This window comes from Plecotus auritus (genome assembly GCF_963455305.1).
Source record: "Plecotus auritus genome assembly, chromosome: 8".
Lineage (NCBI taxonomy): Eukaryota > Metazoa > Chordata > Mammalia > Chiroptera > Vespertilionidae > Plecotus > Plecotus auritus.
This window is the reverse complement of record NC_137782.1, coordinates 58,548,836-58,664,788: the sequence shown is the minus strand read 5'-3', so window position 1 is coordinate 58,664,788 and position 115,953 is coordinate 58,548,836. Positions and strand designations below refer to the sequence as shown.

The window sequence follows — 115,953 nt, the reverse complement described above, 5'->3', positions numbered from 1 at the left end:
TTTGGTGGTTTGGAGTAAGCATCGTGTGTCTCCCAGATAATGACTGCCTTTGTGACCTTGGCCAAGCCATTGCTCCTTAGCGTTGAGGGAGACTAGAAACTAGATGATTTCTGGTTGGATGACTAGGATCGGTCAAACATTGTGCCAAGCACTGAGCCAGAACAAATCAGAGTCTCTGCCCTCACGTAATGTACAACCTAGTGGGGAAGATAGGCAAGAAACAGATAAACAGGAGAAAAAAACAACTGAAGGTGGTAACTGCTAAGGAAACAGACAAATGATAGCATTGGGAACGGTAAGGGGATCACATTAGAGCTGGTTGTCTCAGAAGGGACACAGAATCCTAGATCTGAAAGAAGGGAAGGAATTAGGTGAAGAGTGGAGGAAGGGGTGTGTGGGGAGAAACAGACTTCTAGGCAGAAGGAACAGCATGTGCAACAGCCCTGAGGGATTATTAAGCTTAAAGAAATGGGGAGAAAGCAAAGAACGGAAAATGGACGAGTGCAGTAGTAAGGCTTTAAATTCAAAACCCAAGCCTTATTCAAAGCTCATCTCTCACTCCGCAGAGGTTACTCAGTCTTTTAGCACAGAGAACCTGAGCTAGGAGCCAGCCCATGTGGCCGTGTAACTTTTAGCAAGTCCCTTCATATTCCTGGACCTCCATTTGCTGGCTGTTAATTTGGTACTAATAATTCCCAATAGTTCCACTATGCCAGGCAGCCCAGAAGATCCCTCAATAGCACTTACTAAGTAATCACATAAGCCCTCTCCAGCCTGCAGGAGCCAGTCTGGATGGTTTTGGTATCACTACTCCAGGCATGAGTTGGGAGGAAACAGATTTGCTGATTGATGGCAGGTGCAGAATTCCACTGAGAGTTGCGGGGGAGTAAGGGGGGTTGGAGGTTGGAGGTTCTAGAGTCCCAGCTTTGCAGCGACACAGAACTGACACAACAGCTAGTATTCTGGGTTTTCAGGAAACAGAGAGTAACTGAGATAGTTAGGTAGATCAACAATGGCTTAGCTGGGTCAGGTGCTCACAGCATCAGGGAGAAGGTGGGAGCTGTCCTCTGGAAAGCACAGGAGCAGGCAAGATGCTCCAGGGGTCTCACGGCAGAAATGAATGTTAAACCCTTGATGACTGATGGCATCACATCCAGACAGACACACACCCCAAAGTAGAGCTTCCTACGCTTCAAGTACTTCTCTAAATGTGTAACCGTCATGAGACAAATCCTACTATTGTCCTCATTTTAAAGATGAAGAAACGGAGGCACACAGATGTTATGCAGCTTGCCCCATATCAGATAGCTGGTAAACTGTGGAGTCTGGAACTGGACAAGGCCATCCATTTCCAGAAATGGTGTTATTAATTAACCTCCTTCCTGTACTACCTGAATGACTCTCAAGCCTTGCGTCACTCCTTGCTAGATTCAGAGACTTACAAGAAAGGTTCTAACCATGTGCCCAAGATCCCCTAACACTGAACATATCAGGACTAGTCAATCACCTAAAAGGAAATAGATTGCGTTAGAAGGGTGGGAACGGAGGGTCTGAAATGGCATATAAATATGTGTTCATTGCAGTCCACCCCTTGGGCCTCTCAACATGCTTTGCACCTTTATTCCCATGCCTGTTCTTCCAAAAATGCTCTCTACGGACACAATACAACTCCACATGCACCCCAAAACTTACACACACACATGCATACACCCTCATACTGTGTGTGACCTCAAGGAGGTTCATCTTTTGGAACCTCAGATTCATCCTTTGTAAGTCAGGGAGAATACTATTTACTTCCTCACAGGACTATGGTGGGGATTAAATAAGTTAATGAATATAAGACGCTTTGCACTGCATCTGGTACCCAGCAGAATTAATGCGACAACACATAAAACAGTGTTATGTTAGGGGCCAATGGTTGTGAAGTCAGCCTCCAAATACCCAGGCTTACATGTTGGATTGGACTGGATTCATCACGCAGGGACTTTCCAGAGGGTTTTCCAAGGATTGCTCAAGTACTGATTTCCTCTCTCTTTGGTAAATGAATAACTGAGCGTGCTCCAGTTGCTACACTGGATTTGGAGAAATAACAAAGCCCATCTCTGGTCTTACACATGGCGGAGTGGAGACACGGGGAAGCACTGTGGCGATGGGCTCTGCTACAGACGTGCTGTGAAGTTTTGCATAGATCCCTCCCCTTGTGGGGCCACAGTTTCCTCAGCATAAAATGGATATTATAATTCTCCCCTCGTGAGACTTGTGAAAATCCAATGAAATAATTCATTAAAAGGGCATATCATACATCCCTGGAAAATGGTTCTGATATTGATTCTGATGTTCTATTATTCTGATACTAGAGGCCCGGTGCACAAAATTCATGCATGGGTAGGGTCCCTAGGCCCAGCTGGCGATCAGGGCCAATCAGGTTCCCCGCCTCCCCACCTCCCTGCCTCCTCCTTCCCTCACTCCCTCAGTGCCTCACGGCCACCGCTGGTCACCTGCCATGTTCTGCGCCGCTCCCTGGTGGTCAGTGCATGTCATAGTGAGCGAGCGAACTCCCGTTCTCCCAGTCGAACTCCCGAGGGGACACTTTGCCTATTAGCCTTTTATATACATAGATTCCCAGGGCCAAGTGCCAGGACATCTTACCAGCAGACAGTCTTGCTTGGGGAAAGAGAGCTGCCTAATTGAAACAGAAGGTCATGGAATTCAGAATTCATTCATTCAGTGAATATTTATTTGTTTCTGCTATAAGGATAGCAAATATGTGGACACTCACTCCTCTCCTACTCATGGTAGACATCATTCATCAGTCATGGAATTTGTTGCTGAACCTAGTAGCAGCCTCAGAATCCTCCTCCACACAGAACCCAGGCAGCTCTGTCCGATTGGTCAGAATAGAGTCAATACCTACCCTGGACTGCATGGAGAGGAGAGAAGTTCTTCAAAGAAACCAGAAAGAGGAAGATGGAAACACAGGTTAAGTCAACACAAGCTTTTTTCATTGCCTACCTCATAAACCGTGGAAAGAAAAGACATGCTTCTCTCCCTTAACGGCCTTCTCTTCTTGCAGGGGAAAACTGAATGTTTAAATGAACTTGCTGATACAAGATCTGAGGATGGGAGTAGAGGAGACCTGCAGACACAGGTACCTCAGACACTGCCCCACTCTCTCCTAGGATGCCCAAAGTCTGGTGGCAGGGACACAGGTGGAGACAATCCATGAGAACAAAACCTCTCGGAGCCCCTGAAACTTAAAACTCGCCTTGTTCACCTGTCCTAAGTTACAGCAGGGAGAACCAGCCAGAGAGGAATGCCACGCAGTGCCACACTGCCCAGCCAGGACAACTTCCTGTCATACATGGTCTGCTCCTAAAACTGCTTCATGGCAAGCATGTCAAACTCGTGGCCGGTGTATGCGGCTGCCTTTGCTCAAGTCCCTGCTTGCCCACTAACTGCCTGGAGGGTCATGGAGGTTTGCCTGAATTCTCTGCCCTTCAGTCTTCTCAGCTGTACAGTGGAATCTCTGACCTCTGCTGCGTCTCCCTCCCCTGCTGGCTAGGAGGCAGTAGCCATGAGTATTTGTCATGTCCTGCAAGGGCAGGAGTCGTGTGATGCATTGATTGATCGCCCACTCTATGCCAAGGACAGTGTGCTGGGTGCTGCAGAACAGGACAGACCGTCCCTGCCCTCATGTAGCTCCCAGTGCAGTAGGGGATCAGATCCTTACAATGAATGCATCACACACACCGTGGTGAGGTGGTTAAAGGCGGGAAGCTTATATCAAAGGAACCCAGTAGATTCTAAGGGTCTAGGAAGGCTGCTCCAAAGGCTTACGCTTAGATCTGAAGAGAGGAAGAATTACCTAGTTAAAGAAGTCGGGGAAGAACATTACAGTCAGACGGAACAGACATGCAAAAGCTCTGCAGTAGGAGAGCAGGTTGGAGGCACAAAAGAGGCAGAGTGAGAGGGACAGGGACCTGAGGAGAGGTGGGAGAGGTGGGCAAGGCTCTGTAGATCACAGAAAGTTTGAATTTTCTCCTTAGAGCCAGGAAAAGCCATGGAGGGAATTAAGGAGGCAGTAATGTGATCACTAGAGGAATCAAAAGATTCCTCTAGCTGCTGGGCGGAGGAGAGAGGGAAGGGGGGCAGGAGCTGCAAGGAGGGAGCAAGGGAGCTGCCATGGAGGGCTGGAGAAGAGTCTAGCTCTAAGGCCGGTGGAAACGAAGGCCAAGGCCCCAGGGGAACTTGGGATGCTGAGAGCTGTCCTACTTCCCCCAGCCCATCCTTTAGCCCAGCCCCTCTGGGCCCTGCATCTCTAGGGTTTCTCTCACCCCATCCCCCAGTCCAGCCCTTTCTTGTTATTGTGGGACAGACTCCATCAATGACTCATCCAGGACTTGGGTTTCTTGTTCCAGCCGTCCTCCCCACAACCCCCTACTACCTTCTACTTGGAGCTCCTCAGGCCCGCAGTTCTCGCCCCTCACCATGTTGGGTGGCAGCCAAGAGCCCTGCCAGCTTGGGCGGCAGGTCTAAGAAGGAAGGAGCTGGCACTCTGCCAACCTCAGGCACCACCCACGTTTTTGTGCCGATGTGATTTTGCTCATCTTCCCCCTGCCAGGAGATCCCCTTTCTGCAAGTCCTGTTCATCCTCCGGGGACCACCTCCTCAGGGAAGCCGTGCCCAGGGCACCTGGTCTTTTCATTCATCCCTCGGGAGCTCACCTTTTGGTGAGGGAGACAGGGAAGTGCAGTGATGGAGCTGTGGGCACAAATATGGTTGGAACCTGAGGAGGAAGCCAGTAACAGAACCAGAGTTGGGGCAGAGGAGGTTTCCCAGAGGAAGGGACCTTTGCACCTGGGTTGTGAAGGAGGAATAAGCGTTCTCTGGGGGGAGAAAGGTGGGAAGGCGTTCCAGGCCAAGGAAACTGTGATTGCAAGTCATTTCTGTAATGTGTGAAGGCATTGTTGAATGAACAAATGAATGTTTGGGGAGAACATTGAGAAATTTGGTGTGACAAATCAGAGTTTGCCAACTGGTGTATGTATGGGCCACACCAGGCAAACAGAGGGTTTAAAAAAACACGTAAATTAGCTGTCAACCTCTAACAATAGAGAGAATTCACATAACTTCTGGAGCTGGGCAGCCTCTCCTGTCATCCAGGCCCATGGCATCCAGCTCAGCAGAGTCCACACCTGGTTCAGTTCTTGGGCCCTGTGGGCATCTGACATTTCACCCCCGGTCTAGATGATAGGTTCAAGGTTCTGAAACAGGGCGAGGCACTCAGTAAATGTTTGCTAACCAGGTGGATGAATGGTGTCGTGACACTAAAGCATGTCCACAAACTTCTTTTTTTTTTTTTTAAATATATTTTTATTGATTTTTTGCAGAGAGGAAGGGAGAGGGATAGAGAGTTAGAAACATCGATGAGAGAGAAACATCGATCAGCTGCCTCCTGCACGCCCCCTACTGGGGATGTGCCCGCAACCAAGGTACATGCCCTCAACTGGAATCGAACCTGGGACCCTTCAGTCCGCAGGCCGACGCTCTATCCACTGAGCCAAACCGGTTAGGGCGTCCACAAACTTCTTAATACGCCTCCCTTCCTGAGGTGGGGCCCCTTCAGTGTGGGCTGGCCTTAGAGACTCACCTTTAAAGAACCAAATGTGGAGGAATTGACAGTGTGTGACTTTTGAGAGTAGGTCATAAAACACATGTGGCTTCTGTCTTGCTGTCCCTTGGGTCCCTCTCTGTGGGGGAAGCCAGCCGCCATGTTGTAGGACACTCAAAGAGTTCTGTGAAAACACTCATGTGGCAGGGAACTGAGGCCTCCTGCCAAGAGCCAGCCCCAACTTGCAGCCATGAGAGCAGCGACCTTGGAAATGACCCCCCCGCCGCCCCGCCCAGTCAAGCCTTTGGATGGCTGCACCCCAACGGACAATGTGACTGCAAACTCATGAGAGACCCTGAACCAGAACCACCAGCTAAGCTGCTTCCAAAACCTGGTCCAGAGAAAGTGTGTGAAGCAATGTTTATGGTTGTTTCAGACATTGAGATGGAGGCAATTTGTTATATGTCAATAGGTAACTAATACGGATGGATGGATGGATGGACGGATGGATGAAGGGATGAATGGATGGACGGACAGACGGCTGAATGGATATAAGGTGTGATAGGGAGGAAGGGAGATTCCATTGTGGAAGCAAGTGGGGATTAGATCCCAACTGAGTTTGTCATTCTGACAAGCTGAAAGTTTGTAACCCGGGAGTGCCATGTTCATCTCTAAGTTTTAGGCAGGTCCTTCGTGCAGCAAGGTAGGGGAAATGGAGTTGATGAACCTTAAGGCTGAAAGGTAAGCAAGAGTCTGGATCAGTCATCCTGGGAGACAGGGTGCCCTGCACCTCCAAATCCAGCTTCCTCAAGCAGCAGTCCCACCCAGTCCTCTGCACCCCATAGCCCTGGCTCCGTCATTCCTCAGCCACAACTGGCCCTCGGAATTGTGGAGGTCAGGACTTCGGCATTTCTCAGAGGCCAAGTCATCCTCTTCTCTCAGAGTCTTCTTTGTGTAGAGGAAGCAGTTTCTCCCCAGCTGGTGAGGAGGCGGGGGGTGCTCAGAGTAGGGTCAGTAGCATTCAGAAACCTGGGGGTGGGGGCATGAGGAGCTGTGACTCCATGTGAAGACCCCATTTGCCCCTCGGCATGATGGGGAACACAAATACCAACCACCACTTGGATAGATCAACCCTGATCCAGTCTATCGGGGTTGTTGAAAATGACCCACCATGTGTTCTGGGGAAATATATGTGAGAAGTTGTAATTTAAATCAGACTGCACTGAAATGCCATTTCTCATCTCTCTAACTGGCAAAGGTTCAAAAGCTTGGTGACACATGGTGAGGCTTTGAGCAAACAGGGACCCTCCAACATCTTTAGTGAAATCTCAATTGGCAGCAAGCCTTATAGAAGGGAATTTGGTAATACCTACTAGAATGACATATGCTGTACCCTCTCCCCCAGGATTCTTACTTCTATGATTTAACCTAAAGATATAATTCCACAAATATGAAAAACATATGTGTAAAGTTATTCATGGAGGCATTGCTTGTAATAACAAAATGTTAGAGCGCCCAAATGACCATCCATAGGTAACTGGATGAATGAACTATGGTACCACACAAGGGAAAGTTATGAGCCATATAGGCAGGCAGGAAGATCTCCATGAACCTAGATGGAGTGATGTACAGCATATGTTGTTAAGCAAAAACACAAAACAGAAGCAAAGTGTAAAGCACTGTATATAGTATGCTACCTTTCATGTAAGAAAAACATTTTAAACATTTATTTATTTACATACATACTTATTTAATTGTGCAAAAGTATCCCAGGAAGTATAAATAGCAAACTTATTGGAAATAGTTACTCATATCTACAGCCATACCACCCTGAACACGCCCGATCTCATCTGATCTCGGCAGCTAAGCAGGGTTAGTACTTGGATGGGAAAATAGTTACTCATAAGGAGTTAGTGGGAATGCAATGGAGAAGAAAGAGATGGGAGTGAGGCTTTCCTGAATATATTTTTATACTCTTTAACAGTGTAAACATTTTACATTTTCAAAAATAAAACAATAAAAAGATGAAAATCAAAAACCTAAATTTGAAAACAAAGAGAAAAAATGAACTTAACTGTATGTCAAATTAATATATACTGGAGACAGCATGAACTCATGCTTCGCTTACAATAGATACAGATGTAGATAGAGAGGAAGATGGATAGATACATATGGAAATAGTTATAGATATGTGTGTAGACAGAAGCTAGTATATACACATACATTTCCTCGTTCCATCAGCTGAGAAGGCTCGGAGGCAGTGACACCCCAGTAACAACAAGCGCACCCAGCACCCAAGTCTTGGATTCTAATACCATTCTCCAGGGAAAGGAACCAGAGCTTTTCGGAGAAATGGCTGATTCTAGGGCTGGAGTAGGAAGCATCCAGGAGGAGCCTGGAGCGCCTCATAGTGCCAGAAAGTAAGGAAGTGCTCAAAACAAACAGCAAAGCCCACGATGATGGAAAGGGAACACAGGGACCAGCCCAGAGAGCTTCTAATAACCAAAAATGGAACCATGTGAGCGAGAAAATCGAGCATCGTGCTGATATAAATAAATAAGAGGGGGAGAAGAGACAAACCTCCCATGCAGAAGAATTCCAAATAATTTATGTGGGTGCTTCACCCTCAAGGAGAGGGAGCATAACTCCCCGTCAGAGTGTGGTCACACACAGTGACTTCTTCCCCAAGAGCCGTGCGGAAAGGGGGAAAGAGTAACCCGACGGTGGAGAAACCCGGCAAGCACCACGTCTGCCAGGTACCAGGGTCAACATCAACAGTGGTAGGTCCCGTTGATGGTACCTGCCCTGGGTACGCCGTGCGAGAATGGGGCAATGGAGGTACAGGCTGCCTTAGACACCTCCATTCTGCCCCCACCTGCCTTGCAGAGATGCCCAGAGAGGGCAACAGTCTTCTCCAAGTCTGTGCCTGGCAGAGTCAGGATGCAGACTCATTGTCCTGACCAGGAATCTGCCCCGAAGTCCCAGAGTGCTGGGAATGGCAGGCATCGAACAGGCCTCTCTGTGGCATCATCAGAGCCTCCCCAGTGGGGACACCCCCTCACAGAGACGGTAAGGGGCTCAGAGGGCTGGTGAAATCCCCCTCATTACCTTGCAGTGGCGGAGCTGCAAAAAATAGGAAGCTGGGCTCCCCAGGCCACACCCCCGCTCAAGGGTCACAGCTTAACCCCATTTACCCCCATTTGTGGATTCTCAGCACTGAAATGTCTCCTAACTCATGGGGCACCACCTTCCCCCCATGGACCCACGTTGAGGGCTCTGGGGCCACCCAAGAGCACTCGGGTCTCTTCTGCAGTGAAAAGGCCTGGGCAGTGTGAAAAGGTTGGGCAGATGGTGTTGTGGCGGCAGCAACAGGGTGGGGGCCAAGGTCACCCTGCGGCCTCTCCCGCCAGCTGCCCAGAACTTAGCTCCTGATGAAAGGGCTGAGTTGTCCTCAGCAGCTGTGCTTGCTTTTCTTCCCCTTTCAGTCTGCAGTCCTGATGGGGGAGGGGCCCTGGTCCTCTTGCCTGTGCCCTCAGCCCCACCAGGGAGTCCTCCAGGACTGTCCTCCAGGGACCAACTGCCACGTTTCCCTCCTGGTTTGTCAAAGCAGAACCTCAGGTCTGCAGAGTGAGAAGGGGCCTCAGAGGCCATGGTGTCCAGCGGTTGCCACATCAGCATGCCCTGGGGTGGGGGGGGGGTGGCCTGCAGACATGTCCCTCTTCTCCAGGATCAGAACCCCCAGGGCTAGGGGGTTAAAAAATACAGAAATTGTATTTTTAATAAACACAGCTGCTTGGTGAGATGCCTGGTTACACAGACTGAGAAAAACTGGGATCCAGAGAGGAGCATGGACTTGCTCAGGGTCAGAGAGCGAGCTTCATAGCTAGACCCAAGCCAACTCATTCATTCATTCATCCATTCATTCATTCATTCATTCATTCATCAAATCACTCATTCGGCACTGACTATACTAGGCTCTATGCTAAGGATGGACCACAGAGAGAGTTTGCACACAGGATGCTCACAATAAGCCAGCAAGAAGACAGCTGAGCAGGAAGGGAAGGGTGTCCCTTGAGTTTGGAAAGAAGTTCTTTCACTCCTTCTAACAACAAATATTTTTATGGAGTTCCTACTGTGCGCCAGGCATTGTTCTTGGCCCTGGAAACAGTGAGCTGAGCGAAGTTCCTGCTGTCATCAGCAGGATTAGTCTGCTAGCGCTGTCATAACAAAATACCACAGCCTGGGCGGCTTAAACAGCAGAAATTTATTTTCTCACAGTTCTGGAGGCTGCAAGCCTGAAGTCAGGGTGTCAGGCGGGCTGCTTCCTCCCGGGCTGTGAGGGGAGGGTCTCGTTCCAGGTGCCTCTGCCTGGCTTGTGAATGGCCATCATCATGGCCCCCTCCCTGTGCATGTGTGTGTGCAAATCTCCCTTTATAAGGACACCAGTGGTATTGGATCGGGCCCACCATCATGATCTCATTTTAACTTGATCACCTCTGTAAAGACCTTGTCTCCAAATAAGGTCACATTCTGAGGTGCTGAGGGCTAGGACTTCAGCATATGAGTTTGGGCGGAGCACAATTCAAATCCTAACGTCCACCTTACAGTCTGGTGAGGGCGACAGATGATAAGCAAATATGTATGTGATACCTCAGGAGGTGAGGGGTGTGATGGAGAGAGAAACAGTGGGACAAGGGGAACGAGTTGCTCTTATCTATGGGGTGGAAGGTTCCAGAGCTGAGTGGGGAGGGTGGCCTGAGGGCAGGAAGTGGAGTCTTGAGACCAGGGAGACAAAAGGGGCTTTTAGGAGGTTTGGCTGAGGGGAGGGGGAAGGTGTGTGCGTTGGGGGGTGGGGGGGTGGGGAATGGATCATAGCTGGAAGGAGGCCTGGGATCAAAGAGAAGTTTCATCTGATTTTATGATAGAGAATTCTGTGAGCTGAGACGACTCCAAAAGTTCAGAAAAGAGGAGGGACTGGACTGTTCCAGAAGCGGGGAGGAAGGGAGAAGGGAAGAGGCAGTTGTACATGCATGAGTGTCAGGGAAAAGTGGGAAGCAGGTGAGGAAGCGACCTGCTGGGAGTGGAGGTGCAGGGGGTGTAAGAGCATGAGGAGTGGGAAGGTTGAGGGCTGGGCTGAGAGACTCGGGAAGCTTGAGTGTGGGCCTCCCCAGACCTCTCAGTCCCAGACCTCCCTCCAGATCCCCCAGCAGCCCCTGCAACCTCTGTCCCTGCCATTTCCTCCCCCTCTCCCCCAGGACCCTCCTATGAGGTCCGTGGGACACTCCCTCCCATCTGCTGTCCACTTTGATCAATGGACGCTGTGTTCTCCCTTGCTCCCCCTCCACGTGCCCCCCCTATCCCAGGGACCACATGACCATGGCCACAGCAATCTCCATCTGGCCAAAAGGAAGTTCTGCTTCCACATATCTGCCAATATTTGAAAATTTTAAGAAGCTGTTTTGTCTTCACATCCATGGGACCCTGCCCCATCTTTTGAAAACCCGCCAGTGACTGACTCCCCATTGCTCAGTAAACAGAATCCAAACACTTCCGAGTGGCCTCCAGCACCCTGCACGGCTTGGCTTCTGCAGCGCTTAAAATGTCTTTCATTTTGAAAAGGTTTTAGGCTTGCATAAGGATTGCAAAGATGGTATGAAGATTTCCCCTCACCTAGGTTCCCCTAATGTTTACATCATATATAACCACTCGAGGCCCGGTGCACGAAATTCCTGCATGGTGGGAGGGGGGTGTCCCTCAGCCCAGCCTGCACCCTCTCCAATCTGGGACACCTTGAGGGATGTCCGACTGCCCGTTTAGGCTCGATCCTGGTAGGATCGGGCCTAAACGGGCAGTCGGACATCCCTCTCACAATCCAGGACTGCTGGCTCCCAAACGCTCGCCTGCCTCTGCCTGATTGCCCTAACTGCTTCTGCCTGCCAGCCTGATCACCCCCTAACCACTCCCCTGCCAGCCTGATCAACGCCTAAGTGCTCCCCTGCTGGCCCGATTGCCCCTAACTGCCCTCTCCTGCTGGCCTGGTCACCCCTAACTGCCCTCCCCTGCTGGCCCTGTCACCCCTAACTGCCCTCCCCTGTGGGCCTGGTCACCCCTAAATGCCCTCCCTTGCCAGCCTGGTGGCCCCTAACTGCCCTCCTCTGCTGGCCTGGTCCCCCCCAACTGCCCTCCCCTGTAGGCCTGCCCCCCCCAACTGCCCTCTCCTGCTGACCCAGTCTTCCCCAACTGCCCTCCTCTGCTGGCCCGGTCACCCCTAACTGCCCTCCCTGCTTGCCTGATTGCCCACAACTGCCCTCCCCTGCAGGCCTGGGTCCCCCCAACTGCCCTCCCCTGCAGGCCTGGTTCCCCCAACTGCCCTCCCCTGCAGGCCTGATCACCCCCAACTGCCCTCCCCTGCAGGCCTGGGTCCCCCCAACTGCCCTCCCCTGCAGGCCTGGTCCCCCCAACTGCCCTCCCCTGCAGGCCTAGTCTCCCTTAACTGCCTACAACTGCCCTCCCCTGCAGGCCATCTTGTGGCGGCCATCTTGCATCCACATGGGACAGCCATCTTTGACCACATGGGGGTGGCCATCTTGTGTCTTGGAGTGATGGTCAATCTGCATATTACTCTTTTATTAGATAGGATAGTACTTTTATCAAAACTAAGGAATTAACATTGGTCCAATGACGTGCTACTTTCATAGTAAACAAAAATGATTATGGATTTATTTCATTTTTATTGTGGCATAGTCTACAGATACAAGGTATGAATGCACAGTTTGAAGAATAATGATAAATGCCTGGCACCCACCAGTCTGTTTAAAAAATAGAACATGACCATTACCTTGGCACTATCTGTGTGCCCCTCCCTGATCAAATCCTCCATTTCAATGATTGTACCCACAGATTTTGTTGTTGTTGTTAATCCTCACCCAAGGACATTTTTTCCATTGATTTTTAGAGAGAGTGGAAGGGAGGGTGGGAGAGGGGGAGAGAGAGAGAAAGAAACATTGATGTGAGAGAGACACATTGATTGGTTGCCTCCCCCATACACCCCAACTGAGGCTGGGGATCGAACCTACAACCCAGGTATGTGCCCTTAACTGAGAATTAAACCCACGACCCTTTGGTGTGTGGGCCAATGCCCTAACCACTGAGCACCTGGCCAGGGCTGCACCCACAGATTTTTAAACTTATGGAGGTAACCGAGTGAAGACTAGGAGAGGCTAATGCCATTAAAAAAAGAATTTATGCCTGGCCAGTGTGGCTCAGTGGTTGAGGGTCAACCTATGAACCAGGAGGTCAAGGTTCAATTCCTGGTCAGAGCACATGCCTGGGCTGGACTCAATCCCCAGGAGGGAGCATGCAAGAAGCAGCCAATTGATGATTCTCTCTCATTGATGTTTCTATTTCTCTCTCCCTCTCCCTTCCTCTCTGAAATCAACTTTTAAAAAATTTATTACTTACATTTCCCAACAGAAGTGGGTGCACCACACCACTCAGGGCCACATGGGAAAGACATGAGGGTGATCAGGAGACCAGGGTAGAGGGAAGCACTTGGGCATGGCATTTATTGGGGTTTCCATGAAAAAGGCAAGGCCGGACAGGGCAAACAGCTTAGGATAGGCTGGTTTGAATAATTCCGGTGGGCTTTGGACTATAGGGGTGGTCTCCCATTGTCCAGTAGCTGGCCCTGAGTGGGAGAAATATTGGCTTGGCGTGTGAGTTAGATAAACTGGGTCCTAATGGTTTGCTTATAAAAGGCATGCTCTTGGCAGAGCCCTCTGCTATCTCTAAAAATTGGCTACCCCTAGGTGGGCCATCTTTCTTTGGCCAGCAAGAGTTTTAAGATGTTAAAACACTGTAGACACGGAAAATTCAAAAAATAAAACATGGTTAATACTCCTCTTCCTCCACATTCCTGCCCCCTGCCCGGGGTAACCCATCCCCTTGCTTTTCTGTATAGTTTTACCCCTTACATATAAATCCCTAAGAAATTTTTCTTTTGCTTCGTCTATTTTCGAACTTTGTATGAATAGAGTCAGACTGAATATATTCTTCTGTGACTTGGCTTTCTCCCTGGACAGGCTGCTTTGAGATTCATCCATGTGGACACAGAAGCAGCAGCAGCAGGAGCAGCTCATTTTCTGTCACTGCTATATAGCATTTCATTGTCTGCTTATTACAATGTATGTGGTACAACTGCAGATTGCAATGTAGCTATTTTCTTTTTGTTGTTGTTGTTAATCCTCACCTGAGGATATTTTTTCATTGATTTCAGAGAGAGTGGAAGGGAGGGAGGGAGAGAGAGAGACAGAGAGAGAGAAACATCAATGTGAGAGAGACACATCTATTGATTGCCTCCCACATGGTCCTGACCAGGGCCGAGCCGACACTCTAACCACTGGGCCATAGGAGCTAGGGCCAATGTATCTATTTTCTATTATTAATGGACTAAAGGCCCAGTGCACGAATTTGTGCATGGCTGAGGTCCCTCAGCCTGGCCAGTGATCGGGACTGATGGGGAGGGGGTCAGCTGGCTGGGGGGAGGGACCATGGGAGGTTGGCCAGAGAGGGGAAGGGACCACAAGAGGTTGGTCGGCCTGTCCCCCCCTCCCCCTCTCCCCCCCGCATCAGGGCCCTGGGAGGTTGGCTGTGGGAGTGCACCGAAAAACCAGGGGGCAGTTCCTGCATTGAGTGTCTGCCCCCTGGTGGTCAGTGCGCGTCATAGCAACTGGCCGACCGGTTGTTCATTAGACTTTTATATATATAGACTAGAGGCCCGGTGCACAAAATTCGTGCACGGGGGTGGCGGGGGGAGATCCTTCAGCCCAGCCTGCACTCTCTCCAATCTGGGACCCCTTGAGGGATGTCCAGCCACCCACTGGGATTAGGCCTAAACGGGTGGTTGGATGTCCCTCTCACAATACAGGACTTCTGGCTCCCAACTGCCCTCCACTGCTGGCCCGGTCCCCCCCAACTGCCCTCCCTGCAGGCCTGGTCCCCCCAACTGCCCTCTCCTGCAGGCCTGGTCTCCTCCAACTGCCCTCCCCTGCAGGCCTGGTCCCCCCAACTGCCCTCCTCTGCAGGCCATCTTGTGTCCACATGGGGGCAGCCATCTTTGACCACATGGGAGCGGCCATCTTGTGTCTTGGTGTGACAGTCAATTTGACTATTACTCTTTTATTAAATAGGATATCTGAGTTCTCTCCAGGTGTTTTGCTATTGCGAACAATGTTTCTATGAGTAGTCCTGCATATGTAGCTGGCATACAGATGTGCTTCTTTGGGGTAAGCCTAGGAGTGAAAGTGCATATGCATCTGTGTGTATGTCACAGCGCACAGCATCCTCGGCTTCACCGAAGGTAAAGGAAACCTGCTTTTGAAGTTCAGATGCTCACTAGCCCCCTCCAGGCCCTCATTATCCTTTGATGCTGTCCAGCTTTCAAATCGTTGCCAGTCCAGGGATTGTGTAATGCTATCCGATTGTGTCTCAATCTGTATTTCTTTGACTAATAATGAGATGGAATGTCTGTTCTCATGTTTATGAATCATTTCTGCTTCTTCTTTTATGAGGTTTCTGTTCATGCTTTTGCATATTTTCTATTGTGCTCTTTATTAGTCTCTTCTCATTGACTCAAAGGCAGTTTTATATGTTATGTACTCTGTGGTTCCATTTATATGACATTCTGAAAAAGGCAAGTTTATAAGAAAAGGAAACATCAGAGGCTGCCGGGGGCTGAGGGGTGGTGGTGGTTGACTACAAAGGGGTACAAGGGGACTTCATAGGGGTGAAGGATTGTTCTATATGTTGATTAAGGTGGTGATTACAAGACTATGGGTTTGTCAAGACTCAGACATAAACACTACTAGAAAGGGTGACTTTGTATGCAACTTACACTTCCATGAAAAATGCAAATAATGAAAGGTGCTATATATAATACCTTTGTAAATTAAAATAAACCAATGATGGGAAAGCTAACGAAAAATAGGTTGTAAGATCATTTAATGATCTGGAAAAACAACCACAATATTGTCAAATGAATGAATGTCTATACTATGCAGCTATAGGTTCCCACCTATCTGTGCATATACAAATGCACATGCTGCTAGAAAGACAACCTGCCGGATAAACAGCAGACGTGGTGTCCATGTGTCTCTCTGAGTGGAGGAGTTGCAGCTGATTTATTTTCTTTTGCTCCTGTGTTTTCTAATTTTCCCACACTTTGTCCTGGCTCCTTGGAACCGCTGGAGTCCAGGCCTGGCTCAGGGCGCTGGAAGGAGGCAGCCATACCACAGCTGGGAAAACAGCAGCCTGCAGATGAACCCTGAGTCTCGTCCTGTCCATGTTTGTTTTCCTCCCTGAGCAGACAAGGCAGGAGACTGGGAGAAGGGGCAGACATTCAGACTCAACCTCTCTGTGCTTCCGTGTCCTCCTCTGTGACATGGGGATAAAGACAACGCCTATCTCATCAGGATATTGTATGTGTATACATGCATGTGCCCATGTGCTAAGAGCTTAGAAAGAGGCCTGGCAAACACTGGAGTGCTCAGTAAATGTGTAGGACTGTTGTGAAAATCCAGCTGATAGATGTATGTGCACTGGTCCCATCTCAGGGCACATGGCAGTGACAGGGTCACAGTTCTGACATCCCACGTGGTTACTTTAGGTCTCTGGGTTTGTGTGGCCATCATGTAGGCCTCCCCAGAGCTTGTCAGGTTTAGTATGTGGCCCCTTTTTGGTCATAAATCAAGCTAAAGGATGCACGGATGCCCAACCTTTTGGCTGGATAATGATGTCTCATGGTACTAAGAAGGTTCATTTCTAGGAAGTCTCATATTCAGTGTTTGTCTTGCTGAACGATGAACCATTGGGGATGGGCCAAGACCATAACCTTAAATGAAAGTCAAGGCAGATTTTTTCTCAAAAGTGAAAGGCAGGTAAATGGGAGGCAGTCAGGTCCCATGGGCCTTTGTTAAGAAAATACTCTGGCCCTGGCCGGTGTGGCTCAGTTGGTTGGGCATTATCCCTTGCACCAGGTTACAGGCTTGATTCCCAGTGAGGGGCCTGTGGGAGGCAGCTAATTGATCAAAGTTGCACTCTCACATCGATGTTTCTCTCTCTCCCTCTCCCTTCCTCTCTCTCTAAAAATCAATAAACCATTCTTTAAAAAAGGAAGGAAGGAGGGAAGGAAGGAAGGAAGGAAGGAAGGAAGGAAGGAAGGAAGGAAGGAAGGAAGGAAGGAAGGAAGGAAAAGAAAAATACTCTGGATTATTTCTAACCTATGAGCTATTATGATACAAGTGTTGCTGTCTGTCTCACTTCTCTGTATTTTGCATCTAGTATAACACTTACTTATAGTTTGAGGGCACACCATACACAGTGTCAGTTTTCATAATCTGACCATGAGATGGGTTTCTATTCACTATGGCCCATCTACTTCCCATTGGAAGCACTCATGTGTTGTTATTAATCTGATTCCCAGTATTTGTGCAATTGGAAGCTGTAACCTTAAGGTTTAATAGGGGCCAAGACTGTAAGAACACAATGCTGTAAATTATAATTACTATCTAAAAATTCCAGAGGCCAGGAGAACAGTAAGAGTTTCATAAGTAAAATTCCTGTGCCTCAACAGTAGATATAGAAGGCCATGTTTTTATAGCCACTTTAGCTTCTATCTGAATTAATATAGTTAGTAGTCCTTACTGAGTTAGGAGGTAGGCGCATTCCCATAATTTGGTTTTAGCGTTTATAAATACAATTCCTTTTTCAATATTCCTCTTCCGCGAACTTTCTGCAACTTCCCTTGTTCTTAGTTTGTCTCTTTTTAGTCATTCAGAAATAAGCAACTTATTAGGACAAACTACTTCCTTTTAACTTTTCTTAAAAATATACGCATCCCTTTCCTTCCTTTTGCAACAGCATTTCTTCGACATTTCAAAAGAGAAACCATAAAAAGAGTGTTCTTGATAATATAAAAATTACCTTATATTCTTTGAGCAGTTATTAACAGTTGGGCTATATACACAAGGTTTGAAAAAAGTCTAAAGAACAAGTGTAACTATTATTAATATTTATAGACAGGTAAAGACTATCAAATTAATAAAGTTCAACATCAATTTGTAGGAAATCGGGCCTTGTCAATGTCTTAGGGAAGCTGTCTATTTCTGATGGTGGTGGTTTCTCATCTTGAGAAGTCTGTGATCTCCGCTCTAGGTGGAGTCAAGTGTCAGAAACAGGGGCAGATGTCCATTCGAGGTTAGGTACCTGAGAAGGTCCCTTCCAACAATGCAGGGGAGAGTCTTCAATGTATGTCTTTCCCAATGGCAGCCCCATGATGCCAAAAATGGTTTTAAAATAACCTCCATGAGAGGAACTGATTGAATGTTTGTTACAGGGTATTCCAATGCAATTTCAGGCCTTTTCAAGTCACCAATATCCTTTATGCACTAGCTGGAATTAAGCCCATTATACAATTATAACGGCTTGTAATTCCATGTACAAGCCCCTATAATTCTCCTACTCTTCCAGTAAAGAAACTCAATGGGAAAAGATAGAGATTTGTGCAGAATCTCATAGCTATAAATAAAATAGTCATTCCCAAACATCCTGTGGTTTCAAATGCACATAATGTATTACCTATTCCTGTGGACTGCCAATATTTTTCAGTGATAAATTTATGTAGTGCCTTTTCCAGCATTTCTGAACTACTACTACTACTACTAATAATAATCTATATATATAAAGAGCCAGGGTTTGTAATGTCCAAAATGATCTAAGGGATGGCCGAACACCAGGCTGCACATACAGCAGGCTCGGGTGGGCGGGGACTGGCAAGTGGGCTGAACTGCTGACCTCTCAGAGAGAGAGAGAGAGAGAGAGAGAGAGAGAGAGAGAGAGAGAGAAGCAGCAAGGCCCGGAGAGAGAAGCAGGGTCTGATCCACAGCTTCCATGGCAGCTGCTGATCAGCCCTTGCCTCTCTCTCTCTCTCCGGGCCTCGCCAACAGCCGCACCTCTCTCTCTCTGAGAGGTCAGCAGTTCAGCCTGCTTGCCAGCAGCCTGGGGTGGCTGCTGATCAGCCCTGCCTCTCTGATCAGACCCGGAGATAGGCCCGGAGACACTGACTGGCATAGAAACTGACCAATCAGAACCAAATCTGGGTGAACTGTGAGAAGCCAATGGCTGCCTAGGAGGCGAAGCTTTTAATGCTGACTGGCATAGAATCCAACCAATCAGAACCTAATCTGGGTGAACTGTGACGCAGAACCTAAGGCAGGGGCTGAGGAGGGGTTTTAAAGGCAACAGCTGTTTGGTGTAAGGTGTAAGAAAGCGGTTCAATTTTTTAATGACTGGTTTGGCAATATAGTGCATATGGCTGGCTATCAGTCCAGATATAGGGATTATGTATTTTTGTCTGCCAAGAGCATCTCCTCCTGCTGAAAAAGGTCCCCCCCCCATTTAAGTAATCCTATCCTATATAATCTATCTATACTAATAAAAGGGTAATATGCTAATTAGACCAGGTCGACTAGCCATCTTCCAGACATCTGACTTCCTTCCAGACAAAGCCATGGTGGTGGGGGCTGAGGCAGAGGCAATTAGGGGTGATCAGGCTGGCAGGGGAGGGCAGTTGGGGGCAAGATCAGGCCAGAGGGGAGGGCCATTGGGGGTGAGATCAGGCTGGCAGGCGAGGGCAGTTAGTGGCAATCAGGCAGGAAGAGACAATTAGGGGTGATCAGGCCAGCAGGGAAGAGCAGTTAGGGGTGATATCAGGCTGGCAGGGGAGGGCAGTTAGGGGCGATCAGGCAGGCAGGCATGTGAGTGGTTAGGAGCCAGCAGTCCCAGATTGTGAGAGGGATGTCCAACTGCCAGTTTAGGCCCGATCCCTCAAGGGGTTCCCGATTGGGCTGAGGGGACCCCCTCCCCGTGCATTAATTTTTTGCACTGGGCCACTAGTAATAATAATAAAAGACAGAAATACTTCTTTGCTTTTGTAACCAGAACCCAAGTTCAACTGCCTGGCACCACAAAAGCCAAACTCATGAGACAGAGGTTGGTGAAAAAGGGAAGAGGTTTATTCAAGTGCCAATCACATGAGAAATGAGGAACTCTTGTCATAAAGCCCACCTCTTCACCTCAGTGCATGCAGAGGTTTTTATGAGGAGGGAACGGGAAAGATGAAGAAAGAAATCAAGGGGAGGGATTTGAAAAGTTCTCTATGTGCAGGCCAGGCCAGCACAGTCCAAATAAGGATCTTGAAACTGGTCAAGTGATGGTTTGGTGTGTGTCATCCTGGTCTTCATCATTATGGGTCTATGTCATGCTGGTTCTATGGCAGCAAATCTCCCACAACTGGGACGACTGAAGGTCGGAATCTGCGTCTTCAGAAGTTAGTTCCTAAGATTCTCATATAAACATGCTGTTTATGTACAAGCTATATTAGTATATTAGTCAGTCAGCATTTATAGAAACAATGTCAAGAGAATGGTGGGGTGGGTTACAATGCTCCACAGTTACATTAAGAATAGATGAAGTAGCCCCAGTATCTACAAGGGCCAGAGTTCTTTCTGCTTTTTATGGTAATTTTAATTTCTCCTAAACTGTTAGTAAGGAGAGGGGAAATGCTCTCTTATAGTCCTCAGAGCAATCATATGCTTGTTTCTGTTTCTTTTCTCTTACTAAATCCCACTTCAGTTTCCTATAATCCTTCTAAAGATGACCTGGCTTTCTATAATAAAAAAAGGCACTCCTCTACAAGAGTTTCCAGTAAATACCCTAGTTAGTAATTCTGTTTCTTTTGCTCCCAGAAACCAGAGGTACATTAATTAGAATAGGCCAGAATAGCTAGAATCACATGTTCTAACAGTTAAATTACCTTTCTGAGCCCATCAGGGTCCTGGAGAAAACTGGGGAGATCTTTAGGCAGAGTCCTTAATTCTGTTCTAGTCCAAAGAATGCATCCAATTGCTGGTTCTCCTCTGCCTGAGACCAGCTTTTCTCCACAGGGAGCGTCTAGAATTCCTGGATTATCTTTGCCTGAATTCCTCTTCTCACTTTTCCTTAGGTCAGGAGGGAGTGGTAGTGGAAGAGATATAGAGGAGATAGAAGGAGAGAAGGAAGGGGGAGGGCAAGTCCAGATAAGGAAGTTCAGAGAGTAAGAAATATAGTAGAGGAGCTGTAGAAAGAGGAGGAATGGAGTGTTAGCATTTATTAGTTTCAGAAGTCTTCTTTAGTTCAGAGACAGTTGCTAAAATTTCTTACTAACTTTTTTAAAAAAGAATTTATTTGTGCTCCTCCTAGAAGCTTCTAATTTCCAATCAAGATGTTTCCTATTCATTCAAATTAATTTTAGAGTAGGCATTTTCTTTTTTTTTAATTAAAAAAAAATAGTGATTTGAAAGAGAGAGACAGAGAGACAAGGAGATAGAGATTTGTTGTTCCACTTATTTATGCATTCATTGGTGGCTTCTTGTATGTGTCCTGTCTGGGAATTGAACCTGCAACCTTGGTGTATTGGGATGACACTCTAACCAACTGAGCTACTGGGCCAGGGCTAACGCCAGCATTTTCTAATTTTGCATGCAAAAATTAATTTAGGTGCCCCCAATCCCTCCATTTTGATCATTTTAATTTGATATTATTTCTAGTTAAGTCTTCCCATTTCTGTAAGTACTTGCAAATAAAGGCTTCCTATTTATAGTGTATCCACAGGAGTATTAATGGGAGCTGGGCTGGGAGTTTTTGGCCTTGGAGGCACAATTTCCCATGGTAATTTTAGTTTTCTTTGGATACCTGTAGAGTCTAAACAAATTTCTAGGGATATTTTTTTAAAATATATTTTATTGATTTTTTACAGAGAAGAAGGGAGAGGGATAGAGAGTTAGAAACATCAATGAGAGAGAAACATCGATCAGCTGCCTCCTGCACACCCGCTACTAGGGATGTGCACGCAACCAAGGTACATGCCCTTGACTGGAATCGAACCTGGGACCCTTCAGTCTGCAGGCCGACACTCTATCCACTGAGCCAAACCAATCAGGGCTATTTCTAGGGATACTGTGTGGTGGGTTGAAGTGTGCTGCTTATGTGTTGAGCTCTGAGCTGCTGTTACCACCAGAGTCCTATTCAACCCTCTTACATGTCTCAGTTTCTCTCCCTGACTGTCTCACACAGCCCAGGACTCAGAGCATTAGGTAAACAACCTTTATGTGTGCATCCCTGGATGAGTCAATTAATTAATTACTGCTAGATCCTTCCTTCCCCCAACTGAAGGACAGAGTATGATGTAAACTGCACCTGCAGCCTGGACATTCCTGAGCACCTAACCAGGCACCTTATATGGACTGTACATTGAACCACCAATCAGCACCTGCCAAATACCTAAGCCCCCGATTCCTAAGTACCTAAGTGCCTAATCATGTGCCTTATATGAAACCACCAACCAGCATGTGCCGAGTACCCTAAGCCCCATCCCTTCCCATTCCTTCCCTCAAAAGGCGTGTTCACCTCTGCACATGTGCTCTCTTCCTTTGCAAGGCAGCCCGGCAGGGTCCTTCTCCTCTAATAAAGCCTGTAGTCCTGGTTTTTCGGCCCCTCTCTCTCTCATTCTTTCATTTGGTGCTGAAACCCGGGAGAGGTGCATGGGAGCGTGGACGATCCTCGAACCTAGCCCTGAGCTTCTGACTCCTGCTCTGGCTCTGCTCAGTGGCATGGTTCTGAATTGATTGGCCCGCTCCGGACACCTCTCGAACCCTGCCGTACCAGGACACGAGGGGATCTCGTCGCTTTCTCACCGGTAGGCTTCAGGGACTTTCCCGACCCCCCCCCCCCCATCGTTCCCTTGACCTGGAAGGGCCTCAGAGTTTTCCCATCTACTCGGCTACACGTTCTACGTTCTACGAAAGCCCAGGTGCCTGGCCGGGAAACTCTGCTCTACTCCATGGGGTGACGACCTTGGAACCTTCTCTCGTCTCTCTCTCTCTCTACAGGTTGGCTGAGGAAAAAGGAGGACGCTCCTTTTTTCCTCCCCAACTTCCTGGTGGCCCTTCCCTCCGGTCATAGGAACCTCTCAGTCCAAATCCCCTTGAAACACACCCTTAGGGTGTCTCCTCGCCAATCCCTTGACCCTTGGTCTTTCTGGCTACATCAAACCAAAGAAGCTCTACCTGGCCACAATATAAACTCGACAATGGCTCTCAGGGGCCCGAAAACGGCACTTTCGATACCAATATCCTCCAAGACCTAGATAATTTTTGCCACCGGACAGGGAGGCCTCAGAGATCCCTACGAACAGGCTTTTCCCCTCTTACTGCCCCCCCTCCACACCTCGTCCCTAGCTTTACTCCTCATGTTCCACCCATCAGATCCTCCTCGCGAAGTCCTCTTTGCCCTCTCAGATCGGTCCTCAGCCCCTTTCTCTGTCTTCTGACTCTTTTGACTCAGCGGATCATTCCTTTCCACCTCGCCCACTCCCACCGCCCCTTACAACCCTGCCGCAGAATCCACCCCACGCTCTACCTCTGAGAACTCTAACCGCCCGCCTTCCCCTGTGCACTCTCCACTGAATCTCCGGCCCCATGACCGCCAGCAACCTAATTCACAGGTGGCTGGCCATTCCCTTCTCACTTTCTGATCTTCCTGAGAGCCCAAATCCTGAGAACGTGAGCTCCAAAACAGCCTTTCCCATCTAACACTCATTCTCAGGCCACCCAAAGACAGCTTCTTCTATTCCCATGTCCATTCTACCCCTGAGGGAGGCAGCAGGAACTGAGGGCATTAGTCTGAGTCCACGTCCCATTCTCTATGTCCAGCCTCACAGATGAGAGGCATCTCAGGTTTCTTTTTCCACTGACCTGACCACCTTTACTCCTCGACATATGCCGCAAACTTCAAAAAAATAGATACAGGTCCACAAACCCCTCAAAAAGACCTTGTTAACCTGACTTTTAAGGTCTTTAATAATAGAGACAAGGAGACCCAAATCCAAAATCAAAGGCGAGATCAGGCCAAGGCTGAGGCCCAGTAGGAGGCCTTCCAGCTCCTAGCCACCGCTCTCATGAACCCCAAACGAAGTGCCGGTCCTTCAACTTCAGGTAAGCCAGGGGCTAAGCCTCCTCCGGGCCCATGCTTCAAATGCAGCAAGGAAGGACACTGGGCCAAGTCCTGCTCAAACCCGAGACCCCCACCTGGGCCCTGCCCAAGGTGCGGAAGGGAAGGCCACTGGAAATCAGACTGTAGTCTGGCCCCTCCGGTTCAGGCCTCAGCCAGTCCAGCATGGCCACCCTCTGGATCCGGTTTGGAGCTCCCAGACCTCCTGGGACTGGCCACCGAAGAAGCTGCCCAGGCCCTGATAGGGCCCCACAGACTTACATCACCAGGACAGAGCCTCGGGTAACGACTGTGGTGGCAGGTAAGCCGATTTCCTTTTAATCAACACCGGGGCCACTTATGCTGCCCTCTCCGAATTGGCTGGGACCCTTGTCCACTCCTCAGTCTCTATTATGGGGGTTGACGGATTAGTCTCACAGCCATTAGCCACCTCACATCTACATTGCATCTTACAAATTCCCCCATTCACTCTTTTCTCATTCCACCTCGGTGCCCGGCCAGGGCTACCATGCATCCCCTCATAAAACCCAGTTGTCCCAAACCAGTCACCTACCTCAGTTTCACTCTCTCGACCCACAAGGCCGAGCCATTCCTGGGACTATAAACACCTTATCTCCTTATCTCCTCTATGATCATTATCTCTAGGAAAAATGTGGCGGTTTAAAATTCAAGCGGCTAGAGGCCTGGAAACAGGCTTCGGGGCCTACTCCCTCCTCCCCCTGCCTTTTCTCCAGCCTCATCTTCCACTGCTCCTTTCCTTCCCTTTCTCTTTTCCCTTGGATAACAGCCCATTCTAATATTCCTTCCCACTTTCACTGCAACACAATCTCAACCACTCATCTGTCACCCCTTATTGGTAGCGCCATGGCGACTACCCTCTCAGCTTGGAGTACAGAACTGGGAAAAGGAATCTCATACCCTTTAGTCCACCTCTTCTCCTTTTACCTATCAGCTTGTCTCCGTGATCAGGGATTTTTCTTCCTCTGTGGGGAAAACACATACATCTGCCTCCCGACCAGCTAGACAGGAACCTGTACTCTCATCTATCTCACCCAATGTAGATGCAGCCCCAATAATCAGTCTTTACCTGTCCCCGTAAAGATCATATCTGACACAAAAGAGGAGTCCAGATAATCCCTCTCCTCATAACCCTCGGCATCACAGCAGGGGTTGGAACTGCCATAGGGGGCCTAGCCTCTGCTCTACCTATTTTGAAACCCTATCTCAGGACCTACAAGAAACATGTGGATGCCCAGCAAGGGGAAAAACTGGGAAAGCAAGAACCTCACCCCCAGGGTAACCTATTCTCCCCTTTCATATTACTAGTGAGGCAACTGAGACCCCTACTCTTTTCCCCCCTAAAAATAACATCTAGGTCTCAGTTGTATTTCAGCTCCAGAAAAGCAGCAAAACCAGACAAGTGATGCTGTGGCAGCCTCAGGACCAGCTTTTACCTCCCAAGTGACTCAACAGGATCGCTGCACCCCTCGTCCAGCACGTAAAACACTACCTGTTTTTCGCTCACTTACCCCATGGCTCCTCCCACTATTAAGCCCACTGGTATTTATTCTTTTAATTTTGCTCTTTGGCCCCTATCTCATTCACTGTTTCACTAGTTTTTTGCAGAACAGAATGCAGGCGTTCACCAACCAGAAGGTGGGAGAGATCTATCTGGCCTTGAATTCAGAACCTAGAGACACCTATGGCACCAGAATCCTTGAGACCCCAGGTAGACGCCCCTAACGATGCCCCCTCTCAGCAGGAAGTAGCTACGGAAGATGGACCTTCACCCCCTGACCTTGCCTGGACTCTCAATTTTAAAAAAAATAATATTACCAAAAGCCTGGAATGGTAGATCCTCCCTTCTCCCAACTGATGGATGGAGTATGATATAAACTGCACTTGTGGCCTGGACATTTCTGAGCACCTAACCAGGCACCTTATATGGACTGTACATTGAACCACAATCAGCACCTGCCAAATACCCTAAGCCCCCGATTCCTAAGTGCCTAATCATGTGCCTTATATGAAACCACCAACCAGCGTGTGCCGAGTACCCTAAGCCCCATCCCTTCCCATTCCTCTCCTCAAAAGGCGTGTTCACTCCTGCACGTGTGCTCTCTTCCTTTGCAAGGCAGCCCGGCAGGGTCCTTTTCCTCTAATAAAGCCTGTGGTCCTGGTTTTCGGCCCTCTGTCTCATCTTTCAGTTACAGTTGAGTTGGAATTCTCTATGGGCTCCTGCACATCATGGGGGATATCCCCTGACACCTCGACAAAGATACTTAGTCACCTAAGAATACCTCAGACCCGAGATGGAGGGAGGAAGTGCCCCTTATCTTTGCAGCTGAATGTGTTCAGGTTCTCATCAGTGCAGTAAAAGGTTTTTGTTCAGACGCTCAGAAAACAATTATAATTGAAAAACCAAACTTAATATCAGGCACCCATTTTTCCTCCTGTCTTGCCTTCGCTTAGGTTCTCTCAACCCTTACCCTTTAGCTCTACCTCAAGGATTTTAAAATTCGGCTCAAATAAAATCAAGGCCTCTTACCTTTAAACAGGGAGATCCAGAATTCCAAGGGAAACTCACCCAATGCAAAACAAGGAGCTGGTAGGGCAGGCGGGCTCTGCTGGTCCAGTTCCAGCTCTGCACGGTGGTCCTGGGTGGGCTTCTTTGGAGTCCTATTGCACTACGCCAAGTAAATGTCAAGTAAGAAATGTCCAAGCCTGTAAGAATTTTTTATGAATTTATTTGAGCCAAACTGACAATTGCTGGGAAGCAAAATCTCAACAGATTGAGGAAATGCTCCAGAAAATGGCAGATTTAACACTTACTATACGGCAGAATCAAAGAGGAAGATATGAAATCCACTGGTGATAGATTAGGGAAGTGGAAGAAAGCAAAGGAGGTGGCGGATAGGGGAAATGTCTAGGATTGGATAAAAAGTACAATGAATAAACATACTTTCACATATAGACTAGTTAACGGTTAACAATTAACATGATAATAATAATGGAGGGGATTTGTGGTATCTGCTCTGGTGTGGTGATTGTGTGGGGGGTAGAGGGTGGGGGGAGGGGTGGGGAAGGAAATTACTTTGACATTCCCAAGGTATGATATCAGATGTGTTACTGTAGATGCAAAAAAAGACAACAGATAGGCCCAGTTAAGGCAAAGATTGATCTTTGTTAGGGAAAAACACTGGCCTAAGGCATGACTACCCTCCACGAACTGCCTTTAGTTAGGAAGTTTTAATTTCAGGCCATCCCATGTGGTTACTGTAGGTCTCTGAGTTTGTAAGGCCAAGTAGGCCTCCCCTGAGTTGTCAGGTTTAGTATGTGGCCCTTTTTCATCCACACCCTCCACCAGCCAGTCATCCAGGGGTTGGCCTGCTCCAGGTTGGGAGGAGGAGTGGGCAGTGGGAAGAGGCCAGTCTCATGCCTTCTGTGCTCCTGCCCAGCCTCAACCGTTGGCCACTGGCCCAGCTGATCATGAATCAGTACTTTGTTTCTGAACATGATAATCTCTGGGTTCAGCTCCCCAGGTGTAGTGGGCACCAGGGGGCAGGGAACTGGCAGGGCAAGTTTTGGGGGCATTTAGAGGTCCCTTAGCCAAACACTATCAAATGTCATCTAACATGCCTCTGGCTCTCCACATTTCAAATGTCTGTAAAGCTGGAGCTAGAAAAATGAAAATGCATTTAAAAGAGTTGCTAAATTTGCAGTGGCTTTTTCTCAACCTGCTGGTTGCAAACTTAACTACTATCATGGGCGGACCTTCCTACTTGAAAAACTTGGGGGTCACTGGCCTCCAAGAACAAGTTCACGTTATGATCCCATGGCCCAGCTCCCACCACCTCCCCCAATTTGTAATCCCTCACTGCAGCCCCTAGGAATTCTAACCCACTGTGCCTTTGCTTAAGTTGCTTCCTCCACCTGGTCTGCCCTTCCCCCACCTTCAGCTCAGGGGAGCATTCCATAGTCACCTCTATCGCACAACCCAACAGGAAGTGCTCCCTTTCCTCATTTTGAAGCCTTCAACATCCCTTTGCCACTTCTCCATTGTGTTGCTTTAAACAAGCTACTTAACTTCTCTGAGCCTCAATTTTCTCATCTGTGAAATGGAGCCAATGAGACCAACTTTCAGAGATGGCTGTTTAAAAGGGAGTGTTAGCCAACGGGTTGACTTGGTTTCCTGAGTGGTTTAAGCCCTCCAGAGATGGGACAGCTCTTATGGATGAGGACCCTGGAGCTCAGAGAGGAGCAAAGACTCTTCCAAGTTCACAGAGCCATGTAGAGGCGAGCCAGGGCTCCAAGCCAGGCCATTCTTCACTGACCTCCTCTAGTTCTGGTCTGTCTGTGTCCCCAGACTGGGCAGGGCCAGGCAAGGGAGCAGTTTGCTCTTTACCAGCAACAGCTCCCTTTGGGACCAACCCTCGGCACCCTGGGGCTGGCTGAGCACACACACCTATTTCCCTAATGTGACCGAGGGAAATGGCCTGGGTGTTGGAGGCCCTTGGACATTTGGCAAGTGTTGCTTATACTTCCTGTGATCCTCCCTAGGGCTGGAGGAGGCCCAGCCTACTAGAGCCAAAGCTGTCACACGGCCAAGTTCTTCAATTTCCAGAGAGAAAGGACAAGTGAGCGTCCTCTCTCCCCTCTGCCACCCCTTCACCACGTCCCCAGCAACTTCTTTTCTGTTCTTTCCCTCAGCCTTCAGTTCTCCCCAGAAGCTGTGCTTCATGCAAAGTCAATGCCTGCAGTCTCAGCAGCAGCCCTTCTATCAGCCCTGAAGCACGAGGTGGGCTCCCAACACCCACCCACCCTCACCCCCAGGACCAAGGTCCATTCGTGCCTCCTGGAAGCCTGAGGGGATCGCCAGGTCAGGCTGAGCTTGCCCTTCTCAGGCTCCAAACATTTATTGTCTGGAATTTATGCTCTGGGTTCTGATCCTTCTTTCATTTATCCACTATTAAATATATCTTGTGATCTTCTCTGGGACTGCAATAATCCTATATAATGAAAGTGCAGTATGCTAAGTGTCCAACTGATCAATGGACCTTTTGGTCAACCGCTCGACCAGTCGCTATGACGCCCACTGACCACCAGGGGGTAGATGCTCCAACCAGTAGGTTAGCTTGCTGCTGGGGTCTGGCCGATCGGGACTGGGCCAGAGGGCTGGACATGCCCTGGAGCCCTCCCAAAGCCCCTCCCCTGCCTGCTGGCTCCCATTGGCCCCAATTGGGACTGGGCAAGATGGGCCCTGATTGTCCCCCATCTCTGGCCAGGCCGAGGGACCCCACCCGGGCAAAAAATCATGCACCAGGCTCTAATAATAATAATAATAATAATAATAATAATAATGATGCCATAAGAAAGATCTTCCAAGATCAGGGTACCCGAAGGGGTCCTTTTATGAGACTCAAGGTGTTGTAGTGTACCCCCATCTTACAAAGGATGCCTCAAGAAGTCGAATTATGGAGTCATTTATTAAAAGCCGGCGGCATACGAGGGAGCAATTCAGCACTCCAAATCTCGCAGCCCCGAACAGCTTGCCACATCTGGCTTATATTGGCAGAATATCACAAAGGTATTGATTACATCTTTGGGTCTGGAATGAGGAACCTGTTTCATGAAAAGCATTTACAGAAGTGAAATTGAGCAAGTTAGTTATCCAAAGTATCTACGAATCACTGAATCAACAGAAACACATTATCTGGGACCACCGGGGCAATTTAGAATACTTGTGCTGTCCCGATTCTGGGACCACTGAGTCAACCAGAATGCATTATCTGTAGCTACTGAGGCAATTTAGGGTCTGTTTTGATTCCCGGACCACTGAGTCAACCGAAACTCGTTATCTATAGCTGCTGAGACAATTTAGGATAATTGAGCTGTCCTGGTTCCCAGAAGAATGTGCTTCAATAACCAGTGAGATCACAATCAATGGGATATTCAAACCATCATCAATGGAGTATTGGGATAGCATACATAAGTTCAGAAAATCAAAATAACTTTCTATTGTTTTAGCAAACAAGTAAGTACAGAAGCCAAACAGCAGTTTCTACCTGAGTTGATTGTCAGGAGACAGACAATTTTAGCATAACCAGGTAGGAGAGATACCCCAATAAGAGGTTATCTCCATAGTGCAAAATGTCTGATTGCCCTTTAAGATACGAGGTTAGGTCTCTGGAGAACCCATTCCCTCCGCCCCTCCACCCCAGGACCCACCACGAGCCCCTCCTACTCTTGCATCCCTCATCTAGGATCAGAAAATGTCCAACAACATACACTGGAAGCCAGACACACAGAGGAGGCAGGACAGGGTGGGCGAAGGAGAGAAAGAGCAGGAGAATCAGGCCTAAGGGGGAAGGAGAGGCTTATGGGGCCTCCGTGGACCACAGGGATGGCCTCGTGGTCAAACCTGAGCATCTGGGCCTGAAGAAGGGCCCGGCCTGAGAATGGAGAGTTGGGACAAATGAGGAAACTGCGGTTCAGCAAGGTTAAGCTCAAACTCACACAGCAAGAAAGTGGCAAGCGGGGATCCACGCCCGCGTCTCTATGTCCCCAGCCCAGCTCTTGACTGCTGTGCGGTGCTGGGACCGGCCGAGTCCCACAGCCCAGCTGCCAGTGGCAGGCTCACAGAGGCCAGGTGAGCCTTGAACTCCTCTCTCTCTGCATGGATCCCACCCAAAGCCAAGACTGGAGCCCTGAGAGCTCAGCTTGTGGTGCCACTAGTGTGTTTTCCTGAAGGTGAATGATTGTGGACTGACACCTGCTCCATGCAGATTGCTTCCTACCTATTATCTCATTTAATCCTCAGAACGACCCCCGCGACAGGCACTGCTTCCCCAAGTTCCAGAAGCACTTGTCCAGAGGCACACACAGAGTAGGTAGCCTGGCTGGGACTATAAACGCAGGTCTGCAGGCTCCAAGCCCAGTGCACTTTCTTCTGGGAAAAGTCAACATTCTAAGGACACGATCACGCTGCGCCTCCATTCCCTCGTCTCCAAAAACGGAGCAAAATGACCCTCCCTCATGGGTGGTGTTAGGCTGGGAGGTAATAGATGTAAAGCGTCCGGAGCAAAGTCGATGCTGTGCATAGCCACTGTTTTCATTCTTAGGCAAGCCAGAAGGATTCTCCTTGTGGGTGGGAGAATGAAGGGAAGCCCTCTTAGAACCAGGCAAAGAGAAAGGAAAAAGAAAAGACACTCCGGAAGTCTCTTGTCTTCCTGGCTCAGAGGGCTTCATTAGACTCATAAAATCAAAGTCTGGGGAGATAGGGCTCCAGGGGGCTGATGGGGACCCAGCAGGAGAGAAGCTGGCCTCCCCTGAGGACTCACCCCCTTCTCTCATCACCATGGCGACAGAGCTGGCTGCCCTGCAGGATTCCTGCCCACCCAGGGCCTGAGGTTGCTGCAAAGGGAGGGGCAGGAGCTCAGTAGACAGAGACCAGTCTAGAAAGCTGGGGATTGGGGGGAGAGTGTCTACGTCCTCCACCATCCCCCTCCTCCCACCCACCCCCACCCCCGCCCCAATCCCCAAGGCACTGAAGGACTCAGGCTGGTGTGGGATGTGTCTGGCAGGTCTGAATCCCAGCTCTGCTAGCAGCTGGCTGCGTGACTGTGGGAAAAACACTTCCTTTCTCAAAGCCTCAGTTCCCACATCTGTCAAAAGAAGGGGTAAAAAGAATAAAATGAAAACTTGATGAAGAAAACTGTGGGATGAAGAAATGAAATATGATGCACGTAGAAGAATATTTAGTGCTCAGGGAGAACATTCACTACATACTGTTTATTGGGGAAAAAAAAAGAGAGAGAGAGAGAACTTTACAAAACTGACCAGTGTGATCCCATTTCTCTTTGTTAAGAAAGCACACACTCTATGTTTACCAAAAGAAGGAGCGGGGGAGGTGGAGAAATACTCTAAAATACACTTCTGCTGTTGTCTCTAGAATGGGGACTGCATGACATTTTTTATTGTTTCTCAAATTTGGGCCAATGAACATGGATTTCCTTTAAGGTCAGGATGACATGAATAGCTATCATCTGTGTGTTTATTACGTAGGGACGTTGGGGTGTACATGGTTTAAAGCCTCTTCTGCCTTCACAATCACCCAGGGAGGGAGAGTACCCTGATTATTCCCACTTCACAGAAGAGGAAATTGAGGTTCAGAGAGGTTAAGGGACTTGACCAAGGCCTAACCACCCGAGAGGCAGGGCTAAGATTTAAAATCACACTAAGATACTGGACTCCCAAATTCAAGCATTCAATTATTATCACTACTGCCTCTCAGGACAAGAAAACACTAAAGGTTCTATTTCCTTAAATGTTTTACTATGGATAATACCGAGGAAATCAAAAGTAGAAAGAAAAATGTATCTTTCTTTTGTAAAATGAGTGAGTCCTGGGGGTCTGATGTACAGCATGGTGGCGATAGTTAAGAATACTATGTTGCATACTTGGAATTGGCTAAGAAAGTCGATTTTAAGCGTTCTCACCACACGCAACAAAAGTATAACGATGTGAGATGCTGGCTGTGTTAGCTTGGTTGTGGCAATCGTTTCACAATGTACACATAAATCAAATCTTTATGCTAGCTTTGGACAGGGAGCTGTCCGTTGGTTAGAGAGTCGTCTGGATACGCCAAGGTCTTGCATTCAATTTCTGGTCAGGACAAATACAAGAATCAACCAATGAATGCATAGATAGGTGGAACAACAAACCAATGTTTCTTTCTCTCCCCCTTCCTCTCTCTCTCTCCCTTAAAAAAAATGAATAAAAAGAACTGAATCTCGAAAAGAAATCATTTTTATTGTATATACCCTTTTATTATATATGTCAGTTATATCTCAACAGGACAGGAAAAAAAGAAAACTATAATGAACTCTGTCTGATGTACCCACCACCCAGCTTCCAAGAAGTCCTTAAATGAAGGGCTGTGGGTGGGCTCAGAGAGGGGGATGGGAATGTTGTCAGAGACTTACACACACACACACACACACACACACACACACACACACACACTCCCCACACCACACACACCTCCCAGACTCCACTTCTGGCTGCCTCTGGGGCTATGGCCCCAACCTCGGTGGGGAACCGCAGGCAGCTGTCCTCCCCCTTCCGCCCCCACCCCAGTTCCTTCCTCCTTTCTAGCTTCTAGTATAACCTGCGTTTCCCCAGGCGGCCAGCGGCTCCTTTGTAGGTCCCTAGTTGCTTGCCAAGACCTTGAGGCTTTGCCAGCTCTGGAGGACGAAGACATGGCCAGGGGCCCTGACAACACACCGAGGTGGGCAGCCCTGATGGTGCTGGCTGCCCTGGGCACAGCTGTGACGGAGACCACCAACCCTGGCATCGTGGCCAGGATCACCCAGAAGGGCCTGGACTACGGTAGGCCTTCCTTCCCTCCTCTCCCACCCCGAGGAGCATTCACTGAGCACCTGCTGGGTGCAGCCCTTTAACTGCAGTGCACGGCATGCTCACAGCTCCTCAAAGTAGGCCCTTCACCCATCTAACATGAAGAAACGGAGGCAAGGAGAACTGCCCTAGATCGTAGGGTCGGGCAGTGGCAGAACTGGGACCGGAGTGCGGGGCCTGGAGGACTCCAAGTCCAGGGCCCGGGCCCCCAAGGGTTTCATCTTCATGGTACCCTCCTTCCCTCTACCCAAACCTCAACTCCGGCTTCTAGGCTCTTTACTTTCTTCCCAAGCTTGCTCTCAGCCCTGTCATTTGCCTCCAGATCACTGGCTCAGTTTTCAGCGTGGGCAGAGCTCAGGCAGCAAGGAGGCTAAGTGGGAGGGGGTAGGGGGAGGAGCAGAGGGAGCACAGGGAGAGCCCTTCTTAATGGTACCTCCAGGGCAGGGGCTTGGCGGCCATACTGTGCACAGTACCCATTTGGGTCCCCCAGGCCACTCATCCAGCCCCAGATAGAGGGGTGTGGGGCAGGAAGCAGCTTCTGCTGACTCGCTCACCTCTGAGCTAGGAGCTTTACACACATCATCTCGTTTCATCTTCATGTCCCCCTGGGTGGGATATACTGCTGCTAGCAACCTTTACGATGAGCAAACTGAAACTTGGAGAAGGCACTGACTGGGTAGGCCAGAGGGCCGCCTGGATTTGAGCTCTGGTCTTGTCTGATGTGCCCCGTCGGGCTGCTCGATGCTGCCTCCCAGTGGCAGAACGATGAACTGCAGAAGAGTGGAGAAACAGACCAAGAAGGCAGAACCTCAGGCCCTGGTTTCCACTGCTGCATCAGGTCACGACTCAGGGGGACCTGGTCTCTCATCCCTGAATTCCTACCCCAACACAGGCAGGATACCTCTGAATCCCAAGGGGAAAGGAGTACGGCCCTTCTCTGAACAGTGCTGGGGTGACGCTGAAGGCTTCCCGGGAGCAGAGGCTTGGGGTCAGCCTTTAAACCAGGAAGTCTCCAGATTCTGTCACAGCAGCCCTGGTTTCCCCTTCTGCTCACACCCCAGATGGAAACCACAGTGGGTTTTCTGAAATGCAGCAGACCTGCTTGTGTCCTTCTCCTCACTTACACTATTCAGTGGTGCCCTAGTGCCCTCATGTCCTGACCCCTGGGCAAGGCATTCGGGACCCTTCATGACCTGGCCCCTGCCGACCCACAGATCCTGGCCAGCCCACATCCTCCGCACCCCCCACCCCGTCCAGGCAGTGACAATGTGTGTGTTATTTACTTTTGACCCCTCCCCTCCAGAAGGCTCATCCTAGGGTACGGGTTCTGGGACCAGAAGGCCTGGATTCAAATCCTGCTTCATCACTTGTCAGCTGTGTGACCACCTTTCTGAATTTCAGTTTTCTCTTCTGAGAATTGGGGGTGACAACTGACCTACTTCCTAGGATTGTTCAGATTCAGTAGCTTAATACATGTCCAAGGCCCAGAACAGTGCCTGGCATAGAGTAAGAGCTTGATAAATGTTTATTTATTATTATTATTATTAGTAGTAGTAGTAGTAGTAGTACTTTCTAACTGGTTCTTGGAAAGCACAAAGCCTGGGATCCCTCATTGTACCAATTACTCCTTCTCAGGTATTGTTTGCCTTTTTATTGGTTTTTTAACCAGGCAACAGGATTGGCACAGGCAAAGGCCCTATAGAGACCTTGTCCAAAAGCCAGAGAGATGGAGTACCTGTGAGGGCACAGCACAGAGCTAGGCATAGAGTAGGTGTGCAATCAATACCCATTGGATGCATAGCTTGGTGTTTAGGGGTGATATTTTAGAACAGGAGTTGGCAAACCACAACCTGCAGGCTAAATCTGGGCCACTGCATTTTTGAAAAATATATTTTTATTGATTTCAGAGAGGAAGGAAGAGGGAGAGAGAGATAGAAACTTCAATGATGAGAGAGAATCATTGATTGGCTGCCTCCTGCATGTCCCACACTGGGGATGGAGCCCGCAACCCGGGCATGTGCCCTTGATTGGAATCGAACCCGGGACCCTTCAGTCCGCAGGCTGACACTCTATCCACTGAGCCAAACCAGTTAGGGCCCACCACATATTTTTATGTGGCCCAGGAACTAAAAATGACTTTTATATTTTTAAACATTGAAAAAAGCCAAAGGAAGAGTAATATCTTACAACATGTGAAAATTATGCAACATTGAAATTTCAACATCCATGAAGTTGCATTGGAACACAGCCACACCCACATTTACATATAGTCCATGGCTGCTTTGGGCCAATAAGAGCAGAGTTGAGTGGTTGTGACAGAGACAGTAATAGCCACAGAGCCAAAAATATCTACTATCTGGCCCTTTACAGAAAACTGTAGCTTTAGACCTTTTCAATCCCAACTGTCCTGCGATGGACAGGGACCCAGCCTCCCAGGCTGTGCCCCTGACAATTTCCCCTGCTCTCTCCCCGCAGCCCGCCAGCAGGGAGTGGCCACGCTGCAGAGGGAGCTGGAGAAGATCGAGATTCCCTCTTTCTCAGGAAGCTTTAAGATCAAGTACCTGGGGAAAGGGGAATATAACTTCTACAGGTGAGGCCTGTTGAGCTCAGTCGTCAGTATGCAGGACTTTGTAGTGTTCCGGGGCCACCAAAGCCTAGGATCACAGGCCACAAACTCCTAAATGCGGAGTGGAGTCCCCCAACCTTCCACCATAAAAACTGTCTTTCAGGCACTCGCCATGACTCCCTGGGGGACATGTCACGAACCCCAAAACTCTGTGGTAGGCCCATATATCAATTAGGATTTGGGGGGAGAGAGGGTTTAAGGACAGAGAACCTAATCCAAAAAGACCTAAGCAGAAATTACTGGCTCACATGGCTGAGAGGTCCCTGCAGTAGTCTAGCTTCAGGTCAGCTGGAGGCGGACACAAATGTCATTGCACCTGTTTCTCTCTGGCCACCTCTCGGAATCACCTCCTTGGGCAGGTCTAACTCTCAGGCAGGTGTCTTCTCCAAGAGGCAAGATGGCCACCAGCATTTCAGCACTGCCAGTCCTGTGGCAGGAGAGCCCCTTCTCCTGGCACCTCAAGCAAAACCCCGAGATTCACTCTGGTTTATCTCAGGTTACGTACAGACTCCTGAACCACGCATCGTGGTCTGAGGAATAGAATCTGCTAATTAGCTTATGCCCAAATCCTAAGGGTCACCCCCGCCTCCCGAAGATGAAGGCAAAGTCAGCTTTCTCTGGAGCAACACAGTAAGGTTAAATGACAGCTCTGTTAAATGATAACGCAATACGGCGTGTGGGTGCTGGGTGGAAGACCCACAATGTTCTGTAGAGAATTTTATACACCTATTCACTCAACAAATATTCTTGGGCATTTACTATGTGTCTGACACAGCAGGCTTTGCTACAACAGTGAAAAAAAGACAGACACATTTCATCCCTTTACAGAACTTGTCGTCAATTGGACAACATGTATCTTTATTGATCGTCACACACCATGCAAGATAGAATTTATTGTGCCCATTTTATAAATGAGGAAACTGAGGCTCAAGGATGCTTAAGTGACCTGCCCAGGGCTACACAATAGTACATGTAAGAGCAGGATTCAAACACAGATTTGTCTGACTTCAAAGCGTAGCCACCCTGCCCAATGCCCAGGGTTCTCAAGGTTGCTTTCATAGCTTCTGGGTTGTCCTGGAATGGATGGGCTGGAGGGCTTGGCTGGGAAGGATGGTTCTACATGAACCATTGGCTGAGTCCTTGTGTGGGCCCCCAGAAGGCTAACAAAACATTTCTTCTTCGCAGCCTAGTTATCCGTGAAGTTCAGCTGCCCAGTTCCCAGATAAGACTGTTGCCCAACGAGGGCCTGGCTCTCTCCGTGACAGATGCCAATGTCAAGATCAGTGGAAAATGGAAGGCACGCAAGAATTTCATGTGTGTTTCCAAGCCTCGGGTTGTTAAGTGGGTGGGTCAGCTCTTAGTGATACTTGGAAGGGGTGAGAACCAGGATCTCGGGAATGCCCAATTTTTGCCTTGCCCATCACCACTTGTTCCCCCGGGGTTCCTGGGGGAATTTTTCACAGAAGATTCTACATAACCCTTGTTTAGTAGCTGAACATTTGTCCTCATCTCAATGCAGGACACTGGCAAGGCTGAGTTAGTGCGTGTGGCTTAGGATGGAAGGTGAAGTGGGACCTTTAATTCACCCCTTTAACAGCTAGCTATTGCCGTGTAACAAACATTGCTAAGTCAGTGGCTTAAAACAAGTCATATATTATCACTTGCACATCTGTGTGTTGGCTGGGGTTCCCCTATCTAGGCTGGGCTTAGCTGAGGTGGGTCTTCTCCACCTGTATCTCTTCCTCCTCTCGGGATCAGTGGGCTACCCAGAGCATGTTCTTGGTGATGGCCGGGATGCAAAAAGACAACAGAAAACATGCACGTCCCCTTAAAGTCTAGACTCGGAACTGGCCACGGTCACTTCCACTCATGTGCTATTGGCCAAAGCAAGTCACACAGCTATACCCAAAGTCAAGTGCATGGATGCACATCCCTCCTCCCCCTTTCCTCCCCCATCCCCCAACACACACACCATAGGCAATGGTGAGGGTATAGATGCAGAAAGGGGTAAAAGATTCGGGCAAATCATCTAAACTATATCCTGAATCTAAATATTGGGCTCTCACCACAGTGACACTGCCCACTAATGATAGTGGCTCAAACTGACTATTCGCTTTAGCAACGTCTCTCCTTTGTGGGAATCCAGGGAGGACATGGAGGAGAAGGGTGTGACTCTGCCCTCCCTTACAAGGACACTGGGTCTGTCCGTTCCCTACAAGAGTGGCTGAGGTCTTCACGTGGGCTCTTTTGTATCTATTATTTCACTTACTGATCACACACACACACACACACACACACACACACACACTCACAGTAATACTGCATTACATTATTGACAACCTGCATTCAAGTCCACCATCTTATCCAAAACTCATCCCCGAGGGAGGAGTTATGAACCCCACGAAGAACAAGGACACTCATTCATTGAAGTCATTGACCCCAGACAACCAGCTTTTTAGTGGCACAGCTGGTGTCCCACTGCTGCTGCAGGCTCTGGATGAGGAACCTGGAGCTCAGAGAGGTGGAGGAATACTCCCCACGCTCCACAGCCTGGGCAGAGGCTGAGGCAGTGGGTGAGAGCAGGGTTCTGCCAGGCGGACACGGGTGGAAACTTCAGGGCGGACTCCAGGTTTCACTCAGCGGCTGTGTGGCCATGAGCACGCTGCTGCCCTCTCTGAACCTGGAGTGGGGACAATAGCAAACCCTACCTTCTGGCATTGGCGGGGAAGAAAGTGCTGCTCCAAGCCTTCTCTTTGTCTCCCTTCAGCAAAACCAGCGGCAACTTTGCCCTGAGTGTGCAAGGCATCTCCATTTCGGCTGGTCTGAAGCTGAGCTGCGACCCCGCCTCAGGCCACTCCACCGTCACCTGCTCCAGCTGCAGCAACCACATTGACAGCATCCGCGTGCACGTCTCAGGCGGCCACCTGGGGTATGGCCTCCTGGGGCTGTGGGTGGCAGGAGGGATGTCAAGGAGAACTGTCCTAATCATCCCTGTGTTGAGAAAACATGTCCCGAGTGTCGCATCCCTGCAGGCCTTGTTTAGAGGCCTCGGGTGTAGGGGAGGACAGGAGCCCTCAGATGGAGCAGACACCGTCCTTGCCTCCAGGGCGCCCTTGCTCACTCAGCATGCATCCAGCAGACTTACCGAGCTCATCTATTACCCCAGGCTCTGTGCTGAACACTGGATGTGCAGCTTGTTATACAATCCTCACCACAAAGCTGCAGGCATTTAGCCAGCCACTCAACACATATCTACTAAGAATCCTATGCACCAGGCTTATGCAACGTGCTCAAGAAACATCAGTGGCCAATACCAATGTAGCAATAGCCAGCTAGCTAACAGCGATTGGAAGCTCACAGTGTGGCCGGCACTGTTTTAGGCACGTGCATTCCCTCATTCAGTGCACACAATGACACTGAGGTTAATCCATTTTCAGGAGAGACAACCCAGGCTCAGAAAGGATAGGAAATAACCTGAGTTTTCATACCTAGTGATTATCGAGAAGGGATTCAGCCCAAGACTATCTGGCCCCAGATTCTTAGCCACACAGTCCCTGTTCTCTTGAAGCCTCCAGCCCCCTGGGGAAGACAAACATTAATCACATCATCACATTAATGAGTAGCTCATAAAGAATTGCAAACAGGAAGTAAGAATGAAGAAAAAGAGGTACAGAGTGGGCAAACACCTGGAACAGGAGGATCTGACCTAGTCTGGGGCTTGGCCAGTTCTTCCTTGATGAAATGACCTTTGAGTTGAGATGAAAAGAATAAGTAGGAGTTAATGAGGCCATTGTTGGGGACAGGGAGTGTGTTAGCAGAGGGAACAGCACGTGCAAAGGCCCTGGAGTGGGAGGAAGCACAGGACACAAGAGGATCTGGCAGAGCCGAGTGGCTGGAGTGCAGAGGGGAAGGGGAGTGGCCAGGAATGAGGCTGAGACGGGGCAGGGGCCCAGCCGTGCCCCTATTGAGGAAATAACCTTATCCACAGGTCCCTGCCCACAGGGGCAGAGGTGTGTGATGGGGTGCGTGCATCCTAGGGACCAGGGTGCCTATGCCTATTTGGAGGGGGGAGGAAGGCTTCCCAGATGAGGCAACCTTCCCAGCGCAGCCCAGGGACACCTGGGAAACCTTACGCATGTCCCACATGTCAATCTCCAGGTGGCTGATCCAACTCTTCCACAAAAAAATCGAGTCTTCGCTCCAAAAGGCCTTGAACAGCAAGGTAGGGGGGGCTCCGGTCAGAGCGGGAGGGGCCCTCCGTGTCCACACACTTCATGCATCACTGGACTCTTCTGCCCTCACTAGACCCCCTGCAGTCCTTCCAGCCCTTTGAAACCACAACTCCAGCTCTAAAAGCCAGGCGTGTCTATTTTTCTGAGGAGTCCAGTGAGAGGCTAAGAATGGGTCACCGCCCACACCCACAGCAAACCGTCACGTCGGTGTGGATTACCTCTGTTCCCCCCCAACATTAGTCCCTGCAAAGAAACTGCCATCCTCTCCCCACCAACCCTCTCTTCTCTTAGCCCTCTGGCCTCCTGCCCCATTCCCGGCCCACTCCGAACCTCCTTCCGGTGTTCCCCACTTGGAAAATGTGCCATTGCTGAGGCAGCCAAACTATTCTCTGAGGCTGGAACTGGTATGAACGGCAGGTACTGGCCAGTCCTCCAAACCTGCCTTCACCGCAATTCTCCTGGCCCCACACAACTTCTACAGCAGAGAAAAGGGGCCCTTCATTGGGCTGGTTTTCCATTAATAAACCATCAGCTTGCAGGACGCCCTTGAGCCTGTATCATAAGCCAAGTAAGCTGGGCGTCAGGGCACGGGAGAGCCAGGGAAGGTTCCAGGCCGGGGGGCCCCGGCCTGATCTGTGCCTTAGAACAATCTCTCTGACTGCGTGAGAACGGCGGGAGAGGCCAGAGGGGAGACTGAGGAGGCTGTGCAGTCTTCAGGTAGGAGACGTTGGTTTCCCAGTCAAAGGCACGACAATGAGATCATTTATCTGAAGGCATGGTCAAAAGTTGTGGTGGTGTTGTTTTTTGTTAAAATCAATGCATGGTTATCAAAATATGTAACCGTGGATTATACAATGGCTTTTAGAGTCAAAATTTCTGGGTTTTGATTCTGGCTCTAAGGCTGGACTAGGTGTATAAACTTGAGCAAAGTACTTGACCTTTCTGAGTCTCAGTTTCACCATCTGTAAAAACCATCGTCAGCAAGGATGCAAGGATTATGGAGATAATGCAGGCAGTGTGCTTCCCACCAGCCTTGCAGACCCATAGTTCAACTGTCTTTGTAATTAAGTGATAGCATGAGGGGAGTGTTGGCACATATTTAATATTTAGAACTATTAAAACAGATTATTTCTTGGTAATACCTTAAGAGTGGCCCCTTGATAGCAGCCAAGCTCAAAAGCAATAACACTGCTGCTGCTGGTGAAGATGATAGTGAAGATGATAGTGGGGAAGATGGTGATAGTAAAGATGGTGCTGAAGGTGGTGGTGGTGAAGGTGAAGGTGGTGGTGGTGAAGGTGAAGGTGATGAAGGTGGTTGTGGTGAAGGTGGTGGTGGTGAAGGTGATGAAGGTGGTGGTGGTGAAGGTGAAGGTGGTGGTGGTGAAGGTGAAGGTGATGAAGGTGGTGGTGGTGAAGGTGGTGGTGGTGAAGGTGAAGGTGATGAAGGTGGTGGTGGTGAAGGTGATGAAGGTGGTGGTGAAGGTGAAGGTGATGGTGGTGAAGGTGAAGGTGATGAAGGTGGTGGTGGTGAAGGTGAAGGTGATGAAGGTGGTGGTGAAGGTGGTGGTGGTGAAGGTGAAGGTGATGAAGGTGGTGGTGGTGAAGGTGGTGGTGGTGAAGGTGAAGGTGATGAAGGTGGTGGTGGTGAAGGTGAAGGTGATGAAGGTGAAGGTGGTGGTGGTGAAGGTGAAGATGTGGTGGTGAAGGTGAAGGTGATGGTGGTGAAGGTGACGAAGGTGGTTGTGGTGAAGGTGGTGGTGGTGAAGGTGATGAAGGTGGTGGTGGTGAAGGTGGTGGTGGTGAAGGTGGTGGTGGTGGTGATGGTGGTGAAGGTGGTGGTGGTGAAGGTGAAGGTGGTGGTGAAGGTGATGAAGGTGGTGGTGGTGAAGGTGAAGGTGGTGGTGATGGTGGTGAAGGTGGTGGTGGTGAAGGTGAAGGTGATGAAGGTGGTGGTGGTGAAGGTGATGAAGGTGGTGGTGGTGAAGGTGGTGGTGAAGGTGAAGGTGATGAAGGTGGTGGTGAAGGTGACGGTGGTGATGTGAGGAGAATGGCCTACATAGGCAGAGTGCTTTCAATGGGTTTGGAACTATGCAGAGAACTCTGTACAGGAATTAACATTTAATCCATACAAAATCCCTAGCTGGGGTGTATGTCATGATTATCCCATTTTAGAGATGAGTAAACTGAGACACACAGAGAAGAAGTGATAGTGCTGGAATGCAAGCCCAAGCCATCCCGCCTCAGAGGCAAAGTTCTTAATCATAACAAGAGATTGTTTAGAAGAGGGTACTGGCCTGAATGAATGAATGGACGGATGAATGAAAGAATAAATGAGGGGCCAGGGTGTCCATGATGCCAGGAAGGGCTAGAAATGGGGAAGAGTGAGCTGCGGAGTGGAATTTCAAGAAATCCAGAGTGAAGGGTGGTACGGAAGGGAAGAACAAGTCTATGTCAGGTGTGTGTGTGGGGGGAGGGGCCGGTAAGGGGGGGGATGGATGGAACCAGGGAAGAAGGGCAGCAGCAGGAAGCCAGGCTCAGGCTGTGGTGTGATTTGCTGTGCTTTGGAGCCATCTGGAGGCACATGGGCGAGCAGCACTGGAAACCAGTGGCCATGGGCAAGCAGCCCAGGTGTGCAGCTGGCCCCAGGTACCAGATGTGCTGTCCTTCCCACCCCTGAGCCACTTGGAGAAGAGGCACAGGTTCCTCAGAGAATGACTTTACAAGTCCTCTTGGGACATGCAGAGCCTTAGGCGATAGAAACACTTCAGGAAACCAAGTTTCCTCCCTCCCTTATCCCTTTCCTTTTCCCTCCCAGTTCCCTCCCACCTTCCCCCAGATAAAATAATTTGATTGACTAAGGGGAAGAAGGGAAGTGTGAATGCCCTCTGGGCGGATGGGGGTGGGGACAGCCCTGAGGAGGAGTAAGAATCTGAGGGGTTTGGCTGAGACAAGGTGGCCTTGGGGGCCTGTGGCCAGGAGGCAGCTGGGCCCTCAGACTGGCGCTCTGGAGAGAGGTGTGGGCGGCACACTCTGGACACTGGCCCCGTGTTTGGAGCTGGGAGGAGGAAACTTTGCTTGGGTGCCCTGCCCCAGGCAGGTGCTGAGACGGAGATTCGGGTGCAAGACATTTATTGGGAAGGGATCCCAGGCAGAACAGCGAGGGGGTAGAAGGGTCTGGGATATTCTGAGTGGGCTAGCGCTGGGGACACTGGGGCTCAGTCCTGTGGGCAATTCTCAGGAACAGGGTGGTGGTGGGGGGGGGGGGGGCGCACACACCTCAGAACCACCCCAAAGGGGTGAGGAAGCTGGGTATTTAGCCACCAACCCTCAGCTCTCTTTGATTAGGGCTGTTTCTGGCCGTGTAACTCCTTGGTGCTTGGGAGCAAGGCCGGGAGAGTTGTGGGGTGTGGAATTTCTTGAAATTCCACTCCCCAGCTCACTCTTCCCCATTTCTAGCCCTTCCTGGCATCATGGACACCCTGGCCCCTCATTTATTCTTTCATTTGTCCGTTCACACAGGTGCAGGGTGTGCCTGGCAGGGCTCCGGGGGAACCTGTGAGTGGAAGGCAGGGAGCCCAGGAGGAAGGAGCTCCGATATGCAAGAGGGAAGAGGAGCTCAGAGGGGTCTGGGGAAGAGCAAGTGAAGGGACAGGCGGAGAGCGGGGAGAATCCTGGGTCCTGGGACTCTACGAGGAGCATTTCTGGGGGACAGTGGGCCACCTGCCAGGGGCTGCCCAACAGTCAAGAAAGGCGAGGACCGGGAGACTCGGTTGGATTAATGAGACAAAAGTCACCAGACACTTGGGGGCAAGTCCCAATCATGAAGGTAGGGGCTTATCTGACCACCCCGCCCCCAGCCCCTATGCCTTCAGTTAGGGAAGCCTGCGACTTTTATCCTGTTTTCCAGCTATGTCTGGCTTGGAAATAAAGAGCCCCAAATATGGTGTCATAAAGCAACTGCCACTTTACAATCCTCACAGGTCAGGGAATCAACAGGGTGGCTTAGCTTGTCTCTCCTCCATGCTGACTGGGTCCCATCAGGGGAGACCCAAAGCTCAGGGCTTGGTGCCTGGGCTGGAGACACTTGAAGGCTCGGCTCGGCTGGGACTGCTGAGCCGAGCCACTACCCGTGGCCTCTGCATGCAGCTAAACAGCTTGTCCCTGGGTTCCCAGAGGAAGCGACCAGAGAGGCAGCATTTCAGGAGGCCAAAGTGGAAGCTGCACAGCCGTTTATGGCCTGGTTTCTGAAGTTACACAATGTCACTTCTGCTACCACGCACTCCCCACCCCGCCAGATTCCAGGGGGGAGTTCACAGACCCCACCTCCTGATGGGGGGTGGCAAGGCTACATTCCAGAAGAGCAGCAGAATGGAAAATAGAAGCTGTCACGCTCCATTTTACAGATGGGAAAATACAGGTCTAGAGAAATGAAGTGACTCCCTCAGTGGCAAAATCAGCATGTGACCCAGGACTTTTCAGACTTGTGGTTATTTCCTTGTGAGTCATGTGAGGGGCAGGGAGGTCAGGGAGTGTCCGTCTGGCCATACTCAGCAACGGTGAGTGTGCCCAGGCTTGAGCAGAGGTCTGTCCCCTGTTCCCAGAAGCACAGACCAGAGAAGGTTGACACCGACCACCTCCTGTTTTTCACTACCTCATTCCATAAAGGATCTGAGGCAGCAAAAACAAATGGATAAATACAAACAACAAAAAAGTCCCACGTTAAAATAGAGAAAACATAAATACCCAATAAGAAAGTTCCACACTTGAGTAGTCAATAAAATGCAGACATGAAGATCATTCAGTCATATACAGTTACTATTTCCAAGCTACATGGTGGACTCTGAGCTTCCTGGTGGCCAAAGAGAAAAAGGAAACTGGATTAGTTCCATGATTTTCAAGGAAACATTCCAGGAAAGCAAGACATGTCCAGATCATTATTCTCAAAGAACATTTTACACTATGGGAAGTCCTCCCTGATCACTTCTTTTGTTCTCGCCAGATCTGCCAGGTAGTGACCAAGTCTGTGTCCTCCAAGCTGGAACCTTATTTCCAGACAATGCCAGGTGAGTGCTAGCTGGGGTCGAGGAGACCGAGGTAGAAGGGGTTGAGGGGTAGGGAGATAGGAAGAATGTGATGGAGCCTGGGCCTGGGTGTGAAGATTATTTTCAAATGGCAATCGACATTGGATCCCTATTGGGCCAGGTCCTTGTGGCAAGTCCAGAAGGGAGGTGGAAAAACACCCACTCAGCCCTAACTGGTTTGGCTCAGTGGATAGAGCGTCAGCCTGCGGACTCAAGGGTCCCAGGTTCGATTCTGGTCAAGGGCATGTACCTTGGTTGTGGGCACACACCCAGTAGGGAGTGTGCAAGAGGCTGATCGATGTTCCTCTCTCATCGATGTTTCTAACTCTCTATCCCTCTCCTTTCCTCTCTGTAAAAAATCAATAAAATATATTTTTAAAAAAAGAAAAAAAAGAAAAAAAGAAAGAAAAACACCCCCTCATTCTCCTATCCCTGCAACCAAATGCCCTCAGCTCTCTGAGGCCAGATACACATACTGTCCTGAGATCTGAGACTGATCGTTTTGCCTCTGTGGGCCTTAGTTTCCGTATCTTTGAAACAGAGACAACTCCCTCTATCCCCAAGTGCTTGGCAAACTGTGAAGAGCCCCAGTAGGTGGGGGAGGACTCCCCTGGCCGAGTGCTCACCGTGTGCCTTGCACCCCGTAGAACTGTCTCTTCATGTCCTCACAACACCTCACTGAGTTTGCATATCCTCCCAATTTTACCACGAGGAAACGGACTCAGAAAGGAGCCGTGACTTGCCCTGGGCTCCCCCCCGGAAGCCTGGTGTGGCAGACAAGTGCTTTATGCCCACCGATGATGCTTTACCTTGCTCCAGGCACCACCCAGCCCCTCCAGGGACAGAGCCCATCCTGGGAATGTTCAGTGCAGTTGCAGTGTCCAAGGTTTGGCCTCGCCAGGCAGGACAAATATGCTGGTTTTGAGTCCAGCTCCGTGCCATCTTGCCATCTTGGACAGGCTGCCATTTCTGAGCCTCTAACACAGGAAGAAAGGGCTAAAGGAGGGTCCGGTGTTTGTTTAATTTGTACTGTTTGCTGCTGGGAGACAGAGAAACCTTTCAGACCTGAGCCAGCCGGGGCTCAGCCTGGGGTATTACTGATGCTAATATCGGTGCCTTCTGGTGTTTGAGCCCCAACATGTACAGGGCATAGGGCATACACTTCTCACTTAGTCCTCTGGCACCATGAGCCACTGCTATCACCCCATTCTACAAATGACAAAAAGTGACTCAGAGAAGTAATAGGACATGTCCAAGGTCTTACAGAGTTTGATGCAAGCCCAGGTCTCTCTGCTCCTTTACCCTGTGTTTTAGCTTCATCTAGATTCTAGGGGCTGTTGGAAGAAGTGGGGGAAGATGATGGCTGTGAATGTGGGGTGTGGATTCATTTTCTTTTAAAGGGAACTCAGGGTGGGCTCCCTGGAGGAGGTGGAAACGGAACAAGCACTATAGTTCTTAATTCATCTTTAGGGGATGCTGACCCTGCATCAAAGTCCCTAAAGATACTGCCATAAGGACCCAGCTCATGGTCCGTCTTCTTTCCCTCTAGTGACAGCCAAAATAGATAAGGTGGCCGGGATTGATTACTCACTGTTGGCACCACCGACAGCCACAACCGAGACCCTGGATGGGCAGCTGAAGGTGAGACTTACACCAACAATCATATACTCTCACTCCTGGGGCTCCCCATCATCCTGGGAAACAAATCATACAAAGACTCCACCCCTTCCTCTCTGTTCTCAACCACCCTACATCCGAATCTTCTCCCTGCTCAGGCACGCTGGCCTCCTGTCATTCCTGGAACACACTCGGTCTGCTCTATCCCCGGCCTTGGCCCTGGCCACTCCTTCTGCTCAGGAGGCTCTCACCCAAAGATCCCCGGCTCTCCCTTCCTTCCTCCAAGTCTCTACTCAAATATCCTCTCTCCCGGGAGACGCCTTCTCAGACCACTGTCATGGAAACAGCTCCTTCCTCCTGCCCCCTATCTGCTTTATTTTTCTCAGCAGCATTTATTACTAACATGCACGTACAAACACATACACAGTCACTCACTCGGATTGAAAGAGCAGGGGCTGTGACTGCTTTGTTCTTTACTGTATGTGTAGCACCTAGAACTGTGCTTGGCATATAGTAGGTGTTTAATAAATATTTATTGAACGGGTGGATGCTGTGGAAGACAACCAAATGATGTTCTCTCACATCGATCTTCTCTCTCCCTCTCTCTCTCTCTCTCTCTCACCTCCCCCACCCTTCCCCTCTTTCTAAGATCAATGAGCATATCCTCAGGTGAGGATTTAAAAAACCAAAAAGAAATATTACCATTTTGTCATATTTGCCTCTGACTTTTTAAAAAATGGAACATTGTAGACATAAATAGCTCAGGCCCTCTTGGGCCTCTTCTCCAAACCCGCCCATCCCACCCTCCTGAGTTACTCACACTGAGGACGTTGGTGTATGTCCTTCTTGCCTACGTGTGTCTGTAATTCTTACACAGTATATTTTGTAGGCCTTTAAATTTCACATAAATAGTATCTGACCATATGTATTCATCTACAATTTGCTTCTTTAAATCTCAACATTATTATTTTTTAGCTAAATAGATTATTTGCTTTTGCTGTGTGTTGCTAAATTGCTCTTCAGAAACATATAAAAATATATTCTCTGAGCCTTTGAATGCTTTTACCATAAACTGGATTCTATGGGTTTAAAGTGCAAAAGTATATTGCCCAGGCGGCATTGCTCAGTGGTTGAGCGTCAACCTATGAACCAGAAGGTTATGGGGTCGAATCCCAGTCCAGGCACATGGCTGGGTTGCAGGCTCGATCCCCAGTGTGGGGTGTGCAGGAGGCAGCCAATCAATGATTCTTTCTCATCATTGATGTTTCTATCTTTCCTTCCCTTTCTGTTCCTCTCTGAAATCAATAAAAATATATTAAAAATAAAATAAAGTGCAAGTATACACACAACAGTTCACCTCTCTCTTTGAAATTGCTGCTAACTTGATGGATGAAAAAACACACACACAGAACCCATTGTTCGTTTAGTAGAATTTCTGTGCTTCCGGGCAAGGTTGAGGCAGAGCCAATGGAATGGTTGGGAGTGTGCTGCCCGGGTTCCATTCCGGCTCTGCCCCTTACCCGAGTGACCTGGGCCAGCCACTTCACCCCCTGTGCTGAGTGTGGGCTCCTGTAAGATGAGCATGATCGGACCTGCCTCACAGGGCTGGTGGGAAGGGCACGTGGACCGTGGCACCAGGAGACGCATGGTGCTATTGTTAGTTTCTGGCCATGGCTTTCTCCTCTGTGAACGTGGGGTTGGTATCCTCAACCCATTTTTCCTGGAATAAACATGTTGAATTATAATTCCTGAAAGATGCCCAGGCTCACTCTGTCGCCTCCACCCCCAGGGGGAGTTCTTCAGCCTGGCCCACCGCAGCCCCCCTCCCTTCGCCCCGCCAGCGCTGGCCTTACCCATGGACCATGACCACATGGTGTACCTGGGCATCTCGGACTATTTCTTCAATACGGCTGGGCTTGTGTACCAACAGGCTGGAGTTCTGAACCTGACCCTCAAGGATGACATGGTACGTCCGGATGGGCCGGGGGTGGATGTGGGAAGAGCAGCAGATGGTCTGGATTTGAGTCTGTGCACACTGGGGAGACCGAGGTCTGGATCCGAGTCAGCCATACCTGAGTTCGAATATTGATTGGCCCCCTCTTTTCCAGCTGGGTCACCTTCGGCCGGTTACTCCACCTCTCAGAATCTGTTTTCTCATCTGTAAAACACCAATAACAGTCTCTGCCTCCAAAGGGGGTGGTGAGGATTAAATGAGATATAAATGCATGGGAAGCACTCAGCACAGGCTTAGCATGTGGGAGTACTCGGTGAGTGCTCCTAGAAACAGCCAGCACTGACTGAGTCCTCCTTTATGTCAGGCTCTGTCATCCAGTCTCAGCATCATGTCACCGTTATTGTCCTCCTCCTCATTGTCTCTATATATTCATGGCTGAGTCCCGCTCTAGGACTCAGTTTACCCATCTGTAAAACGAAGAGATGGCCATCCTCTCCAGAGTCTAGGTGCAACCTGATCCCAACCCAGTCACCAACCACATGGGATTTCTCCTCTGCCACTCCTGGAAGAGATGTCATATTCTCCCTCTCCGTAGAGGTACCACAAGGATGCTGAGGCCCCACCTAACCCCTGTGGAAATAAATGAAGACCACCCGAATGAGAACTCTTTAGGGCAAGGGGGTCAGCCACCACTTGCATTTGGCAAAGACAGGCAGGGGGATGGGAAAGCTTTCTGCTGAATTTGGGGATGAGGGGAACACAAAGGTGTGTGCTTACGGAGCTTGTGGGGTGGGGAAGCTGCATGTGGGTTAACAGAAGCTGGGCATCCGATATGATTGGTTTAAGAGCATATTTGACTTTTTGGGGCAAAAAGAAATTGGGCAGCTGGCAGTCACGGAGCTGGTCCTGACTGTCCTGGGTTGGTTGCTGCAGAAGCCCTGGATCATTGTTCCATTGTCCTATAGGTCTGGCCATTGTGTTTGTATATTCCGTCTCTTGCCCTCATATGGAATTTGCCCCCCTAATCTAGAACATAATTCCCCATAATCTTTTTTTTTTCTTCTTCTCTTGCTACAGATTCCAAAGAAATCCAAATTCCATCTGACAACCAAGTTCTTTGGAACCCTCATACCCAAGGTAAGGGTCCCCCGTCCCCCCGCTGTGTCAGCTCATGCGTCAGCCCCGGGGGTGCTGGGAGGACAGGGCTCTGCTGAGCGGCCTGACAAGAGCCCCCTCCAGATCCAGGGTAGTCCAGCCTGAGAGGGTCGCAGTAGCTTGCAAAGCCCACCCCCAAACAGAAAGGCTCAGGTGTGAGAGTGGCTGTGTGCTGGGGGCCCTGGGCTGGGTATCCAGCCAGAAAGGCCATATCCCTGCCTTCCTGGGGCTCCTGTGTAGTGGAGAGAGAAAATGACTAGTCAGGCACCCAACACAATAAAAAAGAAATGCAGACTGTGATAAGTGAAGCCAACAGGTTGATAAGGTCGTTAGACAAGGCGGCTAAAGAAAGCCTCTGCTTCAAACAGCTCAGCTGCCATAATCAAATGCCAGACTGGGTGGCTTAAGCATCAGGAATTTACCTCTCACAGTTCTGGTCCAAGATCAAGGTGGCAGCTGATTCGGTTTTTGGTGAAGGCTCTCTTCCTGGCTGGGAGATGGCTGTCTTCTTGCCATGTCCTCAGATGGCCTTCCTGTGAGCACTTAGGGAGAGAGAGAGAGCTCTCTGGTGTCTCTTCTTATAGGGCACTAATCCTATCAGAGCAAGGCCCCACCCTTACGACTTCATGGAATTGCAATTACTTCCTTAAGGCCCCATCTCCAAATACAGCCACACTGGGGATTAGGAATTCGATATATGAATTTGGGAATGAGGGGGACACAAACATTCAGTCCTGAACAGCCTCTTCAGTGGTGATACTTCAAGGGGTAACTGATACGGTAGCTAAGGGAATTGTCTTGAAGCTTAATTTGCACAACAATCACATTATTTTTACTCAGACTTTGAGTTTACCTGGGGAGGATTGGAGGCCAGCAGAGATGGGGAGTCACCAAATCCCTCCTCCTTCCCCCTTGAAGCCACCACTGCTTTCTGAGGAGGTGACATTTGAACTAAGACCTGAGGGAAGGGAAAGAGCCAAACTAGGAAAGAATGGAGGGACAAGCATTCAGGGAGAGGGAACAGAGAGTGCAAAGGGTCTTGGGAAAACAGCAGGTCCTATTTGCGGAACAGGAGTCCCATGTGGCTGTGGCTGGCACTGGAGGTGTGTAGAGTAGGGTTGGCAGGGTTTCAGCTGCCAGATCATGCAGTCTTAGGGTTTAGTCAAAATGCCATAGGAAGACATTGGAGGTGTTTATGCAGGGCCAGGGCAAGACAGGGTTTAGAAACATTTAAGTAAAAGTGTCCCTTTTGTTGGTTGTCCCCACTGGGGGCTGCAGGTGGCCAAGATGTTCCCCAACATGAGCATGCAGTTCCTCATCAGAGTCTCTTCTCCACCGCACCTCACTGTGTCCCCTGCTGGCCTTGCCTGCACCCCTGCCCTGGAGGCCCAGGCCTTCGCTGTCCTCCCGAACTCCTCCTTGGCCCCTCTCTTCCTGCTTGGCATGGTAAGCTGTTCCAGGGTGTGGGCAGATGGGGAGCCCTGGACAGGGCTGAGAGCATGCCCTCGGGGTCAGGGCACCAGTGTGAATCCTGCCCAGATTCAAACCTGGACTCTGTAGCTCCAGGGCCTGTGACCAGAGCCATTACACTAACTGCTTTGGGCTCCTGCAGTCACTCATTCATTCAATTATTCATTCATCATTGGTTTGAAATATGTGTACTGTTTCTGACTCATTCACTCATATCTACAGTCATTTATGCATGTGTGTATTGTTCATTCACTTACTCATTCAATTATTCATTAGATTGCTAACTTGAAATATGCTAAATCTCTTCTGGTTTATACATGCATTATTATTCATTTATTCATTTACTTATACCTTGGTTCAATTGATCATTTGTATATTTTTTCTTTCATTCATTATGTATTCATCCACACATATCTTTGTTTATTCCTTCATTGGTGTGTTTAATCCCTCACTTATTCAAGTTTTTATTCCATTGTTGATTTGTGCACTCCTTCATTTGATCACTGTGTCACACCCTGAACATTTGGTGGCACCCACTCTGGCTGCTGGGAGTGAGGCCAGACTTTCTCCCCACCAGGAGGCACTCACAGGCCACAGGCAGGTCTGCGCAGTCTCAAACTGAGACCCATTTTCCCACTTTGCAGATTAAATGGGTTCTCACAGAGTTGCCCAAGGTCACGCAGACAGCGGGCAGGAACGCTGAGGCAGGAAGCTCGGTTTTCTGACTCACCAAATATTTGTTGAATGAATAAATGAATGAATGGCTGTGAGAATAGGGCTGGCCTATGGCCCGACTCACAAGTAGCTTGGGAACTCAGACATGGACTCAGAAGCTGGGGAGAAAATGGTACTTGGTCCCAGCCCAGGACTCATCAACAAGGAGGAAGTAAAAGGGAGGTCACCCCCCCCCCCCCGCAACACACACACACAAGCTGGCCCTCCCAGCTGTGGAGACCTTCCAGAGGCCCCAGGCCTTGGGCCAGCACCTCACCTCCTGGGTTGTTGCTTTGCAGAGCACGAACGCTTCTGTGGAGGTCGGCGCCATGTCCGACAGGCTTGTGGGGGAGCTCAGCTTGGGCAAGTAAGTGGGCCTGTGGGACAGGGGAGGGAGCTGCCCATTCATCCGTGGGGTCCATGGGCTAGCAATGACCTTACGGTGTGCCAAGTTCTATGCCATTGCTTTTCCGTTCACCCATCACATTGAAGCTTCAAACAGTGTGCAGAGGGCACAATGTTCCCATTTCACAGCCAGTGACACTAACACTCTGAGATGAAGTGACTTGCCGAGGCCACACGTCGTAGGGTAACCAGCCATGTCAGTTTGCCCGGAGTGTCCCAGGTTGGGCACTGAAGGTCCCTCGTCCCAGGCACCTCTCAGTTGTGGGCCAACTCGTGGCTGGGCAGTGCCGGCTGATGCCACTCCACACTGAACCACAGCAGCCCCCCCCACGCCCCGGCCTTCCTTGGCACTTGGAAAACCCACTTCAACTTCTTCACCCCCATCCTTGGGACTCTGTCAGTCCCCCCACCCCCGCCGCTCCCCGCTAGGAGACTGGGGTCCATGTGAACCCTGGCAGAGGAGGTGTGGGAGTGTGGTGTCTGACGTCCAGGCACCTGCATTTGAAGCGCAAGCTCTCCAAACGTCGGCGTCCCTGGCTGTAAAATAAGCCCAAGCATTGCTCTTTCACAGCAGCATTGTCAGGAGGATGAAATGAGGCATTAATATGTGTTGTTGTGTTTGGAACACTTCAAGGGATAAAAATAAGTGCTCGGTAAGTAAGAGGAAAAGAGAGATCCAGAAAAAGAGAAACGCAGAAATTGGAGGAGCGATAGAGAAAGAGAGACACTCAGAGAGAGGGACACCCACACAAAGGAAGAAAGGAAGAGACGTCAAGAGAGACAGAGCGTGAGAGACAGAGAGACAGAGAGACAGGCAGATGGGGAGACACATAAGAGGGAGTGTCTCAGGGAAAGACAGAGACACAAAAGGAGGAAGAGGGAGAGATAGAGGTGACACAAAGAAAAAGGACACCCGGAGAGAGTAGGTGCCATGGCCCCAACATTCAGACCTGGCATCTCCCTCTTAATCACAGTCACGCTGGTTAAATGGAGCCTTGAGCCAGGCTCCTGCCCGTGTCCTGCTTTGCCCTGGCACGGAGGTATCCTTAACCTTGACCTCGGTCCCTGAGGCCTCCATGCTGCTCATTTCTGTGACATCCTTTTGAGACGTGGTACTGCTTTGGAAACAGGTGGATTTAATTTTCCTTTCAACTCCCATTGGCCTCTCAGGTAGAGGAGCCAGAGAGGACGCAGCTGGGTGATGGCTGAGCACAGACTCCCTGAAATAATCCACAGGGCTGGGGTCCTGGGGCTCCTAAGTCTTGGTGAACAAGAGTCAGTTTTCAAACTTTGTACCATCAGTAATGGAGACAACAAAAGCTTTGGCGTCGGGGGACTTATTAGAAATCCTACTTTGCTCATGTTAGCTGTGTGGCCTTGGGCAGGTTATTGGACTTTTCTGAGAGTCAGTTTTCTCAGCTGTAACATGCGAGTGTGATGGCCCTTGCCTCTTGGGGTGTTACAGGAATTCATTGGGACAAAGTACTCAACATGGTGAATGATAGGGGTTCAATAGACGGCCATTTTCTTCTCCCTTTCTCTGAGATCACATTTAAAATGCCATAAAGGCTGTAAAGAGGAGATAGTTGATTGGCTCAGGCAATCGAAAAGTCCAAGGGTTTCAGGCAAGGGTGGATCAGGTGCTTAAGTGATGTCCTTGGGACTCTGACTCCCTCCATCTCTTGGCTCTGCTATCCCCTGTGCTGGCTTCCTTTTCCAGAGGGCTATCGCCAGGTGGTGACAGAGATGGTCACCAGCAGCTCCCTAAGTTTCCTGGAGAAACAAGAACATCTCATTGCCAATATTTCCAGCTGAGACCACCTCTCACTGGGCCAGCCATGAGTCACAGGGCCATTCCTGAAGCAATCACTGTGGCCAAGGAGGTGGAATCTGCCCCTTGGCCAGCCCGCCCCCAGCTCAGCACTGACAGTGTAGAGAATGGGTGGTTTCCCCAAAGGAAAATCAGGGGCTGTGACCAGAGGAAGGGGGATGACTACTGGGAGGGAAAACCGAGCAGCCTTCACCAGAGTGGTCCTTCCTCCCCAGTAACTGAATTCTCATACAGGTCAGGCAAATGGTGTCTCACCCGCCCCTCCCCTTCTCACAGGCTGCTCCTGGAACTGAAGCACTCAGACATCGGCCCCTTCTCGGTGAGTCTGAGGCCCTCAGAGGCTCCTTCATTCCCCTGATCTTGAGATAATGGTCCTGGAGACCAATGGGCTCATGACATCATTTCAGGAGGCCACTGGTCAGTTGCATGTGATTTGCATGTGAGGTAATGATGGGAGGAGCTTTGTTGCAGAGAGACCTGGGCTGGAATCTCTGTTCACTGTGGGCCTTGGGCAAGTCACTTTCCTTTCGGAACTTCAGCCCTTCCCCACAAGTCAGGGATAATCCTTCCCACTTGAGTTAATATGGTGAGGCTTAATTGGGATTAAATGTGCACAATCTGGTATGGAAAACCTGCCCAGTAAATGTCTGTTGAATGAACAAATGAATTACTTTACTGAGCACCTGCTATACGGCAGGCACTGCTCCAGATGTTGGGATATGCTCATGAAGAAGACAGGGAAGCAACCCCTTCTGGAGCTTTGCATCATAGTGGGAAAGCAGACAATACGAAAGGAAGATTACTTCAGTCAAGATCAGTATGAAAAACAAAATGGAAGTGGGGCAGACAGGGATGAGAAGGTTGAGGGTTAGACAGAGTGATGAGGGAAAGCCTCTCTGAGGAAGTGATATCTGGGCTGAGGAGCCAGCGAGGGGAAGATTGCTGCAGGCAGAAGAAATAGCAGGGACAAAGGCCCTGGGGCTGGCTCACCCGGGCCTTCTGGCTAGAGTAGATGGTGTTCGAAGGGCAGTGAGAAGCAATGAACAGTTTCATACAGAATGACATGATCTGATTGTACCTTGATGAAAGTTGCCGCAGGCTGGGATTAGGAGCATGGAGTTTGGGGACAAGGTTAGACCACATTAATAAATGGGGAGATGGGTACATTTGTCCATGGGAGAGACGAGGCCAGGAAGAAAGAGAAAGATGATAGATGTGGGACATGTACTTTGGAAGTAAGGTCAGACAGACTTTGTTTTTAATTTTGTAAAATATGTTTTTACTGACTTTAGAGAGAGAGGAAGGGAGAGAGATAGGTAGAAACATAAACATTGATTGGCTGCCTCCTGCACGCCCCTTACTGGGGATCGAGCCTGCAAACCGTGACCTCTTGGTTCATGGGTCGTCACTCAACCACTGAACCATACTGGCCAGGCCAGGCAAAACTTGATGAGAAATATAATGTGTGGGGTGAGGGAAAGGGCATTGAAGAATAACACCTAGATTTTTGGCTTGAGCAGCTGGGTGAGTGGCAGAGTCACTGAGATGGAGAAGGGCAGGTGGGAGGGAGAGGAGCAGGGTTCTCACCAGCCCAGGTAGATGATTCCACTACCTGGAATCCCCGACCATCATTAAGTAGACTCACCCCTGCCTCCCTCGCCCAAGGAGGGCACTGGTGGTGAGCTGCCCATGGAAGTAGCAGCTCAAATGCTCTTCAACAGCTGCCCTGAATGAGCATGACCCTGTGGCTCCCATTAGAAGCCACATCATGCTGATTCTGTCCACAGCGCCTTACTACACGTGGCCTCTCGGTGAACCCCTGGAGAACATTTCCTTGGATCTCTGAAATGCCCCAATACCCCACCAAGTGGGTGCCACCCCAAAGTCAGACCGTCCCAATGTCCCTCCAAATCTGATGGAACTCCAACCAGCCGTTTCCATCTGATGAGAGGTTACAACAACAACAAAAAGGGCTCAAAGCTACCTCACTGTATTCACATGGATTTACTGGTGCCAAGGCACAATAGTGTGATGACTCAGTGGGTAACCAACTGCTGCTTCTGCAGAAAATAAAAATTTTAAGTTCCTAGATTCTTGGGAAAAAGGGCACCATGTTTGATGAGCCCAGAGAATTACAGCCTGGGAAAGGAGACTCAATTGTTCCAGAAACAAAAATGTGCATAATTACAAGTTGTAAATGTCACCACTGCAGGCAATGCTCTTGAGGGTGTTACGTTATTGTTGACTTTTTTTTTCATTGCAAAAGCAAAACATATACAGTATAGAATAATCAGAACCTACAGGTTTACAAATGAAAGGAAATAAAAACCATTTCCTAATTTCCCCATTAGTTAATAATTTAAACTATATCCTTTCTTACCTTTTGTTATGTGTATTCAATAACAAAATGGAATTCTGTGGTTTCTACAGCCCACTTTTCCTTACTCGAAAAATATCATGAATATGTGATGATAATTATACTTCTACAATGTCATGCATAACAATTTGCATAGTTTCCTAGCATCAAAGTGCCACCATGTCCTCCAGATGGTTCCCCAAATGTGGACATGTAGGCTGCTTTTTAAAAAATTATTATCTCTCTATATAAAGAGGTAATATGTAAATTAGGCTGGGACTCTGTAATGGTCATGACCAGACAGGAGGAGGTTGCACGTGCAGGTGAGGCCTGGAGCGGAGACGGAGACAGAGGCAGGGGGGCCTGCCCGAGCCGGCCCTGGAGCAGACACAGGCAGGAGGGCCGGGGGACGCTGCGAGTGAGGTTCGGGTCCCGGCCCCCTGTGGGGTGCCTCCTTGCATGGGAATTTCAATCTTGCGCTGGGCCTCTAGTTACAGTATAATTGACATGCAATATTATATTAGTTTTCAGGTGTACAACACAGTGATTTGACATTTATATTCCTTACAATGTGATCACTAAGTCCAGTAACCGTCTGTCTCTGTGCCAAATTATCACACTATAATTGACTATAACCCCCTTCACCATTTTCACCCATCCCTCCTTCCCCCTCCCCTCTGGCAACCATCAGTTTGTTCTCTGTTTCTGTGAGTCTGTTATTGTTTTTGTTTGTTTTAGATTCCACATATACGTGAAATCATGCTGTATTGTCTTTATCTGTCTGACTTATGTACCTTCCAGGTCCATCCATGTTGTGGCAAATGGCAGAATTTCATTCTTTTTTTTTTTTTTTTACTGCTGCATAGTATTCCATTGTTTTGTTATATTCATCACTCTTTGAGCATCCTTGCATCTGTTTCTGCCCACATCCTAGTCACCTCCTCAGGATAAATGCCTTAGAGGCATGTTTGCAGCCCACCAAACACACACAGTTTTAAGGCTTTTGATGAACATTGCTGAATCGCCCTGGGGAAGGTTGAGCCAGTGTGCCCTCTAGCCCGCAGGGCCTGAGAGAGGGCACTTTCACATTTACATACTCTCTGCTGACCATCCTTACCTCTGCTTGCACCGTATAGTCTAGAACTTGCGTTACCACTGGAACCTTTAGAGTTAGAGATCACTCCCGTGACCTTGACCCGGCTGCAGAGTTTTCACATCACTTGGGTCCGTCCATCTCTCAGCCTTTTCCATCTGGGAGGTACCCTGTGTGGGAGGGAGGGTGATGGAAGACCACGACGCCTCCATGCCTTGACGTGGGTCCCGTCCTCCTTCTGGTTTCCAGGTGGAATTGCTGCAGGCCGTCATGAACTACATCGTGCCCACTACTGTGCTTCCCAAGGTTAACGGTAAGGAGCTTTGCTGAAACGCCTGATGTTTAGTCCTGGGAGAAGTAGTGGGGAGAGTTCCTAGAGCCACCTAACACCTGGCTCCAGTTGTGGGGGCTGAGGGGTGGTCACCTCAAATGAACCTCAGATGGCACCTGGCCCAGAATAGGAATGAAGAAAATGCAACTCCACGTGGGTGGCGTTCTTGTTAAGTGCCCATCCTATCCTTATGAGTGGGGGATTATTAATATCTCCAACTTTCATGGGAGGAGATCAGAGAAGTTAAATGACCAGGTCACAGAGCAGGTGAGAGATGGAGCTTGGGTTTCATCCCCTCTGAAGCCAGGGCCCTTGGTCTTTTTCCAACTCTGGGAGGAAGGCCAGGGAAGAAGGGTCTCAGCTAAGGTCTTACGCTCACCACACTGGTGAGCCTGCCGCTAACCTTGGCATAGCCAGGGGCGACGGTACACAGAGAGGCCCACATAACACGTGACTAGAATATTAAAAACAATAAATGAGGACAACAAATTATTATATGGAGTCTGACTCATCCTCCCACCTTGACACATGTAGCTTCATAATGACCTCGGAGACCAGGTTTGAATTTAGCATCCTTCTGAGTTCCAGTTCAGACGTGGTGGTGGCAGAAGAGCTGACCCCTGGCCACCGCCCATCTCTGCTTTTCTCCTAAACATTGAGGGGCTGCCTGCAACCACAAGCAGATACCCCCAATCACTGTCCACAGGCTGTCCACACCCGTGTGAGCAGCGCCCCTGGTTGCCACTCGGGCCTGGTGTCCGCTAGCAGGGTGCTCACCCTCAGCAGGGTGATCGTGGTCAGCAGGCCTACACAGGTCCTGGACATGAGCTTGGGTGATGGGGCGGGAATGTGAGGGTCCCAGGTTTCTCTCCAGTCCAGGGAGGCCACCCACCTGGCTCACTTGGGCCGCTTGCCCCATCTTCTCCCGTCTCCTCCCTGATCCTTTCCTGAACCTCCATTGCAGAGAGGCTGCAGAAAGGCTACCCTCTCCCGCTGCCCACCCACGTCCAGCTCTTCAACCTGGTGCTTCAGTCTTACCAGGTGAGTCCCAAAGGTCTCTTTTCACCCAGTCTCCACCACAACCGCAACCTGGTGCTGAAAAGCTTTCCCTCTGCAAGCCCCGGGCCAAGCACTTTCTACCCTCACAGCAGCCCTGGAAGGTGGGTGCGCTTGATAAACAGAGGAGGAAGACCAAGACTCAGGAATGCCACATGGCTACTGAATGACGTCCAGATCCAAATCCAGGTCCCTGCATATATTTTTTTGATTGAGTTTTTTAGACAGAGAGGAAGAGAGATAGAGTGAGAGAGAGAAGGACATGGATGTGAGAAATGTTGATCGGTTGCCTCCCACACGCACCCCAACCAGGGAGCCAACCTGCAACCTGAGCATGTGTCCTGACCGGGAATCGAACCAGCGACCTTTCGAATCAACTGAGTCACACCGGCCAGGGCCAGGTCCCTGCTTTTAACTGTGGGCTGCGTCATTCACACCCGACCCTTGGTAAAAATGGAACTCCCTCGGTGACATAGAGCCTCTTTTCTGAGGTGGCAGCATTTAATTATTGTTGCATGCCTCTTCATTTGCATCAGTGCCATACTACGCCTGTGGGTATGAAGCCTGGTCAGTGTCTGGCGAATTCAGATACCAGTACAGACCACCTCCTCCTGCCCTTCTCCCAGCCTGACCCCCAGCAGCATCGGGCATATTACCCCTTTCTTGGAAGCATTCTTCTTAGCTTCAAAGAGCCCCCTCTCCCTGTTTGCCAGCTGCCTCTCCCTGGGGCCTTCAGTCTCCTTTGCTGCCTCCTGCTTCCCCTTCCTTCCCTGAGGGAATTCCCCAGGGTTCCTGCCAGGCTCTGCCTTCCCCACTATGGGCTTTCCCTGGTCAAGTCCATCAACTCAGGCTCAGCAGCCACCTTTATGCCACCCCGAGGCCCTAACATGCTTGAGCGAAGCTGATCACTCTGCAACAAACCATCACGTCCTGTTGCACTCCTTACCTTAGTCAATGTCTTTCCTCAGAACCCCGTGGCCCATGGGAAACCCTCATCACCCAGATTCCTTGCCCTCCCTCATTCCCAACGTCCAAGCAACCCCCATCTCTTTAGACTGAGGAACTAATAGGGCTAAGAGACTGTGGAAAAGTAGCTGAGAGAGCAGAGAAAACACATCTCCTATTTGCCCACCTTTCCCCAAGTTCATCCTTAAAAGAAATAATGACTCCATGGCACCATTTCCTTTCTTCATGTATGAAAGTTCTGAGTCAAGGGCAGGAAGGAGCGTGGGGAAGTGGGTTGGCAACCTTGGCTGGAACAAGGGCCCCCTTGAGCTGCCATGAGGCCGGGGTGACAAATGAAGGCTCCGGAGCTGCCCGGGGGTCTGCACGTCTGAGAGCTGCCTACACATTCACAGGCGTTGTGATGTGCGACCCCAGAGGCGTGACCCCGAGGGCCCCCTCACTCCTGCCTTTCTGTCAGCAGACAGGCCCCACTCTGCCCTCTCCCAAAGTTTTCTTCTAACAACCCAGCAGCCCGCCCTCACCACAGGGGTGCACTTCCAGCTGTTGACAGCGTTCTGTCTCTTCCTAGAACTTCCTGCTGTTTGGAGCGGATGTTCTCTACAACTGAAGTCGCCATCGGTGCTGGGGCTGTCGGCACACCAGCCGATGAGGGGTGGTCAGCCCTGTTCCTGGCAGGCCCGTGGCACCTTTCTCCAGGCGGCCCTCTAGCTCTTGACCCAGAGACCCTTGCAAACTTCTCTTAACTCAGGTTTAGAAATGACCTGAGCATGGAGAGCCTGTTGCCTGGGAAAGTGTGTGGTGTGTATTTTAGGGAGTATGAGCTTCTTTCAAAAGCTCAGCCTGCCCAGACATTTCCTCCAGGAATTGCATTTCAGTTGTGTAACCACAATATGTCTCTTTGTGCTTCACACACACACACACACACACACACACACACACACACACACAAACACACAGAGAACGAAAAAGAGAAACACCTGGGTTTTTTAAATGTGGAATTCTGTGTGATGGTATTGTTTCTTGTTTTACGTCCATTCATTCATTCATTGGTTGTACCCAGCATGGCCTGCAGCATCCGTGTATGGCACAGATACAGTCACCTCTTTATTTTTCTAATTACTATCTTGGGGCCCCACATGCCTCTGTTAGCAAAAAGTGACATTGTTCCTCTTTGGACACTGGCTAAAAGTCCAGAGGGAGTCTCGCTTCCTCATGTCAGAGAGTGCTGTGTAGGTGGGTCCACTGGGCTGTTGTTCCTACCACTGCCACCTGGTGTCGCTGTTGAACAGCTATCCTGCAAAGCCTGTGTTCCCTGCCCCACACTTGGGCCCAAGGATGATGGTTCCCTTAATCTATGCTCTCCTCTCCTGCCCGACCATTAGGCCCAAAGCAGAACTGGGCCAGGGGACAGAGGCCATTGAAGTTTTCAGTCAATTGCATTTTCAGCTGCCATTAGCCCTTCCCCATGACGTTCCAGGCTGGCGTGGAAGCCGGATCACCAGTCCAGACAGTCCTTGAACTCGTAGTGAGTCTCCTCCGGGGCTTCAGGATACTTCCTGCCATGGAACATCAGGTGTGGCTGTCCCAGACCATTAGATGAGCTCTGATAGCATTTTATTTAAAATTCGTTGAGCATTTCTGGAAGGCCTCTTTGAGCTGCTGACGTTTGGTCTGTGACCAGAAGGGTGTGGAAGAGTTTGAAACAGTCAGTGGGGTGTGGGGCAACACGACCAGATTTAGCTTTTAAAATGTTTTGTTGTGACTGCTGAAAGCATTGGAGGGGCAAGAGTGGAGGGCGGTGGGCACAAGTTAGGAATCTGCTGTTCAGACTTCATCCAGGCCGGCTTTAATAAAAATAGACAAAAGCGTTTGTAGGGATGAAAAAGCTGATAAAAGGTGTTTTTAAAGAAAAATGTACACACTTCTGCTAACATCATCAATCCTCTGACAAATGGAGGTAGAGGCTCCGGGGCCACAGGGGAAGGGAGGGTCGTTGATCAAGCACAGCACATGAACTGCTTTATTTAATCCCACGGCATGCTCATCCCCCAAAATGGGAAGTGGCCAGTCCTCTTAGATTGAGTCACTCTCCCTGGATCAACAGCTTGCCAGTGGCAGAGCTGGATTCCCACCCCCTCTGCCCTCAGAGCCCACGCTCTTTCCACTCCTCCCAGGTGTCAAAATCTGTCTGTCTGATGCTTGGGATGTGCAAGGCAGAACTACCAAGTTCAGTTGTACCGGTTGTGCACTGTAAACAGGTGTCAGGGTCGGGGAACAAAATCCTTTCCCTAGTTTGTCCACCAAGAGGATGCACCATTTCCCACTTGCCTAGTGGAGGCTCTGAAATGGAACAGAAAAGCGGCCAGTGAGGCTGGAAGGAAGAGCATGAGTGGGAACACAACACAGATGAGCAGGGAATGACACAATGCAATTCACGTTTTAAAGGACCCCTCTGGTTGGAATCGGGAGCAGAGCTGGTAAGTACAGGGACACAGCCCTGCCCCCCGCCCCCACCTTCACCTCACCTCCCACCATTCTCTTTGGACATAGTTGCCTCCCTGCCCCCCATCCTCTACTCTCCAAAACACTCAGGCAGCCCCTGTCCCACTGTATAGAAAAAAAAAAGCAGTATTTTTTGAACCTAAGGACTGGAGTAGAACACACTGTGCCCTGGGGACCGCTCTCTAGTGGCTGAGAAATAGGCAGTTGCTTGGAGGTGTGATCTGAGGAGCATTCCCCAAGACAACCTGAGTTATCTGCCAGGCTGCCTACAGAACCCCCATCAGGGCAGCTTCTCCCTTCAGGCGGTGCTGGCTCCGCAGGCCTGCTGACTGCTGGTTTCCTTGGGGGATGTTGAAAGTGCTCTCAAATCAGATCATTGGGATAGTTGCACAAGTCTGTAAATATAGCAAAACCACTGAACTGTACACTTTACATGGGTGAGTGCTGTGGTATGTGAAATATATGTCGATAAAGCTGTTAAGAAGCAGGAACAATTGCTTACACCAGGCTTCCTAAAAGCTCACCATTTCATCAGCTTCCTTTGGGGGTTACGTGTTGCCCTCTGGGGTTCCTTTTGGAAAGGGAGACATGAAATATGATGGAGGGGTGCCCTATGTGCAGAGACTAACACCGTGCTCAGCATTTCGCCACATCCCGTTAGAGGCCATGAGTGCCCCAGCCCTGGGCCAATCTCTTCACATTTATTATCTCATCTAACCCTCACGACTCTGAAAGTAGACAAGGGGTCCCCATTTCCGGATGCAGAGTCTGAGGTTTAGGGAGGTGCTGTGGCCCGCTCCAGGTCACTCAGAGCTTGGGCTAGGGAGCACCAGGTCCTAGTTTCAAAGTCTACGCAGCTCTGCACGGCTGCACAACTGTCCAGATGTTACTTTCCCTCTCCCATCCCCTATTTCTTCCTCTGAAAAGTAGAAGGAAAACCTCACCTTTGTCTTTGGGGTGAGGTTGTTGGGAGGAATCGGTGGTATTATTAATAAGCTCATGGCATGGTGGTTATGAGCTGCGCTCCCAGACACTGTGGGTTCAAATCCCAGCTCTGCTATTTATCAGCTGGGTGAACCTGGGCAATTAACTCTCTGGGCTTGGATTTTTCTTATCTGAATCATAATAATACCTACCTCACAGGGTGGTTATGGGAATCAAATATATGTGCAATCTGTGGGTCCGGGACCTGACAAGTGGTAATCAAAGTTAGCTCTAAATATGAGTAAATCCAGTAAATCCTTCTCTCTATACTATAAGGACTTGTCATCGTTGCAGTTCCAATGCCTGGCATATTATAGGTGCTCAGTAAATATTTACTTTCAAAATCACCTAGGATTTGAATTCATGTCTGAATTCATAGTGACTCTAAGCCACTGTGTCAGTGATTCTCAGAGAACAATCCAGAGCTGCCTGCCTGGATGGCCAGAAAGCAGGGCTCAGGGCTGGGCCCACAGTGTGACTTGGGCCAGTCTTCTCCCCCTCTCGGTTTCAGTTTCACCATCTGTAGAAGCAAGGGCCCTCTGGAATTCCGGGAAAGGAATCCAATAAAGTGAGCTCTGGCAAATATTAAAGAATTTCTGGCTGAGAAATTTTCATTTTAACAGAAGCTCCTTAGGGTCCCCAAAGCTATCAAGACCCAGTGAAATTGAGGCCACTGCTGGGATTTTAGATGCTGCCAATTGCAGGGACAAAGGGGATGGGGAGGGAGAGATGGGAGGGTTCTCAGGTTCCTTGGGGTCCCCCTGGGGTGAGGGGCTGTGTATCCATTCGGACAGCCCTGCTCAAGTGGGTCTCCTAGCATCCCAAGTAGGTGATACACAAGCTTTAAACCACACTGGATTGTCACTGACATTCCTATTTTTCTTCTGTACATCCACATGCCTCAGGGCTCGTGTGTGTGTGTGTGTGTGTGTGTGTGTGTGTGTGTGTGTGTGTGTGTGAGAGAGAGAGAGAGAGAGAGAGAGAGAGAGAGAGAGAGAGCGCTAGGAGAGGGGCTGCCAACAATATTAAAGCCTCAAATTCAAAGTACCCTACTGAGATCCAGAACCACAGGTCTTCATAACATCTTTGTCTTCCAGCAAGAGCTGATGCTCTCAGGAGTGTGGGCACCGTCAGGGGAAAGTGCACTGAAAATAGAAGTGAAGAACTGCGAACTTGGAGCTCATTTAGTCCCTGTACTCAAAGCACGGTCCAAGATCAGCACCACCTGAGAGCTTGTTAGAAATGCAGAGTCGTGGCCCCCAAAGGAATCTCCTGCATCAGAATTTGCATTTAAACAAGATCCCTGGTGTATATATACCACATCCGTATCCATTCATCCATCCATGGCACTTAGGTTGTTTCTCGATCTTGTTGTGAATAATGCTGTAATGAACATGGGGGTGCCGATATCTCATCCATATCCTGTTTTCATTTCCTTTGGATAAATACCCAGCCCTGGAATTGCTGTGTCACATGGTAGTTCTATTGTTAATTGTTTAAGGAACCTCCATACTGTTTTGCATCGGGGCTGCACCAATGTACAGTCCCACCAACAGTTCACGGGAGTGTCCTTTTCTCCGCATGCAGTAGTTGTGTGGTATGTGTATACAACGGAATGCTCTGCAGCCACGAGGGAGAAGGAGAGCCTGCCATTTGCAACACATGGATGAAAGTTGAGGGCATTGTGCTAAGGGAGATAAGTCAGACAGAGAAAGACAAAAACTGTATGATCTCACTTACAAATGGAATTTTAAATAGCCAAGCTCATAAAAACAGAGAGTAGACTGATGGTTACAAGGACTGGGGGTGGGTGAGTAGGAGAGATGGTGTTCAAGGCGACTTAGAACTAGTAGATAAATAAGTCCTGGAGATCTAATACATGGCAGAGTGATTAGAGACAACACCACTGTATTATGAACATTAAAGTTGCCAAGAGACTAGATTGTAATTGTTCCCACCACCAAAACCAAAATGATCATTATATGACGGATAGAGGTGTCAGCTCATGCTACAGTGGCCATCATATTACAACTAAAGGCCCGGTGCACGAAATTCATGCATGATTAGGGTCCCTAGGCCTGGCCGGTGATCAGGGCTGATCTGCAGGGAGACTGGCATGGCGATCGGGAGGGGGGGGGGGTGGGGAGAGGTAGTGCCTGCTGGCACCTGCCTTGACTGGCCTGGGGACTGCGGGCTGGGGGCAGCTCCTGTGTTGAGCGTCTGCCCCCTAGTGGTCAGTGCACATCATAGTGACCAATCGTTCCACCGGTTGTTCTGCTGTTCGGTCGATTTGCATATTAGACTATTATTATATAGGATATGTAAATATATCAAATCAACAAGTGATATGCCTTACCCTTATAGGTCAATTATATTGCAATAAAAATACACTTAAAAAATAAATAAACAGGAGCCCTGGAGGATTCAAGAAATGCTGTCCTGGTCCAACACCGTCATCTGTACTTGGAGGGAAAGTGGGAATCGGAGAGGGGCATGGTTGGCCCCATGTCACACAGCCCATCAGCAGAGGGGCCCAGACAAAGACACAGGCTCCCTGGCTGTCTGTGCTTCCCACTGCAAGCAGTTCCCTCCTCCACAAAACCTCCGCGTGACCTTCAGGGTCCAGCAGAATGTCAGCTCTCCACAAGGGCTTTCTCAGTGGCCCCGAGACTCTCTTTGTGGCATTCGTTTCTGCGTATTTTTAGTTCTCTCTCTCCCAGCCCACTGTCCCTGTGCGAGACCTGCGGACTTTGGAAAAGAATTCAGAGCTCTCCACAAGAGAAAGGCGTTTGCTACAAAAGATCCGCACACTAATTGTGCCAATTAGGGTCCAGGCAGGAAACCGGAATCCAGCTCAGATGACTCTCGAGATTCAAATGAAGAGGCTGGGAGAAAGGCTTAAGGAAACTGGTGAAGGAAGTTGTGGCCCCAGGAACTGGCATCTCTAAGCTTGAAGAGCAAAAATGGAGTCGGGGCGTCCAAGCCCAGTGAGGGCTGAAGACTGGTGAGGGGCTCAGGGGTGGCACAACCATAGCCAGAACTCTCTGACCACCTGTGGCTGAGCCCAACTACAGGTGGGGAAACTGAGTCACAGAGTGCCCAAAGTACCCCGTGGGAGAGTTAGGGTTCACACCCAGGCCATCTGGTCCCAGAGTCCACACCCTTGACCGTGCACTATGTTCTGCTGTATGTTCATTCACTCTTTATTTATTTTTTTATTTTTTTAAAATATATTTTATTGATATTTCACAGAGAGGAAGGGAGAGGGACAGAGAGCAAGAAACATCGATGAGAGAGAAACATCGATCAGCTGCCTCCTGCACACCACCCACTGGGGATGTGCCCGCAACCAAGGTACATGCCCTTGACCGGAATCGAACCCAGGACCCTTCAGTCCGCAGGCTGACGCTCTATCCACTGAGCCAAACTGGTTTCGGCTGTTCATTCACTAAACAACTATCTCCTACATCTACTCAGTATTCCAAGCACTGTGGTTTCCAAATTCTGGGTTTTCTAAATTCTTTTCAACCTTTGTAATCAGAACACAGTAAATATTGTTCTTTTGAAAGGGGGAGCATGTTCACTGCTGTGGGACTTCCTGGTGACAGGGCGGTGGCAGCTGTGGCTTTCACAGAAGTGGGTGGACAGCCTGGTAGGAGGAAGGCCCGGGGGTTCTGACCAGCACTGGGGTCACACTGCTGCTGGGGGCCCTGATGAGTCACCAAGGCACCCTGAGCAGGGGGAGCACCCATGAGGGTGGAGGCCTGGCCCGAGGCCACATGGCATGCTGGCCAGGCAGGTCTAAGGTCCAATGTTTGCACCGTGGGAATTCCCCCAGCCCCCACAAATGGCCCCCAGCCTGGGACATCCTCCAATTGCCACCAGAAGATGAACCCCTATGCCCCATGGGGTCCTCACTCTCACACTGTCCTCTCCCCACTCTCCAAGGGTGAAAGGGCCCAGGGGAGTCACCTGCCCTGTCCTCATTCTACAGAGGGAAGCTGAGGCACTGGAGGACACAAGGCTTGCTGAGGGTCCCAGGCCAGGCAGGGCTGAGCCAGGTTGGGACACTGGTTTCCTGACTCCCAGCAAAGGACCGGTCCCCAGCCCGGCAGGCTGAGCCCAGGAAGCAGAAGCCCCCAGGATGGCTGAGTCCTCTCAACCCTGCCTCCAGGAGCACCGGGGCGGAGCTGAGAGGCCTGGGCTGTGTGCTCAGCGTGGGAAGTTCCCCTCTTAATCCCAATTCTAGTGCCTTTCGTGACCCGTGACCCGCTGGGAAGACACTGTCACCTCATCCCATTTGATTGGTTGAGGCAGTCACAAAGACCCGCCCAGTTTCAAGGGCGGGCACAGAGACTCCCGCTTTGGATGGGAGGAGTAGCAAAGAATTTTTGTCCGTATTTTTAAAGGACCACAGTTATGAGACAAAAGAGCATGGTAATGCTGTGATGGAGAAAGTGCAGAGGATTCTGGGACCGCAGAGGCCGACTTTCTCTAATCCAGGAAAACCTGGGGGAGATTAGGGAAGGCTTCCCGTAGATGAGGGTAGAACAAAACTCACAAATATAGGGAGTCCTTGGGGACCCCAAAGAGTTTAGCACAACCCCTACTATAGATTTTGTTTTCCCAAATGAAATTTCATCGTCTTTACTTACTGCAAATACAATATTATCCAGAACCATGCCCTCCCCCAAATTAAAATGTTAAATACCAACAAGCAAAAAGATTTTTATTATTTTTATTTATTTAAATATTTTTTTGGTTAATCCTCAGCAAAGATAATTTTTCCATTGATTTTTGTTTTGTTTTTAGAGAGAGTGGGAGGGAGGGAGGGAGGTAGGGATGAGGAGGAGAGAAACATCGATGTGGGAAAGACATACAATTGGTTGCCTCCTGCATGCGCCCTGACCAGGGATCAACCCTGCAACCCAGGTACATGCCCTTGAATGGGAATCAAACCCAAGACCCTTTAGTGCATGGACTGATGCTCTAAGTCTAACCACTTAGCACACCAGCCAGGGCAAAAGGATTTTTTTTAATACCTATAATCCTGCCCATCCAACCAGAGACAATCTCTTATAACTCCTTGCTAAGGATTTTCCTGATTGGCAAACATGGAAATAGATCAAAGAAACAGAACCTCACCATACGGTGCCATTAGAAACTGACCCCTCATGGCCCTCTTTCCTTATCAGGAAGTACACTGATTGCTGCAGCCTCGCTTTCAATGGCTGTCTCGTCGTTAACGTCACCAATGCCCTTTGTGGGACGCTTTAGGTCGGGTCCCCTCCTCCTTGCCTGTTTCACACAGCGCAGCAATGGGCACTTGGAGCAGCGACACGTTGGTACGCTGACTTAGTTCTGGGTCAGGTGGCTGGGCCTGCAGGTGTTCACTGATTTGCCGTTGTGACCTTCCTGAAATGTTACTACCACCAAGGTTGGAGAAAGCCTGTTTCCCCACGGTGGGGTGGGGGTGGGGATGATTCTTTCTTAAACAAACAGAGTGGAGTACAAAGAAGAGAGAATCTGGAGGTGCCAGACTGACTTAGACTCCCAGCTCTGCCCTTTCCTGGGTGTGGGATCTTGAGCATGTGACCAGGCCTCTCTGAGGGTCAGTCCCCTGGTGTGTAAACCCGGGCCTTCCCAGCAATGAACATGGGTCTTTGTGTGGGCAGGGTGGACAGATATTGTCACCTGGGGCCAGGCCGACCTACCTCTGACCCTGGGGCAGCAGCAACCGGCATCTAAGTATGACCCGTGAGCCCAGCTGTGTCGCAAGCAGGTTGCAGGCCCTGTGCCTCCCCGTCCGGTCCTGATTCCAGGAACCTGTCCCCACCCGGGAGCTGCCTCAGCCAGCGCAGCAGCTACTTAAGGAAGCTGGGCCCCGCCAGCACTTGCGCAGTCCTGCCCATCCACCAGAACTCCAGGATGGGGGCCCCAGCCAGGGTCCTGCCCTCTCTGCTGCTGGGGCTGCTGCTCGCGTCCTCCCCAGGGGCCCCGGGGGCCAACCCGGGCCTGGTCGCCAGGATCACCGACCAGGGCCTGCAGTATGGTAAGGAGCGATGGCTGAGAGCTGGACTGGCTGACCTGCTCGGCACCAGGTTGCTCTGGGTTTGGCAGTGCACAGACAGGGCGCTCTTCCTCCGGCCATGCGGCCTTCCTGGCCAGGCGGCCCTGGCTCGAACTCTGGCCTCATCACCCAACCGCTGAGTCGCTCAGGCACTTACTTGTCTTAGCTGGGTTCTCGCCAGACAACAGACACAAGGATTTGGGTGCAAGTAGTTGATTTCAGGACACACCATAGGGGAGAGGCAACGAAAGATGGGTGAAGGCAGAGGGCAGGAGGGGGGTGTTATTAAACCAGCTCCCACCCAGGGACTGCAACAATTCCACTGGGGAAACTCTTGGTAAAATTTGAAGATACGTGCCTGAAAACTAGAAGTCAGAACGGTGGTTACCTCTGGCCAGTGGAGACCCAGAGGGGTAGGAGGGAGCCTGCAGGGTGCTGGGAAGGTGCTGCCTGCCTCTCAGCTGGGGTGGTGGTTACAGGTGTGTATCGAAGCTTTAAAATTACCTGGCAATCCCTTACGATTAGTGCCCTTTGGGTACTTTACATATTTTATACCTCCATTGAAAGAATGGGCAAAAAAGTAGAAGTATTTTTTAAAAGATGCCAAAACAACGCATCAGAATTCATTCATCCATGGGGCAAGGGATCTGGGGTATTTATACACTGCTCCCCGCAGAACTGATCAAAGGAAGCTCCTTATTCATGGAGCCTCGATTGCCTTATCTATTAAATGGGGTAATAACATTCCCTCAAGCAAGGTTGTTGGGACCCCAGACTGGCTGGGAGCAGAGAAGGAAGTCAGGGAAGTCTTCCTGAGGAGGGGAGGTAGAAAAGGTAAGTGGGAATTAGCCAGAGGCAAGGTAGCACTCTGCACAGGGACCAGCACATGCTTTTGTCAAGGGAGGAATGCACATTGAAAAGAGGCAGACCCTTGGTCAGCGGTGTAGGCATGTCCTCCCTGAGGGCAGAATCCTGGCTCCCTCATATTTCAGAACAAACAGAAGGTCCTGTTTATACTGAAACCCTAAATCAAGCAAAATTTGCCTTTGTCCCTTTCCGCGTGTGAATGTGCCATGTTTATTTAACCTGTTCTCTGGCGTTGGACTTTTTTGTCCTTCCAGTCTTTTTACTATATAACCCGCCTCGCTGTTCCCGGCATTGCTGAGGCCTGCTGTGTGCCAGGCACCACGCCAGGGGTGCTTTTGATCCTCCCAGCCCCTGTGTGCTCTGCGGGGGTTTCCTTTCATCCTCGCTCACCCCAAGGAGGAAAGTATGCTCACTGCATTTTGACAGATGGAGAAAGTGAAGGCTGAGGAATTGTTCAAGCTCACCCAGCCAGAAAGATGCCAAAGCCTGGATTCTCTCCCTAAGATCCTGACAGTTTCTTCTACTCAGGCTAGATGCCATGAAGGAACGAGAACCACCCACACAAGCACACAGCCCTTCTCCCCTCTTGGAGTTGCTGACACAGGCATTCTGTTTCCTCATCCACAAAATGGGCATGTAACCCATGTAATGCCGTGATAGCCTGAGTGTTTCTCAAGCCACCTGGTTTGCAGAAGGGCTCAATAACCCGTCACTGGAATGAGCGTTAGTAAGGAAGTCGGCATCTCTCCCTAGGTGGTGGGAGCCTCTGAAGGGATTGGAGGGGAGGGAGGCAGGTCGACTAGGCTGACTCTCAGCTCCTTCCTTTCTGCAGTGGCCAAGGAGGGGCTGGTGGCCCTGCAGAGCGAGCTGCGCAGCATCATGCTGCCCGACTTCACTGGGGACTTCAAGATCAAACATGTTGGACGTGGGCACTACGAGTTCCACAGGTGGGGCTCCCTTCTGCTGGGAGCCCGAGCCGGCTGGGCAGGGGTGGGAGCCTGGAGAGGGCGGGAGAGCCCAAGGATTGGGTCAGGACCCCTCTGGGACAGACAGTGGCATAGTTTCTCACCGAGTTCAGAAGGAAGTTCAGGGAGGGAACTGGCTCCTCTATTTGCTCATGAAACAAATATAAATGAAGACATCCTGACTGTGGACCTGAGCCTCAGTTTCCTTACCTGTGAAATGGGGATGACACTGCTACCTCCTGTGGGTAATAATAACCCAGGCTCCAGTCTGACCCCCTGGAAGGGAAGATAGACCTTAAACTTTAGATACAGTAGCCCAAGGGTTAGAGCTGAGGTTTGGACATCTGGAAGAGTCAAGGAAGGCTTCCCAGAGGAGGTGGCATTTGAGCTGAGTCTTCAAAGGATTATTATATACTAGAGGCCCGGTGCCTGAAATTCATGCATGGGTAGGGTCCCTAGGCTTGGCTGGCGATCAGGGCCAACTGGGGCCTCCGGCTGCCAGCTTGGGCCTTCCTTCCTTCTGTGCCACGCCCTGATGGTCAGCGCATGTCATAGCGAGTGGTCAAACTCCTGAGGGAACACTTTGCATATTAGTCTTTTATATATATAGATGAGCAACTGATGCTAAAAAAAAAAAAAAAAGGGCATGAGACAGTGTTTGAGGGGCAGACAATGAAAGGAGGGGAATTGAGCCCACAGCTCATCACTCCCTCCCTGCTCACAACCATTGTTTCCTTCCTTCCTTCTTTTATTCAGTCCATCAGCAAGAGTTTATTGAGCACCTACTCATTGCCAGGCAAATAAAATGGAACTTGGCCATTCTTTTCCCACTGATGGCCCACAACAGTGTGTCATCTTGGTTTGCTGCCCTCAGCCCTTTGGGCATCTTTACTCCAGCTGCCCTTGGCCTTCCCTGAATCTGATCCCCACTCCCTGCCCCACTCCCCACGCACACACACCCGAATGTGTTAAGGGAGGGGATGGCAGGGGGAAGGAGGTGCAAACCCAGAGGGGTGTGTCCATGGGCCGTACTCAGATCCCACCCAGATTCATGAGATTTGTAGGCTCTGATCCTGAGTGTGTGACTTTGGGCAAATGCCTCTCTTCTATGAGTTTCTATTTCCTCTTCTGTGAAAAGGGAATGAGAATAGTCCTGACCCCTCTGTGAGGCTAAGTGACACAATGGATGCAAGGTGCTTGCGTGGCTGTGTGGTTGGTGTGGGGCACACAGCAGGCACTTGGTAAGTGGGGGTAACCAGACACCTGCCTGAAGCAGCCCTGCTGGTCCAGTCCCCCCTGGGGAAAGGTAAAAGGCGAGATCAAGGCCCCTGCCAGGGCTGATGCTGCCCTCCGTGTCTCTCTCCTCAGCCTGAACATCCACAGCTGTGAGCTGCTAAGCTCTGCTTTGACACCCCTTCCTGGCCAGGGCCTGAGCCTGTCCATCTCCGACTCCTCCATCCGGGTCCAGGGCAAGTGGAAGGTGCGCAAGTCATTCCTGTAAGTTTGCCCGACTCCCAGGCTCTCGAACCCTTGGCCTTGGTCCCATTCTTCTCGGATCCAAGGAGTTCCTCACTCATCAGAAGGCCACGTGGTGGATGGAGGGAGTCCAAGGCCAGAGACCCCCACCCCCCCGGTTCCAAGTCCTGGCTCTTGGACCAATCTCTTCCCATCTTCTGCCTCCCTGATGGGGTTGCCCATGAGCTAAGTGAGATAATACTGTGTTTTCTTGGTTTGCTTCCCCCAACAGCAGACCCCAAGGCTTCAAGTGAAAGTACTTTATCTGGGAAATGACCTAAGGAAGCACCCATAGGGGCTGGGGGAAGTGAGGCAGGAAGGGAAGGAAGACACTCCTGAGACCCTCTGGGGATAGTGTGGATGGATCACCCCTTTGAGTTACCCCAACGCAGATAGGTGACATGTCTTCCCATTTGCCATTGGTCAAGGGAGGCTCCCCAGGCACTTTGAACCTCCAGGGTCCTTGGATGGAAGGTGGGTTTGTCTCCCATTACGAAATATCCCAGACTCCCAGTTGAAGCAGCAGAATTTTATTTTTCTCACATGTCTGGAGGCTAGGGGTCCAAGATGAAGGTGTCAGAAGATCTAGTTTCTTCTGAGTCCTCTCCTTGGCTTGCAGATGGCCGCCCCTCTGTGAGTCCTCACATGGTCACCCCTCTGTGCATGCACCCGGGTGTCTCTGCGTATGTCCTAACTCCTCTTCTCACAAGGACACCTGTCAGACTGGATTAGGGCCCATCCTAGTGTGCTCGCTTTAACTTAATCACCCCTTTAAGGCTCTGTCTCCAGTACAGTCACATTCTGAAGTACTGAGGTTTAGACCCTCTACCTATGGGCTGGGGGCAGGGCACAATTCACCCCCTAAAAGAGGGCTGTCCAATCTCTTCTGGGGCACCTGACCGTATTTCCACTTTAGACCTGCACTGTCTGTGTAGCAGCTTCTGCCACATGCCGTTACTGAGGACTTGGAAAGTGGTTGGGACAACTGTGTGAAACCCCAGATTTGAAGATTTTAGTACAAAAAAGAACACAAGAAACCTCATTAATAATTTTTAGATTGATTACATGTTGGAATGATAGTTACAATTAATTACTCTTTCTTTTTGCCTTTCTTAACATGGCTACTAGGAAATTTTAATGATCAATGTGGCTCACATTATATTTCTGTTGGACAACAATGCTTTAGCAAGATGCTCAATATATATTGGAATTGAGGGAATGTGCATAAATAGGATATATATATATATATATATGAAAAAAATCAGACCACACCTCTTCCACCCTGGCTTTTTTCACTGAAGTATATTCTTCAAGATCTCTTCATAGGAGCATATGAAGATCTACCTCATTTTTTTTAACCTCTTTTCCAATGTATTATTTTTATTGAGGTGAAATTCACAGAATATAACATTAACCATTTCAAAGTATATAAGTCAGTGGCGTTGGTACAACCACCACCTGTGTCTCGTTCTAAAACATTTAGTTACATCAAGACATAACCTCATATCCATTAATCAGTCACTCCTCATTTTCCCCTCCTCTACCCTCAGGTAACCACCAGCCTGCCTTCTGTCTATGGATTTGCCTATTCTGGACATTTCATATAGATGGAATCATACAATATGTGACATTTTGTGTCTGGCTGCTTTCACTTAGCATCATATTTTTGAGATTCATCACATTATAGCATACATCAGGACTTTATCTATTTGTATGGATGAGTAATAGCCCATTGTATAGATAGACTACCTTTGGCCTTTTTAAAAAAATTCCTCATCCGAGGATATGTTCATTGATTTTAGAGAGAGAGGAAGAGGGGAGAAACATTGATGTGAGAGAGAAACATGGACTGGTTGTCTCCCATACATGCAACTTAGGTATGTGCCCTGACCGAGAATCGAACACTGGACCTTTTCATTTATGGGACAATGATCCAATCAACTGACCCACACCAGCCAGGGCTGGCCTTATTCTATTTATTTTTTTAAATAAATCTTTATTGTTCAGATTATTATAATTGTTCCTCTTTTTTCCCCCCATAGCTCTCCTCCACCCGGATCCCACCCCACCCTCTGCCCTTACACCCCACCCCCACTGTCCTCATCCATAGGTGTACGATTTTGGTCCAGTCTCTTCCTACACCCCCATACCCCTTTTTCCCCCTGAGAATTATCAGTCCACTCCCTTTCTATGCCCCTGGTTCTATTATATTCACCAGTTTATTCTGTTCCTCAGGTTTTTTATTCACTTGATTTTTAGATTCACTTGTTGATAGACATGTATTTGTTGTTCATAATTTTTATCTTTACCTTTTTCTTCTTCTTCCTCTTCTTAAAGAATACCTTTCAGCATTTCATATAATACTGGTTTGGTGGTGATGAACTCCTTTAGCTTTTTCTTATCTGTGAAACTCTTTATCTGACCTTCAATTCTGAATGAAAGCTTTGCTGGGTAGAGTAATCTTGGTTGTAGGTTCCTGCTATTCATCACTTTGAATATTTCTTGCCACTCCCTTCTGGCCTGCATAGTTTCTGTTGAGAAATCAGCTGACAATCATATGGGTACTCCCTTGTAGGTAACTAACTGTTTTTCTCTTGCTGCTTTTAATATTTTCTTTTTGTCTTTTGCCCTTGGCATTTTAATTATGATGTGTCTTGGTGTGGTCCTCTTTGTATTCCTTTTGTTTGGGGTTCTGTGTGCTTCCTGGACTTGTAAGTCTATTTCTTTCACCAGGTGGGGGAAGTTTTCTGTCATTATTTCTTCAAATAGGTTTTCAGTATCTTGCTCTCTCTCTTCTCCTGGCACCCCCATAATTCAGATGTTGGTATGCTTGAAGTTGTCCCAGAGGCTCCTTACACTATCTTCATATTTTTGGATTCTTTTTTCTTTTTGCTTTTCCAGTTGGGTGTTTTTTGCTTCTTTGTGTTTCAAATCTTTTACTTGATTCTTGCGATCCTCTAGTCTGCTGTTGGATCTCTGTATATTATTTTTTATTTCAGTCAGTGTATACTTAATTTCTAGTTGGTCCTTTTTCATATCCTCAAGGGTCTCACTAAATTTATCAGCCTTTTCTAGGAAATTCTTGAAAAACCTTATAACTTGGTTTTGAACTCTATATCCAGTCATTTGCTTTCCTCCATTTCTTTCATTTGTGACCTGTTTCTTTGTCTCCACATTTTGGCTGCTTCCCTGAGTTGATAGAGTGGCTTTGTGTGCTAGGTGTCCTATAGGGCCCAGTGGCTCAGCCTCCCCAGTTACCTGAGGTGGACATTCATAGTGCACCCCTTTGTGGGCTGTGTGCACAGTCTTGTTGTAGTTAAGCCTTGATTAGTTAAGCCTTTAGACCTGCACTGTCTGTGTAGCAGCTTCTGCCACATGCCATTACTGAGGACTTGAAAAGTGGCTGGGACAATTGTGTGAAACCCCAGATTTGAAGATTTTAGTACAAAAAAGAACACAAGAAACCTCATTAATAATTTTTAGATTGATTACATGTTGAAATGATAGTTACAATTTATTACTCTTTCTTTTTGCCTCTCTTAACAAAGAAAGTTGGAATCACTGGGGGGAATTGACCTCCAGGCCAATTGGCTGTGAGGATCAGCTGTGTCTATGATGGGAGAACTTCTGTGCTGGAGATACCCTTATGAGACAAGATTTGCTTCAGTGGGGCTTTGGTGCTCACTGAGTCTGCCCCCTGAGTGTGTCCCTTTTGGATCTGAGGAATTGTAATCTGGATGGTCCTACTCTGACCCCTGGGTACACTGGCTCTTGCATCTCCAAGGAGGTGCTAATTTAGCCTCTGCCTGAGGCCACCCAGCAGGAGCTACGGAGAGATCTGCAGATTCCTCTTCTTGGTTTGGGGTTTGGAGGTGCCCAGATGAGGCCCAGCTGTGAAGCAGTGCAAGCTGCTGCGGGGCCTTTGGCCTTCTTTTGGATGTTCTGGTTCTCTCTGACTCAGCTGCAGTTTGTTAGGTAACTTTAGAATTCAAAGGACCAGGCCATTCATATGCAAAAGCATCTGTGCTCAGCTTGGATGGGGCGGAGTCTCAGGGTGGAGCAAGCAGCAATGGCTAACGGTCAGCCCTGCCCTAAGAGGCCCCTGGGTCTCAGTGTCCCGTGGTAATCGCTGTAGGCACCTCTGAGAGAAAGCCGCCCTCGAGTTCCTCCCGCTGCCAGACAGTCTAGTTCAGCCGTGGGCAAACTATGGCCCATGGGCCGGATCCGGCTGTTCTATCCGGTTCTCTTGGTCTCCCCTCCGCTCCTTTACTTTGAATTTATATTAGTTCACACAAACACTCCATCCATGCTTTTGTTCCGGCCCTCCGGTCCAGTTTAAGAACCCATTGTGGCCCTCGAGTCAAAAAGTTTGCCCACCCCTGGCTCTAGTTTCTCCCTGTATGAGTCTGGGCCCCCAGAGTCTTGCCCAGAACTGGAGTTCAGAGCAGTCGGGAGCTTTTGTCTCCCTCCGGATTGAGAAAGCCAGCCATGTACTCAGTTGCCAGCCCTCGCTGCACACGCACTCACGCCTCCATACCTCTGCCTTCCGCAGCTCCTGTGAGTCTCAGTGTGCTTTTCTCTTTCCTTCTAGTTGTAGAATTTCCACTCAGCCAGCCTTCCTGTGGTTCTGGATGATGTCTGTTTTGTCGTTTAGTTTAGTTTTGAAATTGTTGTGTGAGGCAGCAGTTCAGGTATTTACCTATGCCGCCATCTTGGTTTCTCCCTGGCCTTATGCTTTTTAAAGGCTGCATAGCATTGATGCCCACAACTCACTGAACCTTCCCATATAGTTGACCTATAGGTGGTTTTCTCTTTTTTTTACTATTACTCATGACACTTCAGTGAGCTGCCCCCCACATATATCTTGGCCAGAAGAGCCACAGAGTAAAGGCTTAGAAGTCAGGTTACTGGGCCAAAGATGTGTGTGTAATTAGGAGGGATCCCACAAATTTGTATTCCAGAGGTGTTCACCCAGACATAGCGCCTGGGGCTTCTGTGGCCCATACCTTCACAAGCACCGGCGGTTAAAACTTCAAAAGTTTCATCAATCTGATAGGTGGAAGCTGGCATCACTGTGATTTTTATTTTTAATAACTTTCACATGCTTATTTGCAGTCAAACTTCCTGTTCACATCTTTGATCTCTCTTTTCTTTTTGGTTGGTTTGTCCTTTCCTTATTAATTAGTATAAGCTTGTTCTTTGTGTATTAAGGAAATGAGCTCATGTGCTAAGGAAATTAGCTCTGGCTCACTCATGATGCAGTTTTGTGTGTTTTTACTTTGCCTGTGGCATTTTTTGTTCACTGAAGTTTTAATTTTCTGTGCTGGCAAGTGTATGACCATTTCCTTAGTGGCTTCTGAGAGCCTTTGCCCATCCCTGACTATAAACAAGCGAACCCAGGCTTTCTTATAGATCAAGCATGTCAAACTCAAAGGCTAACACGGGCCAAATAAACAAGGCATGTGGCCTACGGGTTGCGAGTTTGACATGCTTGTTATAGATCTTTTATGGACTTCTTTGTAATACATCTTTGCTTTGTAATAAATATTTGTAAAATTTTTTGTAATTAAATTTTTGCTCCAGTTCCACTTATTTTGGGGTGAGAACTGAGCTTCTGATTTCCCCCTAAATAGTGGCTGATCTAGCCTAGGAATCCACCATTCTTCTCTCATCTCTTCCAGGAGGCTACACGGCTCCTTTGACATGTGCGTCAAGGGCATCACCATTTCCGTCAACCTGGTCCTGGGCAGCGAGCCCTCAGGGAGGCCCACGGTCACTACCTCCAGCTGCAGCACCCACATCCGTGATGTGGAGGTGGACATGTCGGGAGATTTGGGGTAGGTCACCAAAGGAGCAGTGGCCAGCTTGACCCCTGGCTGCAGCCCGAGGTCCAGCCAGCCAGCGACCTGGCCTCTGACAAGCACAAAGGTCCAGGCATAATGCCTGAGCCCAACACGGCTGAGATGAACAGATTAACAGACGCAGATTCAAGCCAGGAGTACTGGTGAGCCATTTCCACCAGAAGTTTTCAGGAACTACCTCATGCAAATAAAATTGGGCTGTTGGAGGAACACCAGGGCTTCTGGCCAAAGGAGAGTTTATGAAAAACATACAAGCCCTTGGGCAAGTGTCTTTGAGTGGCCTGTCCTTGACTAGGGAAATGTGGATTCTTGAGCCCCTCCCCCAAATCTACGGAATTTGCTTGGGGCACAGCAGGGGCTGGGATGCCAGATGCCCTGAATCAGTGAGTGTGCTGGGAGCTGGGACTCTGGGACACAGCAGGTACCACACTGGGGCAGGGAGGGCTCCTTTAGGAACCGGCCTGCCGGAGGCCAGGGCCTGGCTTTCCTGGCTGCCCTGCCGACACTGTGTTCAGTGGCACACAGCTGACCATGCCCTGTGCTCCATTCCCCAGGTGGCTGCTGAATCTCTTCCACAACCAGATCGAGTCCAAATTCCGAAAAATACTGGAGAGCAAGGTAAGAATGTCAGAGCTGCCCTAGCCGGTTTGGCTCAGTGGATAGAGTGTCGGCCTGCAGACTGAAGGGTCCCGGGTTCAATTCCGGCCAAGGGCACATGCCTGGGTTGCGAGCTCAATCTCCTGTTGGCGGGAGGGGGGGGGGGCGTGCAGGAGGCAGCCAATCAATGATTCTCTCTCATCATTGATGCTTCTATCTCTCCCTCCCTCTACCTTCCTCTCTGGAATCAATAAAAAATAAAATAGAAAAAAGAATGTCAGAGCCACGCAAGGGCTGGGCTCAAGTCATACGTGGACCCAAGGCGCAGAGAGAACAAATCACCTGCCGCAGGTTGCAGAGTTGGTGGGTAAGCTGGGCCAACACGTAGGACTCTGGACTCTGAGTCTTCCTATAAAGCAGAGAATGGTTAGATGCTTGGCCAAGGGTGAGAAGCAGGGGCCAAGCAGACTCCCGCTCCACCCTCTGCTTGGTCTTGCTCCCTGGCCCCCACTGCCCCACAAAGGCCAAAAGGAAAAGCAGCACTTAGATGCCTGCAGCAACCTGGCAGGAAGCTTCAGGAGCGTGTGAACCAGGTGAGAAGCCGGTTCCTACCTGGGCAAGCACACGAGCACCTGCCTTGGGTGGGAAGGCAGCGATGGTGTCAGTTTTTCCCATTTAAAAAATTATGTGAAATCTCCAAATTTTTATATCTCTGGCCAAAACAAAAACGTTTCACTCCCATTTCAGAGGTATCATACGCCTGGAGCTGTGTCTGTAGCAGTGTGTGCCTGGGGAGGGAGAAAGTAATGTAGGAGGAAAGAGGAAAATACACACACACACTTACATCCCTGCACCTGGGCCCAAGGTCTGCTTTGGCTCTGAGTGCCCCCTGGTGGTTGAATCGGAATAGCAGGCATCCCCACAGATTGGCGTGGCAAGCTGCGTTCTGTGCCTTTTCTTCTTCTGGAGTCCTGGGGTCTAGGTGAGTTTGGGAAACATGCCAATCTGCTTCTCCAGCACCTCACTGCCATGTGGTAATGAGTCAGAGGAAACAGGGAACAATGACCAATCCAGCCAACCTGTTAAGTGATGACATTTGGAAGTATCTACTTTAAATATGCACTTATTTGGATGGCTAGATCTACGTACTATCTAGTCCTGCTATTCCCCTCTAAATTCCGGGAGTCCAGGGCCGCTCAAAAGAACTGTCTGTAATGGTGGAGCTCAGGGCAGGGCCTCCGGCCAATGTCCCCTCATCAGGCTGTGTAGGTGACTCCCTAACTCAGATGTCCAGCCCTGGGATCGACTTTGGAAGGTCTGATTGGTCCCTGTTGGGGTCCATGTAGGGACCTAAATGTCTCTGATTATTTCTGTCTGTTCAGTGCCTGGCACATAATAAGTACTTATACGTTTTTATAAAATCAACGATCAATGAGCAAATATGTGAAATGTGACTAAAGCAATTAGCACAGCACTGGCCCAAAGCCAGGGAACTCACCCAGGCTTTCTCTCCCATTCTTTCAGGTTTGCGAAATGATCCAGAAATCGGTGGCCTCTGACCTACAGCCTTATCTCCAAACTCTTCCAGGTAGGGTGCCCCCACACACACACCGGACAGTTTATTTCTATTAATTCTCATAAGAGCACATATGTATCTTACAAAATCTTAAGTGGGACAGAAGTATAGAAAGTAAAAATTAAAAGTCCCTTTTTCTCCTCAAATTTTCTTCCAGGAGGTAACCTCTGTGTTGGGTGTATCCTCTTCCATATTTTCTTTATATATACAAATATACATATACATATACATATACATATACATATACATATACATATACATATACATATACATATACATGTGCATATTAACTTACATTTATATATATTCCTTTGTTCATGAATATAGATGCATATACATAATTGTGAGTAATATTAATGTATACAGGATAGACATTGTCCTTGTGTAACTTGTATATGTTGAAGATCTTTCTATATCAGTGCATATAAATTGATCTCATTTTAAAAAATCTCTTTGTGGAAGTTAATACTTAGAGAAAAGTGCTCCCATTATAAGTGAGCAGCTTGAAGAATTTTCACAAACTGAGCACATATATACCAGCTCCCAGATCAATATACAGAATATGATTGCCCTCCCGGGTCTCCTTCTGTCACTACCCCCGCTCAAGGGTAACCACTACCCCAACTTCTACCAGCAAAGGTTAGTTTGCATTTTGTCCATGGATGGAGCCTTGCAGGACTTAAAGTCTTTTATCAAAAGCAAAGGCTTTCTTTGTTCAACCTTAAAATGAATTTGACCCATATTGTTGCATACAGTGAGCTCATTCATTCTCCTTGCTGTGTAGTATTCCACTGAGTCAAAGTCCTTCCATTTATTTGTCCCTCTACTGTTGAAGGTCATTTGGGTAGTTTCAGTTTTAAACCGTTATGTATAGCACTGCTATGAATATTCTAGCTCATAAAACGCATGTCTTTGGGTTACACTAGGAGTGAAATTGCAGGCTCACCTGGTATGCATAGTTTAACACCATCAGATCCTGCCAAACAGCTTTCCAATGAAGTTGTAACAGAACTCATTTTAATAGCTGTGTAGCAGTCCCTCCTATGGCTGTGTCTTCATTTATTTATTAAGTCCCCAGACTCTGGGCATGCAGGCTTGGTGCCCTCCTTTGCTATTGCCAATATGGGGAAGGAGCCACCTCGCCCAACCTCCTTGCCTGCACATGTGAGTGTATCGTAGAACAGTCCTCAGAAGTGGAGACCCTGCGTCCAGGACGCACATGTAAAGTTTGTGGTTTACTCCCGGACAAATAGCCTGAGGTGTCCTCTGATAGCATGGCCCCTATGCTCACTTGTGGACATCGCCCTCCAGTGGAGGCCCAGGCGGGCACAGACAACCCTGTGTGAGATATAGATCCCCTGTTCCTCCAGGGCGTTAGCGGGCAGAGTCTGAGCCTTGTGGACATGCTGACTAACTGGTTTGTGTTGATAGGAGGCCAGTTTCCCCTCAGTTGTAAACTTGGGGAGCCATACCCTTGGTTAGAGAATTCTCCTCATTGTGTAGCTTCCTTGGCATGAAGCTCCTGGTGTGAATGGGCTGCCAGACCTGTACTCCTCTCACCCTCAGGGTGTGTGTGTGCATGTGTGTGCGTGTGTGTGTGTGTGCGCGCGCGCACGCACACGTGCTTGTGTCCCTGGAACCCACTCAAGCTCAGGCAGAGCACACCCCTCCCCCCATGGCTAATACACTAGTAGGACAAAAGGACCCAGCTGGTCTCTTTCTTATGAAGCAGCTCTTTACCCTGGGCTGGGCTGGGTGGAGGGTCTGGAGGCAGAGGGGCAGGGGGCTCTGAAGAAAGTCACCGGAGTGTAGGTCAGTCAGAGCCCTCACCCCTTCTCCTTGTCTGGCTCCTAATTCTGCCCCTCCCCTGGTTCACAGTCACAACAGAGATTGACAGTCTCGCTGACATTGATTACAGCTTAATGGAGGCCCCTCGGGCAGCAGCCCAAATGCTGGACGTGATGTTGAAGGTGAGGGTCCTGGAGCAGGGGCTTGGGTGGATCCTGCATCAGCGAGGCATTTGTCCCTCAGGATCAGCTCTTTCCTGAAGCCTCCTGGCCGCCTGGTTCAGCTCTGTCCTCATCTCCCTGTGGTTCCAGCTGTGTTGGGGGCGGGGCAATCTGGAGTGGTGGGGACTGTTCCCAGAGCCAGGCTCCTCTCACAAGTGTCTGAAAACTCCTAGGCCTGTAGCTCCCGTCCCTCCCCTTCCTCTGCTTCACCTTGCCCACCATGCAGACGAGGTCCAACAGAAGGTCCGGCCAGTAGGTCTTGTGGGTTAATACACCAAAGCTGGTGGGTATTTCGTTAAGGGAATCTGGACATGCAACACTTCAGGAAAGGAAAGACCCAAAGGAAACCGTCTTTAATGGTGGAGTTTCAGGCAGTGTCTCTAGCCAGTTGCTTCCCTGGCCCCCCGCCCCCCCCCATCAACCTGTATAGGTGACTACCTAGCTCAGAAGTCCCGCCTGAGGTAAACGTTGAAAATTCAAATGGACCTTATTTTCTCTCTCCAGGCTGAAATTTTTAACCGTGATCATCGCTCCCCAGTTCCTTTCCTTGCTCCTGGCATGAGCCTTCCTGAGGAACACACCCAAATGGTCTACTTTGCCATCTCTGATTATGTCTTCAACACAGCCAGCCTGGTATATCATGAGGCAGGGTACCTGAACTTCTCCATCACAGAGGATGTGGTAAGGCTGGTGACAGAATAATGCTTACAAATGATGGTGTAAACTGGCTTCCCTTCCTTCTTTCCTTTCTGCATGATTTACATCAGTGAAGTAATAAATTATGACTAAGAAAAAAGACCGGGACCAGGAAAAATATGTTAGTACAATTTCCCTTTTCACTTTGGCTGCCAGGAAGCTCAAAATCAAAGTTCTTTCTTATAACAATCATGGAAGACTTTGTGGTTTGCTTGCCCATATTTTATTCTCTCCTCCTTCCCTCAGTCTAGATCTGTTATTCTAATTCATAATTTCTCTCATTCTGATAGTTTGTGTGTTTTTAAAAAAAGATTTTAGAGAATGAAATGCATAAAGTTACATAGAATAGTAAATAAAGACCAAGTTTAAAATAAAGCACAATTAGGAAGACACTGGACCCATAAATATCTGTCTGGGAGCTTCCTTGTAGCCAAAGTAAAAAGGAACATGATTTAGTGATTCATGGTAAAAAGAAGAAACAAAGTTCATGACACACTAAACAAAGCACTTACCTCTAAAAAAACTTTCTCAAATGTGGCTTTGTATAAGGGATACTAAATTTTACAGTGGATCACGTCTTTCATATTTCTGGGTTTCAGAAGGTTATTTCTAGTAGCTCTTGTAGCCTGTGAACAATGTCAGGATGGTGGGGAAACACAAGGTGGTCCCATTTGGATGATCCAGTTTCCCTGGTGATAAATCAGGGACCACCTGGTGAATGACTGGAATGACTTTTCCTCCATCATCACATCTGACTCACCCATCCCACTGGTGCTGCAGTCCTTTCTCTTGCAGATGGTTTCACATAACTGTGTTTTATCGAGTGCTCACTATATGCTAGGCCTTGTGCCAGATGTGTTGTACCCCCCCATTTCATGGAACCCTCGCAATGCCATGATAGGTGGGGACTATTATTAACCAACTAGAGACCCAGTGTCCCTCAGCCCAGCCTGCACCCTCTCCAATCTGAGACCCCTCGAGAGATGTCTGACTGCCCGTATAAGCCCGATCCTGGTGGGATTGGGCCTAAACAGGCAGTCGGACATCCCTCTCACAATCCAGGACTGCTGGCTCCCAACTGCTTGCCTGCCTGCCTTCCTGATTGCCCCTAACTGCTTCTGCCTGCCCGCCTGATTACCCCCTAACTACTCCCCTGACAGCCTGATTGATGCCTAACTGCTCCCCTGCCAGCCTGTTTTCCCCTAACTGCCCTCCCCTGCAGGTCTGGTCCCCCCCAACTGCTCTCCCCTGCAGGCCTGGGTCCCCCCCAACTGCCCTCCCCTGCAGGCCTGTTCACCCCTAACTGCCCTCCCCTGCAGGCCTGGGTCCCTCCCAACTGCCTTTCCCTGCAGGCCTGGTTGCCCCCAACTTCCCTCCTCTGCCGGCTTGGTCACCCCTAACTGCCTCCCCTGCAGGCTTGATCGCCCACAACTGCCCTCCCTTGAGGCCTGGTCCCTCCCAACTGCCCTCTCCTGCTGGCCTGATTGCCCACAACTGCCCTCTCTTGCAGGCCTGGTCCCTCCCAACTGCCCTCCCTTGCTGGCCATCTTGTGGTGGCCATCTTGTGTCCACATGGGGGCAGGATCTTTGACCACATGGGTGCAGCCATCTTGTGTGTTGGAATGATGGTCAATCTGCATATTACTCTTTTATTAGATAGGATAGAGGCTTGGTGCACGGGTGGGGGCCAGCTGGTTTGCCCTGAAGGGTGTTCTGGACCAGGGTGGGGGCTCCCTTGGGGCATGGGGCGGCCTGGGTGAGGGGCCTGTGGTGGTTTGCAGGCCGGCCATGCCCCCTGGCGACCCAAGTGGAGGCCCTGGTATCTGGGGGTTATTTATCTTCTACAATTGAAACTTTGTAGCCTGGAGCGGAGCCAAGCCTTCTGCTTGCTCTGTGGTGGCAGCCATTTCTGTTGGGATTTATGTATCTTCTATAATTGAAACTTTGTAGCATTGAGTGGAGGCCTGGGCCGGCCAGGGCTGCAGAAGCTTGGCTTCCTCCATCGCCACGGGCAACCCTAGCCTCCTGCTCTTTCCAGCTCTGTGGCTGCCGCCATTTCTGTTTGGATTTATGTATCTTCTATCATTGAAACTTTGTAGCCTTGACTGGAGGCCTAGGCCGGCAAGGGCAGGCAGAAACCCAAGCCTCCCTCCTGCTCTCTGTGGCTGTAGCCATCTTGGTTGGGTTTATTTGCATATTCACTCCTGATTGGCTGGTGGGTGTGGCTTGTGGGTGTAGCGGGGTGATGATTAATTTGCATATTACTCTTTTATTAGATAGTATTTCACAGGTGAGGAAGTTGAAGCTCAGAGAGGTGAAGGGAGTGGCCTGAGACCACATTGTGACAAGGCCAGGAGCCAAACCTAGGTCTGTGTGCAAATCTCACTGTCATGAACCCTCTGAGTGGGTCCTGCATGTCTCCTGTATCCCAAGGAGAGCATAGAGTACCCATGGTCTCATGTACCCCTGTTGACTGAAGGACAGGCATCTTGTCACTGCCATGGTAACCCTGGGCATTCGAGAAGTTCCAGTCCGAAACATCCACCACCTCTCCCTCTCTGTTTAGACCTTCAGTTCTGGAAGAAGCACCCTAATACTTCTTTGCATCTCTTCACTGCAGGTTCCACCGACCTCCAACATCCGACTGACCACCAAGTCCTTCCGTGCCTTTGTCCCCCAGGTAAGGCTTCCCTTGGCCCTTGGTGGTGCAGGCCAGCCTTCAGGGGTCTCTCTTTAAAACCCCCAGGCTCCTCTCAGCTTGACCAAGAGTCAGAAAATGAGCAATGAGCCCCTCAGTGAAGGCCAGAGTGCTGCAGGCTTTGGGACTTTCTTCCTTTCAAAGCCCCAATAGCACTGGCCTGAGCCCTGGGTCTCCTGGGATCACAGGTTGCCCAGCCTTACTGGTGCCATCTGAGAATCCCAAGGAATGCCATCATGATCCAAGCACAACGGAATACAATGCTTGGGTGCTGTCACTGATCTAACCCTACTGGGCATCAAGTTGTCTGTAAGGTTTTGCCATGATAATGACCACTCTCTGTGTTCATGGAAAGGTGTCCTATGACACCGATAAGAGAAAAAGGCACGGAGCATTTTATGGGAATAAAGTCCACCAGAAAGCATGCTCAGAGTTATCTGTCTCCCTCCAGGCTCTCCCAGCAAACCCACATGTTTCCTTCTCTTGACATAATCTCCCCATTCTGCCCCCAGTTAGCCAAACGCTACCCCAACATGAACTTGGAGCTCCAGGGAAGAGTGGTCTCTGCCCCCGTCCTGAACTTCAGCCCTGGGAACCTGTCCTTGGCCCCCCAGATGGAGATTGAGGGCTTTGTGCTCCTGCCTAACTCTGCCAGGGAGCTTATCTTCCAGCTTGGCGTGGTAAGGTTTGCTTTTGTAAATGCTGTTCCTTTTCTCCGTGTGCTTTCCCCCCACTCACTACCAGTCCAATTCCTTCAGATTTCAACTTGACTATCACTTCCTCAAAGAGGCCTTTCTTTCTTTCTTTCTTTTTTTTTTTTTAACATATTTTTATTGATTTCAGAGAGGAAGGGAGAGGGAGAGATAGAAACATCCATGATGAGAATCATGGATTGGCTGCCTCCTGCAAGTCCCCCACTGGGGATCGAACCCACAACCCAGGCATGTGCCCTTGACCAGAATTGAACCTGCGACCTTTCAGTTCGCAGGCCGATGCTCTATCCACTGAGCAAACCAGCTAGGGCTCAAAGAGGCCTTTCTTGATTGCTCTTACCCCAATGCACCTTAGGCTCCTTGTCATTTTTCTCTTGTAGCACCTATTATTTTACTTCATTACATTTACTATGAATATACTTATGCAGCTGTTTGCAGGTTTATTTGTTTAATGTATTTATCTCCCACCAAGTGGGTCTAAGCTACTGTGGGAAGGACAATATAGGGGTCTTTGACCTGTTTGCTCTGCACCTATAGCTGATCCCTGAAGACTACATTTCCCAGGATCCCTGGCAGCACTCTGACATCCAGCTAGGTCAGCCAATCGAAGGCACTATCAAGAGAATGGAGGGCAGGAGGAAGGAAGAAGCAGAGTATTTTCTCCTCTCTTTGTCTAGGACAGAGACGGGGGAGTGGCGTCTCCGCCACAGTGGCTCCCACAACCCCAGCTCTCCCTGTTCTTCTGGTCTTGAGGTGGAAGTAGCTTCCTGCCTCTGCTAATCCCTGAGTTGCCACTTCAACTCTGTATTTATTTATTTTTTGGCTTTTCAGCAATTCCATCACTTGTATAACCAAGTCCCTGGATTACATTCCCTCTGAGTTAAACACTGAGAGAGTTCCTCCCTTCCCAGTGGACCCTGTCTTCTAGAGAAGGGGTTCTGAGCCTTTTGGGACTCTTGCTCACTGGGCGGAGAATTTTGTTCTTTTCTTTTAGGTTTGAAACCCAACAAGACAAATTTCTGGAAGGGTAATTGCACCCAAATGCTATATCTACAATTTGATATTGTTATGAAAATTTTTGTCATCAATATATTTTAAATGAAAATATAATCTATTATTACTATCATGATTACTGTTATTCCTAGGGCTGAACCTTAGTCCTGAGATAGCTAGAAATGAGCTCTTTAGAGATCTCCAGGAACAGGCACTCTACACTTGCTCTCAGTAGTCTGTTCAAAGTTTACTTGTTTTCACCGTCAACAATTTCAAGTAAAAATATTCAAGTTCAAGTTCAAACATCCAGCACCTACAATGAACCTTCTGGGAGTCTATAGTCTACTAGATGAGTTCCTGCTTTAATTCATTGACCTGTTTATTTAGAGAAGACAGCTCGTCCTCATAGTACATGACAGCTTCCCTCACTCAGACCTGTTTCCTTCCCCTGGAATCTCCAGACCACTAACCTCTCGGCCACGTTGACCTTCAACACCAGCAAGATCACTGGGTTCCTGAAGCCAGAAAAGTAAGTCAGCCTCCCACCCACATGGGGGCGCTCAACCAGGCTTGCTCCGTCTGGCTGGCATTCGCTGATTCTCTGTAACTGGAAGTGGGGATGTGACCAGATCCTCCTGTCAATAATAGGGGCCCAACATTCAAGAGGGAAACTTAAATCTTGCCCCAGTTAGCCAAATTCTTTAGCCCCACTGGCCCTGCTTCCACCAACTTCCTTTCCACCTAAGACCCATTACTTCCAATCTTCTACAGAATGTATTAATACTGCTTTTTCTTAATCTATGAATTTTAGACATTGGCTATATTGACTTCCTGAAGTGATAAAGATTGAGCTCTTTTACACTACCCACCTCCCTTCTTTGAGTCTTTCCAATAAGGTTATATCATTGTTTTTAGTTAATCATATTTTTCACTCCTGCCCCTACCCCACCCTTGGTCATGTGCCTTCTCAAGCCAGTGCCTCCTTCTTTCCAGGGAACGCCACATGGCTTAGGTATCCCATGGGCATAATACCCACATCTCTGAATCATTTCTGATCTATTGTAGGGTACAAGTGGAACTGAAAGAATCTAAAGTTGGACTATTCAATGTAAGTTATTGTTTTTGTTTATCAAATGATTGGGGTATTGATTAATTCAGAGTGTTTACCAAGCAATGTTATGGTGCCCAAGAGTAGAAGAGAAAAAAGGAGAAGAGCTGTTCTCTGCCCTAGAAAAGTACAGAAGCTCTCAAGGACATAAAACCTAGGGCAAAGCAAAAGCTACATCCCAATGTAAGACAATATATAATTAAATCTCCTATTGGAACAATTTTTTTAAACTGCAAGGAATAGAAAGCCAACTAAAAATGTCTTAGGCATATGAGAGGACTATACAGAATCATGTGATTAAAAAACAACAACAAAACAAAGACAATGAATACTACTAAAGCTAGAGATTCCATGCATAGCTGGACCCAGGTGCTCAAATTAATGCATCAAGAATATCCAACTCTCTGTTTCCTTTTATCAGTGTTGGCTTTATTCTCAGGCAGGTTATTCCCATTGGTGAAAAACCCTAAATTTCCTGTGGTTTCATTAAAAAAACAAAATCCCTGTGCTAGCTCTCAACCCTAGCCATGTGCCCATTCTTTAGCCAATCACTATGGCCAGACATATGACAAGGCCAGTCAGCCAAGGCTGGGTTTCCTGAAGCCAGAATTTTCAATCCCCAACAGTATGGACTGAAATTGGAAAGGGGGTTCCCCGGAGGAAAATAGGGACTTGTATTAAAACAAGAGAAATTAATTGCTGGGCAGACAAAACGAAGAGATGATGTCCACCAAGAGAAAAAGGTGGTGAAATAGCCCCCTATTAAAGGAGGAAAGAGAATGGGAAGATTGGTGTGGGCTGAAGCAATCATGGGGGAATTTCTGAAAAGAGAGAAGGTGGGGTGATGGCAGCTGCCGAGGAGGAGATGGGACGACTTGAACTTGTACTGGTTGTTTTCCTCTTCACCGCCCCAAGGACACTGACCTCCTCTGACCACGCTCACCTTGTTCTCCTCTCCCAGACTTTCCCTTAAGTACTTCCGAAGAGGAAATAAACACATAAAGTGTGGAGAGACACTGTGCACAGGGACCCCAAAGAACGATTCCTTTCAGAGAATAAAGTGGATAATGACACACTAATATTGTATCTGGGCATGGCATGCAAAATGTTCTATAAAATAAAACATATGTAAAGGTTCACAAAAAAGTATTAAGTTTTTGGAACATGTGATTTTAAAAAAAAAGCCAGAACTATAGAATCAGATAAATTTGGATTCAAATTCTGACCCTGCAGCCCAGTGTCTATCAAGCCACTTTCATTCTGATGGTCTCAGTTTTCTTATCCATGAAATGGGGACATTGGTGTCAACTTAAAGGGGTTATTGTAAAGACTGAAGCAGATATATGTAATGCTCTGAGTCCTACACCTGGCACATAGTGAATGTTAAAACTTGTGTATCTTAAATTTTGTTTATTACACAAAGTAATTCAGGAAAACATTCTCACTGTAAAAATTTTTTTTTTGAATATTTAAGACAAGGCTAAGCCAAACTTTGATGTTCTTCCTAGAGGAAAGATGGTTGGGTGTATAGTCTTCCAACATTTTTCTCTTTTTGCACACATATAAGTGTACATCTTGACGTAGGTATCTATCTGAAATTTGCTTTTTCCAAGTCTTTTGCCATGTCAGCACACACCGCACCCTCTCACCTCCAGGGTGGCTGTGTGGAGGTTTATTGGTGGGCAATATGGCGCACGTGGTCAGTGTTCTCTGCAGGTGGAGAATGCTGTGATCAGGTGAACAGTGGCCACATGTGCCATTCTCCTGTTCTCCACCAGGTGGAGCTGTTAGAGGCGCTGCTCAACTACTACATTCTCAACACTCTCTACTCGGAGGTCAATGGTAAGTATCACTATGGATTTCTCCAAGTCAAGAGTGGACACTGCTTTTTGGGGGAAAGAGAACTGGACTTGGAGTTGGGAAACAGGGTTCTCCTGCAGGCTATGAGGCCTTGGGCGAGTCACTTCCCTATGAGCCTCAGGGGCCTGTCTTTGCAATGGGAGTGTTGAAGTCTACCTCATCTCTCTCCAGGGCTTAAGGAAGGCTGGGGACTGGGGCAACAATTCAGAGCACAGGAAACTCCTTCTAGAGAAGAGACTCACAAAAGTGCCCCCCTGAAGTGGCAAGGGAAAGACTAAAGACCAAGTTAATATAGAGAGCACAAGGCAGCCCCCCTCTAAATTCACATTTCTGATTCAGTTGCCAACACCCTTTAAACATTGAGGTTCATAAAGACCTAAGCCCTGTTTCACTTGGCTGCAATAGGAAGCAAGATGGGGGTGGAGGGCAGATGCCCACAGCTTCTTTTCATGGGTGCATCCCGCCCCATGCCTACCACTCTTTTCAAATAGCCTCGTGGCGGCAAGCTCGGGCTTCCTGGGTTTAAATCCCCATTTGACCCCTTTCTAGCTGTGTGAGCAAGGACAAGTTTCTTGGCCACTCTGTGGCTCAATTTCCTTATCTGCAAAATGAGAATAATAATCATATCTACTTCACAGTCTTTGGTGATAATTAAACGAGACTGTGCGGTGTATAGAGTTTGCACAGAGGCCTTTTTTTTAAAAAAAATTCTTTGTCTATAATTGCTATTAACAAATTTCTCTCAATGTTGTGCCTCAACCTCCAGCTAAATTGGCATTAGGCTTCCCCCTTCCTCTGCTGAAACGTATTCAGCTCTACGACCCTGTTCTCCAGATCCACAAGGTGAGTGGGCTCAGGGGGTTTGGGGAGGGGGCTGTTTAGCGTTCCAGGTTCAGAGGCCAAAGCTCAGCGGGTGAGGCCCAGCCCAGCCCTGCAGCTGGGAAGGCCTGGACTGGGGTGGGATGCTACATGCCACGGAGCCATCCACCTGTCCTTCCAAAGTGGCACTCACTCCTATGGGAGCGGGAGGTAGTGACACGGTCAGTGCTAAACTGCCTTCTCCCCCTCACCGTGAGTGACCTGGGGCGGCCGCAACCACAGCTCATTTTTAAATACTGTAAGCCTAGATATGCCATCAGGCCAAGTTCTAAAAGCCATTTGTAGCTTTTTGAACTTTCTTCTAAATTCTTAAGTGGAAGAGCTTTATTATAAATATGTGTTAGGTGTGCTCCCTCTCATAGGCCCATTACCCCCACATACACCCACCGTTTGAATTTTAATATACTTCCTTCAGTATTTTTTATTTTGCTAAGCGTTTGAAAAAATTGTGTTTTGAATAGTTGGATTGCTAGTGCTCATACATGTTTTTTTCTTTTTTTCTTTCTGTTGCAATCTAGTCCCCCACGCCCCACCCAGTATTAAGTACTGCCTCATCCATCAGATGGACCATAATTTACTTAACTATTTTAGGACCAAGGAATATATCTAATTCTTCACTATTCTCTCCACTGCTCTGATCGAGGATTTTATGGTCCATCTGTGCCTCACAGTCCGGGGTGTCTTTCTAGGACAGCATCTGTAAGGTGGGATGGTGAGCACTGAAGGAGATGCTGCGTTGTGCCTGGCACAGCATCAACATCCAGCAAACACCACTACGAAGAGAGTGAAGGGCAGCGGCGTGGTCAGGAAGGTTGAAACACTGGCCATCTGATATATTTGAAAGTCAAATTTCCAGAAGTCTTTTGGGCGCTGAGCTACTCAACACCCAACTTCGGTTGGGAGTTTACAAGGAGTCAGGCAGATGGATGTTCCAAGCAAAGACTGAGAGACAATTCATGCAGCTGGCCCCAGTTTTCTCCTCTGTAAAATGGGTGTAGCCCCTAGCCTACTGGGCTCCTGGGACAGTACCAGGCCAAGTACGAAAGTGTCTAGCTCAGTGTGGCACGTGGGAAGTCATCGGAAGATGTATTATGTGCTATCTCATTCATTAGAATTTTGAGCTCCATCCTGTCCATTCGTTTGACACCCAAAGGCAGGGGATGTCTCACTGTGGGAAAGACTAGGACTTTGCCTTGAGTGCAGAATCCCTGCCCCTTTGGGTGATGGAAACCTACGAGGAAGTGGGAGCAGAGACCCCGGCCGCTCACATGTTGTATTATTTGCCAAGGAGAGAACATTTAGGTGACACAGAGGACAGTTATGAGGCCTTCCCGGAAGCAGCAGCTTGGGAAATGGCAGATTAATCGCCGCTCAGAGAAGGTCGCTGGCAAAGCTGTGCTTTGTGGAGACCTTGGGGACGGAGGCACACTGGCGATTTATGTACTGACCTGGTTTCTGGCAGAGCTTGTGTTTCCACAGACGTGGGCCTCCTTTTAAATGGGAGAAGCATCTTTTTGAAGCAGAGGATGCGTTTGCCATCCTGTTCTGTCTTGTCTCTCCTAGGACTTCCTGTTCTTAGGCGCCAACGTCCAGTACCTGAGAGGTTGAGGGCGAGGAGACAGAGGGCTCGGAGGCCACAGCGGGGTCAGTAGGGTGCATCTCCAGATCTGCAGGCTAATCCCGGAGACTCTGGGAGGATGAAGACTTCTCTGTTCTCTCTGGGGCGAGGTCTGCCTGGCCTCTGCCCCACACTCCTCCTCAGGAGGCCCTCTTCGACACCGGACTTTACTTCCTCCGCCAGGATGGGCCATCGTCCTCACTGGCCTGTACAATCGTCAAGGGCAGGCACCGTCTTTTCTATTCACTGTCCGATCCCCGTGCACAGTGCTGACATGTAGTGGGTCCTCAATAAATATTTACTGAACGATTCACTGAAGGAACCACCTGGTCCTCCCTACTGCCCATGGGATCTTTGGCTGGTCAGTCCCATCTGTGGTCTCCAGTGCTTGACCCTGACCACACTCCCCACTCCCATCCACCGCTGCTGTGGGGAACCTCAGTGAGAGAAGAAGGGATTCCCTGCTCAGCCCTGGACCTGGCACTGGTGCCCCCTCTCCTAAGGGGCTTGTCCATCTTGGTTTATGGAGAATTTGTGGGCTCATTTTATTTATTTATTTATTTATTTATTTTAAATATAATTTATTGATTTTGTACAGAGAGGAAGGAGAGGGATAGAGAGTTAGAAACATCAGTGAGAGAGAAACATTGATCAGTCGCATCCTGCACACCTCCTACTGGGGATGTGCCCACAACCAAGGTACATGCCCTTGACCGGAATCGAACCTGGGACTCTTGAGTCCGCAGGCTGATGCTCTACCCACTGAGCCAAACCGGTTAGGGCTGTGGGCTCATTTTAATATATGCCTCCCAATCCCATCACCTCTTGCCTGCTGCAGACACGGAGCCAATGGGTCTCCCAGAGCAAAAACTCAGCCTCCTACTGCTTTCCCCATTGACTCAGGTGTAAATCAGGAGGAAATTGACCGCCTAGGGTTTTGGTCTCACCCAAATAGAAAGCTCATCCACTGTTGTTTATGAGCCCCCTGCCTGGAGGAAGAGGCCTTGGTTTCTAATCATCGCACAACCAGACTTGGATCAGACTTACTAAAGAGCCGCTTCCAACCTGTGTAGTTGGTTACCCAGGACCGGGGATCACAAGAATCGTTTGGTATTTTTTTTTATTGTGCTCATGAGCAGATGGATGGCGCTGCTGGCTAGCAGGTAAGTCACAGGGAATAGACTGATTTACCCTGTGTGTGACAGAGGCGGTCCAAGATAGGACGATGCGCTGGCGCCCAGCTGCCAGCAGGGTGAGCCGTGGCTGCCCCTCCTCCCCGCTAGCTCCTTTGGCTCACTTGTCCTCCACCAGCACCCATCCCTGTGGTGGATGGGGGAAGGGCTCGGGCTTCTTCCAGTACTAGCCATGTGGTCTTGGGCAGTCCCTCTCCCCTTGGGTCCTCATCCATGAAATAGGGCTGATAGTAACAGTAGCTACTTCCTAGGCTGTGATAATGATGATGTTAGGTAACCTGTATAAAAGGATTTATTTAGCCACAGTGAGGACTCAATACGTATTGGCCAGACATGCTTACCAAGCATCTCCCATTTGTGGGCACTGGGTTGCTCAGCATGGGGTACGGAGAGGCAGCTTAGACGCAGTGCCAGTCCCTGCTCTTAAGAGCATTGCCTCGGGCGTGGCGGGAAGAGCCAGCCTTCATTCCGGTGGACTGGCTTTGGGCTCCTGGCAAGGCCTCGCTGAGCCTCGGTGTCCTCATGTGTCCAGTGTGGCCGGGGACCCCTCCTTTCAGGGTGACTAGGGATGTGATGGGTTCATGTCAAGCTTCTGGGGATGCCCCGGACATAGCCAGGTCCTGGTAAACGGCTGGTGCTACTTCACCTGCCTCACTTTGGGGTCCCTGGAAGCAGACCCTGAGACAAGGAGGAGAGGTTTCCAGTGGAGAGAAAATGAGATGGGGAAGGGGAGGGAGCCTACGAAGGGTATGTGATCAACCAGTTAAGGGCCACGGGCGCTGAGGTATGTATGTACCCCCTGCCCCCCTCGGTAGCTGTTGGAGGGGAGCTCCTGGCTCTAGTCTGGGCAGAGCGGGCGCTAGCAGCCACAGCAACTTCTCAGGCAAAGAAAGGCCAGTGTCCGATGCGCCCTTCCCTTGGCCGACTTTAGTTGGCATCCTTTCCCTTTAACAAGCGGTTACTGTGAGTGTAACAGCTTTCCGTGAGGCCCGTGAGTCTTCCCAGTGAGTTATAGAACTGACAGGTGGTCGTGGGGACCTTCAAACTCACACCTGGTGTCAGAAGTGAGGGTGGTCTGTGGACTGGGCCACACCTCCCTTCACGGTGGTGGTGGTGAGAAGGTGTCTCCTGTTCTCTGGCTCCTCAGGACACGCTGCTGCCTCAGTCGCTGAGCCCGAGTGATGACACTTGGTATCTGTTCTCTGTAGCCTGGCTGAGCCTGGAGGGCCCCCACCTCCTGCCCCAGCTGACTCACCCTCAGCTCTGCTCTCGTGGGTGCTACAAGCCCTGTATAGTCGGGCTCCCTAACTGCACACTTCACGACCCACTGTGGTCGGTGGAAGCAGGAAGTCCTTAGGGCCACCCTCATGCACAGTTAGTCCTCACTTAGCGTCTTCAATAGGTTCTGTGACTTTAAGTGAAGAGACATATAATGAAACCAGTTTTACCACTGACATAAACAAGAATTAAGTTCCTATGGCATCTCATCAACATTATAATGAAATGACACTGAATGAAAGAACATTATTCAAGAACCTGCTATATATGCCTTTGGTCCGGACCTCTCTTCTGAGCTCCTGACCTGTCCCCTAATGACAGGCTTGACATCCCGTCCCCTCAGGCAGACTGGCTGTGAGGGTTGCACCTGGCTCCTGTGACAAGGGAATCTGTAAAGGCATCCCCGAGGCTTGTCCCTGGAGTCTGGTGCATAAATCCCCGCCCCCCCAGCACATCTGCCTGGGCCTGCTTCTCCCAGGCCGCAGAGGAACGCTGGTAGTAAAACACAGCAACACAGACGGCTGCTTTATGGGCCAGAAGGAACGATTTTCCGCCTGGGGCCAGTAAAGAATCCAGCGCTGAATTCTCCACTTCCCGAGCACAGGCTTGCCTCTCGCCACAAGTGATCTCACGGGGCCCTTAGGCTGTTCCTAAAGGGATGCTTTCACCACTACCACCTCATCTTGGGTGCAGGGGTAGGCCTGAGCCATCACCTGCACCCCCAAGACCCAATCAAGCCCAGCTAGCTTTCAGCCCTCCCCTCCCCCCACCAGCAAGCTTTCTGGATCTGCAGTCCAATCAAGAATGGTTCTCTAAGAACGGCTCCTGCACAGAATCATTTTAAGAGTCAATATAGCCCAGCTGGCATGGCTCAGTGGTTGAGCGTCGACCTATGAACCAGGAGGTCCCGGTTCAGTTCTGGTCAGGCCACATGCCCAGGTTGCGGACTCGATCCTTAGTGGGGGGAATGTGAGAAGCAGCTGATCTGTATGTGATTCTCTCTCATCATTGATGTTTCTATCTCTCTCTCCCTTCCTTTCTGAGTCAGTAAAAAAAAAAAAAATATATATATATATATATATATATATATATATATATATATATATTTAAAAGAGTCAATATAAAATGGCTAAAATGAAAAACACAGACAAAATCTAACCATTGGCAAGCATGTGGACGGAGTAGCTGGAACACTTGCCCGTTGCTGGTGGGAGTGTCAGTGGGTACATCCATTGGAAGGATCTGCTAACGTTGAACATGCATGTCCCCATGACCAGCAATTCTACTCTTCAAGGACACCCAACTGAAATGGTTGCATGTGTTCAACAAAAGACAGGTGCTAGTGTTCATAAAGCACTCTTCAGAATAAGCCCTCACTGAAATGCCCCACATGCCCCTCAGTAGTGGGCAGGTGAACTGTGGAAGAGTCACACATTGGAATAGTAAGCAGCACTGAGCCACAATGAACTCCGACGGCATGCAGTGGCATAAGGTGAATCCTGCAAACAGGATGCCGCGTGAAAGAGACCAGACACAAAAGGGTACATACTGTTGGGTTCCACTGACACAAAGTTCAAAAACAGGCAAAAGGAATTCATGGAAGTCAAAGTCAGGAGGGTGCTCATGCTGCCAGGAAGGAGTAACTGGCCAAGGTTGGGAGGGTCTCCTGGGGTTTTGATTCTGTTCTGCTTCTTGACGTGTGTGAGTTCACTTGGTCAGCATCCATTTATCTACACTTATTTGCATACATTTCTGCACATGTTATACTTCAAAGAAGTATATATAAGACAAGTCTGTATTTATGAGACTTTTTATAATGTCTGATTACTTAGGCTCCCAATAAAGTTCCACTTCTCCAGATTTATTCATCCAATAAAACAGATGCACAACTTGCGTAGGCTGTTTATAATAGCAAAACAATAACAAAGACAACAATAATAAAAACTGAAAGCAACCTGTGGCCCTTGGTAAGAACTGGTAGATAAAGTATGGGGCATACATGCAAAGGGAGACTATGCAGTCTAAGAAGAATGACCATATGAGCAAACATAAAAAGCCAGCAAAGGCATTATTAAATGGCAAGAGTAAGCTAGGCAGATACGGTATTATCTCCTTTTATTGAAAGTGCTGTAGACACATATGCATATGCTTATCAGTATACAGGAAATTTCTAGGGGGTTATCCAAAATACTGGGAACAGAAGTCAGTTCTGAAGATTGGAAATGAAGGGTTTGTAAAATTGGGAAGTTTTTACTTTCTTTCTTATGCCTGTTTTCTTTTCTTTTCTTTTTTTTATACAAATATTACTTTTTAAAAAATAAAAATGTAAAGATGTAAATCAAAGTAATTTAGGCACCTACTTAAAAAATCAAATGTGCAGAAGAGCTTATAATAAGAAGCCACGGTCTCAAAGGGAATATTAGCTCCTTGCTAATATTTTAAAAGTATAAATCATAATGAATTCTCTTAGAAGCATTATACTTTGTGTACTCTGTTGCTTTATGTCTCATTTTTAATTGAACATTAAGGGAATGCAGTATTTTAATTGTAACTCCGCCAATATCTTTATCTAGAGACGTGTTGCCATTTTTGTCTGTTATGAAATTTCTGTTGCCAAGAAAGGCAGGATTACATTATTTTCTTTCAGATTGCAGCAGGGGTCCTCAAATTATGGCCCGCGGGCCACATGCGGCCCGCCGAGGACATTTATCCAGCCCGTCGGGTGCGGCTGCCTGTCCTGCTTAGCAGCTGCACATAGGAATTTGTTCATAGTTTTTTTAAAAACTATAGTCAGGCCCTCCAACGGTCTGAGGGACAGTGAACTGGCCCCCTGTTTAAAAAGTTTGAGGACCCCTGGTGGCATTCTTGGTTACCAAACTACTCATATAGCTTTGGGGCTTTGAAATGGTAAATATTCGTGATGTGTGAAAAAGCATGATACATAACTGTACAATCCCAATTACAAAGGAAAGGGAAGCTTAGTTGTGTAGATACATAGGAGACTTAGAAGGACACGTCAGACTACAAACTGCTTGTGATTATAGATGGCTTTGTTCTTTGCTTCTTGTGCTTTTCAGTTTCCTACTATATGCACATGTTAACTTTTAAAAAGTGTTATTTTAAAATAAACCTAAAAGAACAGTCTCATTTTATTATTTTGCATCTAGATACCTAGTTTCGCCACCATCATTGGTTAAAGATAATATATTTGTATGGGAAATAAAACAGCAATTAATAAACAATAATACAAGAATAAACTCTATGTTTCACGTACTCACAACTGCAAACCTACTTTTGCCCCACCCCGTACTTTACTCTCCCCGGCGCCACCTCCATTGTGTATTCTGGCACCCTTGTTGAGGATCATTTTGCCATATATGTGTAGGTTTATTTCTGAGCTCTCTATTCTCTTCCATTGGCCTATATGTCTGTTTTTATGTCAGTACTGTTTTGATTTCTGTAGCTTTGTAATATATTTTTAACTCAGGAATTGTGATGCCTCCAGCTTTATTTTTCTTTCCTGAGATTGTTTTGGCTATTCAGGATCCATTTTGGAACCATATAAATTATACGTAGGATTGTTTTTCTACTTCTGTAAAAATATGTCATTTAGCCTGGCCAGGGTGACTCAGTGATTGGGGGTCGACCTATGAACCAGGAGGTCACGGTTCGATTTCCGGTTGGGACACATGCCTGGGTTGTGGACTTGATCCCCAGTGTGGGGCATGCAGGAGACAGCCAATTAATGATCCTCTCTCATCATTGATGTTTCTCTCCCTTTCTCTCTAAAATCAATAAAAATATATATTTTTAAAATGTCATTTAGATATTAATAGGGATTGCACTGAATCTGCAGATCACTTGGAGGATTATGGACATTTTGACAATAGTATTAAATCTTCCAATCCATGAACATAGGATATCTTTCCATTCATCTGTGTCTTCTCTAATTTCTTTCAGCAATGTTTTTAGTTTTCAGTGAACAAAGTCTTCTTCTTTTTTGGTTAAGCTTATTCCTAAGTAGTTTATTCTTTTAATGCTGTCGTAAAATGGGATTATTTTCTTAATTTTTGTTTCAGATTTTTCACTTTTCATGTGCAGAAATGCAACTAATTTTGGTATGTTGATTTTGTATCCTGCAATTTTGTTGAATTTGTTTACTAATTCTAATGATTTTATTGTGGAACCTTAATGCTTTATACATAAAAATCATGTTATCTTTGAACAGAGATGATTTTGCTTCTTCCTTTCTGATTTGGATGCCTTTTTTCTTTCTCTTGCCTATTGCTCTTGCTAGGACTTCCAGTCCTATGTCGAATAGAAGTGATTATAGTGGACACCCTTGCCTCGCCTTCTTCCTAAAATCAGAGGAAAAGTTTTCAGTATTTCCCCATTGAGTATGATGTTGGCTGTGGGCTTTTCATATATGGGCTTTATTATGTTGAGTAAGTTTCCTTCTTTTTCTCATTTGTTGAGTATTTCTTATCATGAAAGGTGTTGAATTTTGTTAAATGCTTTTTTTGCATCTATTGAGATGATTATGTGATGTTTGTCCTTCATTCTGTTGAGGCGGTATTTGACTTGTGTATGTGGATCCATCTTTGCATCCCACAGATAAATCCTACTTAGTCATGGTGTATGATCATTTTAATGAGCTGTTGAATTCAATTTATTAGCATTTTGTTCAGGATTTTTCTCATCTAGAGTCATCAGAGACATTGACCTAGTACTTTTCTTTTCTTGTACTGTCTTTGTTTGGCTTTGGCATCGGGGTAACACTGGCCTCACAGAATGAGTTTGGCTGTATTCCCTCCTCTACAATATTTTGGAAGAGTTTGAGAAGAATTGGCATTAATTCTTTTTTTAAATGTTTGGTAGCATTCTCAGCGAAGCCATCTGGTTCTGGGCTTTTCTTTGTTGAGAGATTTTTAATTACTGATTTAATCTCCTTACTAGTTATAGGTCTGCTCAAATTTTCTATTTCTTCATGATTCAATCTTGACTAGTTTTATGTTTCTAGGAATGCATCCATTTCCTCTAGCTTACCCAATTTGTTGCATATAAATGTTCATAGCAGTCTATTGTAATCCTTTTTATTTCTGGCATCAGTTATAATGTCTCCTCTTTCATTTCTGATTTTGAGTCTTCTCTCTTTTTTCTTAGTCTAGCCAAAGGTTTATCAATTTTGTTGATTTCTGTAAAAAAATAAAACAACTCTGAATTTTATTGATTTGCCCTGCTCAGCTAACCTTTCCTTTCCTCCAGTAAGAACATATGCACCTGTCTAGACCATAAATAACCAAATGATCACTTCTGGTTTGGAATTTTAGAAGCCTGTTTTCAGCTTTACAGTTTATCTGGCAATTGATCATGTGGTACTGTAACCTGCTATTTAATATTTTGTTATCTAATTTCTCCTGAATTGTATGTCTAACCTCCCTAAGAAGATTAAAATTTCCTTGAGGGCAGGAAACAGGTATTATGTCTTTGTGTCACCCACAGCTCATGGCAGTGCTCAGCTGGGTACTGAATATGTATCTGGTGGCTTAATTTGAGGTGTTTGGTCACTTAGCCTAACATTCCTATGTTTTCCCCAGTTACCGGCTGCCTTAGGCCCTTACCACATAGCTCCTCCAATCTATAGTCAGCTGTTCATTGTCTCCATGTCCTCTGCTTGTGCTGCACATGCTCAGCTGCCCTGCACTCCTGTTCAGATCACAGGGCTCCCCAAAAGCTATCTCACCCTGTTCTCACTCTTTCTGATGATTCCAAGCTGTCTGCTGGAGCTCCAGAGGGTACTCGGAAGGTAGATGAGCCGCGAAATGTTAAGCCAGGAGCGGGGAAACCCAGGGCAGCAGGAAACAGAGGCCTACATTTTGGAGGGTGATCAAGAGCAACAGGGATGGGAGGCCTGGTAAACTGAGATAATTTTTGCCAAAGTTAATATTTGGGTGAATTTCCATGACAATGTCCCCTTTCAGGAGAGCCTGGGCATGGTTAAGGTCATGCAGAGAAGGAGTATAGACTAGGGGGCGGGAAGGGTGGGGAGAGACTCCAAGAAAAAAGTCCCTTTTAGCTCTAACATTCCATGATTTGAAGTTACTTGTGTCTCCCCAAGAATATATGCTGAACTCCTAACCCCCAGTCCCTCAAATTGTGACCTTATTTGGAAACAGGGTCTTGACTGAGGTAATCAATTTAAGATGAGGTCACTAGAGTGGGCCTTGTCCCATATATGACCGGTGTCCTTATAAAAAGGGGAGATTTGGACACAGAGACAGACACATACCCAGGCAAGATGCTGTAAAGGCAGCCCTATGATGACAGAGGCAGAGATTGCACTGATAAAGATGCTAAGGAACACTTGAGGCTACCATAAGCGAGGAGGAGGCAAACAAAGATTCTCCTCAAAGTCTGTGGGAGCATGGCCCCTCTGTGGGTCCCTTGGTTTCAGACTTCTGGCCTCCAGAACTGTGAGACAACAAATGTGTGCTGTTTTAAGTCACCCTAGCAAACTAAAACACATACCTTGTCCACATTTCCTTTCTCCTGTCCATAAAGTGAGCACTTTATGTCAGCGTCCCAAGAGGGGGAGAGTTCCCCTTGAGATAAAGACTCCAATGGGCTTTACTTAGCCATGCAGAAGTCAGCTTTCTCACCCAGTTTGCAAACTCACCACAGCTGTTTCAAGTATTCTCGTGAGAGGAAAATCTCCCAAAGTGTTCCCTGGGAAAAGGGCTCCCAGGTTGTCATGTTCTCTCCTCGGGGGGATGTCCTAGCCTGCTCAGCTCCCTCAGGACCGCTCCTGCCCGCCGTGTGAATCTCCCATGCACTGTGGCAGAGGGTCAGATGGTGAGGTGGTTGCTGATGTTTGGCGTCCAATTATTTGGAAAAATCCTCGTTGTTTCCATTAGAATATTCCGTTTCCTCAATCTAAGTGCCAGTGTGGGGGGGAGAGGAAATTCACTCATTCCACAAATATTTACCAAGTCTGCACTGTATGCCAGGTGCTGTTAAAGTACTTGGGATATATCATAAACAAAACAGACCCCCAAATCCCCACCTCTGTAAAGCTTTTATTCCAGTAGGAGAGAGATGCAATAAACAAAAACATAAGGTAATTATATAGGAGGTTAAGAGATGATCATGGTTATGGGAGAAAATAGAACAGGGTTATAATCCAATCTTTGTTGCTCAAATAGTCACAGCTTTCAGCCCTTAGCAATGACTGCAGGTTGGTTCTTGGGTCCTTTCACAATAGACCCATCATTTTCTGAGCGCTTCCTTACTCTCCAGCACCCGGATATCTTCCAGGCTCATGTTTTACTTCCTCTACCCAAGCTCTGGAATTAAATATCTATACAAGAAACTTTAGTTTTGTAAAATAGAAAAATGGTGCCCTGGCTGGTGTGGCTCAGTTGGTTGGTGTTGTCCTGTGCAACGAAAGTTTGCCAGTTCAATTCCCAGTCAGGGCACATTCCCAGGTTGTGGGCTCGATCCCCAGTTGGGGGTGTGCAGGAGACAGTTGATCAATGATTCTCTCTCATCATTGGTGTTTCTATCTCTCCCTCTCTCTTCTTCTCTGAAATCAATATAAGTTTAAAACAATAAATTTAAAATCTTTAAAAATAAAATAGGAAAATTGTAGTTAGAAACCATGGTCTGGGCACTAGATATATAGATGTGCTCATTGCTACTAGGATGTCATTGAACTAAGAAATACACATGGGTGAACTAACACATTCATACACACATCCATATTTATTTCTATATTAATCCATCTGTAAATACATGTACAATAATGGGTTTATACTTATATTTCAGATTCCAACCCACACAGTGTTCATTCTAGCTCTTTCCTTAATATCTATATCTACACTAATAAAAGAGAAAGATGCAAATTGACCATACCTCCATGATGCCCACTAGCCAATCAGGAGTGAGTATGCAAATTAACCCAACAAAGATGGTGGGTTAATTTGTATACACAGGCGCAGAGTGAAGACTGAAGGCTCTGGCCTGAGCGAAGACTGAAGACTGAAGAGGCTTGGCTTCTCCGCTGCGGCCAGAGCAAAGGCCTAGGTCCCGGGTGCCAGAGGAAAACCAGTGCCAGCAGCCAGGGGAAGGAAGGCCTATTTCACGAATCATCGTGCAATGGGCCTCTAGTATATACATAAAAACCTAAGTGACTGTTATGACTGGATGACCGGATGACCAGCTGGTAGCTATGATGTGCACTGACCACCAGGAGGCAGACGCTTAATGCAAGAGCTGCCCCCTGGTGTTTAGTGAGCTCCCACAGCCAACCTCCTGTGGCCGGCCAATCTCTCATGATCCCTCCCCCCGGCCGGCCAGTCCTGATAGGCTCCAATCTCTGGCCAGGTCGAGGGACCTCACCTGTGCATGAATTTGTACACTTGGCCTCTAGTGTGTGTGTGTGTGTGTGTGTGTGTGTGTGTGTGTATGCTTCTTTTTTTCTTATTTATTTATTTATTTATTTATTTATTTATTATTTTAGAGAGAGGAAGAAGGAGAGAGAAAGAGAGAGAGAGAAACATCGATTTGTTGTTCCAATTATTTACCCATTCATTGGTTGCTTCTTGTATGTGCCCTGACGGGATCGAACCAGTAATCTTGGCATATTGAGACAACACCCTAACCAACTGAGCTACTCAGCCAGGGCTCTTTCTTTACTTTTAATTTCTTTTTCTGACGATGAGAAACATGGCTCTTGTAACCCACAATGCATTTAGTTTTTTGTTCAATACTAGTATACATTTATTACTAAATAGAACACAACATGTGTGTGCACTTCTGTCTATAGCCCTATGTTATTCAGTCACAAGGCCGCTTGTACAGAGGAAAGACCATGTGAAGAGGCAGCAAAAGGGCAGCCATCTGCAAGCCAAGGAGAGAGGCTTCAGAAGAAACCAATCCTGATAACACTTTGACCTTGGACTTCTAGCCTCCAGAACTATGAGAAAATAAATTTCTGTAGCTGAACCCCTGAGTCTGTGGTGTTTATTACTGCAGTCCTAGCAAGCTGATACAGAGGGCTTCAACTTTTTGCTCTATTTTTATTTCTTTGACTTTTGTTTGACTTATGTAATTTTAAAGTACATGCTAAAATGTCCTCTTATTGTGCTTATCTGTCATTTCTCATTTCTAATTGTGCTTTCTCCCCCTGATTAAGCTTGCTAATGACTTATCTCTTTACTCTGTGAGGTTTTTCCAAAAGTCAGCTCTTCAATTGATCAATTCTACCTTTGTTTTGTTTTCTGACTCATTCATTTCTGCTTGTTTTCATTCTGTACTTCTTCCCTTAAATTTATTCTGTTGCTCATCGTATATCTTCCTGTGTTGAATGTTTAATTCATTTCTCTTTCTCTGAAATGTAAGCGTTTAGACTAAATTTTCCTTTCAATGTGTTTTTAGCTATATTTCATTGCTGTTGACACATAGCATTTTCCTTTTTTGCTTTTTCCAATATGGTTTGAACTTGCACTTTTGACTTTCTTTACTTCTCAAATGGAAAATTTTGAGGAGGGGTTTTAAAAATTTTCATGTGGTTGGGTTTTTGTGTCATTTTTATTTTTGTTTTAACTTCTGGTTTTATTACTTGGTGGTGAGAGGGGTTCTACTGTATCTTTTTGGGGAAAAGGGACTGATATTTTCTTTATAGCCATGGTCTATTTTTGTAAATGCTCTCACGGGTGTTTCAATGGAAGCTATATTCTCTGTTTTCAGGATACACAATGCAATGTTATCACTAATATCAACCTAGTTAGTTATTTGATTCAGATCCTCTGTATCCCTTGGTGACCTATGGTTCATGGTAAAGTCTTGAGCCACCCTTTCTCCAATGAGGTTCAGTTTATTTATCGCTGGTCAGCTGGCATTGGGAAAGGGTAGTGTCGGAGTGTCATCTCATCTCTCCTCCCCTCACCCTGCACTCAGGTTGTTGGTTTAGGTTAGGAGCCCAGCTCAGAGAAAAGTGGGGTAGTGAGGTTCCTGGGTCTGCGTTATAGCCCCAGGACAAGCCCAAGATGTGACCTTCCCTAACCCTCTTGAGTCCACCTCAATCAAAGATGTTGGCCAGTCTCTTCTGGATCATTTCACTTACTTTTTGTTGTTGTTGTTGTTAATACACACCTGAGGATATTCCCCCCCACACTCCCAATGATTTTTAGAGAGAGTGGAAGGGAGGGGGAGAGACAGAGAGAGAGACACATCAATTGGTTGCTTCCCACACACGTTCGAACTGGGTTGGGGATCCAGCCTGCTACTGAGGTATGTGCCCTTGACTGAAATTGAACCTGAGACCCTTCAGTCCGCGGGCCAATGCTCTAACCACTGAACAAAACCAGCTAGGCCTACTATGATTTTCACAGTTCCTGGCTAGCTCTTCAGAAAGAGGGTTCTCTCAAGGAATGGCTCATCTCTGGCTTAGGAACCTCTAGGTGAGTTCTGACCACTTTAAGATCCTGGGGCATCCAAAGAAGCCACTCTGAAGGGGCAGGGGGAGAGCAGAAGGCATGCAGCTTAAGCAGCCAAGCTCTTTTGGTAGATGTTAGCTTTAACTCAAAGGAAGCGTGACAGTGAGATGGTCCAGAAACGACGAAGCTGCATTCAAAGTGCAGGCTGCAGCGCCATCTAGTGGCTATGTCTTGGAATGTTATGGCTGGAAAGAATGAAACAACTGGTCACCTAGAAAACAGGTTTACCATGCAGACTCCTCATCCACACTCTCGTGGGTACAGAGGTATCTGCATGTTTATCTAGTTCCTCAGAGAATTTTCGTGAAGGTGGTGTAGTGCTCTCCACCTCTTCCCATAAGGGCGCCCTATTTTAAGGTTGTGAACAAAAAGGTTCACAGTGATGTGATGCACTGAGATGTACTCCTGCCCCCAACACCCAATCTGAATCTAATGATGAGGAAACAACAGATAAACCTAAATAAAGTGACTGGCTGTACTCTTTAAAAATGTCAAGGTCATGAGAGACACAGAAGACTAGGGACTTGTTACCGACTCAAGGAGACTAAGGAGACAGGACAACTGAATGCAATATATGATCCAAGATTTTCTTTGGCTATTTGGACATTATGGAACAATTGACAAAATCTGAATATGGTCTGCTGAGAACGGTCTTGTATCAATGTCAATTCCATTATTTTGATCATTGTACTGTGACTACATAACTGAATATTTTTGTTTTTAAGGAATACAAACTGAAGTACTTAGGCGTAAAGGGCCGTCAGGTCTGTATCTGACTTGCAAACAGTTCAGGAAGACAAAATATATATAACATATATATGTAATCTTGGTGAAGATTATATAGTGTTCAGGAGTTCTTTGTACTGTTTTTTCCAACTTTTCTAAAAGTCTGAAATTATACTAAAAGAAGAAGTTAAAAGCTGGTTCACATCTCTCCTGAGAAAATAGAGAGACATATGTTAACATAATTCAGTCACACATTAAAGCAGTAACTCCTCACCTTTTTATGGAGCCCTTAGTAGGTGCCAGGCATGTGCTAATTATTTTTCATGGTTTATCTCATTTAATCCTCACAGCAATCTGAAAACAGAGATGCTATGATTAACCTCCAATTTTCAGATTTGGAAACCTTTACTTCAGAGAGGTGAAGAGACCTGCCCAAGGCCCACATCTAGCAACTGATGGAACTGGGACCGGTTCTCTGAATCCAGAGCTGTGCATATTCAACTAGCAGCACATAGGGTCCACAGCACTAGATGACAGGGCTCTTATTAGGGAAAGGACTGGGACCACCTCTTATGGCTGCCAGATTGAACTCTACAATGTCTTCCAAACATACTTGGGCATTGACTCTGCCTCTGGCCATGCTATTGCACCTGGCTGTCCTTCTCACTGTCTAATGTTCCTCCTCTCCCTCTTCCGCCCTCCCCTATCCATAATTCCTTCCCAAGCCCTCTTCCTGGGAAGGCCCTATTCCTCCTTTGCAGTCCCATCTCCTGCTATAATTCCTTTTGCAGAGGCAGAAGAGTGTAGCTATTGCTAGCTCCAGCCCTGCATTCATTCAGGCCTGGATTTAAAACCTGGCTCTGTCATTCACTGGCTGTGTGGACTTGGGCAAGTCACTTCACCTCTCTGATCATCTTATAAATAAAATGGAGCTATTATAACCCAACTTATTATAAAGAGAAAGTAAATTGAGCTATACAAAATTTTTCCTATCACATCTGGCAAGCAGCAAGTGCTTAAATGTTAGCTACTATTATTATGTCCTATCTCCATAATGACTGTTTTAAATTTTTTAAGATAAAATTAGTTAGAAGCATGTGTCAAAGTTTTATTTAAATCCTGCCACAAAGCCAAGTCTTTTTTTGTTAAGGACATTTCACAGGAAAAGAAAATGGTTGGGTAATCATTAAAATGAATACAAGACAAAGAATGTCTGATAATCGGCCGAGTGTTTGGGTAGCTGATTTCCCCAAAGAGGTTTTAATCTTGTTAAAGTTTATCAGAAAATTGCTTGAGCATTTATCAGGAATGCTAATTTTCTCCCAGACGGAGATTGTGCATTGCATCAAGCAAGAGAGTTCTATACCAGGTTATGAATGGGACACATTTCTTCATCACATCCACCATAATCAAGGCTGACATTTCTTGAGGCCTCACTGTGCTCCCAGCCTTGAGCTGCATCCCTAGCCTAGCCCTGAAGCAGAGCCTAGATACATTTCATCATTGCCCCTCCAAACCTCCTTGCTCCCACCTAACCTATTCCCATCTAGTTCAGGGTCAGACTAGGCAGGTGTCTACTAAATCCTGATGGAATGGATGAATGGGTGTGCAACAGTCTCATCCCAGGCCTTTGCATAGCATGAGACACATACCCTCTCCTGTTTTCCACACCACCAAGATGGAAATAAATGGGTTTCTGAGAGTAGAAATCCAATTTAGTGGGTGTAAGCAGGTGCTATTCAGAACGTGATTTGGTTTCCTGGTCCAATACCATCAAGTAAGGCCTTTACCACCTAGATGACAAGATGTTTTATTCTGGCCACAGAGCCCATTGGAGCCACCAAAGGCTCATTACCAAGCATGGATGCCTTTCCTCTGACAGACAATAAAGAGTTGGATCCAAGTTACTTGTTAGCTTCTGTAGGGATTTGTTGGACATCTTGCTAGTGCATGAACAAACAGATGGACTTGGCTGTTGGCTGCAGGGATATTTTGGAAGAAGAGCTGCCTACCCATTGTGAAAAAGCAAAACACTGTATCCGAAGGGGGTGCACTGTGTCCAAGCTGGTTTTGGATGAGGTCAGTTGTCCTCAAAGTGGTCCCCAACAAGCAGCATTAGCATCACCTGGGATCTTATTAGAAATTAGAGGCCTGGTGCACAAAATTTGTGCACTGGGGGGGTGTCCCTCAGCCCGACCTGCCCCCTCTCCAATCTAGGACCCCTCAGACATCCCTCTCACAATCCAGGACTGCTGGCTCCCAACCGCTTGCCTGCCTGCCTGCCTGATTGCCCCCTAACTGCTTCTGCCTGCCAGTCTGATCACCCCCTAACCACTCTCCTGCCACCTGATTGCCCCCAACTGCCCTCCTCTGCCAGCCCGGTAACCACCAACTGCCTTCCCCTACTGGCCCGGTTGCCCCCAACTGCCCTCCCTTGCTGGCCATCTTGTGGTAGCCATCTTTGACCACATGGGGGTGGCCATCTTGTACGAGGGCATGAGGGTCAATTTGCATATTGCCTCTTTATTATATAGGATGAGAAGTCTTGTTCTCCACTCCAAACCTACTCAATCACAGACTGTAGTATGAAGCCCAGAAACATGAAGCCTTCTAGGTGATTTGGATGCAAATTGAATTTTAAGTTGGGTTAAGTTGTGATAGCTTTCCATCTTCTCTCACTTCCCATCACCTTCTCTTCCTCTGTATTGTTTCCCATCCTTAGATTTAATTTATGTAGCCTGGTGGGTTGTGAGACCCCCTTGGTGGATCACCAAGGAAGATGGAAGATTGAAGATGGAAGATGGAAGATGATTAAGCACCAGGATTTGTCACATTCTCCAGGTGAATGTTTGAGAGCAGGCCTGCCTGGATGAGCTAGAAAACATCTTGATGGCATCTGAGGCCATGGCTCCACATGCTTCTGGGGCCTATGCAAGATCAGGTCCAAGTTTGGAATCTGTGCTGGCCTTAGCTGAGTATAAGGATGTTTGAAGCAAAATGGTTTAGGAAAAGAACAGCAACTGGGAGAACAGGTGACAAAGTGGTGGAAGGTACCACAAGAGACACATGGAGCCATTTAGAGAAGAAACTACAACAGCTGTGGGATGGATCTATTGAAACACATGAGCAGGCTCTTGTATGGATTTCTTGCAGATCTGGGGCTGATGACATTCAGTGAATGTTCAAGGACAGGATGACTCCTGAAGGCTGGAGAACTGGGGATACTCATACAACATCCACAAAAAGAAGACACAACCCAACTGATTCTTTTAATAAACATTTGCAGTTCACCATGGCGCATGCTGGATGTGAAGCAGAAGGCAGATATGGTGCCTCGCTCTGGTACTGTGGTCCCTTCTAGTCAGCTCTCCATCCAGCTCCACAGGCATGTCTGGGTCTGCTTAGGCCACTCAGGATTCCGGGGCAGCTCAGGGAAACTAAATTTCAAGGCCTCTTGCTATGGACTTTGTCACATTTATAGCCCCAAAATTCATATGCCTAACCCCAATGTGACTGTATTTGGAGTGAGGAGATAATTAAGATTAAATTAATGTAGGTTGAAGCTCTAATCCAGTAAGATTAGTGTCCTTATAGGAAGAGATACCAGGCCACGGAGGCAGGGAGGTGTTTTTCTCTCTCTCTCTTCTCTCTCTCTCTCTCTCTCTCTCTCTCTCTCTCTCTCTCTCTCTCTCTCTCCTATATGAGAATGAGAGAACACAGCGAGAAGGCAGACATCAGCAAGCCAGGAAGAAAGTATTCACCGGAAATCAAATTGCCTGGCAACCTTGATTTTGCACTTCCTAGCTCCTGAACTGTGAGAAAATAAATTCTGTGTGTAAGCCATACAGTCTATGATATTTTGTTATGATAACCTGAGCTAACTAACACACCTGTCTCTGCCTGACCCCCACTCTAAGTTGTCCAGTTGTCCTACAGGTTAGGGCAGGGGACAGTCTAAGAGGTGGCCTCCTTCAGAGTGTTATATGGGAAGCAGAGCCAGCAATTCCCTCCTATCCTCAGTGTTTCCTCAAATGCACTTTCTCCTTTTCCCCTGCAAGCCAGTTCACAGAGGGGAAATGAAAATAAGAAGTAAGAAAGTTGACAGAAGGGAAATAATACACCCATCTTATCCTTATTTTCCACCTACTTCTCTCTTCTCCTTCTCCTTCCTCAACCCCCCTAGGTCAAAATGCAGCAGGCTTTTCTCGTGTGACTCTGAAATATATGTTTGTTCTTCCTGACTCCAGCTAAGCCTTAATGGTGGACGAAAGTAGTGAGTCCACATTCCTGAAAAATTCTATGGGAATGTGTTCTTCAAGTTTGCTCTTTGGTATGAGGGAAAGAGAAAAGAATTGGGGAACTCTTTCTTGCAAGGCTATTGACCTGTTGCACAGTCATATTTTTGAATGGCAAAAGATGACACCGATTTTCCTTGGCAGATTTTAATTTCTTTCTTTATGAATAGTCCCAAGCCCTGAAATGGAAAAGGTCTGAACTTGTTAAAAAGGCTCAGACTCGTTTTAGGTTATGCACAGTTATGGTTATTTCTTTTGGGGGTGATGAAAATGTTCTGGAATTAGATAACGGTGATGGTTGTATAACTCTGTAAATTTCCCCCCAGCTAAAATGAAGAAACTCTAAATAGGTTTACAGATTTAATTTACAAAATTTATAAAAATGTAAACACTTACATTTAACAATAAACACTTGAAATACACAAAATACCATGAAAATAACTACATTATTCATGTGATAAATACAGAATCTGTTTTTTAAAAAATTAATTCATAGCACACCAGATGCACTGTTGGCCCAGTAAAGAGACACAAATTTGGGGATTATGGAATACTGTGTTATGTGTTATAAATATAGACAATAGGGAAGCAACCACCCCAAAGGACTAAATTTTATTTAAAATCATTTTTTAAAATCTAAGTTTTCTCATTGGAAGAATATGTGAGAACTCTTGCAACCCCTCCTAGAGCAATGCCAATTTTTTCAATCCAACATGCCTACAGGTCTCTTTCCCATAAGCTTCAACATTTCTTTACATATAAAATGCAAGGAATAAGGAAATTGGGGCACCTCTCAGCCAATGGTCTGTGGTAGCCTGTCTTTACAATGGAGAGAGTCCAACCTTTCTCCCTGAGTCAGTATAAGGCCTTGTGGGGGTTAGATTTTGTCCTAAGAAATATGAAGAGCCATTGGAGTGTTTTATTTTTATTTTTTTAAATATATTTTATTGATTTTTTACAGAGAGGAAGGGAAAGGGATAGAGAGTTAGAAACATCGATGAGAGAGAAACATCGATCAGCTGCCTCCTGCACACTCCCCACTGGGGATGTGCCCGCAACCAAGGTACATGCCCTTGACCGGAATCGAACCTGGGACCCTTCAGTCCGCAGGCCGACGCTCTATCCACTGAGCCAAACCAGCTAGGGCAAGAGCCATTGGAGTGTTTTAAACAAAGAAGTGACATAAGCAGATAATGTTCCACTGATTTTTCTTTCTTTTTTTTTTTTAAGGGAGAGGAAGAAAGAGAGAATCATTAATGTGAGAGAGAAACATCAATCGGTTGCCTCCTCCTACTGGAGATCAAGCCTGAAACCTGGGCATGTGCCCTGACTGACTGGGAATTGAACCAATGACCTCTTGGTGCATGAGATGACACCCAACCAATTGAACCACACCGGCCAGCTACTATAGCAAATAAGCTTATAGGGGAACAAGAATGGAACCAGGAAGACAAGGTAAGAAGTTACTTGCCATAGCCTAAGTTAGAGATATAGTGGTTGTTTGGACAAGCGTGGTGATGGTGAGAAGTGGTCAGAGTCTGGACACTAGCATGACAGGACTTCCTACTGGATTGGAGTGGGGTCTTCCTCCCTCTTAAGTATTTGGCTTAATTGCTGGATGTATGTATGATGGAGCCATTTGAGATGACTACTAGACATTCAAGTGGAGATGTTGGGTAGAAATTTGATGCTATGAGTCTGGAGCCCAGGAGAGAGGTAGGAGCTAGAAATATAATGTGGGGTGTTTTACATATAGAGGATATTTAAAGCCAAGAGACTTGATGAGGTCACCTAGGAAGTGAGAGAAGAGAGGAAGGCCAAGGCTGAGCCCAGGTCTCTTCAACATTTAAAAGTTGGGAAAAGGAGCAAGTGTGAGGAAAGGACCCTGAGAAAAAATGGTAAATGAGGAGGAAGGAATCCAGGAGAAGGTATTGTTCCAAGGAGGAAGGAACCAACTATGTCAAATGCTACTGAGATATTGCCTGTGAAGAGATTGGCCAAAATGAGGAATAAGAACTGACCATTGAATTTGGGATGATGGAGTTTGTAGGTAACCTCAATGAGAACAACTTCGGTGAAATGGTAGTGGTGAAACCTGATTACCATGAGTTTAGAAAACAACAAGAGATAGGAGTGAGTCATTACTTTTCCATTTGCTCTTCCAATAGTAAGGCAACAAAGACACCAACTGAACACCAATGGGGTTCCTTACCCTCTGGCTTCAAAATGGGTCTGACAAGAGATGGGAGAGAGGAAGATGAATGGGAGTATCCTCTACAGGGGGCCTTTATAAAACTCTTCTTTCAGTCTAGTAACTGCTTCCTCCCTTCTCCCTTTGTGCCTGGGGATATAGCAGTTCAGCTGTCACTAACTTCATGTTCCTGCACTTTTCCTTGTGGTTCCTCTATGACTATCCCATGCCTTTGAAAACAGACCCTTTGTAAATAAAGCCTCCTTTAATTGTTCTAACTTAAATGAGTTTCCCATTTCCTGTTGAGACAATGACTTATACAAGCTATTAGCCAAAAATTAAGCAGCTGGAAATCTTTAAGAAAAACTTTTTTATCATAAAAATTTTCAAGAAATATTAGAGAGCCTTTTATAATAAACTCCCATGGACGGATTACCTAACTTCAGCAACTAACTATGGCCACTGTCATTTCATAGAACCCCTGCCCACTCCCCACCCCTCCACTGGATAATTTTAAAGAAGATCCTGGACATTTATTCATAAGTAATTCAGTATAGATATCTAAAAAGTAAGAATTGTTTACATAACCGCAATACCATTTTCACAGCTGAAGATTTAATATGAATTCATGAATATCATCAGAATATCCAATCAGTGTTTGCATTTCCCTGATTGTCTCATAAATGTTTTCTCCTACTTAGTTGGTTTGTATTGGGATCCAGACAAGCTCTCTTAAGTCTCTTAAGTTTCTAAATGTCCCTTATATCTACTCTTTTTCTTTATCAGGAAACCATCTCCAAGTTCTAATGTTAAGAGCAGAAAGCAAATGTAAGAACTTGTGTTTCCTGGTGTGCTTCTGTGGTCACCAGGTGCTTCTGAAAGCATGAGAAGGACACAGCCTCTGGGGAAGGGAGCTGGAGGACTGGGGACAGGGGTGGAAGGAAGAGTTCTTTTCACTTTTTGTATCATTTGTACCATTTTTATCACAAACAGTTATTGCCTGTGAAGGTATTTTTTCATCAGGTAAGCTAGAGCATCAGCCCAGTCCTAGAAGAAGCAGATAAATGGAATTGAGCTTGGGTAAAGGACCAGTGACAGGCACAGTGCTGCTGCTGCAGGTTAAAATCTGTGCTGACCTAAGAGAGAAGTCAATTGGTCCCAACTAGGAAGAGAAAATAATTCCAAAGCTAGGCCACCCATGGATGTTCACAGATTGGAGTGTGCTCCCTGTCAATGTGAGAAGAGGAACTTGGGTGGAGGGCAGGGGGAATTTCATCCTCATGGAACATTAAATCAGACATGTTCAAGATGCCTGGAGGGCCCATTGTGCTGTAAAAATAGCTTGAAGACACGTTTTTTCAGCCCAGAGCTCCTGAGTTCGGAAGCATGAGCTTCCAATTTCCTGAACTGACCTCAAGTTTTGGCCAAAGAAGAAGTGAAAGCCGCAACTAGTTTTTCTCTACTACTGGTTTCACTTTCCTACTAAGATCTGATGTTTCTGGTAAGATTTAGTAAGATATTTCAGGAAGACAGCGCAGGGGACAGTCCCGATGTGAATTGCCTCACTGCAAAAGGTCAGTACTCAGTGCCTTTCCAAATGTTATCTTATTTAATCCTCATGAGTTGATAGTATTATGCCCATTTGGGGGATGAGATCCAAGCTCATGAAGAAACAATCATGACTCAGAGTTTAGCATCTTCATGACTGCTATCCTCATGCCTAACAGAATGTGACCTTATTTGGAAATAGGGTCATTGCAGATATAAGTAGTTAAGATGGGTCAATATGACTGGTGTTCTTATTAAAAGGGGAATGTTGGAGACGGACACAGAGGGAGAATGACATGTGAAGATGAAGGCAACATTCAGGGTGATGCATTTATAAGCAAAGGAATACCAGAGATTACCAGCAAACCACCAGAAGCAGGGTAGAGGACATTAACAGATTTTCCCTCACAGCCCTGAGAAGCAGCCAATGCCTCCAATACCTCAACTTCAGACGTCTACCCTCCAGAAATGTGAGAAAATAAAAGTCTTTTGTTGAAGCCACCCTGTTATGGCAGCCCTAGCACATGAATATAGGCAGTACGTTCTGTTCTCTAAATCATTCTTTTTAAAACAAATAATATATATTTTAAAAATTTATTTCAGAGAGGGAGAGGGAGAGAGAGATAGAAATATCAATGATGAGAATCACCGATCAGTTGCCTCTTGCACAGCCCCCACTGGGGATCGAGCCGGCAACC

The 115,953-nt window shown here is 48.0% G+C and overlaps 2 protein-coding genes across 3 annotated transcripts; both read left to right on the top strand.

The window, feature by feature from the left end:
* Positions 1-32,879: 32,879 nt before the first annotated feature.
* BPI (bactericidal permeability increasing protein) lies at positions 32,880-61,018 on the top strand. Its single transcript, XM_080684807.1, has 15 exons — positions 32,880-33,103; positions 35,606-35,720; positions 36,942-37,070; positions 38,524-38,685; positions 39,915-39,978; positions 44,988-45,051; positions 46,619-46,710; positions 48,476-48,652; positions 49,718-49,777; positions 51,074-51,241; positions 52,279-52,346; positions 54,492-54,534; positions 57,914-57,977; positions 58,960-59,036; positions 60,586-61,018. Exons 1-15 carry the CDS (start codon positions 32,974-32,976, stop codon positions 60,622-60,624), a joined length of 1,452 nt encoding a protein of 483 aa, XP_080540933.1. The 5' UTR covers positions 32,880-32,973; the 3' UTR covers positions 60,625-61,018.
* An 8,133-nt stretch (positions 61,019-69,151) lies between these two features.
* LBP (lipopolysaccharide binding protein) lies at positions 69,152-93,872 on the top strand. Of its 2 annotated transcripts, XM_080685374.1 has the most exons (15): positions 69,152-69,555; positions 71,273-71,387; positions 72,774-72,902; positions 78,602-78,757; positions 79,336-79,399; positions 80,903-80,966; positions 82,833-82,924; positions 83,468-83,644; positions 86,280-86,339; positions 86,870-87,037; positions 88,525-88,592; positions 89,129-89,171; positions 90,950-91,013; positions 91,798-91,874; positions 93,474-93,872. In XM_080685374.1, exons 1-15 carry the CDS (start codon positions 69,432-69,434, stop codon positions 93,516-93,518), a joined length of 1,446 nt encoding a protein of 481 aa, XP_080541500.1. In that variant the 5' UTR covers positions 69,152-69,431; the 3' UTR covers positions 93,519-93,872. The 2 variants fall into 2 exon arrangements, with proteins under 2 accessions (XP_080541500.1, XP_080541501.1); XM_080685375.1 differs by lacking the exons at positions 90,950-91,013; positions 91,798-91,874; positions 93,474-93,872 and adding an exon at positions 90,087-90,312 and having other exon boundaries at positions 69,281-69,555.
* The last annotated feature ends 22,081 nt before the right edge of the window (positions 93,873-115,953 follow it).

Excerpts from the sequence above, each read along its gene's own strand:
- BPI (XM_080684807.1), top strand. The coding sequence starts at position 32,974 with ATGGCCAGGGGCCCTGACAACACACCGAGGTGGGCAGCCCTGATGGTG. Across the intron at positions 38,686-39,914 it reads GTCTCAGGCGGCCACCTGGG|GTGGCTGATCCAACTCTTCC; the intron begins GTATGGCCTCCT and ends GTCAATCTCCAG. Across the intron at positions 48,653-49,717 it reads TGACCCTCAAGGATGACATG|ATTCCAAAGAAATCCAAATT; the intron begins GTACGTCCGGAT and ends CTCTTGCTACAG.
- LBP (XM_080685374.1), top strand. The coding sequence starts at position 69,432 with ATGGGGGCCCCAGCCAGGGTCCTGCCCTCTCTGCTGCTGGGGCTGCTG. Across the intron at positions 80,967-82,832 it reads TTATCTCCAAACTCTTCCAG|TCACAACAGAGATTGACAGT; the intron begins GTAGGGTGCCCC and ends CCTGGTTCACAG. Across the intron at positions 89,172-90,949 it reads CTAAAGTTGGACTATTCAAT|GTGGAGCTGTTAGAGGCGCT; the intron begins GTAAGTTATTGT and ends GTTCTCCACCAG.